The 144,179-nt window shown below is 37.1% G+C and overlaps 3 protein-coding genes across 3 annotated transcripts in view; 2 read left to right on the top strand and 1 right to left on the bottom strand.

The window, feature by feature from the left end:
• Nucleotides 1-27,251: 27,251 nt before the first annotated feature.
• LOC110570579 (small nuclear ribonucleoprotein E-like) lies at nucleotides 27,252-27,530 on the bottom strand. The gene has a single exon (XM_044914769.1). It carries the CDS (start codon nucleotides 27,528-27,530, stop codon nucleotides 27,252-27,254), a length of 279 nt encoding a protein of 92 aa, XP_044770704.1.
• Nucleotides 27,531-47,825: 20,295 nt separating this feature from the next.
• Nucleotides 47,826-113,222, top strand: LEMD3 (LEM domain containing 3). Its single transcript, XM_021678624.2, has 13 exons — nucleotides 47,826-49,349; nucleotides 75,538-75,575; nucleotides 79,228-79,294; nucleotides 81,485-81,552; nucleotides 100,439-100,518; nucleotides 100,604-100,749; nucleotides 101,687-101,788; nucleotides 101,893-101,995; nucleotides 102,668-102,846; nucleotides 108,470-108,551; nucleotides 110,514-110,619; nucleotides 110,726-110,804; nucleotides 111,021-113,222. The coding sequence occupies exons 1-13, from the start codon at nucleotides 47,831-47,833 to the stop codon at nucleotides 111,182-111,184; spliced, it is 2,733 nt and encodes a 910-aa protein (XP_021534299.1). The 5' UTR covers nucleotides 47,826-47,830; the 3' UTR covers nucleotides 111,185-113,222.
• A 27,806-nt stretch (nucleotides 113,223-141,028) lies between these two features.
• MSRB3 (methionine sulfoxide reductase B3) overlaps nucleotides 141,029-144,179 on the top strand; it is a 168,279-nt gene continuing 165,128 nt past the window's right edge. Inside the window, exon 1 of the mRNA XM_021678683.2 lies at nucleotides 141,029-141,151. The gene's annotated coding sequence lies outside the window, so the exon portion shown is untranslated. The remainder of the gene's footprint in view (nucleotides 141,152-144,179) is intronic.

Below are 144,179 nucleotides of genomic sequence, written 5' to 3'. Positions count from 1 at the left end.
GGGTGGAGAGTGAATTTACAGTTGAGAGACCTAACATTACCTCATCTGGGTGACCAAGGTCAGCATCAACCAGGATATGTCATGTTGATAATATGTACCTTTGGTATGTTTTGAGAATGGTACTTTATCTCTGTGGCCTTCTCCTGAAAACCCATAACCTCTGTTTAATCATGAGAAAAACATCAGAAAAACCAAGCTGAGGGACATTTTGCAAAATACCTGAACAATAATCCTCAAAACTGTCAAGGTCATCAAAAACAAGGAAAATCTGAGATACTGTTCCAGTCAAAAGGAGACTAAGGATACATGACTACTAAATGTAATGTGGTATCCCAGATGGGATCCTGGAACAGAAAAAGGACATTAGATAAAATTAAGGAAATCTGAATAAATTATTAATATTAATGTATCAATATTGGTTCCTTAATTGTGACAACCTACTGTACCAGTATTAGGAAAATGTGGGTATGAGGGTAGACAAGAACTCTCTAAACTATCTGCCATTTTTCTGTAAATCTAAAACTGTTCTAAAAAATAAAGTTTATTTTAAAAAGAAAAGGCAGGGTGCCTGGGTGGCTCAGTTGGTTAAGCGGCTGCCTTCGGCTCAGGTCATGATCCTCAAGTACCAGGATCGAGTCCTGCATCGGGCTCCCTGCTCAGCAGGGAGTCTGCTTCTCCCTCTGACCCTCCCCCCTCTCATGTGCTCTCCCTCTCTCTCAAATAAATAAATAAAAATCTTAAAAATAAAAAATAAAAAATAAAAAAAGAAAAAGAAAAGGTAAAGACCTAAGTACATCCCAAAACATTTGGCTGGCTGACATTTGAAAATCAGAAGATTTCTCATATTTCTCAGATTTCTCATATTTCTCAAATCCAAATTCTACAATTTGGATTTGTAGCTTCTCAAGACTTTTCCTGGCTTCTCATGACTTCTTCAAGGAAAATTTAGAGATCTGGCAATATCTCCCCCTTACAAGGGGATGTGTGTGGTGGTGTGAGTAGTGGCTGCCATTAAAACAGGGCTCCACTTCTGACAGTTCTAACACTCTTCTACTGAGCCTGCTTCACTCATTTACTTGACTTGCTGGGCTTCTGTAGGCTTCTGAGTTTGCTACTCTTGGACTAGAGGAGAGGCAATGGGACAAAGAGGGGGAAGGTGCCTGAGGGGGCTGAAACCAGCACTCATCCTAAAAGTGCGGTTGTGTGGGAAAGGGGCAAAACCTGCCAAAGAGAAGGTTCTTGTCGGTACCCAGCCACCCACTTGCCAGGCAAGCTGTCTTTCTGCTGCTCACTCCGCCTCGTGGGCTCAACCAGAGCTCCAGGTGTTGACACTGAGACCGGGGCCTACCAGCTGCATCCTGAGCTGTGTTTGGAGAAGGAGGGTAGCAGGCACACCTGTAGCACCCTGGTATGGAAAGGGAACCACAAGATAGTAAGTGAATAGAGCAAGTTGCCAAGCATTATTTTTATTAGCAGTCCTGTTTTTAAAAAAACAATGTTTATGTGTATATATGTACATGTTTGTATGTGTTTAAAACTATTCACAGAAAATGTCTGAAAGGTTACATACCAAAATACTTCCAGGGGTTGTCGATAGGGAGTGGACCTGGGTCTGGGGCATGATTGTCACTTGATGCACAAATATTCCCTGATTTTTAAAAAGTGAGCAAATGCTCTTGTAACTAAAACCATTTTTTAAGAAGGGAGAAAGGTCTTTTCTTTCCTGCTTCAGTCAGTTTCCCCGAAAGTAGGCAGCTGTCAGCACGCTAGGCCAGCGCTTCTTGCTATGCTGCCTGCATACTTTATCACTTCAGAACTGTACATCACTACACATGACAGCTCATTACTGAAGCACAGCACAGCTTGAGCATTCCTCGTCATCCCATGCAACGCTCTTGCTCTTCTTCCCTCACATAATGGCATTGCTAAGCAACCTAGCACATCTTGTCTTCCACAAACCATATCCATTATTTCCTGTTCATACATGCTGTTTCATCTCTGTGACATTTAACGGCTATTATTTTTTATGATGGGGAAAAGAGGAAAACAATTTTACTCCCCAATATTAGAGGAATGAGAAACAAATTAGAACACTTTCAAAGGATGAAATATTATTGAAGCATTAAAATCAATGTTGTGACATATATGTTCAATCATGAAACTATCATCATAATCTAGATAATGTACATTACTCATCACTGCCAAAGTTTAACAAATCATACACTTTAAATATGTGCAGTTTATTATGTCAACTAAATTTCATTAATCTGCTTAAAAATTTCTAAAGAAATAAAAAAATATTAATGTTTCACTGGGATACGAAAGGCACTAGCAATAAGAGAAAAATTTGGTAAATCGAACAATATTAAAATTAAGAATTTCTTTTATCAAAAGATAGCATGGAGAGTGAAAAGACAAGCCACAGAGTGGGAGAAGATACTTGGATGTACAGGATTCTTATCCAGATATATAAAGAATTTCTATAAATCCATAAGAAAAAGGATAAACAATCCAGTAGAAAATGGGCAAAAGACCTGAACAGGCACTTCACAAACAAGCATGCTTACATGGCCAATTAACACATGAAAAGCTACTCAACATCACTAGCCATCAGAGAAATGTGAATTAAAACCACAGTGGGAAAGCAATTCACACCCCTCAGAATGCTTAAAATGAAAAAAAGATTATATAAAGTTGGTTAGGATGTAAAGCATACACGGCTGGCAAAAGTATAAATTGGTACAATCATTTTGGAAAACCATTTGGAAATAACTACAAAAGTTCAACTTAGGATTTCCACTCCTAAAGATAAACCTAGCCAAAAAAAAAAAAAAAGTGTATAAATATGTCCAAAGACTGTAACAGCACTATTCATCTTGGCCCCCAAATGGAAACAACTCAAATATCTATTGGCAGTGGAATGAGTTAATAAATTATTATTTGTACATGGAATGAAAATATACAAACTAAAATTACACAGAGCATGGATAAATCTCAGACATCATGTTGAGCTAAATGGTCCAAAAGGGTACATACTGGATGATTCCATTTACTAAAAATTCAAAAATAGGAAAAGCTAATGCATGATATTAGAAGTCAAGAGGGTGAAGGGATTACCTTTGGAGGGAGGTGATGATTGGAAGGGGATATAAAGGGGGCTTTGACATGCTGATAATGTTTTTGTTTCTTGATCCGGATGTTAGTTACATGGGAATGTTTATTTGGTGAAAACTCATTAAGTTGCATACTTACGATTGTGAGCTTTCTAATGTACATTATGTTTTAATAAAATATGGATTAAAAATTGTTATACCATATAAAAAAACAAAATCATAAAAGATCAAGTAGAGCACATAGATGAATGTGTTTATAAGCTTAGAATGGAGAAGACCTGTATAAGCAGGAAGACCTTTATAAGCAGATACTTGAAAGCTATAAAAGAAAAGATATATAAATTTGACTTAAGGGGCGCCTGGGTGGCTCAGTCGTTAAGCATCTGACTTTGGCTCAGGTCATGATCCCAGGGTCCTGGATCGAATCCCTCATCTGGCTCACTGCTCAGTGGGGAGCCTGCTTCTCCCTATCCCACTCCCCCTTGCCTGTGTTCCCTCTCTCCCTGTGTCTCTCTCTGTCAAATAAATAAAAATAAATTTAAAAATAAAATAAATAAATTTGACTTAAGAAAGTGTTTTTTAAAATGTATATTAAGTAGCTATGTAGGAATTAAAATAAAAATAGCTACACCATAAACAATACATGGGGAAAAATGTCTGCAAACATACGAGACAAAGGAACAACTTCTTTAATTTCCAAAATGCTATGCTTACCAGTAAGCATGTCATCTAGTAGAAGAATGGACAAGACTACAGAATTCTGTTTTACAGAAACAGAAGCACAAAAGGCTAAGAGGTGTTTATAATGAAAGAAGTGTAAACCCAAACAATAAGTATAAAATATTGATAGATATTAAAATTAAATAAATTAAAAATTAGACACATTTAAAAGTAACTAAATATAAAGTATTGTCAAGGGTGTAGGAAAAGAGGTACTCTCATATTATTGATGAAGGTGTAAGTTGATTCATCCTTTTTGGAGAACAATTTCTAATTTCCCAATATGCATCAAAAATTCAAAAGGCATATACCCTTTGACTCACTAATTCCACTGTTGAGAATTTATTCTATGAATATACATGAAAAAAACACCAAAATACGTTTACAAAGATATCCTTTGTATTGTTGCTTGTTATAGCAAAGACAAAGAAACAAAAAACTTGAGACAATCTAAATATGCATTAATAGGAAATTGGTCAAGCAAATTACAGTGGAGTGGAATATCAGGCAGCTTTTATCCAGAGAAAGGAAGCTCTGTATATGCTGATTATGAAAGTTCTCAAGATTCATTATGAAAGCAAGATACAAAGCAGTGTATATAGTATGTGTTCCTTAATGTACATGAAAATATACACACAAACATTTAAACACAGGTGTACATGTATATACAAAAAAGACACAGTAGCATGCACACATAGGCAAACACACACACCATAAGTTTATCATGTATAGCAAACTTGATGCTGGTTTCCTTTGGAGAAGGGAACTACTGGTTAGTTAGATTTGGGGGAAAGAGGCTTTTTCTATTGTATTTTTTTCTCTATCATTTGATATTTTTTAGACATATAATAGTTGAGTTCTACCTTTTGAAATGTTAATAGAAATGACTAAGGTAATGTGATCATAAGCCTTTTAAAATTTTTTCTCTTTGCTTTTCCATTTTCAAAAATAAGACTCTAAGAAATGTTTATAAATGACATTTTCAAATACTTTTTAATGGCTGAAAATATTGTTTCAAGTGAAAAAAGCCCAAGAGAACAGTGTTTCTGTGTAATATGTGTAATGTAAACACAAAAAACATAATAAAAAATGCCCTGATATGTTAATGAGAAATGTTGTTTCAATAATAACCACATAAGTCATGTGAAAGCATACCGTAAACTGCAAAGCCCCACTAATAGCTGGTATTTCATGAGTTCTAGTCATAGTGATCTAAGTGAATAGCTAAGACTCAAGGCCTGGGTATAGAGCTGCTTGCTCACCTGTAGATCTGAGGCTACCTTCAGGACAGAGGAGAGGGAGGGTTTTCTTGTTGTGATCACTGATCTCTGAAGTCTCTAGAGCATTATGAACCTTCCTCTCTTGAGGAAGGATGAATCTTCCTCCCACATTACTCTTGATGGTGTGATTTTTATGCTAATCTGAATTCAAGTCCTTCACTCATTCCCACACCCAGCAAGTTATCACATAGACATCCTAGAATATAGATAGCTGATGCAATGGAAAGTTCCATGAGTAACAGAAATACTATATAAAGGATTTTATTTCAGAATGAGCCTTAAAAGGTAGCAAGCAAGATGATTTTGACATGCAGCTTTGGTGAGGCCATTTTGTCCAGAGTAGGAGTAATCACACCCTTCTCACCCACCCTTTTGACAGGGTTGTTTGGAATCAGTAGGGATGTGACTGCTACCACCACCAAGTAATCTTCACACCTTCCTTCCCGAATCCTTTTTTTGTCTGGTGAGCCTCAGGGGGTGGGGTTAAGACATCTATTTGTATACCTTGGGGGAAAAGTGTGACAGTTTGTAAACATTCTAGAAAAAAATTTAGGTGATCATTTGACAATCTTTCTAAACAAAAACATCAAAGATATATAGGATATCCATATATTGTATATATGTACTAAAGATATATATATTTCTATCTCTTCAGCCAAATACATTTATATGGCTTCTGTATACATGTAGATACATATCTGTATGTGTATCTATATATCTATATGCTTAGTGATACAAGAAACAACATTAAAACATAAATGATATCCTGAAGGGAAAATGTTAAAATCTTTAATATAAGTCAGTTCTTACCAAAATTTAGGTGAGGGAGATGAATATCCCAGTGGAAAAATGGGCAGATCTCTAGGTAATTGAAATACACATATAAATAAATGAAAAACTATGGTCATTTAATATTTTAAAGGATATCCAACTTCACTAGTTATTACAGAGATGCAAATAATAACAATGAGATACTCTCTTTTACCTTTCACTAGAACAAAGATGTAAATAATTCATAGCAGTCACTGTTGTTGAGAGTAGGAATTGGTACAATCTTTCCAAAGAGTAATATATTATCTTGTATCAACATTTTAGATAGGCAAATTCTTTAAGAATTTTTACTTTTGAGAATTTATGAGATAATTAGAAATGCATAAAATGTATATGAACAAGAATGTGCTTTGCAAGCAACAACCTCTTTGACCTCGGTTGCAGCAACTTCTTGCTAGACACGTCCCCAAAGGCAAAAGAAACAAAAGCAAAAATGAACTATTGGGATTTCATCAAGATATAAAGTTTTGCACAGCAAAGGAAACAGTCGACAAAACAAAAAGGGCAACGTACAGAATGGGAGAAAATATTTGTAAGAGTCTTATTAGATAAGTATCCAAAATCTATAAAGAACTTACCAAACTCAACACCCAATATACAAATAATCCAATTAAGAAATGGGCAGAAGACATGAACAGACATTTCTCCAAAGAAGACATCCAAATGGCCAACAGACACATGAAAAAATGCTCCACATCACTTGGCATCAGGGAAATACAAATGAAAACCACAATGAGATACCACCTCACACTGTTCAGAATGGCTAAAATTAACAAGTCAGGAAACAACAAATGTTGGCGAGGACGTGGATAAAGGGGAACCTTCTTACACTGTTTGTGGGAATGCAAGCTGGGGCAGTCACTCTAGAAAACAATATGGAGATTCCTCAAAAAGTTGAAAATAGAGCTCCCTACGACCCAGCAATTGCACTACTAGATATTTACCCCAAAGATACAAATGTAGGGATCCGAAGGGGCACCTGCACCCCACTGTTTATAGTAGCAATATCCACTATAGCCAAACTATAGAAAGAGCCCAGAGGTCCACAGACAGATGAATGGATAAAGAAGATGTGGTATATATATATATATATAATGGAATATTACTCAACCTTAAAAAAACGAAATCTTGCCATTTGCAATAATGTGGATAGAACTAGAGGATATTATGCTAAGTGAGATAAGTCAATCAGAGAAAGAAAAGCATCATATGATCTCACTCATATGTAGAATTTAAGACACAAAACAGAGGATCATAGGGGAAGGGAGAGAAAAATAAAACAAGGCAAAATCCAAGAGGGAGACAAACCGTAAGAGACTTAATCATAGGAAACAAACTGAGGGTTGCTGGAGGGGAAGGGGAAAGGAGGATGGGGTAACTGGGTGATGGACATTAAGTAGGGCACATGATGTAATGGGCACTTGGTATTATATAAAACTGATGAATCACTGAACTCTACCTCTGAAACTAATAATACAATATATATTAATTAATTGAATTTAAATTTTTTAAAAAAGGAATACTTCTGGTTTTAAAGTGTCTGAAATATAATAGGTACTTTGTGAGTGTCTGTTAAGTATACATTGAAAGATTTAATGCAATATTTGGATCCAAATGGTTATGGTTGGTTCCTTCTTATAAGCTACTAGCTTCTAAGTTACTTCAGACAGCCCACACAAATTTACTCTTAACTCAGGCTGTTCTAATAGCATGAATACCTTGGATATCTATTACTAATTTATATGGAGTCATATAACTTATTCCCAAGGAGCAAATTTTACTCTGCTCTTTGGATATTGCAATAAAAACTACCATTAATGGACAATGAAGACATAAGTCTTATTTCATCATCCCTGCAAGCTTAGCAGCATTGCATATGATCTTAGAGAGCATTGTGACTCTAAAAACCCTTCCCATATAAAAAAATTATATCCATAATTTAAAAACTTATTATTTAAAAACCAAGAATTTCATAAGATATATTGTGGAAGTTGCCTCATTGATAACCAATAACCACAATAAGACTTGAATTCTTCTATCTTGTACTCATTCCTGAGAATTCTCAAGGTTCCTGAGGTATCTTTCCCTGGACCACCTGAAGGTGATACATTTTCTTTCTACTCATGGGAATAATCAATATCAAACAATGTCAGATTGTGTGACTGGCTTCCTTTAGGTAAAATACCAAATAGCATTTGTAGTAATCTTGAAAAATGTTCACTTGTGAATTTTTACTTTTATTTTTTTTAAAGATTTTATTTATTTATTTGGGAGAGAGTGAGCAAGAGAAAGAACACTAGTAGGGGGAGGGGCAAAAGGAGGGGCAGAGGGAGAGGGAGAAGCAGACTCCCCTGCTGAGCAGGGAGCCCAATGCAGAGCTCCATCCCAGGACCCTGGGATCATGACATGAACCAAAGGCAGACGCTTAACCAACTGAGCCACCCAGGCGCCACACTTGTGAATTTTTAAAAAGACACATTTAAAATTTCAAAGGAGATTAGCTAATTGTGAATGTAAGACCTATTGAGGGGATAAAAACTTGGCATAGTTATCACAAAATTGAAAGTTAATTTTATGTAGACAAATCTTAATTTTTTTACTTCTGAGTTAATCAGGATCTCAGAGACTGTTTCAGGCTAAACACACTCAGAACTGGGATCAATCAAAATGATAATTTATTAACCTCTAGTATGTGGAGTGTATTTCTGGAGACTAGAATACAAAAGTTAGCAGTCTAAGACATTCCTCTCCTAACATGAAGCTACCCGCAAAATTCTATTGGTAATCAAAAGGTTGGTGAAGGTTGATCCCAGATGAGAGTATTGAATGGTATGAGAGATACTTCATCTTGGCCAGTGAATCTTAACTGCCACCCAGTAGGAGGCATTTTAGAAATTTGTGGGGATATTTCTGGTTGTTACAATGACTGGTGGGTACTTTGGGCTCCTACTGGGTATAAGCCAGGGATAGTACATTTCCTGTTATGCATGAGACAGGGCCACATATGAATTGTGCCACAGTCTACATATTTTTTGATTACCCCAATGGAGATCCATGTAGATGAAAACCTTAAAGTATGAATATAATATAATGAAAACTTTTATAATTATCTGAAGCTAGGAATCTAGTTCCACTTTACATATAAACACAGTTTTTTTTTGTTTTTTGTTTTTAAGAAGGCTCCACACGGGACTTGACCTCACAACCCTGACATTGAGACCTGAGTTGAGATCAAGAGTCAGATGCTTAACCAACTGAGCCACCCAGGTGCCCCTACATATAAACACACAGTTTTAAATACACAATGAATTTTCCAGAAATGCAACTACTGGGAATAGTAAGGTTCTGTGAAAAGTAAGATTGTGCTTGGTTTTGTTTGGATCTTTATCAAGAATTATTCATATTTTGAAAAAATCACATCACACCTCTGCTTTTTTTCATTCTAATAGCTTCTGATTTTCTTACTTCCCATAAAACCAAACTCTTCCATAAAGTAGATGCAAGCATCCGATTACTTCACTAGGTCTAGAATAGTTGTGCTCAATTATTTCCATTTTAAATACATATTATGTTAGAATTGACTTTTTGCTTTGTCCATATATGTTAGAACATTATATTTATTATTTGGAATTATATGTGTCAGAGTAGCTAATCTTACCTTGTATTCTATTTGAGGATAGTAAAGAAGAAATAACAGAATATCTATTATAAGACGGCAGCTCTGGGTCAGTCTATAAAGGCTATCTACTGGGTGATTCCATTTATGTGACATTCTAGAAAATCACTATAAACAGGGACCACATCAAAGGTTGCCAGGCTCTAGGAGTTCCCAGGAAGGTTTAATGACAAAGGGGCTGCATGAGGGAATTTTTTTGAGGGGCAATGGTAACTGTTCAGAAACTTTTTTTTTTTTTTGAGAGAGAGGGAGAGAGAGCACCACTCACATTCCTAGAGCCCTTGGTACTGGGGAGGTGCAGAGCGAGAAGGAGAGAGAATCTCAAGGAAGACTCATGCCCAACATGAAGCCCAAGGCAGGTCTCAACCTCAGGATGCTGAGATAATGACCTGAGCTGAAATCAAGAGTCAGATGCTTAACTGACTGAGCCACCCCGGCATCCCAACTGTTCTGAATGTTGACTGTGGTAATGATTACATAACTGTTTGCATTTGTCAGAATTTATGGAAATGTACGCCCCCCAAAGTGAGTTTTACTGTATATAAACTGTGAAATGTTTAAAAATGGGGCGGGGTGGGGAGAAAACACAAATAAAACACAGAAAATAAAACAATCAAAATGGTAGCATTGGTTTCCAGTGTTGAGAATCACTGAAGTAAGCCATGGAAATCTCTGATGGCATTCATGCCTCCATAGAACAATTCCTGCCTCTCATGAGTGAACTGTTCATTCTTATTCTCAGATATGTGGAGAGAAAAAAAAAACAAATCCTTTTTATAGAATTCATGACAGTGCACAAATTATATCTCAACAAAAGCCTGCAAGTTATTATCAGTTAGGATTAAAACCTAGCCACTTCATTCTAGTGGTCATTTACTACACCACACTGCCTCACTAGTTTATGCTAAAATGGAAGAATACTGTGAATTCTTAAGTTTTTCCATTCATAGCCAGCATTACACCTCTAAAGTAAAATAAAATAAAATACCAGTATTCACATTATATTACCACCTGACTTTACTAAGAAAGCAAAAATAAAATAAAATTAATCATTCTTAATAACATCACCACTCACATTCCTAGAAGAAAAGTGTACTGTAATGTCACTGCTGTTGATAGAAAATACAAGTCTCTTGTGTTTTTTATAAGGTATTTCCAATAGGTCAGTGTTTTGGCTAGGGTGTTAAATGTTTTTTGCCATTTATAGTATTTATTCTGCAGCCTTCTGAAACTGCTTGGGGAAATTTTAACATGTAGAAATGTTTAGCTCACTTTTTGTAGGCGAGTAAAATGGTTAAAGGAAGAACATTACCTAATAAATGCCTTAATTTGGATCATATCCAAATAATAGGTGTCAAAGTGATACATTATTAGCTCTTCAAAAATTTTCTTGCCTAACATCCATTCAGCCAATTAAACTACATGAATCAGTAACAAGAATATAATAACATTTAATCATTAATACCTTTGCTAAGAATCTGTCATTCAAATTCAATATGATTGCTTTATAAAAGAAGAACTAAATAATTAGTAGTAATTATTTATTATTATTATTTAGTAAATTTGCTTCATGATAACATTAGAATTGACTGTGAATTCAGATGATTCAAAATTTTAAAGATGTACTTTATTGACTGTAAGCTGAACCATGGATTTGAAGGCAAGATGAAGGTATTGATGCCCACACTGTACGTGCTAGCATCTGTGCTACACAGTCAACCTTCAAGCGGTACTACTATTTCAGTCACTCATAATTAGGTTTGCAATCATCCCCTCCACCATCAGTTTAAAGTCGGTAGTTTCTAGAACATATCTAGGAGGAGTGGAAGTAGAGGTAGAAGTATGAGAAAATAAGAGTGGCTATGAGTGGATAGTTATTGAAACAGAAACTTCCTCTGCAAGCTACAATGGTGTAACTCATACTGGACTGATCCTCCCAGTGCTTACAACTAGAAAATTGGACAAGATTAAGAAACATCTGTTTTAAGATACTGAACAGCAGGAAGCGCAAGTATGTAAACCCTAAAAAAAATTCAGTTAAATTTAACTGAAGCTCAGTGATCACTCTGGCTTTTTTTCTGAAGGCACTTTCGTGATTATGGAGCAGGGAGAGGGAATCCAAGTAAAGCAAGGTAGTCTCTGAAAAGGCAGAGATTGGGGGCACTGAAGCAGATGGAATTTGTGAAGCAAAGGACTTAGAAGAGAGATTATATATATAATAGAAGTACCACCTGAAGGTTAACCATGGGCCACAGATGCTAGAATGTGCAGTGTGAGCATCAATATATTCATCTTGCCTTCATATCCATGGTTCAGCTTATAGTCAATAAAATACATTTTAGTTTTTTTATTTTTAAATCATTTGAATTCACTCAGTTCTAATGTTCAGATAAATACATATATATATGTATATATACACACGTATATATATGTATATATACACAAATATATACATATATATACATGTGTGTGTATACACATCTATCTTCATAGAAGTCCCCTTGAGTCTGTTGTGAATACTCAGCTGAAAATTAATAGGGGGAAATTATTTTCTAAGGCTGATTAAAGAACTCCTGGGAAGCTATAAACCGAAAAATTTCCAGAGTAAGAAGACATTTGAGTTCCAACCAAAAAAATGAAGAGACCTCCCTGAACACCTGAGGCACTTGGTAGAGACCACAGAAGGATATTCCTTTAATGATTGGGTTAAACTAGCTCTAAAGAGCACCTTAGATTCACCCTAACAAAGCTAAAAACAGGATTCAAAAGACTCAAGCTAATCTACAAGTAAGTTAACTCCCTTCAAAACAATATCCAACACTCTTTAAAGAAAAATCTAAATATCTGGCATTCAAAACCTAGAATCCATAATGTTCAGCATCTAATAAAAAATTATTAGGCATGTGAAGAAGCAGGAAAAGGTAATACACAAACTATAAGGCAAATGAGTCAATAGAAAAAGATCAAGAAATGACAGAAATGATGGAATTCACAGAAAAAACTTTCAAGCACCTATTTTAAATATGCTCAAGCGTTTAAAGGAAAACATGAATATAATGAAGAGATAGATGGGAGTTATAGAAAGGATACAATTGGAACTTGCACACTAAAGAGTACAATATCTGAAATAAAAAATTAGCTGAACGGGCTTAAGAGAAAATAGTTTATTATAGAAGAAAAGATCAATAAACTTGAAGACAGAATTAGAAATTAACTGAAACACTGAGAAGAAAAAAAAGATCTGAAAAAAACACAGCCTCAGCAATCTGTGGAACAGTATTAAGCATACTTATATATATGTAATTGGAGTTCCAAACAGAGGGAGAAAGAGGAGGAAGAAAAAAATATTTGAAAAAAAAAGTTTGAAATATTTCCAAATTAGATGAAAACTATAAACTCATAGATCCAAGAGCCTCAACAAGCCCCAGGCAAGATAGACATAAAGAAAACTACACCAAAGCCCATCTCAATCATGCTGAAAACAGATGATAAAGAGAAAAATCTTTGTTTATTTTTTAATTAAGATTTTTTTTATTATTATTTGACAGAGACACAGCGAGAGAGGGAACACAAGCAGGGGAATGGGAGAGGGAGAAACAGTCTTCCTGGGGCTGGATCCCAGGACACTGGGATCATGACCTGAGCCGAAGGCAGACGCTTAATGACTGAGCTACCCAGGCATCCCAAAGAGAAAAACGTTTAAAGCAGGCAGAGAGTAAAGGATACATTACTTACAGAGGAATATATTTAAGACTTCTCTTTAGACACAATTCAAGCTAGAAAAAAATGGATTCTACAGTGCTGAAAGAAAAAAACCAGAATATAGAGTTCTATATTCATTGAAAACATCCTTCAGTAACTTAAAATGAAATGAAAACTTTTTAAACAAAATTTTGAAAAATTTGTCACCAGAAGACCTGCATTACAAGAAATATGAGAGGAAGATTATACCAGATGAAAATCAGAAGTGCTAAATATATGGATAAATATAAAATAATCTTTTCTTTTTTAAAAATCTCCTTAAAAATAACTGACTCTTTAAAGCCGAAATAACAATGCATGGTGAAGTTTATAATATGCAAAAGTAAAAGATATAACAACAATAACACAAAAAATGAGAGGGAGGAAACAGAAGTAGTATGTACGTAAGGTTCTTCATTATATGTAAATTGGTAAAATGCTATTTGAAAGTAGACTGTGCTAAGTTGAAGATAAATGTTGTAAATCCTAGAAAAAAACACTAAAACATAAAATAAAGAGGTATACTTAATAAACTAATAATGGAGATAAAATAGAATACTAAAAAATAACCTAAAAGAGGGGGAAAGAATCTGGAACAGATGTAACAAATAGAAAATAAATAGCAAAATGGTAGACTTAAAGCTAACCATACCTTTAATTACATTAATTATAAATGTCTAAATACTCTATTTAAATAGCAGAGATTATCAGATTGAATTTAAAGAAGAAAGACTCAGCAAAGCCACCTCCAAAAATAAAAAGGTTTAAATATGAAGACTCGGGTAGTTTAAAAGTAAAAAGATGGATAAAAATATATACCAAGGAAACACTATTCATAAGAAAGCTGGAGAGGCTCTATTAATGTCAGAGAAAATTGACTTCAGGACAAGGAGTATTAGCAGAGATAATTGTTGAAGCTGGGTGATAGATATATGGCAGTTCATTATACTATTCTCTCTACTTATGTATATACTTGACATTTTTCATAACAAAATGTTAAAAGTTGAAAAAGGAGAAATATGTTAAAACAATTTTTTTCTGTGTAGATTAAATATACTCATCATTTATTTCAGTCACCCATTTTGAAACAAAATAGCTTTTGCTGTGGATTTGCATTATCAGCCTCATGCTATACAGATCTACTTTCTTTTTCTATTATCCTAATTTCTCTTATAATGATTATAATACTACATTTTTGGAATAATGATACCTAGAGGTATTACAAAAGGTTAATGATTCCCCTGATGAATGCGGATATTAGGTTCTGGAAAGCTGTGGGTGGATTTCAGTTTTATAGAGTTCCCAGAGTTACTGCATATTTGAAACAGTATATTGCACTTCAAGTTTATAGCTAGTTTTTCCAAATACTCCAGAATAGAAAAGAATGTTTTTCATTATTAACAGAATATTTTTCTTTTCTTTTCTTTTTTTTGCAAAAAGGGAAGCAATCAGAAAACTGTCAGATTGAAAATGTCATATATTTTACATGATAATAAAACATTTCACAAAGAATTACTATAAATGGCATGATCCCAGTATAGAAAAGATACTGTCATTTAACTTCCATCTTCTCTGTTATTTACCACCCATATAAGACTTTCATACAGTTTATCACAGATAGGTATTATTTCCAATCTCAGACAAGGTTTTATAGATACATCATATTAATTTTAGCCATTATTCTCATCTTCAGAAGTCAGAAAAATATGTCTATGCATATTCTTCTCTAATTCATTAGATAACATTCAATAAATTTCCATAGAAACTGAAGGATAATATTAAACAGAATTTTACCAACTATACCACTTTAAACACACAGCATTTTTTGTTATAATGTTGATATCCTATATTTTTTTGAAACTACACAAAACCTTACCCATGGTAATACACTGATGTTATTTGGCAACTGTTATAAAAGCCAGGTACTTTCATGAACCCTAAGACAGTTTTGTTTGTTTTACTTTATAAGTAAAATTTATGACTCTATAAATTTGTGACTATGCCAAGAGAGATTTTATTTTATTAATTAATTTATTTTTTAAAGATTTTATTTTAAAGTAATCTCTACACCCAACACGGGGCTCAAACTTACGATCCTGAGATCAAGAGTTGCATGCTCTACCAACTGAGCCAGCCAGACGCCCCGAGAGAGATTTTAAAGTGGTTTAAAAGATAAATTGAATATGGCTGGATGGCATATGTTTTTAAGCAGGGATCCTCTTAGAGTGTCAATCAGAATATGTCATTTACTCCTCTGTTCAAAACCCTGCAAGAACTTCCCTTCCCTCTCAGGAAAAAGCTTCCAGTAGCTTTTAAGGTTCCTATTTGTGGTTCTCAAGCCCGGCCTCATATTAGAATCACAGGGAGCTTTTTTAAAACCTCCTCATGCTAAGGGCCTATCTCAGTTACATCAGGGTTGGTTGCTTTGAGCTGGGGTTTTCCAGGTGATTGCAATGCGCAGTCAAGGTTCAGAATCTCCACCTGTACACTCAGGCTTTCCCCAACACATGCATCCCTACTTCTCTGGCCTCTTCTCCCATGTTCCACAGCTCATTCCACGACAGCCACACTGGCTTCTTTCTGATCTTCCCAGCCATCAGTCACACTCCCAGCTCAAGGCCTGTGGGTATACTACTCCCACATCCTGAACTGTTTTTCTTCCTAACAGCCACAAGTCATGCTCTCTCACCTCCTTCAGGTCTTTGCTCCAATTCTTCTGTGTACTGAGGGTTCCCTGTCTGCCTTATTGAGAACCATACCTTCCTCCAGCCTTATTCCGATACTCCTCATCTCCTTATTTCCCTCGACTGCTTTGTTTTGATCGGTAGCATTTATCTCCATTTAATAGATTTTTACTTGTGCCCTTAATGCTCTCTCATCCCCCCATCTCCACAGTCCCCAAAACTAAGTTCTAGGAGCAGGAGTTTTGTCTGTTCTGCTCACTGCTATATCCCCAGGACCTAGGGCAGTACCTGGCACTTAGCCAGTGCTTTATGCATATTTGATGAATCAATTAATAGCAAACAAACAACAACAACAACAAAACCCTACATGTGAGATATTTCACAGTTAATCTTTACCATAACATGAAGAAATAGATACTGGTAATTTTTTTCCCATACCAGCTTCCCTCTTTTGAGGTCACCCCTGTCATATAGAAGAGATACTTCTCTGGACCACCATGCATTTTGCTCCTTGCTGCCACCTGAAATTCCAAATCTAGTGTCCCCATATGATGCTCTTACCTCCACACACGTGTCAGGAAGAAGTGAATGTGAGGTGGGCTACATTTCCCACTGCTGGCTCTTTGTTCCCCACCCACACACTTACATATAAGTACAGACATATCAGACTTCAATGAAGTTTTGGGGAAGGAAAGGAGATTTACATCACAGAAATGCAAACGTACACTTAAATATTGGATACTCCTTTTCCTAAAAGCTCTTTATTTGTTCACCGTGTATTTCATGGGAGTGGTGCCTTATTCAGCCTTGCTTATGCGTGCCGGTCTGCCCAAGACTCAGGTCTTTCTGGCATATCACACTGTAATAGAAGCTAAAATACCTTATGTTGAGAAACTGTAAGTTTAGTGTATATAATTAATATAATTGTATTACTTAATATAACTAATCTAACAAATATTCTATTTTGAGGAACTGCAAGTTTAGGGAGATATGTAATTATAGCCAACAACTCTATGGCATTTACAAGGGACAGGTGCTCTTCTATGTATTTTGTGTGTGTTAGAGCATATAACTCATATCATCTTTGTGATGACCCTAATAATAATAATTATTATTATTATCTCCCCTTTACAGTCAAGGTCACACAGCTAGTAAGTGATGGAGCTGGGATTTCAAACCAAGTAACCTGGCTCCAAAGTATTTACTTTTAATTACTCTGCAATATAAGGAAACCATCCTTACTCTACATTCTGACTTTGCCCACACATTTTAGGATTGACTATACGCCAGGCTGTTCTAAGTGCTTTACATATGTTATCTCATTTAAACCTTACGAAGTCCTGGTGAGATGCATACTCTCATCCACATTTTGCAAATATGGAAACTAAAGCTCATAAAAATTATATTACTTATATAAGGTCATGGAACAAATAAGTGGTCGAGCCAAGACTCGAACCCATGTCTCACTCACTGTACCATATTCTTTTTTCAGAATGTATTGTACATATATAAATATACATATACAAATACATGTACAACACAGGGAATCCAAGTTCTCAGTAAGCTTACATGGTAAGAAAAGAGACAAACACATAAACTTCTGGTTTTATTTTTAATTTTAAAAATATGACAAAGATGATTGGAATCATATTTTCCCTTTGACCTTGGGGGCAAAGATGATATCCTATTTTTGTTTTGATCCCTACACTAAGCACAGTGCTGGTGAGTAAAAACAAAAAATAAAAAAGAAAGAGGATGATAAAATTGTCCTTGAACAAAAGTTATTATCAACCTCAAAGAAAGCCTGGAAAATATCTCTTGAAGGAGAGTAAGGACAAAGTACCTGGTGGGTTTCTACATTAGATGGTGCTGGACAGGAGGGTAGGATAGTGTGGTAGGCACTGTGGCCAGCAGAGTGATGGCGCCCAAAGATGTCATGTCCTACTCTCCAGAACCTATGGATACATTACCTTATATGGCATAAGGGGCTTTGTGGATATGATTAAGGACCTTGAGATGGTGAGATTACCCCAGATTATCCAGGTTGGCCCAGTATGATCACAAGCATCCTTAAAAGTGAAAGAGGGAGGCAGACGAGTCAGAGTTAGAGAGGACATGTGATGACAGAAGCAGAGATTCAAGAAATATACTTTGAAGATAGAGGAAAAGACCATAGGCCAAGGAATGTAAGCAGCCTTTAGAAGCTGAAAGAGGCAAGGTTTCTCCTCTAGAACCTCCAGATAGAACACAGCCATGCCGACACCAGGATTTTAGGTCCTGGAGACCTATTTTGGTCTTCTGACCCCCAGAACTATAAGATAATAAATTTGTATTGTTTTAAGCCACTAATCGTGAGGCAATTTGTTACAGCAGTGATGGGAAACTGATACAGAAGCCAAGTTACCAATCATCCTCACAGTCCAAAGAAATGGCTTTTATTTTTTATTTTTTTAAAGATTTTATTTATTTATTTGACAGAGAGAGACACAGTGAGAGAGGGAACACAAGCAGAGGGAATGGGAGAGGGAGAAGCAGGCTTCCCGCCGAGCAGGGAGCCCGATGCGGGGCTCCATCCCAGGACCCTGGGATCACGATCTGAGCCGAAGGCAGACGCTTAATGACTGAGCCACCCAGGCGCCCCAAGAAATGGCTTTTAAAGAGGACAAAACTGACGAAGCCAAAGAATACACACAAAGGATAAGATTAATACATTTAATGTTGTAAAATTTCCACATATCCAAAATAAAAGATAAAGGACAAACTGAGGGAAATACCTGTGATAAATATGACAGAGAGAGAGAAGTCATTTTAGCATTGAAAAAGAGTTCTTCCAAATTAGAAAAAAAAAATAGCATCCTGATGGAAAAGTGAAAAAAGGACATAAATAGATAATACCCAAGAAGAATGCAAGTGACAATAAGCACACGTTTAAAAAAACCCATCTCATTTTAAATGAGGAAATGCAAATTAAAACAAAGCTGAGATGCCATTTTTAATTTATAAAACTGGGACAGACTTTTTTTTTTTAAACTTATATTTAAAGTGAACAAGAATTCCACCAGATTGGCAGTCTGTTACCACTGCTGGTAACAGTGTCCATCCACGGGTTCTTCATAAAAAACACTTTGCTCGTATGTATGACAGGTATGAAAATGTTTACATTTTTGATCCAGTGGTTCTACATTTAGGGACCGGGGTGGTTATTCTTCTACCTCTCCAAATCCTTACTATACCCCTCTCTGGCCTACGCTACGCCCTCTATGGATTAGATCGCTGGCTCCCTTGCTCTCTAGCTTTCAGTTGGGTTTAGCCAAGGAAGGCACTGAAAGAACAGAGGGCAGAAGAAGGGAGATTTGGAGACAGTTACTCCCCACCCCGTGCTCTCTCCCTTCAGCTAGGGTTTTATGAGTGACTTTGTGCCTCCAAACTGGTGGTTCTCAAATTTAAGTGCATCAGAATCACCTGGGGGCCTTGTGTCTGATTCAGTAGGATGGGGCAAGGCCTGAGAACTTGAATTTCTCGTAGGTTTCCAGTTGTTGCTGATCCTGCTGGTCCAAGGACCACACTTTGAGAGGCACTGCTTTAAGGCCACAACTCCTAGTGGGACAACCCTGATTCCCCAGCAGAGGCTTCCTCTTCTCCAGTAACACTGGGGCCCAGCCCTCCCCCTCAGGTCTAGGCGTGGTAAGGGCTTGTTTGCCAATCCTGAGCACTTTACCATTGCTTGTTGTTTCCTTGACCCTGCGCACACCTCTTGTAATCAGTCTCTTCATGAAAGTCTCTTGAATGAGCATTTTGAATATACCATCAGTTTCCTGCTAAAATTCTGGCTGATGTAAGGATTTATCCCTAGGGAAATTATTAAAGATGTAGACACAGACTCAGGTGCAAGAATGTTCTTTGCAGCATAGCTTACAAGAGCAAAAACATTAGAAACAAGGTGCGTGCTCAACAACGGGGGCAAGATGAATGTTATGCAGTTGTGAATTATAATTATAATTATACTGGCTACTCTGGGAATGTTTAAGTGAAAACAAGATTTAAAACCGTACTTAGAGATGTTCCCAATTTTGTAAGTATACATGGATGTTCTTGTATAAGGCTCAAATTGAGATGAAATTGGGAAAAAGAGAGTAGTTTATGTGACGATGACTCCATACAGAGTTTATTGGAGGAGAATCTGATTTGTCAGTATATTCGTATGAGTGGTAGTTGTAAACCACAGGTGTAATTCCAATCTAAAGTTTTCCTCCTTTATTTCCAGTTGGCTTTGACATTGATATCACATTTAATATTATATACATACAAATATTTATATTATATATAATTAATTTAGATTCTATTATATTTAATTAATAAAATAAAAATATGCTTAAATAGTGAGGAATAGGAAGTATATTCTAGTAATGGAATTCTTCATGTCACAATTTCTTTTTATACAAGCCCTTTAAACACATGGACTCAGACCACAAATATTTACTGAGTGCCTGCCCTCAGGGAAGTTACAGTCTAGGAGAGTACTTAGGACACAAATAAAGATGCAACGTGCAATAGTAGAAAGAACACAACCTGGAATTAAAACACCAGAGTCTGGGATTTGTCACAAGTGCAATTTAGCAGTCCGTGAAATGTTTTGCAGGGTATGTAGTAGAACGTAAATTATAAAGCTCAATTATGGAATCAGGGAATCATGAAAAGCTTTTCTATCAGAGACTGAACACTCTGTGGCATGCATAGCAAGTGTGTGTTTACCAAGTTGGAGTTAACATTAGCCTGTCCTTTTAATTCTTCTCCACTTCAGAAAGGACATACGCATCCATATCCTTCTCACTACAGATACATAATTACGGAAGTTTGGGCATATTGGTTACATTGAGAATGAAATTTCAAAAATTAGAGCTGATGGTTGAAACAGAGGTGGCATTATTCTTAGTGACGCAAGAGAGCATGTTATTCCAAACTCTTAAATAGGGTAGGTTTCCATAAAGAGGACTGGGAGGGCTGCTTAGGAATCCAGCTTATGGAAAGTAAGCAGTACACTTGTAGGAGCCAGAGATAAAATTATTTTTCAAAATAAGCAATAGAAGAAAAGACAACCCAATAATGGACTAATGGACTTCAACTGATAGTGACTGAGGCCTTCCAGTAAAATTTGAATGTAGGATAAAACTGAGACCCTGGATTGAGCGATGAGCAGCTAAGATGCAGTGAAATTCCCAATTCTGACGTTCCCCTCTCTGATCACAGCGTCCCGATACTCTAATGATCCCACTCCTTTGCTCCTGCAGGACCTACTCTTTGTCCAAATAATAAGTTCCATTTTTGACTTTTGCCTCTTTTTTTTTGACTTTTGCCTTTTCTTTCAAAATATCCACCTGCCGCAACTTCATTTACCTTCCTACCTGGTCGGACTCTGCCAGCCTTGCCAGTGGTGCTCTTGTCTGGACACTGGACTGGACTCTTTCGTCAGCGTGTGAACTTGTGCTACAGGCTGCCTGGCCAGACTTGGAGCTCAGAAAATCCCTAAAGTCTATTTTCTTTGCTCACACTCAGAAGCTCACACTTGGTAGAGTCACAGAGGTAATCTCCACGTCTGTCTAAAACAGTGATAAAAGATGTAATGAAAAATCACTTTCAAATTCCTTCCTAATTAACCAGGAAAATATGTTAAACGAGAAAAATCTTCAATGAACGTACCATAAGATGAAAGAGTCAGATTCTCTTAAGAAATAGACTCATCCTGCCTACCTATCTGTGAAGGAGGATTGAAATACAAGAGCCTGGTTCTTGCTCATTACTTGTTGCCACAGTGACCAGGATTCAGTAACTAAAGGCATTGGCGTTCCACTCATCGTAGGCCATTTATTATCAGGTAGGGAAGCCACAGAATGGGATTCTTAGGTATCCTAGGACTCAGAAACCAGATTGTCTTCCCAGATAAGTGGTCCTAAAGGTCTGCTTCAGAACCCAACATATTAATCAACATTAAAAAAATATTTTATTTATTTATTTGACAGAGAGAGAGACAGCGAGAGAGGGAACACAAGCAGGAGGAGTGGGAGAGGGAGAAGCAGGTTTCTCACCGAGCAGGGAGCCCGATGCGGGGCTCGATCCCAGGATCCTGAGATCATGACCTGAGCTGAAGGCAGACACTTAACCAACTGAGCCACCCAGGCGTCCCTTAATCAACATTTAGATTCAATAAAAGAAGAGTGGTGGCTGAAACTGGATTGGGGAAATCAGTAAGGTAAGTTAAATATACAGAACTAAACTGAATTTATACAAATAGTGTATATATTTGAAATAAAGTTCCTTGAAACAGATGATTTATATTATTCAACACAAAGACAATGCTGCAGTCTATGACTACAGTCTAAATGAAAAAGGAAAAAAATACATATACAAGAAAGCAGAAGCTTCACCAAAGGAAACCAAAGCCCTGGGTTTTACATCCTTCAGAAAGGGGAGTAATATTCTTATGTTGCTCTTGATTTTAATAATGAGATGATAAAAATCTAAGAATGGTTTAATTGAAACAGGATGCTTTCCTTCTTAATTATTGCAGAGAATAGGAACAAACTAATAGTCCATATCTAAAGAGAGGAAAAGGATTAAAACCCAGGAAGTATAAAATAAGACATTTTATTTCTGTAACAATTAAAATGGCCATTTGCCTCTCTTTCTGCCAGCACCCCTGCATTTTTCTGAGAAAAGCTTCCTATGTCCCCATCCCTACTCTAACCATAGACTCCACATGGAGATAACATCGTTTTGCATGATCTTACTTACCTGGACTAGGTTACCTAGAAGTGAACATCTGACCTAAGCTCACCCACTCACCATCCAGCCCTGTGAACTGATCCAGCACATAGGTTGACACGTACTGTGAACACCATACTCCTCCTCCAGGGTTTATTCAACAGGACCTACATGGACAGGTTTCTTGTTTCTTAGGCGATAAAGCCTGAAAGATGTGTGGAGTGGTGGGTATGGACAAAAGTAGAGAGAAGCCAAGAGGTGAGGCAGAGCAAGAGAATCTTGGTAATATCAAGCCTCTGGCTCACTGGGTCTCTATTTAGCTACACTCTTATCCTTTCTGGCTGCAGGAGCCAATGAATTTCTATTTTGCCTAAGCTAATTGAAGATGAATTTCTAGATCATGCAACCAAATACACAAATGCAAAAATTATGACTATGAATGTAAATGAGCTCAATTCTCTTAGTAAACAGTAAAATACTAGATTGGAATGGAAAATGAAATACAGTTATTTAAAAGAATACCTTCTGAAATAAAAAGGTAGAACAAAATGATTTGCAAATACCAACCCAGACAGATATTTAAGACAAATACAATTCAAAGCTGAAATCATGAACAGTGTCATTCCTTTGAGTTGATTAATAGCATGATCTATAGAAAAGACAAAGTAGGGTTGATGTAGCAGCTCAAGAATATCTTCGAGGAACTTTTATATTTCTGTTTCATCATTCTTGGCATGTGACTCTCATTTTGGTTACAAAATAGACGCTTCAGCTTCAGACATCAGTTCTGTGTTCCAGGCAGGAAGAGGGAGAGAAGGCATGGCATTTAAATAAGAAAGCAAAACTCCTTAGGAATCACTGGCAGACTTCTGTTTTACGTTGTACTGGTAGGTAAAGTATTGCATGGCTATCACTATTGCAAGGGAGGCTGAGCATTTATAAGCAGGGCCCATTGCCATCCCAAATCGTAATTCTATTACACGAAAAGGGGGATAATGGAAATTGCATAGGCAACTTGCAGTGGCTGGTCCACCTGTCAAAATAATATAAACTGGCCGCTCTGACACCTCTTTGGTAGTAACTACAAATTGGTGAAATCCTATTGGAAAGTAATTTGGCAGTGCGTAGCCTGCAAAGTCTTTACATGCTTTGATCCAGTTGTTAATTGGGAAATTTCTCTTCCACACTCATCTGATCTTCATGAGAAATATTTTCCCTAAATTTCCCCTTTGCAAAGCTCCAGTCTCCAGCTTCCCCAGGGAAGATAGAGTGACTTCCCTGCTTAGTTAGTTTAAGGTAAGAAATAGGTATCCATATTTCAGTTGTCCCTTTTTTCCTCTTGGGGCCAACTCTTATTTTTTAAAAAAGATTTTATTTACTTATTTGACAGAGAGAGAGAGAGACAGTGAGAGAGTGAACACAAGCAGGCGGAGTGGGAGAGGGAGAAGCAGGCTTCCCGCTGAGCAGGGAGCCTGATGCAGGGCTCGATCCCAGGACCCCGGGATCATGACTTGAGTCGAAGCAGACGCTTAACGACTGAGCCGCCCTGGCGCCCAGGGGCCATCTCTTTACAGGAAGCACACATTTTGGCTGGCTCCATTATGCCACTGGTGTTTTACAGCATTAGGTCCATTGTGAGAACACAGCTGGTTATTCAGATGTGTCTCTGACAGGTGGAAAGGATGCCTAGTTCTGTGTCTCAGGCTGCCACACACATAAGCCACCTCCTCCAACCCAGCCTTTATCAATAATTAAGGGGATATTTAAAATTAGCTTGGTTCTATAAAGAAATGTTAGGATTTTGGTTGATTGCACTGGTATCCTATGTTCAACTTTCTGAAGAAGTACCAAAATGTTTTCCAAAGTGACTTAACCATTTTACATTCCCACCAGCAGTGTGTATGTGTATATATGGTACTAGTCCCTTATCAGATACATAATTTGCAAATATTTTCTACCATTATGTGGGTTGTCTTTCCACTTTCTTGATAGTATTCTTTGAAGCACAAAGGTTTTAAGTTTGATTGAGTCCAATCTATATATTTTTCTCTGTTGTCTGTGCTTCTTTACTTAATCCAAGGTGATGACAATTTACACTTTTGATTTTATAAAGAAACTTATAGCTTTAGCACTTACATTTAAGTCTTTGGTTCATTTCAAGTTAAATTTTTCTGTATGTTATGAAATTGAGATCCAACATCATTCTCTTGCATGTGGATATTCAGTTGTACCAGCACCATTTGTTGAAGAGATGGATTATTCTTTCCCCATTAAATGGTTTTGACACTCTTGTTGAAATCAATTGGCCATTGACGTTTAAGGTTTATTTGCGGACACTCAATTCTATTCCATCATTTTTATATGTATCCTTATGGTCTTGATTGCTGGAGCTTTGTAGTAAGTTTTGAAATTGGGAAATGTGAGTCCTCAGCTTTGTTATGCTTTTTAAATATTGTTTTGGCTATTCTAGTCCCTTGATTTTCCATAGGATTTTGATGTCCATTTATCAGTTTTTCAAAAAAAAAAAAACTCTCTGGGATTTTGATAGTGAATCAGTTGAATTGGTAGACCAATTTGTGGATTTTTGCCTGTAATTTCAGTTTTAATTTCTTCTTTAATCAAGAATTATTTTTAAAAATGTTTGCCTATCTTTTACTTTGTTACTCTATTTTTCTTACAACATAATTAGAAAGTGTGACTTTGTGAGTTCTGTTGTTTGGATTTCATTGAAATAGTCTTTGTTCTCTGATCCCAAATCCATTTATTTGATAATATTCCCTTGTCATTTGAAAAGAACACTCACCATGAATTCATTATGTGTGTATGTAGATGTTCTCAAATCATGTTATTTAAACCGTTGGTTATTTTTATTTAGTGATATGTCTATTTATAAGAGGGTTTGCTGGGGTGCCTGGGTGGCTCAGTCAGTTAAGCATCTGCCTTCGGCTTGGGTCATGATCCCAGAGTCCTGGGATCGGGCCCCATATGGGGCTCCCTGCTCAGCGAGGAGTCTGTTTCTCCCTCTTCCTCTGCTCTTCCCCTGGCTTGTTCTCTCTCTCCCTCTCTCAAATAAATAAATAAAATCTTTAAAAATATATAAGAGGGTTTGCTATTAACTTTCATCATGATTGTGGATTTGTAAGTATCTATTCCTAAAGTTTAAAATCCTATAATTTGAAGTTATGTTGTTAGATTATAAAGATTCACAACTGTTTTATTTTCATAGTCACTTGTTCTTTACATTCCATTTTTCCCTCCAGCGACTAAAAAATGTACTATATCCCTTCGAAACTTTTTTTTATTGAAATATAATTAACATACAGTGTTACATGAGTTTCAGGTATACGACATAATGATGCAACAATTTTATATATGACTCGGTGCTCAGCACGATAAGTGTAGCCATCATCTGTCGCCAATGTTTTTACAGTCTTATTGACTATATTCCCTATGTTGTACTTTTATTTATTTTGTAACTGGAAGTTCGTACCTCTTAATCCCCTTTATCTATTTCACCCATTCCCCCCACCACCTCTGCTCTGGCAACCACCCACTCGTTCTCTATATTTAAGTCTGGTTTTTTGTTGATTTTGTTTGTTGTTGTTCGTTCATTTCTTTTGTTTCTTAATTTCACATATGAATGAAATCATATGGTATTTGTCTTTCTCTGACTTATTTCCCATAGGACTATACCCTCTAGGTCCATCCACGTTGAGGCAAATGGCAATATTTCATTCTTCTTTATGGCTGAGTAATATTCCATTGTATATATTAAATTTCTATTTTGCTAATCAACAACTAGAGTTAATCAGCATTCTCTGAAGAAGACATTGAACTTCAGTGCTCTTTTTTTTTTTATCCTTTCCATGGCCCCCTCTTCACTACTTGACATCTTGAAGTCAGCTGGAATTCTATTTCTAGAAAATTAATTTTTTACATTGTGTATTAATACTTAGTCATAACGGTAACTTTCACAGATTCCTTTATTGTGATAACTAAATGAGGTAATGCATGAAAAATGTTTGACATGATGCTTGGCATACGTTAATTATTCAATAGTGTTTGTAATGATGATGAGGATTATCAAGATTATTACCATTCTCTACAAGCTCTCTTTTGATGATCTTTATCCTCAGCTTTCATTATCACCACCACCTGGATGATTTCCTAACCTATGTCACCTACCTGGCCACCACTCCTGGGCTTATTTTATTTTCAGTTTTTATTGCAGATCACTACCTAAATATTCCATCAAGACACCCATCTCGATACATTCAAATTAAACTATCTTTTTTTTTTAATAAAAACAATCCCACAGCATTTATTGTCCTCTGGTAATAACATAAACAATATGAACAAATGTTTTAGAACTACACTTCCAACAAAGGACATCTAAAAAAACAAACTACATGGCCTTCTCAAGAATTTCTCCCTTCATTGATCATTTCTAGTTGGAGACACTTCGGAGCAGGGTAATATTGTCTCCTTTTAGCATGATCCAACCCACTTGTTTTCTTGACTTTGTTTTAGAATGAATCTCTTCGACATCATCTAATACGAGGTTCATGTACTCATCAAAACCAATGATATAGCCCTCTATTCGCATGTTCACTTGCTCATAAAGCCACACCTGAATTTGAGATCTATTTTGCAAGTAACTGAAGATGAGGTTGATGGGCTGAACCATCATCTTCTGCATTTTTTGGCCCTGGCCACGGTACGCCATGGTGGAAGCCGACAAAGATCGCTCGCTACCTCCCAAATTAAACTATCTTTTAATTTCCCAATTTCTGGTAATGGAACAGGCATTCTCCCTGATCTCTGATCTGGAAATCTTGGAGACATCTTTGCTGTTCCTCTTAGATTGCCCACATCCCCCAGCAGATAGTCGAGCTCAGTGCCTGTATCATGTAGTTGCACGGTCAATGTTAGTCTTCTTCCTCCTCCTTTAACTTTAATACATTGCAAAGTCCTATAAACACTTAAAAAAATTCTATTTACCTTCCTCTTTATGACCCCCTCCTCCCAATGTTTTACTTTCCATCCAGCATTTAGACTCCTAGTTTTCTTTCTTATTTTCTGATTTCTCCTCTCTTCTGCTATCCTTACTGTTCAATCCCTTCAAAGATTGTGCCAATCATGTATTTATTATATACTACCTAACAGGCTCCTTGTTATGAACATAAGTCTAAAATCCCCGGTCTCTTACTGAAATGGATCTAACCTACAACAGCAACTACTCCCTTTATGGACACTGTGGGTCAGTGAATCTGGCACACTGGTTCCTCCCTGAAAACCCCAAACATTCTGTGAACTTTTTGGTTTTATCTTTGATATTCCTTCTGCCTAGAAAGCTTTCTTGAGCCATCTTTGTCAAAACTCTACCTATTCAAAACCACCCTTGTCATAAAGCCTTGGTTCACATACTAGATAGGACTTGTCCTATTTATAAGCCACCCTAGCATTCTGTATGCCTCTATTAGTGATGGAAAATTTTTTTTCCTTTAAATTAAAGATTTCCAGAATTTATTATCTTGACAATTTACCAGATTGTAAGATGTTTAAGGGGCTTTGCCCTACTCATCTTTTAATCTTCTGTAGGCCCTTAGTAGTACAGCATATTTCACAAAGTTGATGTTCAATAAATATTTGTTGAATTTAATAAAGATTGTATCACTTAAGACAAAGAAAAAAAATCATTCTGAAAGCATGACCAAGGTTTCTTTTTTTTCCCTTAGATTTATTTATTTATTTATTTGAGAGAGAGGGAGGGCAAGCATGCGTGCGTGAGTTGGGGGGAGGTGAGAGGCAGAGGGTGACTCCTCAAACAGACTCCGAGCTGAGCAGGGAGCCTGACACGGGGTTCCATCCCAAGACCCTGAGATCATGACCTGAGCCAAAATCAAGAGTCAGCAGCTCAACCAACTGAGCCACATGGCTCCCCATGACCAAAGTTTCTTAAGCATATTATGTCAAATAAAGGTTTGTTCAAACACGAAATTGCTATTTTCTATATATGAAGCTTTGCTTGGAGAATGAACTAGCTAAACATGTCTCTGAATGATACAAGAGAAGGCACACAACCTTGTTATGGTGGCAAACCTGAAGGAAACATGTACTTTGTAAGAAAACCAGACCACAGAAACAGCTGTGGCATATGAATAGAGGTCTTTCTGAATATTTGATGAAGTGCCAGAGGTTGCCCTTTGTACACAGCTTATGACAGACACAACTTTAGAAATCGTTGGCTCTCCATGTTGCTTTTGTTCACAGAGATAGTAAAGACAGCTCTCCACCACTACCCTGCGTAGCCTGAGTAGATGCAAGAAAATAATGGGCTCTAAGTCTGGGAATGCAGATTGCAGCCCCATTCTGGAGGAATTTGAAGGCTAGTATTGGGGTGTTATGGAGTAAGCAGCTCATTGACGTTTTTTATTGTTCTTGTTTCCTGTTGTTTGTTTTTGATCTTGGGTGCACCATCATAGAGGTATGCTTCAGGAAAATTAACCACACAGCAGAGAGGAGGTCGGCTTGAATAGACCTACAGACTTAGCTGGTGTACTTACAATAGAATAGAAAGTGGTCAAATGAAGTAAAGTGGCAGAAGTAATAGAGGGGAGGGAAATCATGCTGATGTTGGAAACTATTATAAAGGAATTAACAACTGACCTGTGAATGATTATGATGGTCAGGATAAGGACAAACCAGAAATAGCTCCTAAAGTTTTGACACAGGGAAAGGAGAGAGACCGTCATAGGATGGAGGCAGGGATGGGGGTTGGGGGAAGAGAGCCTAGAGGAATTGGAAAGGTTACTCTTTTTCCTCCTGAGAAAATGAGTTTTTGTCTTACTTCTCCCATTTTTCCTTCCCAGTCTCTTCTTTTATTTACCCCTTTAAAAGCTAGTATTTTGGACAAGTCACTAATATCCAAGCAATGCAGATCAATTAGCTACCACTTTTCATGCAGCAAATGGAACAAAATTTAATAGGATTTATCATAGCCAGGGTTTTTATCAGTGTAGAAAAAAAAAAAGATATGGTTATATGCTCCTAGAGAGGAGTATAAATTGGGAATTGGTTTTATGATCAGAGGTCCATATATTATATAGTTTGGCTTTTTACACTTTATTATTTTATTTTTATTTTTTAAAGATTTATTTATTTTATTTTAGAGAGAGTGAGCACAAGCAGGAGGGACAGAGGGAGAGGGAGAGAGAATCTCAGGCAGACTCCTGGCTATGCGCAAAGCCATACACGGGCCTTGATCCCACGACCCTGAGATCAGGTGCTGAGCCAAAATCGAAGAGTCAATGGCTCAAACGACTGCACCACCCAGGTGCCCAGGCTTTTTAGACTTTACATCAAATTTATTGTTATATAATTGACATATAATAAAATACTCCCTTTTAAGTGAACTATTAGGTGAGTTTTGACATAAGTGTGCCTGTGTAACTACTACCTCAATCAAAATAAAAATAATTTTTCATCATCTCCCCAAATTCACTCATGTCCCTTTACTGTCATTTTCTGTCCATCCCCTACCAAAGATCCACTTTATTCCGCTTTCTGTCACTAGGTATTAATTTTTCCCATTTTAATATTTCAAATAAATGGAACCATACAGTTTGCACTTTTTTTGTGTCTATCTTTTTAACTAAAAAGGCAAGGGGAGCTCCTCTCTACTCACTAAGTGAGAAGCTGCTCCATTCATGAGTTGTTTAATAAAACCAATTAGATCTTCACATTAAGGAAAAAAGGTTTTGAAATGTCTTAGACTGATGTGTACTAGTAGTTCATTTCTGATTATTACTGAGTAGTTCCAATATGGTTCCAATTTTAGTAGTTCCACTAAAACTTGTTTATCTAGTTACCCGTTGATAGATTCGGTTTCCAGTTTTTGCCTGTTAGGAATAAAGCTATTAACATTCATATTTAAGTCTTCATGTGGGTGTATATTTCATTTCCCTTGGGCAAATACCTAGGAGTGGAATTGCTAGATGATATGGTAAGTGTATGCCTAACCTTGTAAGAAACTGCCAAATTGTTATCCAAGGTAGGTGTACCACTCTACTTTCCCACCAGCAGTGTATGAACATGCTCCACATCCTTGCCAACACTTGGTTAGGGGCACCCTTTCCAATTTTACTCATTCTAGTAGGTGCACAGCGGTATTTCATTGTATTTTAATCTGCATCACTCTAATAACTACTGATGTTGACATACCGTTGGGTGTTTACTGGTCAGTTGCGTATCTTCTTTTGAGAAGTATCTGTTCAAATACTTTGCACATTTTAAAATTTGGTGGTTTGTCTTCTTATTGAATTACAAGTGTTTGAGATTCGAGTTCTTTATCAGATATACGTATTGTGAATAATATCTCCTAGTCTGTGGCTTGCCGTTTCATTTTGTTAAAGGTGATTTTCGAAGAGCGTAAGTTTTTAGTTTCAATAACATCTAATATATCACTTTTTAAAAAAACGACCAGAACTTCGGGAGCTCAGCTTAAGAAAATGTAAGCCTTGGGGGCCTGGGTGGCTCAGTCGGTTAAGCTTCTGACCCTTGGTTTCGGCTCAGGTCACGATCTCATGGGTCATGGGATCAAGCTCCACATGGGGTCCTGCGCTCAGCGGGAGTCTGCTTGGGGGTTCTCTCCTTCTGCTCCTTCTGAAACTTACTCTCGCTTTCTCTCTCTCTCTCTCTCAAATAAATAATCTTTAAAAAAAGAAAAAAGAAAATGCAAGCCTCAGCATTGGTTTCCTACCTGTCTGTTCCCTACCTGGAATGCTTGAATGCTGCAGAGTTGGGCTAGAATCTAGACAAATTTTACAAAACCTCATGAATGTGAGAACCACTTTTGTTTATATTAATAGGTATCATTTCATGGGTATATACTGTGCAATAAGCAGGGTGGTAAATATGTCATATAAAATTTTTCATTTCATTCTTACAAAAGCCTCACTGGAGAGGAAACTTGGATATAGAGTAATAAAATAATTAGACTAAAGGCTTAAATATTATCAGTGGCAGAACTAGACTATACTTGACTCGAAAACCCTTTGATTCTTAAAAACTGTGCAGTGTCCTATCTCAGAAATCTCTGTATCTGTCAAATTCATGAAGTGGAGGTCCTCTTACTGCTGCTTTTGGCTGTTTCCTGATGGCAAACACAGTCGTGGAACTGTGGGGTTTTCTGTTCCTCTATCAGGGCAGTTACATCAGCTTCCCGACCTCTCAATTGTAGCTACAGTGTTTTGTCTTTGTTTGTTTGTTTAATTGGTTTGGGTTTTAGCTTTAATAGTTCTCGTGGCAAACTCCAGGTTCCTTACCTTCCTGCTTCTGTCAGAAGAGGTAACTCTCCTGGGAGTTTCATGGTGTTCAGGGAGTCATTTCAGGATCTCAGCTTATAACCCAGTCTTCCAGCCCTTCCACTGATTTTGTAATAATCAAACTCTCTGTATTATATCACTTTCTGCTTAAAATACTTCACGTGGCATCTCTTTCCAGCACTGAACCCTGCCTGATACACATGGTCTGGACAGATATTCAACAAAGGCTTGAGCAACTATTAATCAGAAGTGGGGCAGTTCAGCGACAAAGAATTGAGTCCTTGGGGAGACAGGCATGCCAGACGCCTTCTCCATCCCATGCAAATAATGCACTGGCCTGATTATCAGGGAACCAGGAGACCAACTTCAGGACATGGCATGCGTTCAATTGGTAAACCTCTATCCTGGGACTCTTACGACTTCTCTTGCTCCCTATGCCTACAGAGAAGTTTGATCCCAATGTGCAGGGTGAAATTGTTCCTTCAGCCCAAGGTGAAGCCATCTCAGCAATGACAGCTAGAGAGACGAAGGGACAGGGGAATGAGCAGGGCAGTTTAAAGCTCAAAGGAACAATTTCCAGGTGAATAAAAGGCAGAGCTACCTCATAAAGCATTTAGTAGATATGTGGTGCTCATTGCCTTAAGATAGGAAATAGATGCATCGCTTTAAATGTTTTCTTCATATACTATTAAGATCTATCAGTAGCCAGGCAAGTTGTCCAGTCAGCATTTGGCATCCGATTTAGGAATTCCCTCAGTGTTACTGATTAATGGTTATCCAACTCTTGCTTGAACGGGTAGAGTGACAGAGTTCATTACTTCACAAACCTGGCTCTTCAATTTCTCTAATCATCAGAACATTATTTTTGTTGTTGTTGTTGAACATCAAATCATCTCTCTAATTTTTTCTGTCTGAGAATAAGCATATGGTCTCTTGCTACTTATCTCATTTTTAAAGTATCTCTGGTATCCATTCCCACTCACGAAAGGCCCCAATTTTCTTTCAGGACATTATATTTCTTCCATGGTATATGGTTTTCAGAGAAGACCTGTGTGCCTGCCTCCCACTCTGGAAACAAAGGGAAAATCCTTCCTTTCCTTGTCCTCATAAACCCAGACATAGGTACATGTCCTAGGTTTGGCCAGGTGTACAATTTCTCTTCAGTTTTTTTAATCTTGAGGAAATGTGGCATAAATAAAAGGAGTAGGTAGAGGTCATTCAGCACAGAGGTAGTATGCCAATTGCACATTGAGACCATGAGACAGTGGCTATACTTTCTGCTTGCAAATCAATTTGCTTTAACATTGTTATTGTTCATTTCAGAATCTGGTCCTCTAATCTCAAGTCTAGGTGGCCCAGTAGCCTTCTAATGGTTTGGTTATCTTAAAGTTTCTTTCTGTTGTTTGCAATTCAAATCTCCAACCAAAACCTATATATGAATGGGTGAGTAGCTTCTTCCCCTGAAGTGTCTAGTCTCTGCTTATCTTACTTAGGGACAATTTGGTTGCAACAGACAGAACCCACTTTAGTTGACTCAAAAAAGGAGAGTTTCATTGAAAGAACATAAAGAAGCCTCAAGGTACTAAGGACAGCAATTAGAACTGGATCCGCGGGAAATGGATCTGGGAAACGGGGAAATCAGGAACTGTGGTTGGTTATTCTTTCAATCTCTCAGCGGCCAAGTGTTCTCCTTCATAGTGGTGTCTCTCTTGTGGGTTCACTGCTGTTTTCTGGACATATATTCTGGTCTCTATTCTTGCTGGGTTCCTGTTTAACCATCTCATATTGACCAATCAAGACATTTTAGCTTAACCTACAGTCAAGTGACTACAACTCTATGTCTCTTAATTCCAATTGTCAAAAGAGAAATATTTGTTCCTGACCTACCAGTAGGTTGACTGGTTTGGAAGTAGGTATTCATCCTTAATCAAATCAGTTGGGGAAGAACTGGGGCAGGTTAAATATATATCCCTCTGGAGGCAGTGGGTGCAGCAGGTCAAAGTAGGAAGTGCAGTTGGGAGTATCTGGCAAAATGACTGATTGGTCTGGGATGCTCTTGATGGATAAAGGATCCTCACAAGTCCAGACATTTTGAAAAATTATAACCTGGGAACTGGAAGTTATTTTCTTTTAAGAATCATCCAAGATTTCTGGGGCACCTGGGTGGCTCAGTCAGTTAAGCGGCCAACTCTTGATTTCGGCTCAGGTCCTGGAATTGAGCCTCACATCAAGCTCCATGCTCAGTGGGGAGTCTGCTTGGGGATTCTCTCTCGTCTTCTCCCCCTGCCCCTTCCTCCCACACTTGTGCATGGTTTCTCTCTCTCTCAAATAAATAAATAAATCTTTAAAAAAAAAGAATCATCCAAGATTTCCTACTCACTAAGAATAATCCTTCTCACCAAAGAATACCTGTTTCTTTTAAGTTGTTATCCTAATTGTAGTCACCAGTTGTTGCCCCTGAGAGGCTGATAGAGACGCATCACCTCTCTCTAGTGGCTCTCTGTGACATTCCAGGATTTCTCAAAGTGATGTCCATGGACCATCTGCATTAGAATCTCCTGAATGCTTAAAATGGAGATAGATTCCTGGGATTCACTCTAGATCTACTGAATCAGCATTTCTGCAGGGGCAGGAGTGGAAGAAGCTGTCCATTTGAATTTTCAACAAATTCTCTAGGTGATTCTCCAATACATTAACATTTGAGAACCACTAAGCCAAACTATCAATTACTTGAGGACAGGGAACAGCGTTTGTCTTGTTCAGGATTGTATCTGTGATACATTACCTGGCACATAGAAGATAGTTAGTAAATAAAGAATCAGTAAACTCTTACATCAACAACATAATCCTGATTATATACAAATGTATAACAACAGTGATGAGGTTTAACTTAAATTACTGACAGAATCATAAACTCATGATTATATTACAATACCAAATTATTTCTACCAATTACTAAAGAACACTCTTTAAAAAAAATCCCATTATTGTGATACTTTTAATAGCTAGAGTTCTCCTTTGCTTTTATGTTAGACTTGCTTTCAGCCCACACTTTAATTCTTCTTCCCTAAATGGCATAGGTATGGTTTTCATGTCCTGTGAGTCCAAGCTCAATTACTTTCCCATCAAACCATTGTGAAGTAGAAATATTTGCCCATATTTAGCCATGCTGTTCATTTTCCTGTTAGTTACTTTCTGTTTTGTAGTTATAGAGTACAAAAAAGGATTGTGGATGAATCAGAATGTGAGGTGGTGGTGGTCATACAGATAATGTGCAAGTAGTAATTCTGAGTCCTCAAGAAAGTGGTAGATCATAGTTTTTCTCTGTTCTCCTTTCATATTTTTAAAAATACGTGTTGTTTTACACCATTATAGAACAAATATAATGGCAGTTTCATGCTTTACAATTTATATTGCTGATTTCATGAACTGTTGGAAATTCTATTCTATTTCTGACAGTACAAACTTTTTTCCCCCTCTGTGATACTGAGTCAAAATGCTATGACATTGCAGGGAGAGAGGCATGTTCCAGTTCTGCCTACCCCCCATCTACCTCCTCTCTTTACCAAAGGCAAATTCCCTCCTCCTTCTCCCATTCCCTTCCCAATACCAACCATGGGTCCTGGTCCTAACCCCTGGAGACACAGAGATTTAAGTTAAGTTTGACCAATTAAAAAAATTTTTTTTCATTTACTTGAAATATACCCCGAATTCAAAATATTTCCAAAATCCAATCACTTCTCTTTCCCTCCACTGCTCCTACCCTGGTCCACACAATGTCAACTCGCTGAATTATTGCAATAAATTGATTTGTCTCCATGCTTCTGCCCTTGCTCCACACCCAACATAACTTGTAGAACAGTGCCTCAAAACTATGTGAGATACAGTCACTCCTCTACCTAAAATCCTCCACGTGGCTCATTAGGCACTGGCCAAAGTCTTTGCAGTTACCTAAAAGGCCGTACCTATTCTGACATATAATAAGCACTTGATAAATTTTTGCTAAGTGAATGAGTAAATTTAAAGAAACTTAATTCTCCTTACTTTCAAATTAATACCCTAGTTCCTCAGAAGCTCCTCTGAGGGAATGGCTTCCAGATTTCCATTCTGGTCATCATCCTCCTACATGAACTTTAGGTTTTAGTGTCCTTCTTAAAATGTGGCACCAAGACGTGAACATAGTGATTCAACTTTGGTTAACCAGCGACGTTTACTCCATACCTCCTTCTATCCCTGTGGCTTAGGATTGCATTAACTTTTTTGGCAGCCATGTTATAACTTTGGATCACATTCTGTCTGCAGTGAATGAAAATTCCACGTCTTCACCCAGAAACTGATGTTAATTCAAATCTACTCATCCTTGCACTTGTGCAGTTGGTATTTTGAAACTATGTAAGGACTGCCCAAAATTATCTTCTTTCATAGAATTTGATTCTTTTTTGTTCAAAGAAATTTACATCAATGCCTCTAATTGCTCAGTTTTGCTACTATGGCAACACTGTTAGATGTTACTATTTTTTTCAGCCATTACATTTCCCATCATCAGCTTGTCCCCCCTTGTCTTCCAATTGGTGTACAACACAAAAGTGAGTTTTTTTCCTTTTCTAAGATTATTTTGCTAGATCATTTAAATATTTCTCCTGACATGACTAATTGTAGAAAGAAGAGTTACATAGACTTTGGAAGACCTGGGTACTGTTCTGTCCGCTAACTCTGTGATCTTGGAGGTGTAAATGAAACTTTGTGACTCAATTTCATCACCTATGTAAAATGAGAATGATGATAATAGCATCTGCTATTCAATAGGGTTATTTCAAATGTCAATGAGATCACGGGAGTGCCGAAGGAGTATTGATATAAAACAAGAAAAATGGCTAGAGACCCTAAATCAAGTTAGAATCAGATAAGCTTCTCTTATCTTGCTACTTTTTCCCTTTAAAATATAGCTCCTTAGTATGGAGAGCTGGTTTGAAGTTAGGATACAGCCGTTCTACCCTAATTTCCCCACTAACTAGTTTGGGTACCTCAGACAAATGATATAACCTGATAGACTTTCTTTTCCTAACCTTAAAAAAAAAAAAGGGATTTGCCCACATACTTTCTAAGATCTCTCTCAGCTTTTTGAATTTTTAAAAATCTATTGTGCTGGTCCACACTGAAGAATAACACAAGTCTTATTTGTACATTTGTCTTCATCAAGGTACATGTCTGGTTGTTTCTATAATAATTAAGATGCATATGCTGCATTTCAAATAGGAGCAGAGATGTAGTGCCTGTAAGAGCTAAAGGCTTTTAAAGGAGTCCTAAAACACCAAGCTGAAACCAACAAGGTTTATTTCAAGTAATTAAAGAACCACTTGAGCAAAACTAGAAAGAATTTTCTCCTCACTGAATGTGAGTTTCATAACTCAGACCCCACCCAAAACTGGTGGGTGCTGAGGACTTCAATCACAATAATGCACCTTATTTAAATAAAAACAGTTAATCTTTTCATATGAAGTTTAAAAGATGCAGACATTAGCAATCTGTTATTTAGAAAACATGCACCACTTCTGTGCAAAAATATCAAACTGCTGAGAAGAGAACCTAAGTAAATGGGAGCATACAAGAGAATGACAAGTTGAGACATTACTTCCAATTCTTTTCATGAAGCTTTATTTTATTGAAAACATGATTAAACACTTAAGATAATTAAAATAAAATTAATATTATATTATTCATGATCCTGCTACTGTAATGCAACTTTAAAATTTACTATTTTTTAATTTACAGACATATATTTGAATTCCTTAAATTCTTGGGAATAATCAACCTTAAGCCTTCATGGGAAGAGTACTTATCCACAGGGAGGATATATGAGGAGAATCTTCTGAAATTTGGCTTAGTAGCTTCCAAGACACCACTCCTTCTGTTTTCCTCTTTCTCACCAAGGCTTGTTTTCAGTCATCTTTGCAGGTTCCTTGTTATCTTCTCTTTCCCTAAATGTTTGGGTACTTCAAGGCTCAGTTCTTATAATTTTTCTCTTTTCTATCCTGCTAATTTCCATGGCTTTAAATTTCATCTATTGGCTGCTGACATTCACATATATAACTTTAGCTCAGAACTTTCCCCTTGAACTCCAGAACTGTGTGTACATCTGCTTACAAGACTCCTTTACTTGGAAGTCCCAAACATAACAAAACCAAATGAATCTCTTGGCTGCTTCCCAAAACTTACTGTATTCCCAGATTGCTACCACTCAGTAAATACCAACTTCTTTCTTCTGGATACTCAACCCCCAAACTTGGAGTCATTCTTGACTTTTTTCTCTCATGCCCAACATCCAATTTGTAAGAAAATTCTGTTTAGCTCTACCTTTTAAAGATTTATTTATTTATTTTAGAGAGAGAGAGAGAGAGAGAGCATGTGTGAGCAGGGAGGGGGGCAAAGGGAGAGGGAAAGAGAGAGTGAGAGAGAGAATCCCAAGCAAGCTCCACACTCAGCGAGGAACCCAACACAGGGCTCGATCCCATGACACTGAGATCGTGACCAGAGTTGAAATGAAGAGTCGGACGCTCAACCAACTGAGCCACCCAGGCACCCCATTAGCTCTATCTTTTAAATATATTGAGAATCCAAATGCTTCTCAGTTTTTTCCACTACCACTCAGTTCCAAACCATAATCTTTTTCACCTGGATTTTGCAATAGCCTCCTAATTTGTCTCTTCCCTTCCCCCCTCCCTTCCTAAGACTTTGGAAAGTCTTTTTCAAAGTCTTTGAAAAGACCACTTTTCAGTATAAGTGGTCTTAAAAGTAAATTAGATCAGAGGGCACTTCATGTAATGAGCACTGGGTATTGTATGAAACTGATGAATCACTAAATTCTACCCCTGAAACTAATAATACGGTATATGTTAACTAAATTGAATTTAAATAAAAAATTTTTTGACTCCTGGGTGGCTCAGTCAGTTAAGCGACTGCCTTCGGCTCAGGTCATGATCCTGGAGTCCCGGGATCGAGTCCCGCATCGGGCTCCCTGCTCAGCGGGGAGCCTGCTTCTCCCTCTCCCTCTGCCTGCAGCTTCCCCTGCTTGTGCTCTCTCTCTGTGTGTCAAATAAATAAATAAAATCTTTAAAAATAAAAAATAAAAAAATTTTTAAAAAAGTAAAGTAGAGGGGTGTCTGGGTGGCTCAGTGGTTAAGCGCCTGCCTTCGGCTTGGGTCATGATCCCAGGGTCCTGGGATCGAGCCCCGCATCGGGCTCCCTGCTTGGCGGGAAGCCTGCTTCTCCCTCTCCCACTCCCCCTGTTTGTGTTCCCTCTCTCACTGTGTCTCTCTCTGTCAAATAAATAAAATCTCAAAAAAAAAAAAGTAAAGTAGATCATTTTGTTCCTTTCCTCAAAACCCTACAATGGCTTCTATCCCACTCAGAGTGAAATCCAAAATCCTTACCATGGCCTAAAAGGCCCTACAAGATCTGTACTCCACCTCCACCACTGATCTGATTTCATGTCCCATGGCTCACACCTCAGCCGTTCTGGCCTCCTTTCTTTTCCAAGCATGATCCCACCTTGCACATGCCCACTCCAGGTTTTTGCCCTTGCCATCCTTTCAGATGCCTCCTTGAACGTCACTTTATCAGAAAGGTCTTCCTAACTACCCATATAAAATAGCACCGCCAACCTGTCATCTTTACTCTCTAGTCCATTTTACCTTGCTTTGTTTTTCTCCTTAGCATCTATCACTAACTGACATATCACAGTTATTTGTTTTTTTTTTTTAATTTTATTTACTTATTTGACAGAGAGAGAGAGACAGTGCAACAGGGAACACAAGCAGGGGGAGGGGCAGAGGGAGAAGCAGCCTCCCAGCTGAGCAGGGAGCCTGATGCGGGGGGATCATGACCTGAGCTGAAGGCAGACGCTCAATGACTGAGCCACCCAGGCGCCCCCACATGTTATTTGTTTAACGTCAATCTTCTTAAGCTGAAATGTAAGGTCTATGATGTTACTTTTATTAATTGTAATAATCCCCATCACCTAGAACAATGTTTGGCCCACAATAAGCACTCAATAAATTATCTGTTGAACAAATGAATAAACAAGCCCTGTAGTTTTAATCAGAGACTGGCAAAATATACATGAGCAGGTAAAAAGTAAACGTGCCATTAATTGATTTGATACAGTGAAAATGATTGAACTAGTTACATGTGTCTTAATCTCACAAATAAAATGTTGGGCAAAAATTTAAATTGCAGAAGAATATATATATACATAGACATACATGCATATATAAATGACATATATAAAATACTCACATATACATGTTTTATATAAATTGTATGAGATACACACACATACACACACACACACATATATATGGAGAGAGAGAGAGAGAGAGGAAGGGAGAGACAGAGAGAGACAGAGAGAGACAGAGAGAAAGGAAAGAGATGACGTCCAAGAATGAGAAATACCAAATTTAGAGGGTAAAATGGCAGATACCCAAAGGGGTAGTATGGGCACAGATGTTCATGATATTACTCTAACTTTTTGTATTCTGAAGTAAAAAATTAGTTATGTAGATTTTAGAGAAAAATGCTTAGGGTCCCAAAAGAGAGACTCTTTATATCTTATGGATAATTCAACTGAATAAAACTCCCATTACACAATACCGTTATCCTTCAAAAACCTTCTGTGCTACCAAACATCAGGTCTTCACCTTTTTAAAAAAGAAAAGAACTTTTTATTTTGGAATGTTTCAAACAGGAAAAAATGTAGACAGATTAGTATATTACACCCCCATGTACTGGGATTTCGTCAAAATGGAACAACAGGGATTAGAATTATCCTCTAGCATGAAACAACTGAAAATAGAAACAGTCCCAAGCCATTGGACTTCAGGCAATGAAAGACAGTGATCACTGAGAAAAGGGGAACTACTGAGGTGAGCCTAAGATGGCCCCAGCTTCGTCTGGAGAGAAATTTCAGGCTTTGTAGCAGGGAGGGAACCCAATGACATTGCTGATCGTTGGGGACCTATGCTTCAGAGGCCAGAAGAACAAAGAAAGAACACACGCCACTCAGAAACGTTCCTCTTAGTGTGGATGGACAGAAAACGTTCTCACTTGGAGGCAAGCAGCAGAGCTCAAAAGCGAGTTTTAAGCCATGAGTGATGGAAGAGGAAGCTTTCTATCCCATCAACAAACACCACAGTAGCACTCTCCCCCTGCTCTCCCCACTGGCCATGCTTAAGCTTCTGGAAAGAATAGATAAGAAACACCAAAGGATAAGTGAGCTAAACCTGATGATTCTCTATTCCTGTTTCATACAAAGTTATCTTATAACAAATAAAACAACACTGAAGGAAAGAGTTGTTTTGAAAAGAATGGGTAATCTTAAACTGGATGTGTTCAGATCTCTTGTTTCTCTGGGTTCAGATCCATTGCTCCTATGATGTGGGACAGGAAAAAAATTGGTATTAAAATGTCTTTTGCTGCTTAAGAAAACCAAATCTCTAGAACAGCCTTTGCCATGAGCCTCTTTGTAGGTGTATTCTTTAAACTTCATGCTGTTTTTGTCCTATTTTTTTTTCCAAATAATCCTATTTCTCTCCTGTTTCCAAATATTCCTATCGCTAATGGACTTCTTTGTGTGTCACCTTGAAATCTTCCTAATGCTATCTTGTGACATGTGGCATTACTTGACTATTCATTCAACACATTCAACAATAAGCTAGGAGTTGGGAGGGGTGTACATTTCAATCAGACGCAGACCCTTATCTCCAAGAACATAGAGAGAGAAATAAGACAAGTATATATAATAAAAAGTATAATAATATTTACCATAGGAAAATGCTTTTAGAAAATTTTGGGTTTGGAAGAGATCTTAATGATCAAGGATTCTTATTTCCTCATTTTAGAGATGAAGACACTAGAAGAAAAAAGGTTAAATGACTCATTCTTGGCAGTAGAATCCACTATTGTGAGGCACCATGGTGGGCTAGAAGGAACAGTGAACTTAGGGCCAGACAACTTAGGAGTGATTTTGGATTCCAGTTCTTATTAGCTTTCAGAAAGGACAAATGACCAGACTTTCTTGAGCCTTAGTTTTCTCATCCACAGAACAAAGATAATAATGCTTGCCTATTAGGATTGGTGTAAAGGTCAAGTGGGATAATGAAAAATTTTTGTGGACTATGAGGCAATATAAAAATGTAAAATATTACTACAATTGATGAATTGCAGAACTGGGAATAAAACTCAAATCTCCTAACTGTGAGACACTTCTCCATCATGTGTTAATGTGAAATGCTCTCCATGACTTCTAGGATAAGATCAGAAATTCATCTTCTTGCATAGGGTGGAATATAATTATCAATCACGCATATGTTGTTGACTCAAATCATATGCCCATTCCCCACCTGTTTGAGTTACATACAGAAAAATAAAACAGATGCTCTTGCTACAAAATTTTCTTGGCTAATTCTCACAGTAACATAGGATAAGGACTTTGTCCAACATTTCTCAATACCATGTTGTAGTTTCAGCCTGTTTATTCTGGCGTCTTCCTTAGAAGCAGTGTTAGTGTTGAATAAAAGTTGAGCAATTAAAAAGAAAAATAAACATCAGGAACTTTGTAGATCAAAACTTGTGAACACATCCTTGGGGCACTTTAAGAGAAGTTAAGTGATAACATCACTATAATATTGTGTTACTTCTTTGATCTGCTAAAAAGCTAAGTGATATAATCAGTTTTTTCTTTCTGAGTTTTCTTTCCAGTTTCTGCATGTGGCAACAAAGCTAAGAAATAGGTTAATTATAAAAGCTTTTGTCCTTTTCCTCACCCCATTACAGACTCCTTCCTCTTTAGAGTGGGTAAGAAAAGAGGCAACAAAGTTTATTTTGACATATATTACTGTATAATTTAAGAAAGGTCTTCAAGAGGTGGTTTGCTGTAGCGGAAAGAACATGAAATTTGGATTCCAAAGTTATGGGTTTCAATTTTCCATCTGACTCTTTTGAGACTGGAATCAAGTAACTTTTCTAACCTTAGTTTCTTTATCTGTCAAAGATGAAAACCAGTAAAACCTACTCCTTGGATTGTCAGAGGAATTGTATGGTATTCCCCAAATAATTAAAAGGCAGCTAACAATGCATATCATCTTAGGAAGATAAAATAAAATCATTTAAAAAATGAGGCACATAAATATAAAGTTAGGAAATGTAGATGCAGTCAGCAATGGAATTAATTTATAAAATAGAGGCAATGGAGCCCTAAACAATTGCTATGAGTGGGCCACAGACTTGAATCTGCACTTCCTTGCTGTTTCCCAAGGAGAAAAACATGGCTAGTCACCAAAACAACAGTGTTTATTCATGAGGTGAAACACAAATTAGTAGTTTTGTGGCTCCTCAAAAAATTAAACATTGAATTACCATCTGACCTGAAATTCCTAGGTATGTACCCAAAATAATTGAAAACCAGTATTCAAACAGATACTTGTATACTAATGTTCATAGCAGAGTTGTTCACAATAATCACAAGGTGGAAACAACCAAAATGTCTATCAATGGATGAATAGATAAACAACATGTGGTATATCCATGCAATGAAACATTATTCAGCCATAAAAAGAAATGAGGTATCGATCCATGGTACATCCTGGATGAACCTTGAAAACATTATGCTAAGTGCAAGAGATCAGACACAAAAGGTCGTATGTTATATGATTCCATTTATATGAAATGTCCAGAGTAGTTAAATCTATAGAGACAGAAAGTAGGTTAGTGGTTGGCAGACCTGGAGAGAGGGAGAAATAGGAAATGCCTGCTTGATGGGTATAAGGTTTTCTTTGGGATTGATGAAAAAGTTTTAGACATTTGCACAACATTGTAAATGTACTAAGTGCCACTAATTATGTACTTTTATTTTTTAGTTATTTTTAAAAAATTTTTTTAGATTATTTATTTGAGAGAGAGAGAGAGAGAGAGAGCATGAGCAGGGAGGAGGTGCAGAGGGAGAGGGAGAAGCAGACTCCCTACTGAGCAGGGAGCCTGATGAGGGGCTTGATTTCAGACCTGAGCCAACGGCAGATTCTTAACCAACTGAGCCACCTAGGTGCCCCTATTTATTTTTTTAAAGATTTTATTTTTAAGTAATCTCTACACCCAACATGGGGCTAGAATTTACAACTCTAAGATTAAGAGTTGTATGCTCTACAGACTGAGCCAGTCAGGGACCCCTAATTATATACTTTTAAATGGTTAATTTTATGTGAATTTTACCTCAATAAAAAAACAAAACAAAGCCAAAGCAAAAATAAATGAGTTGCCAGAGTAAAAATAAATGAGAAAAAGTGTAACTTTTTTTTTTTAAGATTTTATTTATTTATTTGACAGAGAGAGAGAGAGATAGCGAGAGCAGGAACACAAGCAGGGGGAGTGGGAGAGGGAGAAGGAGGCTTCCTGCCGAGCAGGGAGCCCGATGTGGGACTCGATCCCAGGACCCTGGGATCATGACCTGAGCCAAAGGCAGACGCTTAACGACTGAGCCACCCAGGCACCCAGTGTAACTCTTTCTAATACTAAGACCGCAAAGGACATTCTTTAAGGAAACAAACCCTCAGCAATATCTTTATTTGAATATAGTGTCAGGTTTCATATTCTTCAGAGGGTCTTTAAGGTAAGCTGATGTCACCACTACGAAAGGCAACATGGTAAAAGGTATTTTACTGGAAACCAGGGGGAGTGTAAGTGTTAGTAATCCAGCTCTCGCTACACTGGTCTCTGATGAATGGCAGAGATAAAATTAAGATGGCATAAGGCAGAGATAAAATTAAAAACATCTAGAAGAAGAAAAAAGGGACCTGCCTATCATTCTGCAGTCCATCATAAATATTTCCCTTAGTCAAATTTTTGGAAGTTATAGAGCAAGAGTTAGTTTGACATTGCATTCCCTGTAAAGTATGTGGGTGCAGTTTGCCAATTTAGAGTTTTGTGCTTTCAGGGTTAGCCAGCCTGGAAGGAGAAGTAAGATACCCTGGTAGATGAGGAGAATGTTGGAAGTGAGTAGTGACAGTGCTGAGGTAGTAAAGGTTGCCCTGACAAAGTATGCATCTGCTCAAACACCGAAACAGAGGGTAATCATTACCCCAAATAGTTTCATGCAAAAAATCATGTCCTCAGTATCTCCAGGGAGGAAAGATTTCTTGTAGACTACATGAAGCTATGTATATGTGACGTTGATAGGAGATGTAGTTTTCACTGCTATGATTATCTGGCCATAATAGCTAATGTGTAAACAACATACTTCACATACAGTATTCATTCATCATTCTCAACCAATACTTACTGAATGTTAATTGTGTGCCAAGGAGGGCAGACAAGACTATCAGCATTTTAGAAAAGAATAAATTGAGGTTCTGAGAGCCTAAGATTTGCCCTAAGTCACCAAACTTAGACTTCAGATGTTTGGTTCCTAGTTCATTCCAAGCCTTGCTGCCTCCAGGGGCTGAAATGACCAGACTATGGTTGCCAAAGCCCTTCATCTTCACTAACTATTAAATGTGATTATTAAATGCCTTGGGCAAAGTTTCACCATTTCTGTTTGTCTGTGCAGTGGCATTTTCTTTAATTAGTTACATGGTGTTCTCAGGAGCCACACTGCCAAACACAGACAATGCTTGGCTTTATATTATTGGCTAACATTTATTGAGTGCACATTGCATGCTTAGGTGTGGTGCTAATAAGCATTATGCAGACATATGCTCACTGAATCCTTAAAACAGCCTTCTGAGGAATGTCTATCATCCCTCTTTTGTTTATACAGATACTAAGGCTCAGAAAAATTAAACAACTTGCCCAAAGTCACAGTCAGAGATACAAATATTCTGACAATCCTTATAGGAAGATATTTAAAGGTTTATGAAAATCAGAGGCCAAACCAACAGACTCCTATGGTTGCTACCTGAAGAGGCAGTAGAGGGTAGAACAAATGTTGAACTAAGTATAAAAGTAAGAGACAGGGCTGGGTCCATATCCAGTTTTGTTTACCTCCAAAGCTCACAGCTTAACTGCTCTGCTATACTGAGACACAGGTCCGGTACATTTGTAATCATTTGACTTCTCACCCAGACAATGATGGTAATAAATTCTGGGTCATTATCATCATAGTGGATAAAATTTATTGTGGCTAACACTCTTATAAGTGCTTAACGATTATTTACATTTGCAAATTTTAAAGTCTCCTTACGAAGGACAAGAAGTGCCCCTCCATATAAAAGTTTTTTTTTGAGGAGATAGCAAGCTTTTGCTAAGAGAGGTCAAAAATTCAGGTCACTCAGTGTTATTCTGCTGTTGGATTCGAAATGCTGAAAAGCTAGTATCTGTGCTTTTGACTAACATATCTTTCTGTTCAGATGTGTATAATGCAATAAGGTAAAATAACTTATTCGATGAAAAATTACTATAGAGTGCTAGATATTGTGCTAGGTGCTACCGGTTAGCTACTAGGGTTTACGTACTCAAGCTCTGCCAGCTTTTGAGGGAAAGGGAAGTGATCATTGTCAAATTGGACAAACTTCACCTCTCTGGGATTCATTACCTACTCGGTAAATTAGGTGGTGTACCCAGATCTTAATGTTTCTGGTTTTTGATTTTGTGTTCAGGTTTCTTCTCCTCATTTGCCACTATTCCCATGTCAAAATATCCATCTCATACTATCCTAGCTTTGCAATGCATTAATTAGTTCAACAAATATTTTTCGAACTTCTACTACGAAGCACCATAGGAATAAAGTTGCTAATAATAGAAGCAAGGTTCCTCTGCTCGCGGAGCTTACAGTTCAAAGGAATAAGACAAGAAATAATTAAATAAATAATATAAAAAACAAATACATAAAAATATTCATTAACAATAACTACAGGTTGGAAAAGTACCAAGAAGGAAATGAGATGGAGTATTGTCTTTTTTTTTCAGTCACAGAATGAAGTAAATGATAAGTGCTTTCAATTACAAAAATGACCATCTAAGGAGGTTACCAGATTTTAAAAGGGAAAAAATGATACCTTACAACCACTAAAGAATGAATAGCCATTACTCTGGAAGAAAATTGTATTGGTACTGGTTTACTCTATCTTTTCTTTGTAATAGAGGAGAGGCTTCTCAAAAAGAGCAGCGAGAGAAACTCACTTTTTTCTTTTTTTTTGTAAGTCAAGCGGGAAGACAAAGTGGAAAGAAACCAGGAGTCAGACAGGGAAATTGCCAATCTAGTCTGGCCGTGAGGATTTCTTTTAATCTTTCTAGGTTCCCCGCGGCAGCAGGAACTGGATGGGAAGAAAACTAATGCCTTGAATTTCAAGGCGTATTTCCTTTCAATTATTACTGTGCGGTGGCAGGAACCTGGGAAGAGGTCAAGGTATGGTTTAGGAAGAGGCAGCTCCCGGGAAAGGCACTTAGAAGGGCAGAACAGAGAACAGCGGGAGAAGGCGACCGAAAGGAGGGAGAAGAGTGCTACTGATTACTACTTGGGTGGGAAAAACTCTCCGCCTGGCGAGCCGCGCGCCGCTCAGGTGGCCTTTTCCCGCTCAGGTGAGCTCCTCCCGCGCCTCCCATTGGTCAAGGCGCCCGTGGCGCTGGGAGGGCGACGCAGCCCGGTCTAGTTCAGGGTCTAGGGCGGCGCGTCACTTCCGGTAGCGCGGAGCTTGTAAAACACCCTGGAGAGAAAATGGCGGCGGCAGCGGCTTCGGCGCCTCAGCAGCTCTCGGATGAGGAGCTTTTCTCTCAGCTCCGCCGTTACGGCCTGTCTCCTGGCCCAGTGACGGAGAGCACCCGCCCGGTCTACCTCAAGAAGCTGAAGAAGCTTCGAGAGGAAGAGCAGCAGCAGCACCGGTCTGGGGGCCGCGGCAACAAGACGCGGAACAGTAATAACAATAACACGGCAGCCGCCGCCGTTGCGGCGGCGGGACCGGCGGCGGCCGCCACGGGGCTGGGGGTCCGGCCGGTCTCGGGCGACCTCTCCTACTTGCGGACTCCTGGGGGCCTGGGCCGAATCTCGGCCTCGGGCCCGGAGAGCCCCTTGGGAGGGCCCGGGGGCGCCTCGGCCGCCCCCACGGCTGGCAGCAAAGTGCTGCTGGGCTTCAGCTCGGACGAGTCGGACGTGGAGGCCAGTCCCCGGGACCAGGCCGGCGGCGGCGGCAGGAAAGACCGGGCTTCGCTCCAGTACCGCGGGCTCAAGCCGCTGTCGGCGCCCCTGGCCGCCAGCGAGGTGACTAACAGCAACTCGGCCGAGCGAAGGAAGCCCCACTCGTGGTGGGGGGCCAGGCGGCCGGCGGCTCCCGAGCTGCAGACCCCGTCGGCGAGAGATGGAGCCGCGGAGGACGAGGAGGAGGAGGGGGACGACGGAGAGGACAGGGACCCAGAGGCCGAGGAGCCGCTGTGGGCGAGCCGGACCGTGAATGGCAGCCGGCTTCTCTCCTACAGCTGCCGGGAGAACTATTCGGACTCAGAGGAAGAGGAGGACGACGACGTGGCCTCCAGCAGACAGGTATTAAAGGACGACTCCCTTTCCCGGCATCGGCCCAGACGGAGCCATAGTAAGCCTCTCTCTTCGCTGACTGGTAAATCTGCCGGCGGCCGGCTGGAGACCTCAGTTCAGGGAGGGGGAGGAATCCCGATGAATGACAGGGCGGCGGCTGCGGGGAGTCTAGACAGGAGCCGAAACCTCGAAGAGTCGGCGGCGGCGGAGCAGGGAGGAGGGTGTGATCCCCTGGACTCCAGCCCCATTCCTAGGTACCGTGTCAACGCTAAGAAACTGGCCCCTCTCCTGCCCCCGCCACTGACTGACATGGACTCAACCTTGGATTCGTCCACAGGTTCCCTTCTTAAAACCAATAATCATATCGGCGGTGGGGCCTTCGGTGTGGACTCCCCCAGGATTTTTTCCAACAGCCTCCCTCCCGGTGCGTCGGTGGCTGCCTCTAGTTCACTCAGGATCAATCACTCCAATCATACGGGCTCCAATCATACCTACCTGAAAAACACATACAACAAACCGAAGCTTGCCGAACCCGAGGAGGAACTTCTCCAGCAATTTAAACGGGAGGAGGTGTCCCCTACAGGGGGTTTCAGTGCCCACTACTTGTCGATGTTTCTCTTAACTGCTGCCTGCTTGTTTTTCCTAATATTGGGACTGACTTACCTAGGAATGAGAGGGACAGGAGTATCCGAGGATGGAGGGCTCAGCAGTAAGTATTAAACCCTCTGGGTAAGGTAACAAAGGGGATGTTGCTAGGGGTCTCTTGTAACCACACTGGGCATTTTACACGAGGTGACCTCTGTCTGCAAGAACGTAGTGACACGGCAGCAGATCGGGTGCATTTGTGTCATCTTTCTTTAAGAAAGAACATTATTGCCATTATCAGAACGATAGCCCCATGCCTGGTTTTAAAATTTCTGTGTGTGATCTATTGGGGAATTCAGAGCATCTTCTAAAAGAACAAAATGTTACAAGCCTGTTAGTAAAATGCATTTATGTGTGTGACTTAAATTTACTTCTTAGCCTTAAATTAACTGTGTGCAGATGCCAGTTAATTAACAATTTTGAAGTATTTTGATTGTTATGGAACATCATAGTTGTTTTTCAAATTCAGTTGTGATTCTAAAAGCAATGTAAGAGCTCTTGAAATTCCAGTTAAATATTTTGGAATATTAAGTTCTGTAGTTCTATATTTTCTATGGTTTCTATATTTCCTTTAACGTGAGCGAATATAGAAGGTAGGAAGACACAGCTCAAAATTAATTGCCCAGGGGGCGCCTGGGTGGCTCAGATGGTTAGGCATCTGCCTTGGCCTCAGGGTCCTGATCTCGGGATCCTGGGATGGAGCCCGTCGTCCGGCTCCTAGCTTAGCAGGGAGTCTGCTTCTCCCTCTCCCCCTGCGTGTGCTCTCTCTCTCTTTCTCAAATGAATAAATAAAATCTTTAAAAAAGAACTGATTGCCCAGGCCAAAGCGTCTTCCCTCACACCAGTGAAAAAGTAGTGGTAGGGCAGGGCAGGAGTTTACCATTTATCTGGTATTGGTTTTTAGGCCCTGCCATTTACTTGCTCTAAAGCGCTGTGGGCAGGTGTGGTGTGTTCGTTCATTCAGTAAGCCCAGCATCATCTTCTATGCTGTAGGATAAATCAGAGTATTTCTGTCCTTCAACCCAAGAGGATAAGTACAGATAATTTTGTGTTCTGTGAAGGAAATAAGGATGGAATAGTTGGTATAGGCTACTTGAGAGATGGTGAGAGTAGCTACTATTTGAGGGGAGACCTGAAGCAGGAGGAGACAGCATTGTAGGGAGACAGGAGAGCCTTCTGGGCAGAGATGATAAGAAGAAAGGCCTTGAGTTGAGCAAGAGCCGTTCCTGTAGGTTAGAGTGGTTAGGATACCTTGAGCAAGGGGGAGTAAGCAAGAGTTTGAGCTTCCCTTTCCTTAACCTCTGAGCCTCATTCTTCTGTATTAAATAGGAGTAATAATTTCTGCTCTCTATGGGGATGTTGTAAGGATCAAATGAGGTAGTTTATTAAATAACTTTACACAAAGTGGCATTATTCAGAAGTTTAGATAAAATTTGTTGTATTCCTGGTAAACTACGGTATGTATGTAAAGAGAAATAGTTAAGTCATTTCTGTAAATAGTAGTGCATTTCTTATTCAGCGTTTAATTTTTATTCCATTAAAAATACACTGTAGACATTGATACAGAAATTTGAATCAAAGTATAATGAATCCTTAACTATATTATATATTTGATTTACTGTATACCCTGGTGGAAAGAAGTGCCTGCTAATTCAGTTAGTCTGCACACCTAACGGTGAATAATTTTCCTCCCTATATTTATGTATTCTGAATCCTTTGTCATAGTATAATGGTTAACCAGAGCTTAACCATAGGGTTTACTGGTCAAATAATGTGCTTAAGGAAATAGTTTTACTTTGAGTAATAATTTCACCGAAGATTGTAGGTTATATATGAGAGTAAACTTTAGTAAGCTTTTATTAGTTGTTATTTAAATTATGTAGATTAGCCTTTTAAATAGTTCTTAATCATTTGGTCTTTGAAAATTTTTTATCAATACCCTAGTTTTATTAATTAAATTACTTTTATTATATTACTATAAGTCTCTGCTTCCTCATCTGTAAAACTAGGGGGTTGGAGTAGATGATCCCAAGATTCTAACTTTGAACTGTCCTACCAAAACAACTTAAGGATCAGCCTGCAGTGAGATTAGGTCATGACAACCCAACAAAAGAAAATGGAGATGCAGAATAGATTGACTATATTAGGCTCATGTAGTCATTATATAAAAATTGTTTTCCAATTATAAAAGACATGATTTTTGTAGAAAATGTGGGTAGAGATCTATGAAGCAAAAAATGAATAGGTATTGTATACCTCTCCTCATCTCCCACTCACCCCTGGTATAAATAAGTTCAGATAATACCTCTCAAAACTTTCTTAATGCTTTTCATTTAAATACATACGTTCATATATATGTGTGTTTTTTTAAATTTATTTTTAATTTATTTATTTTTAAAGATTTTATTTATTTATTTGACACAGAGAGAGAGAGAGCACAAGCAGGGGGAGCAGCAGGCAGAGGGAGATGCAGGCCTCCCGAGGAGCAGGGAGCCCGATGCGGGGCTCGATCCCAGGACCCTGGGATCATGACCTGAGCCAAAGGCAGACGCTTAACGACTGAGCCACCCAGGCGCCACCTATATGTGTGTTTTTGTGTACATTTTCATTCAACAATAGAGTGACTACTCTGTGCCAAGCATCATTTTAAGCTTTCTGGGGGTGGGGGGAGGGGAGATGTACAAGTAAACAAATAAGAATTTGAGAGAATGATAGTTGCTAATACAAGTTAATGATAGTAACTTTGCCGGGGGTAGAGGGATACGGAATATTACAGGTGAGCAGGCCTCTCTAAGGAGGTTATGTTTGAACTGAAACCTGAACGTCTTGAAGGAACTAGCCATTGACAGGGAGAAAAGCATTCCAGGCAGAAATAACAGCGAGTGCAAAACTCTTGGGGCAAGAACCGGCTTGGCAAGTTGAAGCATCAGAATAGAGTGGCCATTGTGGCTGGGGTATAGTGAATGAGGCAGAATGGCATATGAAGAAGTCAGAAGTAGGCAGGGGCCAGGTCATAAAGGACCTATAGGCCTTGAGGGTCACAGAAAGGAGTCAGAATTTTATTTTAAAGTGATGTCATACATATACATATCCTGCAACTTGTTTTTTCACTTAACCTTGTATGACGAGTTATTTTCTATATACTAAGTTTAAGTACAAGGCATAATTTAAAAATCTCACTCTCCACTGGTCCCTAGAAAGGATGAGAACATCCTATAAAAATGTTAAAATCTCTGCCACCCTGAAAATGTTCTTCAACCCTCTGTTCTCCTCCAGCTGTTCCTGTCCTCTCAGCCAAGATTGTTATCTCTTGCTGCAGCTGCCATTCACTCAACCCCTGTCTAGTTTAGCTTTCTTTACCATCCATCCCTCTGTAACTTCTCCTTCAAGTCACAAGTTACTCAATTGCCAAATCCAAGAGAGGCATTAAAGTTCTTATCTTTGCCTCTTTGATCCATTCAATACAGTGGTAACTCCCTTCTTTGTGCAACTCTCTCCTTTCCAGACTTCTGTATCACTACTCTCTCCCAGTTTTCATTTATTCCTGTCTGTCTGTGTTTTAAATATTGGTGGTCTCTGGGACTCTTGTCTTTGGTTCTATCCTTTTGTATAGTTTCTGGCTAATACCTCTTTTTGCCTTAAATGTTCTCTTCTGAGTTCTAGACTTACCTATTTGTTTATTGGACAGTTTCTTTTGGATGTTCCAGAAGTACCCATCCTCGGTACTCATTGGCTTTCCTTTCACCTTGTTTCCCCTGCTCTGTTCCCTGCTTTAGTCAATAGCACTTCCATCTACCCAGGACTCAAGCTAGGAACTTTGAATTTATCTAGATTCCTTCTTCTCCTTCATTCCTCCTACCAAACCTCAAACCTCAATCCAGTTGGTTACTAAGTCCTGTAGTTCTACCTCCAGTTGTCTTTTGAATCTTTTTTTCTCCATCACTGTTGCTCTAAGTTAGTCTTTTGCCTGATCTGCTTAGTCTTCTGTCAGGTGTCCCTGCTTCTAGGCTGTAGCTCTTCAATCCATTTTCAGTGCCAGAGCAATATTTCTAAAACACAAATGCAGTAATTCACTCTCTTGCTTAAAATTACTCAATGGCTTTCTCTTACTCATTGGATAAAATCTAAATTCTTTGGCAAAACTGTTCATGATCTGACTATGCCTGCTTTTCTAGCTTCATTTCCTACCAGTTTCTCTTACCACATTTTACTTTCTGGATAACTGGAGCTTTCTGGATACTGCTTGGTGTTCACTGAATATGTCATGAAATTTTGTGCCTTTATGCCTTTGCACATTATTCCCTTCTTTGGAAAGGTGGTTTCTTCCTCTTTGAACTGCTATTCATTCTTAAAAGTGTCACCTCTGGATATTTTCCCTGACTCCCATCCTCTTTACCCTGGAATTTGGGTATACTCAAATAAGATCTTATACATCCTTCACAGCATTTATTATAGAGTATTATAGTTGTGTACGTCTGTTCTGCCAGTTTGATTACAGTTCCTTGAGGAAATATTTCTGTAGGAGGAAGTGAATATGCTGGTAAAGGGCACAGGCTTTACACTCATCTCTGAGTTTGACTCTCATTTCTCTCTTATACTTGCTCTGTGACTTTACTAGAAGATAACTCAGTTCCCTCATATTAAAAATGCAGATGGTAATACCTGCCTCAGGGTGGCTATAAGCATTACGTGAGGTAATGTTTGTAAAGTTTTTAGTGTTGTTGCCTGGCATAGGGGAATTGCTCAGTAGACCCAAGTCACATCAGTGTCCTTGGCACAAGTTCGTTCCTTAGTAAATATTTATTGAAAATGATCACGTATCAGATACCCACTTTACGTGCACTGAATCAACTCATCATCAACTCAGTAGTTGGTTACCTACTCAGTATCTAACAATACTCAGTATTGTGAAGGATGCAAAAGAAATCTCATTCTTGCGGAAGCCTCCACTCCATTATTAATAGTCACAAAAATGATTAAGAAGTGTATCAGATATTAGATGATAAAATCCTCCCCTTTGTAAAAGGGGAGGATTCACTGTGAGTGTGATCAGCCTCAAATGATCAGAAGCTCTGTTTCCAAATTTGGACTTGATTCTGTAAGTTGAGCAGTAGGAATCCATGGAGGTTTTTAAGCAGAAGACTAGCATGATCAAGTTGATCTTTTTTTTTTTTTTTGTAAAGATTTTATTTATTAGAGAGAGAGCATGAACTGGGGGAGAGGCAGACTTCCTACTGATCAGGGAGCCTGATGCAGGTCCTGATTCCAGGACCCTGGGATCTGACCTGAGCCGAAGGCAGATGCTTAACCGACTAAATCACCCAGGCGTCCCTATAGTTGCTTTTTTAAAAAAAATATTCTTTTCCAAGTAATTAGACTAGCCACTTGTTCCCAAACTTGGTGTGTATAATGAAATAGGCATAAGGATTTTGAAAAATAGTTGTTTCCCTCATTCTTGAAGAATGAAGGCTGAATGTTACATTTAAAGTTTTTCAAAGTTGACTATTTTGTAAGGAAAAAAAAAATTCTAGGCCTCGAAGAATATTCCTGGGAACACCAGAAGTTTGTATATCCCAGTTTGATGATTTAAATAAAATCTACTCTGTGGAAATGTCTTTCATTTGAAAATTATCTCTAGAATAATTTAAAATAAAAATCATCAGAGTGAAAACATGTGAATTCCCCATGAGTATATCCAGGGAGCCTAGTTTGAGAAAATTGGCATAGATACCAGGGCTTGGATTAAGGAGGCAGATCTGGGTTTGAATATTGGCCCTTGCTTTTCTATTAAAGTCAAGTTGCTGAACCACTGTGAACCTCAGTATCCTCATCTGTAAAATAGAATTAAGTGAGAATTAAATGGAATGATGCATGTAAAGTACTTGGCTCAGTACATGACACATGATAATACTAGTAACAGCAGTTAACCCTGTGTAGCATTATGTGCCAGGCATTGAGCTGGACAGTTTTGTTATTTAACCTTCATGAGGTAGGTATTTGTTCCATTTTGTAGATGAAGAAAGTTGAACTTGCCCAGGGTCATGTGGCTAGTAAGCACAGAGGCAGTGTTTGGATTCAGATAGTGTGTCTTAAGCACTCTGCTTGGTTGCCTTTTAACATGTGTAAGTACGTAAGGACTGTGTATATGTTCTCTACCATTATTGTTACCCAGAAAATTATGAAAGATGTGGATGGGCGAAGCAGATTAATGCATGAAATCCTAGAAATGCCGGAATAATCTATGAAATCTAACAACTTTAGGACAAGGAGGTATAAATTTGTACTCAGGCAACAATTAGGAATCATGTGGGACTGTTTATCCTTACTTAAAGTTTTATTTTATTTATTTATTTTTTTAAAGATTTTATTTATTTGACAGAGAAAGCGAGAGAGGGAACACAAGCGGGAGGAGTGGGAGAGGGAGAAGCAGGCTTCCCACTGAGCAGGGAGCCCGATGGCGGGGCTCGATCCGAGGACCCTGGGATCATGACCTGAGCTGAAGGCAGACGCTTAACGACTGAGCCACCCAGGCGCCCCTTACTTAAGATTTTAGATTAACTCATTAATTCATTGATATATGAGTGGATCAGTCTGCTGGAATATAATGCAAACTATAATATGTAAAACTGTAAAGCATGATACTATTTCTAATTTTTAAAAGATTTGCAGTCTCAAAACTGGTGGGTAAAGTGGTCCTCTGATTTTACATTATTATAAAACTTATGTTTTTCCATTGTTCAATTTTCAAGATGTAAAGACCTTTAAGTATAGTATAATTGTGCTCCAGTTTTTTGCTCCTTTAAAAAAAAACTTCATATGTGTTTTTTCTATGCTTTTTATTTCTTTCAGTGGAAATGATCCATTCTGTAATTTCAGGGATACTTTTTAAAAATCAGATATTTTCGGGTGCCTGAGTGGCTCAGATGGTTAAGGATCTGCCTTCGGCTCAGGTCATGATCTCCAGGTCCTGGGATCCAGCCCCATGTCGTGCTCCCAGCTCAGCGGGGAGTCTGTTTCTCCCTCTGCCTCTGCCTTTCCCCCTGCTTGTACTCTCTCTGTCTCTCAAATAAATAAATAAATCTTTAAAAAAAAAAAAAAGGTTAAAAAAAATCAAATGTTTTCATGATTCTCAGTAGAGTTGTAAAGTTTTAAAACTAACTTCTTGCTCATTAATTATTTTATATTAACTTTACCTGTCTGAAAAATATTTTATATAAATAAAAGGAACCTTACTGCAAAGAAATTTATAACATCAGCACAAAGAGATTTAATCTAGTTTATAAGTAGTTTAAAAATGAAGTATACCTTTAAGTATTGGAAATCTCCTAAATATATGGAAAACAAGTAGTAGTAGTAGTAACTTCTTTATGAAAATTATATTATAATGATACATCTTTATTTTAATCTTACATTTATTTTACACTAAAAATAGCTACCATTTAATTTGGGAACATAACCTCATACTAATTGTGGAAATTGTTAATGACAATTATTGTTTGATAACTTAGGATTTTGACTTCCATATTCAGAATTTATTTTTAAAAGATTTTAAAGTGAACCAGTAGCAGTATATTTGAGCAGTAACCTTGCTTTGCTGTTTTAATAATGTGTGCTTTAACCTGAATCTCACAAGTGATAGTTTAAAAAAAAATCTTGATTTACTTAATAATCTTTATTAACACTGTCAAAATAATTTTTAAACGAGTTGACCAGGAAGAAAGTGTTTAGGTTTTAATATTTGTTTTATATAGTTAAATTTTACCTGTTTGACATCGTTCCTTTGAAAATTTATTTCTAAGGAAATTAACTTTTTAAAAGGATTATAAAAATTTATACTAATGGAGGTAATAATGTCTGAAAATAGGATAACCGATCATGTGGAAGCCATAATATATTTACTTTTATGGTGTCTTAATTTTTTCTTTAGTTCTAGAGGTATAGATTTAAAATTATACTACGTTTTTGTCTGGGTAGCAGATTTATTGCTCAATGGCCACAGCTTTTTGCTTACAATGATACCAGACTGCAAGCTAACATTTAGAAACAAGGCTTGGGTGCAAAGCTATGCAAGAGTTTAGTTCAGCTGTCCTGAACTAATTGAGTGATAAATATGCACCAACAATTGCTTCCCGCCTTGAATGTGACATGAATAGGAAAAAGTGGTTTAGGAGCATTAAACATTTTAACACATAGCAGAACATTAATATTGTTTTGCAATTAGAAATAACCTTTTATATGTATATGTGTACAAAAGGAATTTGCTGATTGTGGCAAATTCCTGAAAGTACTTTATACTTAATAAAGGAAGCTCTATAGGAATTCACCTAGATATACTTTAAATCTCCATACACAGAGGGTCATTGAAATTAATTAGGAGAGGGGGAAAAATCTTAGAATAACTTTCTTCTAGTCCCTGGGCTCTGGCTTAGACTCTTGGTCAGCCTGATTAATGACTTTGTAGGTTTATAAGGGTACCTCCCATGGTGTCACAGATGCTTTCTTGTTTGATTTAGTTCACTTGAAGCAAAATTAAGTTTCTCCTATTCATTCATCCAGTTCACCCACTTACAAATTACTTATTGAGCACCTACAATGTGCCACATAATATCAGAAGATGAGTATATACTTTCTAGAACTATAGGAGTGAAGCTCTTCCCCCCAGATACATACACTGCCTCCCTTTCTCCTACATTGTGGTGGCATTCTCTTCTTTCTCCTAAATATTTATGCACTAGCTATCCCCCAGAATTGAGATTTGGTTACCATGCAATACTGTTTAAGATTTGTTTATTGTGACTTAGGAAACATAACTTGAAAAATTAATTTCTGCAAATTTGAATATGCCCTATGATAAAGTTTACCACAGTGTATACTCTATACAAAAAAAGTTTCATTTCTTGCAGATTTTTAGAAATATTTTAAAAAGTAAAAAAGGAGACATGAAGAATGAATTTGCCACAAATGAAAATGTTATCAATATGAAGTGTTTATGATTATAGTTAAGATGTTCTAGAAGTATTCTTATGCTTATGACAAAAAAGTCCTGTTTTTAAAACATGTCATCTCCAAATGTTCCTTCTTTCAAATTCTAAAGCCTTAAATGATAAAAGGATTTATTGAGAATTTTCTATGTATGGGCAATTATCTTAGTTTTTGTGAGGGGAACTACTAATATTATCTGAGAAAACTGAAATGTAGATGGAATATGGTTACAAGTGACTTGTCCAGTATCCCATAGCTACTAAGTTTTGGAACTAGCCATTGGAACCCATGATCTGATTTCAGGGTCCACAATCTAACCACTAGGCAGCAGATTTTTTTTTTTTTTTATGCATCTTTTCTCACCTACTAACTTTATTTGGGCAGTTAAGTCACTTATAACCTATGGTCCTTGGCTTTTGCATCTGTCAAATGAGGGAATAATAAAATCAACTTCTAGCCAGTGACTTTTGTAGGAAACTAATGTGATAATGTCTATGGAAATGCTTTGGAGAAATTTGAAGTGATACATAACTATATTTTTTAATACATTAAGTTAGAATTTCCCAGCTACAGTAGTCTACTTAAAAAACACATGGTCAGCATTGTGTATGACATCTTGTCAGTGATGTTAGTAAGTAATAGAAGAGTCCGTTAAATTTATAATCCTCATCAGTATCTTTCAGCCTTACTCTCAAGCTGTCCGAGCCAATGAAAGGAGTCATCTTTTTATATTACCTCATTAGTGCTTTATTTCTGGGTGCTGAAAAGGAATGTTCTTATTTTTGCAGTTATGTTAATTTAATAGGTAATGAAGCCCAATTTGAAATTAGATTTTACTCTTGTTGACCACTAGAAGGTTGATTTGCTGATAGAGTCAGAGATGGGATATGTTGCCTTAATGCAAAATATAGTAGTGAATTTGAGACAGAAAAACATTTCTTGGGAATGTCAATGGGTCTTCAGAGTAAGCTTCTGTTAACATTATCTGAAGAACAGACAACGTGTGCAGCTGGTAGAGAAGGATGGCTTTTCACATGTTGTTCTTCAGCAAGTTTGTAAGCTACCACGAGCACTGTTACTACAGAAGTGGGAAGATAAGGTGCGTCCCTGTGAATAGGCTTAGACCCGGGTAATCGAGAGATTGGGGAGCATAAAATAATAAAATGAATTTTATAAGCAGGATATTAAAATCATGCTACTTAAATTATAAGGAATTTAAAGTGCATTAGGATCTCAGTCTCCTAGATAATTGATATGAAGCACATAATGAAATTTTCATCCCATTTCCCATTTGAAACTGTATCAAAGATGTGATTTGTTTAGACCAGAGCTGTCTAATAGAAATATAATACAAATAATGGAGTAATTAAATTGTAAGTCACTGCAGTGAATTAGAAATAGCTGAGCAGTGGCAGAACTAAATCTCTTACCTACCTGCCCTGGATAAATGGCCATGCTTGATGGTATAAAGATATAAAGTGGTATAAAGGACTTCTTAGCTTAAAGTGGAAGTGATGTCCCCTAAATTCTCACTCATTTCTTATTGGGAATATTCCTTTAATTTCTTCTCACCGTTTCCTATTGTAAACTGCTTTGTACAGCTCTTCAAACTAGACATGTAGGAGAGAGGGATGGCCTTTTGATTCTGTCACATGACCATCCCAGGCGATAAGGGGAAAGTTAGCTCCTGTTTAGAAAAAGAAAACAGAATGACTAATAAAGCTTTTGTTGGCATAAGAAAAATTTTAAGGGTTTCAGTATTCTGCCTTTTGAGAAAGATTTTGGGATGCTCTTATTCATCATGCTCTTTGAATTGTAAAAATTATCTCAGTTCTTTTACAAGGTGCTATTTCAGGGTAGATTTATACTTAATATGTCCTTAATGAATTTGAATAAATTATTTAAATTACATTCAGATTACTAGAGAATATTTACTCACAAAGTCAAGCTGTTTGCTTCCAAAGGGAAAAATGGGCAGTCCTTAATTTTTGAATGGGTTGTCTTCCAGATCATGTGTAAGATGGTTGTTTGAATTTGGAAATGTTTACACTGTTTTTTAAGCTTAAGCTCCCAGGCTAGCCCATAGAAGCCTATTTAAAATTGTATCCTATTTTAGCACTGATACAGCGTTGGTTTAACTTTTGGGTCCTCAGTGCACTGGCTCGTCTTCTGTGGGAGTTGGATGAGGAAGCAAATTTATTTTTGACTTTTTATGTTTTCTTATACTTTTTCATTTTTTAAGAAAAATTTAAATTCAGTTAACATGTAGTGTATTATTAGTTTCAGAGGTAGAGTTCAGTGATTAATCAGTCTTATACCCATTGCTCATGACATCACGTACCCTCCTTAATGTCTATGACGCAGTAACCCCCCCCTCCCCCCTCCCTTCCTCTCCGGCAACCTTTAGTTTGTTTCCTTTGATTAAGAGTCTCCTATGGTTTGTCTCCCTCTCTGATTTTGTCTTGTTTTATTTTTCCCTCTCTTCCCCTATGATCGTCTGTTTTGTTTCTTAAATTCCACATATGAGTGAAATCATATAATTGTCTTTCTCTGATTGACTTACTTCACTTAGCATAATACCTTCTAGTTCCTTCCATGTTGTTGCAAAGGGCAAGGTTTCATTTTTTTTGAAGGCTGAGTAGTATTCCATTGTGTGTGTGTGTGTGTGTGTGTGTATATATATATGTATATATATATACATATATATATATACACCACATTTTTTTTATCCGTTTATCTGTTGATGGACATCTGGGCTGGGCTCTTTCCATAGTTTGGCTATTGTGGACATTGCTGCTATAAACAGTGGGGTGCATGTGCCCCTTCAGATCACTACATTTGTATCTTTGGGGTAAATACCTAGTAGTGCAATTGCTGGGTCATAGAGTAGCTCTATTTTTACCTTGAGGAACCTCCATACTGTTTTCCATAGTGGCTGCACCAGCTTGCATTCCCACCAACAGTGTAAGAGGGTTCCCCTTTCTCTCCATCCTCTCCAACATCTGTCATACTTTTTCATCTTTTAATTCTTGTTCTTATACTGGCCTAAGCTTCCTGCTGTTTTGCTATAATCTTGACCAAACATCCAAGTGCTCAATACTTCAAATCTTTTTCTTTTTTTTAAATTGAGAGATAATCGGCATGTAACATTATATATTAGTTTTAGTTGTACAACGTAATAATTTGATATATGTATATATCACAAAATGATTACAATAGTAAATTTAGTTAACATCCATTGCCACACGTAGTTATTTTTCTTGTGATGAGAAGTTTTTGGATCTACTGTCTTGGCAACTTTCAAATATGAAAGTGAAGTTAACTGTAGTCACCGTGCTGTACATTACATCCCCAGGACTTACTCTTCTTATAACTGCAAGTTTGTACCTTTTGACCACCTTTACCTTTTTTTTTTTTTTTTTAAGAGAGGGAGTTGGGGCAGGGTTAGATGGAGAGGGGGAGAGAGAATCTTTTTTTTTTTTTATGTTGTTCATTACCATACATTACATCATGGGAGAGAGAATCTTAAGCAGGCTGACTCCACACCCAGCACTCATCTCAAAACCCTGAGCTGAGATCATGACTTGAGCTGAAATCAAGAGTCGGATGGTTAACCAGCTGAATCACCCAGACACCCGCCACCCCTTTCCCTGTCTCTGGCAACCACCAGTATGTTCTTCATACCTATGAGTTTGGTTTTTTTAGATTCCACATATACGTGAGATCATACAGTGTTTGTCTTTTTTGTGACTTATTTCACTAAGCATAATGCCCTATAATAAAAGAGTAGGTCCATTTATTGGTTGCTTAGCAAGTATAAACATTTAGTCTTCTTAAGCATTTTTAACATTTTACAAGCGAGGGCTGTAGTGGAGGATTAGGTTAATCACTTTGTCCAAGGTTATAGGTCAGAGAGGGGAGTTAATTGAGTTAGGTTGTTGTTTGAACCCTAGCAGTATGTTTTGAAAGCTCATCCTCTAACCATTGTAATATACTGCGTTCCTCTTTTACATATCCTCTCCTTTATCAAATTTCAACTCCTTTTTTTTTTTTTTTTTTTTTTTAAAAATTTTTTTTTTTTTTTTGAGACAGAGAGAATGAGATACAGAGAGCATGAGAGGGAGGAGGGTCAGAGGGAGAAGCAGACTCCCTGCCGAGCAGGGAGCCCGATGCGGGACTCGATCCAGGGACTCCAGGATCATGACCTGAGCCGAAGGCAGTCGCTTAACCAACTGAGCCACCCAGGCGCCCAAATTTCAACTCCTTTTATTCCCTTAATTCAGTTACTTTTGGCCAAATGTTAGGGGAAACTATCTGATTAAATTAAAAATATTGTAGAATTCTGATAATAAAAATCATATGATTTTATGATAAAATTTGATAATATTATCTTTAGTGAGGATTGAGTCAGTATGGAATCAGAGCTTGGCTCTGCCTCTCTAAATCATCCTTCATATTTATATGTATAGTAGTTGGGTTGCCTACATTTCTCATTTAGATTTTATGTCAGTAGTTCTTAACTTACACGGGCTGAGAACATTTGGGTGCTGTACCTATTACAAAGTGAGGACCTAACAAATTATTTGCCCCCCCCCATTGTGTAGTCTTTGCAACTGTATATTAATATTGCTGTGGTTAGAATACAAAAAATTATTCATGGTAGCATTTTGTCATGTTTTCTTGGTAAGTGAATACTAAGAATAGTATTGTGGGGATCTGACGGTCTTGATAAAAACGAAGAAGTCCTTTTACTTAAAAAATGGAGAACCATTGCTTTTAAAGCATGTTGTAAGGAAAATATACTGGTTATTTTAGAATTTGTTTTTAAGACATTCATAATAAATGTCGGGATCTGTTGTAATGTTCAAATGACTGACTGGCTAACATTAAGTAAAAAGTCTAATCTTCTTAAGGTGATTGTACTTTTAAATACAAGATCTTTATTAACTTAGATTCTATCTCTGATAAATGAAAATTTTGGCAATTAGTAAAAAGTTCAGGCATTATAAAAATTTTTGGCAGGGAGCTTTGCCTTGGGGTCTTCCATTTTGTCTCCTCCAAACTCACAGATTTTCCAAGAACTCTGTCCTTTCTTCCCACTAGCTCCAGGGCAGAGATAAATGAGGAATGGAGTAGTGACATACTGTGATATTTTGTAAACTGAGTACTGTTTATTTCATGTTAGGATTGAGAAAAGGAGAAAAAACTCAGATTTATTAATCTCCCTCCCACTCCCTCAGTATCTCTATGCATAGTCACAAAACATCCCATTTTACATTAGATTACCAGAATGCCCAAGATCACAAGTCATAAATGTTGGAGCTAACATTCCTTGCTCTGGTGATTTTTTTAAATTTTTATTTTACCCCACTGCCTTTCAGTGTGAAGAGATACTTTTTATTCATCTAAGAAGTTAGATGTTAGGTGAAAAATCTGGTAAGATCCCAGGGTATGTTGTATTTTCTGTCCATTGTGTTCATATGGAAGCATGAGTTTATTCTTAAAGTTCTGTATATTATAACCAACAACAACAAAATGTCATATTTAGCCTAGTTTACCACATGTCATAACTGCTTACATTTTGTTTTATCCGATGGTTTTGTTTTTGACTTAATGATGACATATTTAAATACCTCTATTTCCCAAGGGACTTTTCATGTCTGTTTGGTTTTTTTCCAGAGCTGTAAGTCAAGATGTAATTTTTTTTTTTCAAGATGTAATTTTTAAGCCATTGGTTATAAAGCCAATGGTGGGGATTTCCTTTTAAGCTCCAAATTCAGTTTATATGTTTGTTTTGATCATACTTCAGTCTCTCTGCTTTGTTTATACATATAATGCCCTTTTTCCTTTTAAGAGAAGTATACTTCTTGTCCCTCTTAGGAAAATGGAATGAGAACTATCATTTACATTTTTTTAGTACTATTCACCTTATCATTGCACTGTAGCTTTTCTCCAGTTTTTTTATCTGCATATTGTCTTTGTGTGACACAACATTAATTATCTCTAGTCATTTACAATGTTAAACACAGTACATTGTGATTGAGAGTGTTACTAAGTAGAAGAGAAGACCTCTTGTGTTTAATTGTATGGAAAATGCATTTTGCTTTATTGGATTGCACTGGGGATAGGTTGTACAGTGTATCACAGATCCCTTTTGGATCTCCAGATTCTCATTTAGCAATATTCTTTCAGAACAGACCTTGTTATAATACAGTTCCACTTTATTCTTGGCAGTGTAAACCTGAGGAAGTGTCAGAGACAGTCTCTAGTGTGTAACAGTTAATGTTTAAAATCTCTTAATACAGTGAGCTGTCACCATGTTTAATAAATTACAGTATTGCATTAGCATAAATTCGTTTGGGTGCCAAGTTATCTGTTGCACAGGTGCTTGGTATTATTTATAGGTTTGTATCTAACCTTTGTGGGTTGACTTGCTTTTATTTTTCTATTCACTTGTCACCATGCAGTAGCGTAATTCTTTAATTGGCATATGTGCAAAAAGGGTTTTTTAAGAAGAGATCTGTGAAAGTACTGAAAAAGCAGATCACTCAAACTTTTGGATCTTGCGCAGTGTAATAGGATGAAGCTTCTGTAATTTAAGTAGATATATTGCTTTGTGTTTATTTGAATGTGTTATACTACCTTTCCTCTCAACATTGGCAAACTACAGGAGTGTCTTTTAGCTGACAAAATTTGATGGAGACAGCAGCCTAATTGTTTCCCTCTGGAGTTTTGAGCCATTAAGACTTGGGGGCGTGTATGTGTTGGGGTGGGGAGAGAATCATTATTAACTTTATATTTTGTCTTAGAGGAAGTTTTGGAATTTTCTTGAAGTGCAAAAGTCTTCTCTTGGATTAAACATGTTTTTTGAATGGGAACTTCAGTTTTAATTATTAGATTCAGTAATTGATAATTCTGTCAGATCTCGAGTTATGGATTCTCTATTAAGATATCAGAGTTCATTTTGGGAAGGAACAACTAGCATTAAAGTGTCTTAAATGTGAAGTATTTTGATATTTTCTTGATTTGCTAGTCATCTAGCTTTCAAATTTAGTAATGAATTTATTTTAAAGTCGGTCTTAAAATACCTGGTCTATGAATTACTTGAACTCAGTAGTAAAGCATATTAGAAAATAATTTTGAATATTTATGAAACATTTACTAGACACCAGCTTATGGCTGTTTTTCTGTATGCCAAGTTTCTGACATTATTTTAGTACAAAAGATAATTTAAAATCTTATTTGTAAATATAAATTATATGCATTTTGAAAAATAAGACTAAATCAGCCAGGTCTTTCTGAAACAAAGCAAAACCAAAAAAAACCCCTTTGCATTACAGTAACTTTTTTAGTTTTTTTGCAAAGAAGAGGAAGTTTTCTTTTTCAGGTTTTCGATTTGTTAAGAATTTAGGTTGAATTAGAAGGGAGAAAATGTTTTTTTCTTGTACATTATTTAAAATTAGGGATTTTACCTAAGGTATTCTAGGTATTGAAGTGATCTTTTACCGATTCTCTTTTAGGATTTTTACATCATCATCAAACATTTTTTAATACTTTTCTCCTCCAGCATTTTATAATGAAAAATTTGAAATTGGAAATTGAAAGAGTTGTGCTGTGAGCACTCATATACCCACACCTAAACTCTACAGTTAACATTTTCTGTATTTGCTTTAGTATATATCTTCTATATATTTCTTATCCTATATCCTATTATATATCTTTTCTGTCCATCCCTCATTCTGTCTTTTTAAAAAATGTACTTCAGAGTAAGTTGAAAACATTAAGATACTTAATCTTTACCTATTTCATGCATATTGTTAACTAGAGTGAGGGTCGTCCTTTGTTTGTTTATTTTTTTTGGTAAAATTTATATACAGTCAGATGTACCAATCTTTAATGTACCGTCAGATGAGTTTTGACAAATGCATCCAGCTGTGCAACTTAAATCCCTACAGATACAGACCATAGCCTTCACCTCCAAAAATTTCCTCATGCCATATCAATAGTCTTAATCATTGTTCTGATTTTTTCACCATAGATTAGTTTTGGTTGTTCTAAAACTTCATATAAGTGGATTCATAGAGTACTTTTTTGTGAGGCTTTTTTCACTCAGCATATTTTTGAGGTTCGTCATTGTTGCATTTTCCAGTAGTTCATTCCATTTTGTTACTCTTAATTTGTTTTTAAGGCTCAAAAATATTTTAGGCAGAAATTATCCCTTTCTGAATTCCTGAAGCACTTGATTTACGTTATATATCATAGCTACTCGTTTATCTTCACTAAGTCTTTAAGCACTGTGTTCTCATAACATGGTTTATAGAATATGCTCAATAAATACTTGGTGAACAGTCTATGGTTAGAAGTCTTTCTTACGGCTTTTGTTACAGAGATCCCAAACTTGGGGTACAATTATAATGTGAAATTGGTGCTTGGATAAAGACAAGAAATCCCATTTACAGTCTGTTATCTCCCCCCCCCATGAAATCTTCATTTTTATGGTGAGCAAATAAGAGATTTTCAAGTGATGACAAAGTTGAAAGAGACCATAATTGTTCTTTATAATAGAGAAATGAAAAATAAGAACCAAACAAATAAGTCTGTTGTCAACTTAATTATGTTTTGATCTTTTACTTTCTTGGACACATTATTTTATTCTTAATACTATCATTACCACATTTAAAGCCCCTTTGATTTTATAAAATCATGGTGTATGTCTGTTATTCGTTAAGAATAGCTTTTTTAGAACCAGCACACATTGTTGCCTTCCTTAAAACAGGGCAGGTGAAAAGTTGAGATTCCTATAGGATCTGAGAAGTGGAGAAGCTTTTGAGGTTTTGCCCTCCTTTCTTCACTTGTTATCCCCATCTAGGTCTGTACTCTAAATCCAGATAGATAGGTGGGTTAAAATGGAAAAGTTATTTATGGGTAGAGGAAGGGTGGTACAAGAGTTTACCTTAGGCAAGTTTCGTAGTAGCCAGTTTTTGTCAAAACTTTGTTTTGATTGCTGATTTAATATCAATATTCATAGTAATTTATTAAGTATACTTGACGTAAACTGTTCCTGTCTTTTAGAATGATTGTATATTTAATAGAGCTATGAAACAATTGGAGAACGTTCAGAGAACAAATGGGCAATGGACTATGTTGCAAAAGAATGTGCTGCCTTGTTAACCCTGTCCATTTTTAGATCAGTCCGGCTGATGGTGAAATGCAGAAGTGTTTGCCACATACACAGGTGCAGTGTTCTGCAGCTGTTGGAAATATTTGCCCCCTACGCCCCATTTCTTCACATATAATTATGTTCTGTTTAAGCCACTAAAGCTAGAAGATGGGATTTGAGAACTTGAATGTATGTTTACAAAGAGGTACAACTCAGAGACAATTGGTCATTTAGGTAGCTGAATTTCACTGTGCCTAGATGACTGGACATTTCCAAAGACTAAAACCTAGCCTTAAGGTCACAGAGTTTTAAAATTATGAGAGACTGGGGGCACCTGGGAGGCTCAGTCATTAAGCATCTGCCTTTGGCTCAGGTCGTGATCCCAGGGTCCTGGGATTGAGCCCCACATCGGGCTCACTGCTCCGCGGGAGGCCTGCTTCTCCCTCTCCTACTCCTCCTGCTTGTGTTCCCTCTCTCACTGTGTCTCTGTCAAATAAATAAATAAAATCTTTAAAAAAAAATTATGAGAGACTGACTTTGAAAGTGCATGTCTACAGTTACCGCTCTCCAGATTGAACTTCTTGAGGACACAAGGCTTATATATTTTCATTTTTAATCTCTTACAACTAACTAATCTCTGTCTGGCACATAGTAGGTACTTGATATATGTTTGTGAATATCTTTTGTTGAAAGGTGAAGCCAAATTGTTGTTTAGATGTAGTACTAAATCAGAAAATTATGACTTTTTTTTTTTTTAAACTGATGCCTTTTGAGAAATTTTATAGTAGTCTTATGAACAAAATGCCATGGCAGCAGAGAGAAGGGGAGTGACTAATGCTGCCCCTGGTGGTCATGGGTCACTTTATATTTTGATATATCACGGAAATCTTTGCCTGGACTGCAATTAGAGAACTTGGTTTTGAATTTTCCATATCTAAGAGATAACAGTGTATTCTCCAACAGCTGTGTCTTTTCCTTATCCTCATTTTGGGCCTTTTTTTCATACATTACATCACAAGGAGATTAGAGTTTAATAATTCCATTTCTAGAGAAGAATGCTTTCCTTAAACTAAATAGAACAAATATTTTCTTTTCTGTAGTTGTTCTTTATATAATGAAAAGAATGTAGGCTTTGAAGTCAGGTGTAGGATCGAATCCCAGCTTTTAAAACTGTTTCCTCCAAGGAAGCAGCCTAACCTCAACATGCATCTGTTTTTCTGTCCATAAAAATGGAAGTAATACCTGCTTTAAAATAGTGGTAAAAGTTACCTCTTGAGTACATGGCATCAGTTATTCCTGGAATCTACCAAGAGTTTAATAAATATAATTTCCTTTTTATTCTAAGGAAAAGGCTGTAGAGTAATCAGGATTATGGTAACCCTTTGGCATTGGTGAAGCTGTTATTCTAGGAGACTGCAGTATGCCTTCAAGCTGCTATTTATTCAGTATATATTTAGCATCAAATATCTGCAAGGCATTGAGATAGGTAGAGATTTTGCAGTCTTGTTGGGGGAGGAAACAAACAAATAGTTAAATTATAATGTAAGTTAGCAGAGCTACTGATAGTAAATACATTGTGGTTCTGAGAAGGGGAAGGTCATAATGAGCTGCGGTGGTTAGGGATTCTTCATGACTGTAGCAGAGCTGCACGCAGGACCTTGAAGATAGAATGAAGGAGAAGGACAAACATTCAGGCTTGAAGAAGACCAGAAGGATTGAAGGCTCAGTGTCTTCCTGGCAGAACTTTTTTTTGGCTTTATTGAAATATAATTGACATGTAACAGTGTTTAAGTTTAAGGTATACAGTGTGTTGATTTGATACATTTATGTATTGCAAAAATGATTACTACCATAGCATTAGCTAACACCTCCATCCTATCACATAATTACCACTTTTTGTGTGTGTTGAGAACTTTTAAGATCTACTCTCTTAGCAACTTTCAGTATTATTAGTTATAATCAACATGCTAGGCATTTGATCGCCAGAATTTGTTAATCTTATAACTGGAAATTTATATCCTTAGTAGTTCCCTGTTTCTCCCACTGCCCAGCCCCTGGTAACCACCATTCTACTTTTCTGGGTTTGGCTTTTTTGGATTACACATATAAATGATATCATGCAGTATTTGTCTTTGTCAGACTTGATTTTATAAATTTTTTTTTTTTTTTAAGATTTTTATTTATTTATTTGAGAGAGAGAGAATGAGAGACAGAGAGCATGAGAGGGAGGAGGGTCAGAGGGAGAAGCAGACTCCCTGCCGAGCAGGGAGCCCGATGCGGGACTCGATCCCAGGACTCCAGGATCATGACCTGAGCCGAAGGCAGTCGCTTAACCAACTGAGCCACCCAGGCGCCCCCAGACTTGATTTTACTTAGCATAATGCTGTGAAGATCCATCCATGTCACAGTGGCAGGATTCCTTCTTTCTCCTGGCTGAGTAATATTCCATTGTGTGTGTGTACGTACACACACACATACACACACTCTGCATCTTCTTTATCCATTCATCCGTTGATGGGCAGTTAGGTTGTTGGCATATCTTGGCTGTTGTGAAGAATGCTGTAGTGAACATGGGGGTGCAGATATCTCCTCAAGATCCTGTTTTCATTTCCTTTGGTTATATATACCCAGAAGTGGGATTAGCTGGATTATATGATGGTTCTATTTAATTTTGGGGGGAACCTCTGTACTGTTTTCCAAAGTAGCTGCATCAGTTACATCCCAGCAACAGTGCACAAGAATTCTATTTTCTTTCTACCTCTACCAATACTTGTTACCTCATCTTTTTGAGGGTAGCCATTCTAACAGGTGTGAGGTGATATCTCACTGTGATTTTAATTTGCATTTCCCTGATGATTAGTGATGTTGAGCACCTATTCATGTACCAAAAAATGTCTATTCAGTTCCTCCTGGCAGAATATTTTGTATACTGATTGATAATTGATGATAGTTTCAGGTATTCAGAACAGAAGAATGTCGAGGCTGACTGAAATTGGAGTCCGTTTTCTCGAGAAAGCAGGAGGAAAGCACCCTGAATGTGCTGTTTCCTCAGTTTTCCTGAGTCATGAACAGCAGATCATTTATTTTCTAAATGCTTAGGATTCTTAAACTTAATTGAGAGACTGGCCTGAACCCTTATTATATGGGCTTTTCTTTTTTAAAGCATAAGCTGAATAAAATGAATTCTGTGAGATTTCTTGCTCAGAGTAATATATTAAGAGTCTCCAAGGTCCCTACATTATCTGTACCTACTGACTCCTTTAAATAATCTTACTGGTTTGACTTCATTTCTTGCTGTTTGCCTTCTCCACTCTTACATTTCCAGGAATAATATGGCAAGCATGCTACCACTTCAAAGCCTGTATACCTCTTGTTCTTTCAGTCTGTAAACGTCTTCTTTCTGATATCCACATGGCTCGTTAACCTATGTTCCTTCAGGTTTCTCTTCAAATGCAGTCTTCTTAGTATGGCCTTCTCTGACCATCTTAATATTGCTTTCCTCCCTCACGTCAAGCACCTTTCCTGCTGTTTTACCTCCAAAGCGCTTAGAATCATTTGCCATACCGTATATTTTTACTTTTATTTATTTATTTTTTTAAGATTTTATTTATTTGACAGAGACAGTGAGGGCAGGAACACAAGCAGGGGGAGTGGGAGAGGGAGAAGCAGGCCTCCCGCCGAGCAGGGAGCAGGGAGCCCGATGCGGGGCTCGATCCCAGGACCTGGGATCATGACCTGAGCCGAAGGCAGACGCTTAACCACTGAGCCACCCAGGTGCCCCATACCGTATATTTTTAAAATGTATTTGTACCTGTCTCTTTTGACCTAAGCTCCTTGAGGAAAGGAGTTTTTAAAATTTTATTTATTGTCACATTTCCAGTGCCTAGCACCAAGTACTCAATAATTATTAAATGAAAAGCTTTTTTTTTTTTGAATTGTGAAAGAACTGTGGGCACCACAGGCTTTTCTTCTTTTTACTGCCATTGAGTGAGCAAAATGGAGCCTTTCTGAGGAAAATAGCAATTTATTTGATCAACATTAAACATATATTTGTGAATACATTTGTAGGTTGATATACTTCATTTTTTCCTTTTTATCTGGGCATTCATAATGGCTAATGAATTTGATCTCAGTGTAAGAGAATGAAGAAAAGTTAAAGGATCAGTAAAACTATTAACATTTTTGGAATTGATGTGAAAGAGAGGTTTGGAGAAGGAGCGTCAACTGTGTGTCTAAGTACATAGAGTATCACAAGGTTACAATTACTTCCTTGAAGAAAAATCTGATGGGAAATCATTTGATGATTTTGGGGGCTCTAGTAGTATAATTAAAGAAACATTTTTAGCAATTTGATTTTTACAGTCATTAGGGTAGCTTAAAGGGAAGAGAAGTCAAAATATGAAGGACATTTACAAAGAAAAGTTTGGTATATTTGAGGTTTGACATAATCTGAACAATAAAATTGAAGGAGAAATGGTGAAACCAGGAGGCTTTGAGGAAAAAAAAAATAAGAGAAGCTCTTGGGGGTGTAGGATATAAAGGAGGACAGTACTAGGTCTGAAATGGCCTCAAGGTTGTGCCGATTAGGGGACAGAAGAGGAAGATTTGAAATATCATTGTGGCATTATCGTTGCTTTAGGATGAGGGGTAAGAACTATAACTTACTCTTAGGTCCATGCCTAGAAAAGAGGCTTGTAGATGAGGTGGCACTTTTTTGCTGTGGGATGCTTTTGGAATATGGTTTCTTTTCTATAAATATAGCCCAATTGGCGGCGGGGGTGGGGTAGGGGGGGAAGAATATTTTCACTAGGGGTGGCAGTATGTGTGGTTTCCATTAAATATTGTAGGCAGTTTGGATGAAATAAAAGACACTGGCATGTGGTGTTTAAAATACTGAAGCGATTTGGGGAAGAAAAATTAGATGTATAAAGATGCTGCTTTTAGGGGTGCATGAGTGGCTCATTTGGTTGAGTATAAGACTCTTGATATTGGGGTTGTGGGTTTAAAGCTGCACGTTGGGTGTAGAGATCACTTAAAAATAAAAAAGAATCTTTAGAAAAAAGATGCTGCTTTTAGAAATGAGGGCTTTTGTTTTTTTTAAAATTGCTGTTTTTAGATGGAGTTTCCTTTATAAAACTTAATCTCAGGGCTACTTGTTAACTCAATAGATCTGTTAATTTAATAGGTGACAGTTGTGGTTCTAGGTAGTTTTGTTATAAGCATCTTTGTAGCGAGCATTTTGATGATAAGGTAATTTTACCATAAAAGATAAATAACTGGTTGACAGTTTGGTTTGACAGTTTAGTTTCATTTCTCCATTGACCCAGTAGTCCCATTTTTATGTTATCTAAATCTTAGCCAGCCCTCATCATGGTCTGTACAGTGGTGCAGAGTTTTGAACCCATGTTTCCCATAAACTTTGGAATGTCTATCAGCAGATATGTGACAATATGCCAAGAAGAAACGACGGCATAAAAGGCTTTCACAACACAATACGAAGCTTATTTACAAATATGCATCCTAGTATTTATGAACTGATACCTCTCTTAATGAAGGAAGATGTTTTAGCGTAAAAAAAAAAGTGCAGGGGCGCCTGGGTGGCTCAGTTGGTTAAGCGACTGCCTTCGGTTCAGGTCATGATCCTGGAGTCCCGGGATCGAGTCCCGCATCGGGCTTCCTGCTCGGCAGGGAGTCTGCTTCTCCCTCTAACCCTCCTCCCTCTCACTCTCTCTGTCTCAAATAAATAAATAAAAAAAAAAATCTTTAAAAAAAAAAAAAGTGCAATGCTGAACGAGGAGACAAATCAACAAGGAAAAAAACTGTATAATACTATGAACAAAAGGCTTTGAAGACAAGTGCTTAGGTACAGTCCACACAATGAAATTAGTTATTTGCACAGTATTGCCATGAATCTACACTATACATTTTGATGTATTCAAATATTTTGTAATTCGTAATAAAGTCCTTTTAACTTTTTATTCATCGCACATGTTTCATTATGTCCTTTTTAATGTGTCCTTTTATTTTTTGTGATTTTATAGCCAATTAGTTATGCTGTGAAATGCTAGTGGTTGTCATAGGAAATTGGGGAACAGTTTTTTTTAACATAAGGTGTGTAGGATGGAAAGTATATTACTGGCATTTAAGATACACTATTGGGTATCTCAGCCTATTAGACAAGAGGCAGAAATCTAGAAGGATACAAAGGGCAGAGCATTCTTTCAGCAGAATAATTGTTCTGCTCTATAGCTTTCTTTGTTATCCTGTCCCCTTCCCTTCCCAGTTGCTTTGAATGTACCCTTCTCAGCCTTCTGCAGTGTTAACACACGGGGTAGAATAAAGAAATGTGGATTTAACCTAGATAGCACAACCAGAACTGTTTGAGGCACTAACTGTATGTATAGTACTACGCCTGGCTCCAGGCACACAAATATGAGTGACACATGGTCTCTGTCGTGAGAAATTCACAGTAGGACAATCTAGTGGGAGAACATCCACAATCTATGGTAATACTTTTTTAGAGATACATGTAGAGTTAGTGTTTCATTTAATATTCTTGACAAAAAATGATTTTGTATACTGTCAAAAAAATAAGGCTATCATGGCTTTTCTTCATAGACACTAAAACCTGTTTTTTAGAATTGCAGGTTTTAATATTTTTTAGAGTTATTCTTATAAAGAGCAAATAAAATACTTGTTCTTCTGATATCGTGTGACCAGTTTATTTTAAATAGATTGACAAGTCATTTTCTGTAATATATTGAACTAAATACAGCTTTATTTTAAATTGTTCAAATTTTACATTAATAAAAATGTTATTAAAAAGTATCTTCAGTACAAGCCTGTTGTGATTCATAACATTTTATTTAATCTTTAAGCTATATTTTTTCTTCTTCCTAGTCCCCTACTAAGTACTTTTGATCTTCTATCATTCAAAAATTTTTCTTTTCTAGCATTAAAATCCTGTTACTCTAGAAAAATGTCTAAAAATCCATTAGCAAAATCCCTTTAGATGATCGCAGGATACATTTTTCCTTGCTTTTTTTTGTACCTTGTTAAACTGGTCTCACACATGAAACTTTCTTAGAATCAGGCAGTTCCTGGTTCCTATGGGACTTCCTGTTTTCTCAAATAAAAATAGAAAAGCACCTCAGAAAAGAAACCTGGTCAGTGTGAACTACTTTGTAGGCTCGGTTAGTCTTAGTTGTGACCTGGATTTATAGATATCCAGGTATCTGAAAGCTCTGAATATTTTTGCATGTAATTTTCAAATAGATGATAAGGAGGAGATTCTAAATAACTATGAGAGATACTACGTGTTTAGCCATAAACTTGTTTGTATCTTTTTTAGGGGAGTTGGGTGTAGGGAAGTTGGATGGAAAGTGCTAAATCCTTTTTAAAATACATATTGGCAATACAAAATTATTTAATATTGAGACAATTCTTAGCTACTTTGATCTGTATATTTGTTTCTTGCCACTTTTCCAGATGTTAGCAATGAGTAGGAAGTTTTTTTTAATCATTAGAAGTCAGAATTTTGAAAGAATTTAGTTTTAAAAATCATCTTGTAGATTTCCTTAAGTAGTAACTGCTTTTAATCTATATTTTGAGGAGAAAGCAAGTTTGGTAGAAGCAATGTAGTCAGTAACAGTAATAGGTAACATGTATTAAGTGGTTGACACTAAGCCAAACATTTTGTATGGTTTATCTCATTTAATCGTTACAACAGCTGTATACGGTAGGTATCATTGTTACATCCTTCCTTTATAGGAGAGGAAACTACAACTTAGGGTAGCTAAGTAGATGTTAGTTCACGGTCATGCTGCTAGTAAGTGATGGACCTGGGACTTGAACCCAGACACTCAGACACCAGAGCAGCGCTCTCAAATATTAATAGAGAAAACCACAGATTCAGAATAAGAATGGCAAATATAGTAAGTCTCAAAAATTACTACCCTAACCTTTTTTATCATCAGTTTGTTTACACTTTGTATGTTTACATTCAGTTTTAGCAGAGTACATGCTGGCATTTCAGAGGGCTTGTTTAGGGGGATTCTCATTCTCATCTTCAAATGATGCTAATAGTTCTCTTTTTTTCTTTCCTTGATAGTAAAAAACCCCTTTGATGAAACATTTGGAAAAATACAAGTAAGTAGAAGATCATAATACTGATATTTTGTCTCATGTTTTATATGATAAGATACTAGGATGACTGTCAACTAAAAAATGCTAATTTTACAAGTTCTTTTAAGCTGAAACAATTAATTTTCTTATTTTGAGTATTCTTTAATGATAATATAATTAAATCTGAAACAGATTTTTCTCCTAAGAGCTGAATTGCTTATCACTTTAAGGTAAAAATCAACTGCCAAGTGAAATGGTATTGGCATGTTATCTGGGGATCAGGTCTTAACCTTTAGAGGTATGCCTGTTTAAGTTGCTGGATATTCTGACAATTTCTGTCCTCTTTGCCCTCACCTTGTCTCTCTGGATCTTTTGTTCATAGGCATACCTATTCAACCATCAGGAAGGCAAAGGATTTAGAAAGAAACATGATTCTTAGGCTACCTATTTATGATTTCTTTTTATTTAAAGGATCTATAATACTAATTTTAACCTAAATTTTACTCACCTGAAAATATTTTTCACTTACCATCATTATAGGCACTTCAAAGATTAAGGTATTGGAGCTTATAATGCATAATTAGTTACTAATTTACTAAAGGAATTGACAGTAATATAGACCTGTATAGAAAACATTATTTGTTGTGCTTAAAGGATATGTAATAATATGTAATCAAATCCATAGAATATTACTTTAGATTGTTAGAGTGGGATTTTGTATTGACTGTGTTAATGATATTCTGTTGTGATACTTGTTTTAAAAAAGGTTGATTTTATCAGTTATGATATTAAGTATAATGTTGCTGTTGGCATCATCATTTAAATCCATACAGTATACTCATTGCACATTGGAAATACAAGACCTTATTTTCTTCTATATAATTTTCCCCGTGGGAGAAACTGAAGTTCTAAACCTCTAAATAATAGTAATAATTGTAATGTAGATAATGGCAGTTCACTTTTATTAAGTGCTTATTCTGTGCCAGGCATCATGCTAAGTGTTTAAAATCATTATTATCATTTAATGAGAGACTTAATATAAACAGTTGAACATTTCCTTGAGAAAATTGGCTGAGAATAGAAGAGGGAACTATTTAAAGGTGACAACATACGAGAGAATTTGGGAGAGTTGCCATACAGTTTGATTTTTATCCACCCAAGAACGAGAACTTTGCTTCAGAGAATTGTTGGTATGCCTTACTAAAAGAAAATCTGGACTTTACCAAAATAGACAGTTGAACGGTAGCTATTTCATATTATAGTATAAAATCATTTTTGTTTAATGAAATGTTACTTGAAAGCTTACTTTAAGTATGGATTCATTTGTAGATCTTTAAACTTGTTTTCAGGGTGATTAGGAAAGCCAGAGTGAGACACCTTTCAAGCTGAATGTTAGGAGACTATTGGAAAAGCAGTCAGATTAGAAGACTGTAATGAAACTATTAGTCAATATAAGTTTCTGTAAGAGTGTAACTTTAAAATTTGATTTATATGTTTTTCAGATTTATTTCTAGTTTAGCATATTGGTGCTAAAGGTAATTGAACCAAAGCCTTTCTTTTTCTTCCTCAAAATTGATCACATTAATAATATATTACATAAAAACTATCATAATTTAGTTGATCATGCACTTGAGACCCTTGTAATATATAGATGGTCATTTTGAATATTTTGGAATAATATTTTGCCATTGGAAAAATAATTTTTGAGAAAATTATAGTTTAGCTTTTTGGGTGCTTAAATTCTCTATGTGAGAATGTAACAGTGTGTATGTTTATTGTCTTATGGTATTCAGTTACATCTGATTAGATTTTGTTATTTTTTTCTACTTATCTAGTCCAGTGTTAATATCTGTGAATCAAAAGATGAAGTTTATTCCCAGGCCTCTGATATTCATTAGAGATGTAATCACAGAGCACAGGTGTCAAATTTTTGGATTTAGTTTTGTTTTTGAAAGGGGAGTGGGAATGGGCGTGATCAGGACATATGAAAGAAAAGGAAATCGGTCTCTTTTCCGGATTAAGGGAGGAAATAAACTTTGAAACTCTTAGCTACTTTAATCCCAAAGCTTAATCAGATTTACCTTGCTTTTATGTGTCGAGTCCACAAGCTTTACTATCATTAGAACTCTTTCTCATCCTATTATATTGAACATATTTATTAAAAATGATTTTGTGGTTTCATATATCACAAATGCATAGCTTTCAGAATCTGGCTTTCAGCCCCAGCAGTTACTTTTTGACGTTTGATGCTTACAGTTTGGATTTTTAAGCTTACACGAAGATAAGGTCTGGCTTGATTCAGAATCTGCTTGAGATAGCGTTGAGGGGGGAAACAAAGCTAAGCGTTGGAAGGCAAGTAGTCGGCTGAAAGAATGTCACTTGATCTCTATCAGCCATCTCCCGTAAAACCACGGACTCTGGTGGTTTGGGTAGTGGAACCTTTAACAGCATGAAAATAAAGGGATGAAGTTGCATGTCATTAGACACATAAATGTTAATTTCCCAACTTTTTATATCCCATTTTTATCCAGTATTACAGTTTTGTTTGAGACATCGGGAAGAACGGAAATAATAAAGATACAGCTCCCTTAGTGAATCATGAATTAATTCCAAAGAGTGTGATAAGCTTACCTCCTCTCCTAACTTACACTCGTCCATTGCTTGTGTTGGTCCTTCTTAATTGTGATTGCTCTAAAATTGTGGGGCTCATTGCCTTCAACTATTTGGCAGGGAGCTTAGACATTGAAATGGTCTCCTCTCTGGTTTTCTTTCATATGTTCAGAGTACTATTCCTGATGCACAAGTCTGTTTTATTTTCCTCCTCCTAAATTTTTAAAATGAGGTCAAACTCTTTGTCTTGGTTCCTAGCAGTTGATTCCAAACTATTTTTCCAATAGTGTGCTGAATCAAAGATGACTGTTTATGTAAGAAACATAACCAGTGCCTTTGCTCATGCTGTTTCTTCTGCCTGTAATACTAGTCAATTCTGTTCTTGTGAAGTCCAACTCAAATATTCTCTCTTCCATAAATGGATCTTCCTTTCCCTCTCTTTTCTGTATTTACATTATACTTTGTTTGCAGCTCTAGCACTTAAGTATGTTTTTTGCCCTTGAGAGCAGGAACCATCTTGTTTACTGGGCCTCTTGCTTTGCTGAGAATAGTTCTTAGCACCTATTACTAAATACTCATTAAATGTTTGTTTTGCTTTAATGGTTCATAAATTTATACAGGACCACTTTGGGGACCTAGGAGAGGTTGAGGATCAAAGTGTCAATACTCATTCCCTTATTGTGTGGTTGAATCAGATTAAGACAAAACATGAAGGGCAGCCTTGAAGTCTCATAAGAACAATATATATAAGTATGCATTGTGTAAAGGAGGATTGGGAGCGTTGCTTTGGTGGTTGGGGGAGTTTGTTGTACAGAAGACCTTTTTTTAGCACTAACCTTAGTGCCAATTTCCCAGTCAATCCTCGAGAAAGTAAAATGTTTAGAGTGATGATTTAGATTCTTAGATTAAGGTTTTTTAAAAAATACGGTAGCCATTGTTTAAATGTGAATTTGTCTTCGGATTATGTAGCTTCTATGATTTTAAATTATTTACTGTTTTTTTTTTTAGTAAGATTATTTGGTACATGTTTTTGAATTGGATATTTTATAATTTCTTTTAATTTTAGGAAAGTAAGAAAAATCTTATGATGAACACTTTATACAAGCTTCATGATCGATTGGCACAGCTTGCAGGTAATTGTTTTAACATTGATAGTGTCTAAAAGTGTTTTGAAAATTAATTTGTATATGTAGCATGCTATATCAGTAGAAGGAGTTTTCCCAAGTCTTGTGTTATGTTTGCAGATTTTCTTTTTAGAAGTTTTTGTTACCTATACAAGAGTAGTTTTTATTTTTATAGATGTATTTAATCAAGGCCTTTTTCCTTCCTGCCCATATGTATTAGATGAAATATATATCATTCTAAAGTCAATCAAATTTCTTTATTGCATTAATAGTAATAAGAAATTTTGAAAGCTTACATATCAGTTGGATTTGGGTAAGCAGTAAATTAACTAAAACCCTAGATTAAATATAAAAGTGTAGATTTTCCTTTGCTGGTTGATTAGGTATCATTTCCTGGGATAAAGTAAATATATTCTAGAATTTTTTCCACTGATTCTTTGCATTTTCTTTATATTCTGCTCTTAGTAAGCCTTTTAACATCTCTAAACTGTAGTAGCAGCTTATCTGCTTATTACCTTAGCTTTTTTTATTCTTAATTTCACATATAATCTAAAAGAAGAGATTTTGGATTATCTTCTTGTTAAAGAAGTTACAGAAAAGAAGAATGTAGTTTTCTAAACTTTTGTATGTAGCAGATCCTTTTGTGGAAATCAGAATACTGGTGGAAGGTAAATATGGAAGCTTTTTGGTTGAATGGAGGCATTTAGGATCCTTATAGTTCCCCATCCTCATATCAGTCTTTGGTTTTTTTTTGGGGGGGGGGGCATCCTTAACTCTGGTCAGTTTTTTTATGCTCATAATTCTGTGTATATCACTAAAAGCCTTCTTTACATTGACTGACTGTCGTATTCATATACTGCAAGCTAATGACATTTATTTGATATGCTGTAGTACCCGGAAATCGGTTAAGCATGTACTCTCGCTAGGAATACCTGATGTTGCTATCACAGACTTCTATAGCTGTCTCTACAACATTGTTTTATGCAGTGTGCTAGATCAGCATAATCTGGGGTACTTTTAAAGATACAGATTCCTTCCTCTAGAGCAGGGGTCAGCAAACTTTTTTCTGTGAAAGGACCAGATAGTAAGTTTTTTGGGCTTTGTGTGCTAGACTTGTTTCTGTCAGAGTTACTAAATTCTGCCATTATAGCATGAAAGCAGCCATAGATGATACATAAATGAATGAGTATGGCTGTGTTCCAATAAAACTTCATTTATTAAAAAATCAGTGGTAGGGCCAATTTGGCTATAGTTCATGGTTTGCCGATCTCTGCTGTAGATTTGTGGAAACTGAATGTTGGAGAATGCATTATAAAGTTTGAAGACTTACTTGTTTATTTAATAGGTATTTCTTCCTTTTTTATGACTATGACCATTAAAATCTGACTACTTGCACAAGGCTGATAAATAGGAATATGGCTACTTTTATAACAGAAAAATTTGCCAGGGAGTTTAACTATTATACTTTCATGTTAAAAATCATTTGAAGAGAAACAAGGCAGAAAGAACTTAAAAATGAAGTTCAATTTAAGGAAATGATTTCTAATAACCACAGATAACCTGAAAGAAAAGGCTTTGGATTCTCTTATAAATAGTTACAAGAAAGGGAAAATGTGGTTTTGGATGTACTGCATTTCTTTGTAGAAACCAGATCATAGCTAGAAGTTTCTACCTAATTTACCTGTTGATCTGTGTTATAATAATTTTTAAGGCATGCACACACCTTGCTAAAGATAGGCATAGCCAGTATCTTTATACACAGAATGTACAATTTAATTCAAACTTATTTGAATCCTTGAGTTATTAGCTTTAGTAATAGATTCGTAAGTTACCACAATGAATTCTCCCCCTTGAAAAACAGTGAATCTCTGGAGGGCCTTCTGTGTGCCAAGATCTGTGGCTAGGCATCAGTGTGACATGGTTCCTACTCTGGGCAACGATTTAGTTGGAAATAGAAGACATGTTCCTATCTGGACTTTTTAAAAATGCATTTAAAGATTGTGGTTTATGTAAAGATAATTGTTTGTTTATATTACCTACTGGATTTTTTATAGGAAATTAAATAGTGTTTATCTTCTTTCTTTATTGAATAATATAACCTATAATTGTGTAATTTGAAAATATTTTGATTAATCATGTTTATTTTCTTCTCTTTAACATAGTACTGATTCAAAATTAATAATATGCTAATCTTTCCAGGAGATCATGAATGTGGCAGTTCTAGTCAGAGAACACTTTCTGTCCAAGAGGCAGCTGCATATTTAAAAGTAAGCAGTACAATTAGAATTTTGATAGCTATATTCTTAAAGTTTATATAAATTATTACAGCTTATACAAAAGTACCACGGATTTGATTTCTTTAATTGTACTGTTACAAGCTTGGGCCTGTTGTTTGGTGTAGTGTGAGCAGATACAGAAAGCAGAATTACTCAACATGTTTTGTTTTAGTTCATTTTAGAACATTCTCTCATAGAATTAATTTGGAAAGGGTACAAACAACATTGGTGTGAGAGAAATTGAGATAGGTAAGTAGCATATAAGAGAGCAAGTAAGCATCTAACCATTGTCATTTATTTTAAATCTTCCATTCCAGATTAATGTCATCTCAGGGTACTAAAAGAATTTGCAGATGAATTTTCTAAACCACTGTATGTAATCTTTTAGGAAATACTGTATGAAAGGAAGGGTACAGAAGATTAAGGTGGACCAGTGTTAAGTGTTAAGTGAGCAGGATTTTTTTTCTTTTTTAAGGCTGAATAATAATACACGTGCACGCATGCACACGCACCCACCCACCCACCACATTATCTTTATCCATTGATCTGTAGATAGATGTTTATGTTGTTTCCACTATTGTGCTGCAGTGAACATGGAGTGCAAATATCCTTTAGATCCTGTTTTCAGTTCTTTTGGGTAAATACCTAGAAGTGGAATTCCATATGATAGTTTTAATTTTTTGAGGAACGTCCATGCTGGTTTCCATAGTGGTTATACTGTTTTACATTCCCACTGACAGTTTCCAAGGGTCCCTTTTTCTCCATATCCTCAAAAACACTTGCTTTTTTGTTTTGTTTTTTAATAATGGCCGTCCTCACCCGTGTAAGGTGATATCTCACTGTAGTTTTGATTTGCATTTCCCTGGTGATTAGTGATGTTGAGCATCTTTTCTTAGGCCTATCAGACATTTGTCTGTCTTCTTTGGAGAAATGTTTATTCAAGTACTTAACCCATTTTTAATCAGGTTATTTGATTTTGTTATGAGTTCTAGAAGTCCCTTCTTTCTTTTGGATATGGCTTGCAAATATTTTCTCTCATTCCGTAGGTTGCCATTTCACTCTGTTGATTCTTTCCTTTGTTTGCAGAAGCAGTTTAGTTTGATGTAGTTTCACTTGTCTATTGTTTTTGTTGCCTGTGCTTTGTGCCATAACCCAAAAATCATTGCCAAGACCAATGTTATAAAGCTTTTCCTCTAGGAGTTTTATCTTTTCATGTCTTAGGTTTAAGTCTTTAATCAGTTTTGAGTTGATTTTTGTGTATAGTGTAAGATAAGGGTCAATTTCATTCATTTGCATGAGGAAATCCAGTGTTCTCAACATCATTTTTTGAAGAGACAGTCCTTTTCCCATTGTGTGTTCTTAGCACCCTTGTTGAAGATAAGTCGATTGTATTATGTGTGAATTAATTTCTTTATTTTCTTTCATTGGTCTATATGTCTGTCTATGCCAGTACCATACTGTTCTGATTACTGTAGCTTTGTAATATGCTTTGAAGTCAGGAAATGTGAGGCCTCCACCTTTGTTCTTCTTGCCCAAAATTGTTTTGTCTATTTGGCTAATCCTTTGTGGCTCCATATAAATTTTAGGATTGATTTTTCAATTTCTGAGAAAATGCAGTTGGGATTTTGATAGGAATTGCACTGAATCTACAGAACGCTTTGGTTAGCATGGACATTTTAACAATATTAAGTCTTTTAATCCATAAGCATGGGATGTCTTTCCATTTATTTGTGTCTTGAATTTCTTTTAGCAGTGTTTTTGTAGTTTTCTGTGTACAAGTCTTTTACCTCCTTAGTAAAGTTTTTATAAGTATTCTTTTTGATGCTATTATAAATGGGATTTTCTTAGTTTCCTTTTCTGAGTGTTCATTTTTAGTGTATAAAAATGCCACTCTTTTTTGTATGCTTATTTTTTTATCCTGCAACTTTGCTGAATTTGCTTATTCTAACAGTTTTGTGTGAGTGAGAGATGGGAGAGAGTATGTGTCTGTGTGTGTGTATGTGTAATCTGTAGGCTATAAGATGTCATCTGCAAACAGATAATTTTTCTTTTTTCTTTCCAATTTGGATGCCTTTTATTTCCTTATCTTACCTAATTGCTCTAGCTAGGATTTCCACTACTGTATATTGAATAGAAATGACAACAGTGGACAGCCTTATCCTGGCCTTGTTCCTGTTCTCCAGGGGAAAAGCTTTGTTAGTGTTTCACTGTTGAGTATGATATTAGCTGTGAGCTTTTCATACATGGCCTTTATTATAATATTGAAGTAATTTGCTTCTATTCCTACTTTGTTGCATGTTTTTAATCATGAAGAAGTATTGATTTTGTCAAATGCTTTTTCTGCATCTGTTGAGATGAACATGTGATTTTTATTCTCATTCTGTTAATGTGTATCCTACTGACTGGTTTTTTGTATGTTGGACCATCCTTGAATTCCAGGAGTAAATCCTACTTGGTATGATTTAAGAGGTGTGATCCTCTTAATGTGCTGTTGAATTCTGTTTGCTAACTTTTGTTGAGGATTTTTACCATCTGTATTCATCAAGGACATTGATTTATATTTCATTTCTTATAGTGTTTTTGTTTGGCTTTGGCATCAGAATAATGTTGACCTCATAAAATGAGTGTGAAAAAGTGTTCCCTTCCCTTCAATTTTCTTGGAAGAAGTTGAGAAGGATTAGTGATGTTTGGTAGAATTCTCCAGTGAAGCCACTGAGTCCTGGGTTCTTCTTGTTTGAGAGGTTTTTGATTACTGATGCAATCCTAACCAGTTATAGGTCTGTTCAGAGTTTCTGTTTCTTTGTGATTCAGTCTTGGTAGGTTATATGTTTCTAGGAATTTATTTTTTCTCTGAAGATAAGTCGATTGTATTATGTGTGAGTTAATTTCTTTATTTTTATTAGGTTATCCAATTTGTTGGCAATTAATTGTTCATAGTAGTCTCTTATGATCCTTTGTATTTCTGTGACATCAGACTTAGTATCTTCTCTTTTCTTTCTGATTTTGAGTTTTCTTTCTTTTTCTTTCGAGGCTTTTCAGTTTTGCTCATCTTTTCAAAAAACCAACTTTTCTTTTTTCTATTCTGTTTTATTTATTTTTACTCTAATATTTCCTTTTGTTAACTTTGGACTTAGTTTATTCTTTTTCTAGTTCCTTGAGGTTGTTTATTTAAGATCTGTCTTCTTTTTTAATGTAGCTGCTTATCACTATAAACTTCCCTCTTAGTACTACTTTTGCTATATCCCATAAAAAGCTTTTGGGCTTCTTGAATCTGAATGTCCATTTCTTTCCCCAGGTTTGGGAAGTTTTCTGCCTTTTTCTGCTCTTTTCTCTCTTTTCCTTTTGGGACTTCCATAATGCATATATTGGTCTGAGTGGTGATGTCCCATAAGACCCTTAAGCTTCCCACACTTTTCTTCATATTTTTTTCTTTTTCTTCCTTTGACTGGATAATTTCAATTGATTTCTCTTTGAGTACCTTGATTCTTTCTGCTGCTTAAGTCTGCTATGAACCCATCTAGGGAATTTTTCAATTTAGTTATTATATTCTTAAGCTCCACAATTGTTCGTTTTTAATTTTTTCTTTTATTGATATTCTCATTCATGTGTTGTTTTCCTGGACTTGTTGAGCATCTTTATGACATTCATTTTGAAATTTTTATCAGGTAATTAATATACCTTAGTTCCTTTAGGGTCTGTTTTTGTAGATTTATTTTGCTCCTTTAGTTGGGCCCAGTGTTATTGTTTCCTTCATGTGCCTCGTTACTTTGTCAGGATCTGTGCATTTGAAGACACAGCCATATCTTCCAGCCTTTAGAGACTGCCTTTGTGCAGGGGAAGACCTTCACCAATGAGTTCAGATAGAGATTCTGGGGTTCTCTCAAACCTTTTCTGTGGATGCATCTTCTTTGGATTTGTGGGTACAAGTTCCCACCTGAAAAGGTTTTGCAGGTTTCTTTTTTCAGGAGCTTGTAATCTCTTGCTCCCTCTGGTGTCTGTCTGCTTTACTGTGGGTCCTCTGGAGCTGCAGCAAGCTGTCCTGCTCTTTTCTGTTCTCAGCAAACCCCAGGCGTTTAGACTATGTCAGGTCTCCTCAGTGCTCTGAAACAGGTGATACAGAAACCAGACCCTCTGGTGGCTCCCTGAGAACTTGGGACATTGGACACATACTTCAACACTTTCTTTCCTCAGGGAGAAGCCAGGAGTTTGGGATTTTCTCCCACTCATTCTTCACTGAGCTGTGGAGAAGGGCAATGGCGAGTGAGTAGGTACTAGTTCAAACCATTGCCTTTGTTCTCAGCTGCCTCCAAGCTGGTGCTCTTACCTGTCAGTGCTTAGATTCAGACAAGACAGAAACCAGTCCTTCTGGTAGCCCCTCAGAAAGTCTCAACATTAGACTTATGTTTCAGTCTTTTCTTCCCCTCTTCAAGGATGAACCAGGAGTTGGGAATTTTCTTCTGGTCGCACCACGTTGTGCCACAGAATGGGGCTCTGGTGAGCGAGTGCTACCAATTTTCCTACTGGCTTCCATGCTGCTAGTTTCACACTTGCTTGGGTTGCAGGAGCCTTTTAACTGGTTTCTGGATTTCTTTTTCTTTTTCTTTTTTTTTTTTTTTTTTAAAGATTTTATATATTTATTTGACAGAGAGCGAGACAGCAAGAGCAGGAACACAAGCAGGGGGAGTGGGAGAGGGAGAAGCAGGCTTCCCGCTGAGCAGGGAGCCTGATGTGGGGCTCGATCCCAGGACCCTGGGATCATGACCTGAGCTGAAAGCAGATGCTTAATGACTGAGCCATCCAGGTGCCCCACGGTTTCTGGATTTCTTACAAAGGGAATTGGTCTGTGTATTGTTGAATTTGTGTCTCCATGGGGAAAGGATGGTCTGGGGCTTCCTATTCTGTCGTCTTACTGCTGTCACTGCCTCTCTCTCTCTCTCTCTCTCTCTCTCTTTTTTTAATCTAGAATATAGTATAGTTCTAAGGCTTTCAGCAAAGTTGTGACGAGTTTTCCATGACATGTAGTTCCTTATGAGGTAGAAAGTGTTTGTACTTCGAGCAGTAGGAAAAACTGATCCCAAGCAGTGCTTTCTTCCTGCCTTCTCTCTCTTCTCTCTCTCTCTCTCTTTTTTTTTTATTAGTTAAATATCTTAGAGAGGTAATGGCACAGATACGTGTTATGGTTGGTCATGAATTCCTGGAACAGGATTAATTTACATTTCAGAAGAACCTGATACTCTTTTTTTTTTAAGCTTTTATTTATTTGACAGAGAGAAAGATAGTGAGAGCGGGAACACAAGCAGGGGGAGTGGGAGAGGGAGAAGCAGGCTTCCCGCCGAGCAGGGAGCCCGATGCAGGGCTCGATCCCAGGGCCTCAGGATCATGACCTGAGCTGAAGGCAGATGCTTAACAACTGAGCACCCCACGATCCTGAGACTCTTAAAAGCTCCTGAATACTCCATTTAAAGGACTAAAGGGCAGGGATAGAGCTTAGAGTGGGATAGGGATTGATTAGTAGTTAAGCTAAAGCTGAGGAAGAGGCAGGGGTTCCTGTGGATGGATGATTAACCACCCCCATTTGGTTGCAGCTGTGGGTCAGCAATAAGATAGGTAAGAAGGGACACAAAGCCAGGGTTGGGACAAGTCAGAATCTAAGCCAGGCAGCCGTAGGGTATGAGAGATTATTTCTACTAAAGATAGGCAACATAGGAGTTATTGGACGTATACATGCATGAGATGAATTGGAAACTGTATCGCGTTAAAAAAATTGAGATTAATGAACTCCAGTCTTAAAAGATTTTTGTATCTTTTACCTGGAATTATTTTATGTTTTAGATTGGGTTTTACTTTTTTTTTTTAATTCAATAAAATTTCTAATATAAGTTTTTACAAAGGATTTTGGATTAGTTCCAGTCTTAATTAGTTAAGTGAAGTTACTTTGTATTTTCAAATGCTGTGAAACCTGGTATGGCTTGTTACCACCAATGATGTATTTTGGGCTGCTACTTCAAAAAAGCATTTAACAGGAATTTTCCCCCATAAAAAAAATTTTAAGGACTAGATAAAACTTCTAACTACTATATTTAATAGTGTTTATTTTTTTCAATATAACATTAACTCATGCTCATCATTTAACTAATGGAAAAGAAAGAGAAAAGCATTTCAAATTCACCACCTGAAGTTAACCACTCATTTTTGGTTCATTTTTCTCTAGTCTTCTCTTATGTTTTCATTCCTACAATTAGTATCACTATAAATATAAATATTTCATATTACAAATGTTTATATATTTTTTCCTTAAAATTATCAGGAGCATTTTGTCTTTGAACTTCTTTTTTATCACTGGGTAATATTTCTTTACATGATTGTATTGCATTGTATTGGTTTGTGGTTTGTCAGTATTACGAAAGCACTCTAATATTTGCATATAGTATTTGATTTTCTGATTGTTTCCTTAGGAAATAGTTCTACAAAGGAAACTACTTGTTAAGGAGCATGAGCCTTTGTTAATACTTTTGATATATGTTGCCAAATTACTTTCTAATTTGGAATGACCATTTTAGCACAGTCTAGCCAAAATTGGTGGTTTATTTTATTTTATGCAAGTTCTAGCATAAATATGGAAGAACCTTACTATAAAGCTGATGTCAAAAACCATGATGATAAAACATATATTGTAGGCTCCCTGCTTCTGGAGAGAGATCTGTCGTACATTTTCATGTATTTGTACTATGGTTTCACCAGCAGCACAAGTAAGTTTTTGCATTCAGGAGTAAATGGGCCAAAGGATGCACAGAACTCCTGTGAGTGTAAGCTAATTGTTCCCCAACTTTTAGTGCATTTTAAACACAATATGAGTAAATGTTTGGTGGAGTGAAATGAGTGAATAAGTAAACCTCAGTAAAATTTTTTTTATTTTCTTGAATTTGATACTTCACATTCCATTCTTATTTTATTTCTCCTACTTTCTCTTTAAAGGAAATTTAAATAAACATAACAATTAATTGAAATAATTTAAACACTTTTTCTGAACCCCCCAGTGTTTTTCTTGAACCTTTTTAATTTTTTTTCACTTTCATCATTTTTGAGAATGAAAGCTTGTTTTGATTTGTGAAAAGTTAAGAGGTCCCTCTGGTGGAACATTTAGGAAAAACATAGCATTAAATTTTCATGAAAAGACTTAGACTTGTTTTTAAGTTAAATGGTGGATGCTTTGTATGGTAACTTTCCAACTAAATGATGTAATCAGTGGTGGTTCATTTTCTGGTTTATTTTCAAACCTTTTTAAACTTCAACACAATGAATACGTTTACGATTTGTGAAGAAGATACTAGGAAAGAAGATAGCTGCATGTGCCAAATCATGGAGCCGGATAGGCTTTAATGGCCTAGCTTGGAATGCAAATCACTGTTAGTAAAATTCTGTCTTTGTGGGAAAATAAATGTTCTGAGAAATGGAATGATAGATAAACTTCTTAATTATTATAATTTATCGGGGCCCTTGGGTGGCTCTGTCAGTTGAGCAGCCAATTCTTGGTTTCAGCTCAGGTCATGATCTCAGGGTTGTGAGATCTGCACTTAGCGCAGAGTCTGCTTGTCTCTCTCCTTCCCCCTCTGCTCCTCTCCCCATGCTCTCTCTCAAATTAAATCTTTAAAAAAATAATTATAATTTATCAAGTACCATTTATCTTAGGATTTTCTTAGTACCCCTGACTTCACAGTGACCCAGCAAGGTAGGTGGTGTCAAACTCACCTTTATAGAGCTTTAGTTTCTTTATAAAGCTTTATAAAGAAACTAAAGCTCAGAGGCATTTAATGATTACATCATCCAGCTAGTAAATGTTGGAGCTGGGAATAGAATTAAAGTACTTGCTCTTCTCACGGTACTGTTCTGCCTCTTAGATGGAAGGAAGGACTGGGTTCATAACCACTAGCTCCTTTTGAGTGAGCAAGAGACTGACCCTGAATGAGGGTTAGGATCCGAAGAAGTGAACAAGGTAGATAAATCTGTATGGATGACGTACTTTTTCGTCTCCACTTGAGGTCGTACATATAGCTAGTCAGTAGTGGAGTCATGATCTGATCCAGGCCTGCTTATTTAAGGACCATGTTCTTTCCGTTATTCCTGGAGGTGAAAGATCAAGTTCCCACTGAATCATCAGAATTAAATCATATTTACTATTGTATTGATTTTTGTGTGTCCTATTTTAATTAATTTCAAAGGTAACATGTATAGCATATGTCATGTCACAATTAAACAGAATATTCCCTAACTGGAAAGCCACATAGTTATTATTACCATGTATATTATCCATTTTGTGAGCTATCCAATAGATTTTTAATCCTTACTTGACTTCTCCCTGTATCAGCATTTCTTTCCCTTATTACTAATGCTTTGTAGCTTTATTTAATGAGCTGAATCTTTTACAGGAAACAGTATTATTTTTATGCTGTGAAAGTGTAATTTAAGTTCAAAGCACCTGATGTGAGTTTTAATAAAAATAAATGTTTTTGCCAGTTATTTTGCAAATAAGATAAATTTGGAATTGGGAATCTTGGGTGTGTGTGTGTTCACACATAGTATGCTAAAATAGATTTGTTAAAGATTTGGGAAAATATGCTTTGAATTTAGATTTAAATGAAGCACTCAGCAGTACATTTATTGAGCTATTGCCTATAAGTAAATAGTAATAATCATGATAAACTTGCTTTAAAAATTTGTGTCATCAGTGATTAGAAAATGGGCATTTTATGATGCAAGTATGCCTTTCCTTAAAGGTTGGCAAACTGCAGCCCTTAGGCCTCTTTTTGTATGGCCTTCTAGCTATGGTTTTACAACATTTTTAAAGGTTGCTTAGAATATATGTGGCAGAGACCAGAATTCTACAAAACCTGAAATATTTACTCTTTGATTCTTTACAGAAAAGGTTGGCCTGCCCCTACCTTACAGCTTTTTAGGTGGCTACAAAAAAATCAATAGTAAAATACTTTCCACTCAAAATCAGGAAGCTGCTATGCATGCTATAATGTTAACATGAGCCGTTTAATTAGCATAGCTAGAAAAAAAAATTCAACATCTACTTCTTCAAAAATTCTATTTTATAATACTATAGAATTCTGTATACTATGTAGAACATTTGTGGAAGTAATGGTCTGTTTCAGAACTTAATACTCTGTTAATTCTTTAATGAGGTTTTAAATAAATTATCAATTGTTTTTTGTATTTTGTGTATTCATAAAGGGACATTCCATGGTTCTATTGTATTCCAGATAGTAAGTGGATATTAGGTGGTATTAACATGGAGAAGGAAAACAAAATGAGAAAATAACAGATACTCTTTTCTTACCCTTATTATTTTATAACTAAAAGTTTTAAGCTCAATGTTCATTTACATACTTAACTTATTAGAGTGGGTATCCTTGTTAGTATGAACCATTATGTACATTTTTAAGGATAATTAATGAAGGCAGTAATGCTATTTATAATATCTTCAGCCTTCTAAAATTTTTATATTTAAAATATACAACTAATAAATTTGGAAATTTATTTGTTTTTACATTATTTGAAACTTACATGTATAGTCTAGCCTTCAGAGTTCTTTATAATAACACAAAAATGTCATTATGTCTTGCATATTATTGTAATAGAAGCTGAAGAGCATATATACAAACAAAGGTAAAGACAATATGTATGTTTCATTGATTTTTAAAAATATCCATGTCTTATGATTTCACTTATACATGGGATCTAAAAAATAAATGAATGAACAAACATGCAGAAATAGACCCATGAATATAGAGAACAAACTGTGATGTTTGCCTTATGGGAGGGGGTCGGGGGGTGGGCAGAATGAGTGAAGGGAAGTGGGAAGTTCAGGCTTACCATTATGAAATGACTAAGTCATAGGGATGAGGAGTACAGCCTAGGGAATAAAGTCAGTGGTATTACAGTGGTATTATATGGTGACAGATGGTAGCTACACCTGCAGTGAGCATAGCATAAACTATTGGCACTACATCAAAGTAAAAAGCCTAATGCACAGTGAAGGAAACAATAAAACTAAAAGGCAACCTACAGAATGGAAAAAGATATTTGCAAATGACATATTCAATACAGGGTTAGTATCCAAAATATATAAAGAACTTAAAAGACTCAATACCCCAAAACCAGATAATCCAATAAAAAAATGGGCAGAAGACATGAACAGACATTTCTCCAAAGAAGACATCCAGATGGCCAACAGACACATGAAATAATGTTTAACATCACTCATCATTAGGGAAATACAAATCAAAACTACAATGAGATAAAACCTCACAACTGTCAGAATGGCTAAAATCAAAAACACAAGAAACAAGAAGTGTTGGCAAGGATATGGAGAAAAAGGAACCCTTGTGCACTGTAGGTGGAACACAAACTGGTGCAGCCATTGTGGAAAATAGTGTGGAGTTTCCTTAAAATAGTTAAAAATAGAACTATCCTATAATCCAGCTATCACACTACTATTTACCCAAATAATAGACACATTAATTCAAAGGGGTACATGCACCCCTATGTTTATAGCAGCAGCATTTACAATAGCCAGGATATGGAAGCAGCCCAAGTGTCCATTGGTTGATAAATGGATAAAGAAGATATGGAATATATATATAATAACATAACATAGATGTATATAATGGAATATTACTCAGCCATAAAAAGAATGAAATCTTGCCATTTGCAACAACATGATTGATCTATAGAGTATAATGCCAAATGAGATAAGTCAAAGACAAATACCATATGTTTTCACTCATATGTGGAATTAAGAAACAAAACAAGTGAACAGGGGAAAAAAAGAGAAAGAGAGGCAAACCAAGAAACGGACTCTTAACTACAGAGAACAAACTGATGGTTACCAGAAGGGAGGTTGGGGGAAGGGTGAAATAGGTGATGGGGATTAAGGAGTGCACTTGTTGTGATGAGCACTGGATGATGTACGGAATAGTTGAATCATATTGTATACCTGAAACTAATATTACACTGTATGTTAACTAACTGGAATTAAAGTAAAAACTTAAAAAAAAAAAACCCTATACATTATGAAGAGGAATGAGTGCAGTGTTTCCAGCTCCATGGATAACCCATATTAATCTTGCTTTGTGGATTTTCAAAGCCCCCTCTCTATACCTTGTGCTTTATCTAATCCTGATCCATGCAATATAACCAGAAGTAAGTTCTCTTGATTTTGGAAGCAAAGGAATTTTAGAGCAAATGAGTTCTGTTTGATTTTTGTTATACACAAAATGATTTCTGATATCGTTTTTATAACAAAACCATAATTGCCTGAAATTATTCTTGTATACTTTTATTGCATAACATTTTAAAGCAATGTTAAAGCTTAAACAAAATCACTTAAAAAGGTTTTTTTTTGTCACGGAGCGCCTGGGTGGCTCAGTCGGTTAAGTGTCTGTCTTGAACTCAGGTTATTATCTCGTGGTCCTGGAATCGAGCCCCGCATTGGGTTCTCTGCTCAGCGGGGAGAACAGGGGCTGTGGACTCATGTCAAGCTAGGTTCTAGGACTTTGAGCCCCTCTCCCTCTATGCTGTCCCTCTCTCTCTCTCAAGTAAGTAAAATCTTAAAAGAAAATTTTTAGTCATTCGTAAGTGCAAATTTTTATGGTTATATATAAATTACATATTGTTTTACTTTTCTAAGCATACAGCTATTTAGCTCTCATGATAATTTCCTTTTCTTTTTTTTGTTAAAGATTTTATTTATTTGTCAGAGAGAGAGAGCGCACAAGCAGGGGGAGCAGCAGAGGGAGAAGCAGGCTCCCTGCTGAGCACAGAGCCTGATGGGGGACTGGATCCCAGGCCCCTGGGATCGTGACCTGAGCCAACGGCAGATGCTTAACCGACTGAGCCACCCAGGCATCCCTCTCATGATCATTTCTAAATGCATAGTATTTCCTTGAAATGATCTCATGTATAAACCATTTGTCAGTTATTAAATACTTATATTGGCTACAAGTTTTTTGATACTAAAAATAATGCTGGAAGACCACACTTTTTTTTTTTTTTTGTAAGATAACAGGTAGTTTATAGTTCTCTTTACCATCTAAACATCCTAGTGGTAGTTACACAGAAATAATGATGCCTAGCAAGATTAATTTTGCTTCATAAAACTTCTTACACTTTCAAATTTTTTTTTCCCTATTTATTTATGTATTTTTTTGATGTGGTGTTCCATGATGCATTGTTTGCATATAACACCCAGTGCTCCATTCAGTACGTGCGCTCTTTAATACCCATCATCAGGCTAACACATCCCCCCACCCCTCCTCCCTTCTAGAACCCTCTCTCATAGTTTGTCTCCCCCTCCGATTCCCCCCTTCATTTTTCCCTTCCTACTATTTTTTTTTTTAACATATAATGTATTATTTGTTTCAGAGGTACAGGTCTGTGATTCTTCAGTCTTACACAATTCACAGTGCTGATCATAGCACATACCCTCCCCAATGTCTGTCACCTAGCCACCCCATCCCTCCCAACCCTCACCACTCCAGCAACCCTCAGTTTGTTTCCTGAGATTAAGCATTCCTCGTATCAGTGAGATCATATGATACATGTCTTTCCCTGATTGAGATACTTGTCTTTCTCTGATTGAGTTATTTCGCTTAGCTTAATACCCTCTAGTTCCATCCACGTTGTTGCAAATGGCAAGATTTTGTTTTTCTTGATGGCTGCATAATATTCCATTGTATATATATACCACATCTTCTTTATCCATTCTCACTACTCTGAGATCGTGACCTGAGCTGAAATCAAGATTCAGACACAATCCACTGAGCCACCCAGGCCCCTTAAAGGAGTTTTTAAAAATGACGTCTTGGCTCTTTCCATAGTTTGGCTATTGTGGACATTGCTGCTATAAACATTGGGGTGCATGTACCCTTTCGGATCACTACATTTGTATCTTCGGGGTAAATACCCTGTAGTGCAATTGCTGGGTCGTAGGGTAGCTCTATTTTCAACTTTTTGAGGAACCTCCAGACTGTTTTCCAGAGTGGCTGCACCATCTTGCATTCCCACCAACAGTGTAGGAGGGTTCCCCTTTCTCTGCATCCTTGCCAACATCTGTCGTTTCCTGACATACACTCATTTTAGCCATTCTGACTGGGGTGAGGTGGTACCTCATTGAGGTTTTGATTTGGATTTCCCTGATGCCGAGCAATGTTGAACACTTTTTCATGTGTCTGTTGGTCATTTGGATGTCTTCTTTGGAAAAATGTCTGTTCTTGTCTTCTGCCCATTTCTTGATTAGATTATTTGTTCTTTGGGTGTTGAGTCTGATAAGTTCTTTATAGATTTTGGATACTAGCCCTTTATCTGATAATGTCATTTGCAAATATCTTCTCCCATTCTGTCGGTTGTCTTTTAGTTTTGTTGACTGTTTCCTTTGCTGTGCAAAAGCTTTTTATCTTGATGAAGTCCCAATAGTTCATTTTTGCCCTTGCCTCCCTTGCCTTTGGCAATGTTTCTAGGAAGAAGTTGCTGCGGCTGAGGTTGAAGAGATTGCTGCCTGTGTTCTCCTCTAGGATTTTGATGGATTCCTGTCTCACATTTAGGTCTTTCATCCATTTTGAGTCTATTTTTGTGTGTGGTGTAAGGAAATGGTCCAGTTTCATTCTTCTGCATGTGGCTGTCCAGTTTTCCCAGCACCATTTGTTGAAGAGACTGTCTTTGTTCCATTGGACATTCTTTCCTGCTTTGTCGAAGATTAGTTGACCGTAGAGTTGAGGGTCCATTTCTGGGCTCTCTATTCTGTTCCATTGATCTATGTGTCTGTTTTTGTGCCAGTACCATACTGTCTTGATGATTATGGCTTTGTAATAGAGCTTGAAGTCTGGAATTGTGATGCCGCCGGCTTTGCTTTTCTTTTTCAACGTTCCTCTGGCTATTTGGGGTCTTTTCTGGTTCCATACAAATCTTAGGATTATTTGTTCCATTTCTTTGAAAAAAGTTGATGGTATTTTGATAGGGATTGCATTACATGTGTAGATTGCTCTAGGTAGCATTGACATCTTCACAGTATTTGTTCTTCTAGTCCATGAGCATGGAGTGTTTTTCCATTTTTTTGTGTCTTCCTCAATTTCTTTCATGAGTATTTTATAGTTTTCTGAGTACAGATTCTTTACCTCTTTGGTTAGATTTATTCCTAGGTATCTTATGGTTTTGGGTGCAATTGTAAATGGGATCGACTCCTTAATTTCTCTTTCTTCTGTCTTCTTATTGGTGTATAGGAATGCCACTGATTTCTGTGCATTGATTTTATATCCTGGCACTTTACTGAATCCCTGTATGAGTTCTAGCAGTTTTGGGGTAGAGTCTTTTGGGTTTTCCACATAAAGTATCATATCATCTGCAAAGAGTGAGAGTTTGACTTCTTTGCCGATTTGGATGCCTTTGATTTCTTTTTGTTGTCTGATTGCTGTGGCTAGGACTTCTAGTACTATGTTGAATAGCAGTGGCTATGGTGGACATCCCTGCCGTGTTCCTGACCTTAGGGGAAAGCTCTCAGTTTTTCCCCATTGAGAATGATATTCGCTGTAGGTTTTTCATAGATGGCTTTTATGATATTGAGGTATGTACCCTCTATCCCTACACTCTGAAGAGTTTTGATCAAGAAAGGATGCTGTACTTTGTCAAATGCTTTTTCTGCATCTATTGAGAGGATCATATGGTTCTTTTTCTTATTCTTTTTTTTATTAATGTATCACATTGATTGATTTGTGGAGTTGAACCAACCTTGCAGCCCAGGAATAAATCCCACTTGGTCGTGGTGAATAATCCTTTTAATGTACTGTTGGATCCTATTGGCTAGTATTTTGGTGAGAATTTTTGCATCCATGTTCATCAGGGATATTGGTGTGTAATTCTCCTTTTTGATGGGGTCTTTGTCTGATTTTGGGATCAAGGTAATGCTGGCCTTATAAAATGAGTTTGGAAGTTTTCCTTACATTTCTATTTTTGGAACGGTTTCAGAAAAATAGGTATTAATTTTTCTTTAAATGTTTGGTAGAATTCCCCTGGGAAGCCATCTGGCCCTGGGCTTTTGTTTGTTGGGAGATTTTTGATTACTACTTCAATTTCTTTAGTGGTTATAGGTCTGTTTAGGTTTTCTCTTTCTTCCTGGTTCAGTTTTGGTAGTTTGTACATCACTTGGAATGCATCCATTTCTTCCAGATTATCTAATTTGCTGACATATAGTTCATAATATGTTCTTATAATCGTTTGTATTTCTTTGGTGTTGGTTGTGATCTCTCCTCTTTCATTCATGATTTTATTTATTTGGGTCATTTTTCTTTTTGATAAGTCTGGCCAAGGATTTATCAATCTTATTAATTCTTTCAAAGAACCAGCTCCTAGTTTCATTGATCTGTTCTACTGTTCTTTGGTTCCTATTTCATTGATTTCTGCTCTGATCTCCTGCTGGGTTTAGGCTTTATTTGCTGTTCTTTCTCCAGCTCCTTTAGGTGTAGGGTTAGGTTGTATTTGAGACCTTTCTTGTTTCTTGAGAAAGGCTTGTATTGTTATATACTTTCCTCTTAGGACCGCCTTTGCTGCATCCCAAAGATTTTGAACAGTTGTGTTTTCATTTTCATTTGTTTCCGTGAATTTTTTTAATTCTTCTTTAATTTCCTGGTTGGACCCATTCATTCTTTAGTAGGATGCTCTTTAGCCTCCATGTATTTGAGTTCTTTCCGACTTCCTCTTGTGATTGAGTTCTAGTTTCAAAGCATTGTGGTCTGAAAATATGCAGGGAATGATCCCAGTCTTTTGGTACTGGTTGAGACGTGATTTGTGACCTAGGATGTGATCTGTTCTGGAGAATGTTCCATGGGCACTGGAGAAGAATGACACTTTCAAATTTGATATAGTAAAAAAAAAAAAAAACTTGCCGGTTCCATATTAGGAAGTAAATTGTACTGATCAAATGAAAAACTTTAATTTCCACTGCTATTGAAGAAAATGTTGATAAAACACAATAGCTATTATTTACAAATTTTTTTTTTTTTTTAAAGGAGTGGGTTTTTTGTTTTTGTTTTTTTTTTTAAGAGAGAGAAGGTGAGGGTCAGAGGGAGAGAGAATCTTAAGCAGGCTCCACTCCCAGTGCAGAGCCCAACATGGGGCTTGATCTCACTACTCTGAGATCATGACCTGAGCTGAAATCAAGATTCAGACACAATCCACTGAGCCACCCAGGCCCCTTAAAGGAGTTTTTAAAAATGATGTCTTACTCAGATGAATGGATAAAGAAGATGTGGTATATATATACAATGGAATATTATGCAGCCATCAAAAGGAATGAGATCTTGCCATTTGCAACGACGTGGATGGAACTGGAGGGTATTATGTTGAGTGAAATAGGTCAAACAGACAAAGACATGTATCATATGATCTCACTGATATGACGAATTCTTATTTGCAGGAAACAAACTGAGGGTTGCTGGAGTGGGGGGTGGGGTGGGAGGGATGGGGTGACTGGGTGATAGACACTGGGGAGGGTATGTGCTCTGGTAAGCGCTGTGAATTGTGCAAGACTGTTGAATCTCAGATCTGTACCTCTGAAACAAATAATGCAATATATGTTAAGAAAAAAAAAAGAAGAAGAAGGTAGCGGGAGGGGTAGAATGAAGCGGGGGAAATCGGAGGGGTAGACGAACCATGAGAGACGATGGACTCTGAAAAACAAACTGAGGGTTCTAGAGGGGAGGGGGGTGGGAGGATGGGTTAGCCTGGTGGTGGGTATTGAGGAGGGCACGTTCTGCATGGAGCACTGGGTTTTATGCATGAACAATGAATCATGGAACACTACATCAAAAATTAATGATGTAATATATGGGGATTAACATAAGAATAAAAAAATAAATAAATAAAAAGTGAAAAAAAATGACATCTTACTGCTACTTTTAGAAATTCATTCTTTGCACTTAAAAAAGTACATAAAGATATAATATTGAATAGAAGATAAGCTCCATGAACACAGGGAATTTTGATGGTTTTGCTTAGTGCTACATCTCTAGGTCCTAGAGCAGTACCTGGCACATATTAGACCCTTAATAAATTTTTTTTTTTTAAGATTTTATCTATTTATTTGACAGACACAGTGAGAGAGGGAACACAAGCAGGGGAGTGGGAGAAGGAGAAGCAGGCTTCCCGCTGAGCAGGGAGCCCAGTGTGGGGCTGGAGCCCGATGTGGGGCTCCATCCCAGGACCCTAAGATGATGACCTGAGCTGAAGGCAGACACTTAACGACTGAGCCACCCAGGTGCCCCAATAAATATTTTTTGAATGGAAAAAATTTTAAGGGTATTTATTACAGTATTATTTGATATATTGAAATAATTGGTAATACTCTAAACATTCATGAATAAAAGGTTGACTAAAGTATAAAATAACCAGCCATACACTAGAAACACGGTTTTCCTGGAAAATAGGTTGTTCCATGTTTATTGACATTGACACAGTACTTCCTATTGTGATAAAAGCAAGTGGAATAAACAGTATATACAAAATGGGATACCACTTTTATTTTTAATATTTTGATTAAAAAATACATAATTTACCTATGCACAGCAGTTCTTAAACTTTATGGTTTCAGGACCCTTTTGCAGTCCTGAGGACCCTAAATGGCCTTTGTTTGTGGGAGATAGATAAACTTAGATATATATTTACCTTACTAGAAATTTAATCAAATTTTATATTTATTTGTTTAAAGAATAATGAACTTATTACATGTTAACATAAAGTATTTTTATGAAAAATAACTATTTTCCAAAATAAAAACATTTCATGAGAGATGGCATTGTTTTACATTTGTACAAATCTTTTAATCTTTAATATGTAGGTTAATAAAAAAGAACTGGATTTTCCTATGTACTTCTGTATTCAATTTGCTTCAATGTTTTGGTTGAAGTACATCAAGAAAATCTAGCCTCCTACAGATATGTAGTCAAAACAGGAAAAAGTATTTTAATACTCTTTTCAGATAATTGTAGGTATTCTTCACTGATACTGTACCAAAAGTCTGAGAGGTAGTTTCTTCAAGATTGTTTGCAATGTGCAATTTGAAACCGTATCAGTGATTTTTGTACATTCTTTCTCTAAAGTCCTTTGTTTTACACGTAGAATAGATCTTTTACCTATGCAAGATTTTATAACTAATGCATGGTTCATTTGGACAATACTGGTTTGCTATTTATGCAAATCTTCCCAATGTTGACACATTTCAAGATTGATATCTTTAATTCTTCAATATCACACCAGTCTCATTGCAAAGGTTTTCAAGTATTGTAAAGTTGTCAAGCTCATGGTAATAGATGCAACTTTTTCCAAATTTTACTTTTACTATTTTACTTGAAAGCTTGAATGTTATCATTGGTAACAAAGTCAGCTGTTTTTCTTGAGGTGACATGCTTGCTTCATTCACTTGTTGAGAAAATGTCAGTGAAACAACCAAGTATGAATAGTTTGCCATTTGTTCATTTAAAAATAGGGTTCCATAAAAAAAAAAAAATTAGCTAATTCACTTTTATCACAGTGATACTTAAAAGACAAATTATATTTTTAAAAAATCCTCCAAATCTGTAGCTGTAAAAGAACCAAAAAGAAAACATAACAAAATAGTAACCGTGCTTATCTTAGGAAGATGGGGAAATTGTGACTTTTTTTTCTCCTTTTGTTTTTCTATAATGAATAATACATTTTTGTTATGTAATACAGTTTCAAGTGTTATATAAAGATAAAAGTATGGTATTTATCGTATAGCTTACAGGTAGAGTCAAATGAATGTGAATTAAGAGTAGTTAGTTATTTTCTCCATTTTTCTTGTTAGGATTTAGGCCCTGAATATGAAGATATATTTAATATTTCATTGAAGTGGATTTTAGAAAATGGAAAAGATGTTGGAATAAGGTAAAGGATTTAATTTCCACTTTGACCATTTTGTAGTATAAGAAGTGGTTTTGACTCTAAGGTCTCCTTAATTATTTTTAACTAGGTGTGTTGGTTATGGCCCTGAGGAACAATTGAGAAATATAACCGATGTGCAGTTTTTACAGTCCACAAGACCACAGATGTCTTTCTGGTGTCGTTTTCGACGTGCTTTTATTACTGTCACCCACAGGTTATTGTTGTTATGCTTAGGTAAGTTTTGGGGATGAGAAAGAAGATACATGATAGTCTAGAATTTTTGTATCTGTATTTTGTCAAATGCCAGGGTTGAGAATTTACTTCTGTGATAGCTGCCATTATAAATCATATCCAGAAGTCTTCACTAAGGTAGAATAATATTGAAGTTCGTTTTTTTTTTTTTAATAATGTCAGTATTAATCTAAAGGCATAGAAAACAGTATATAAAGGGAGATGGAATAAAACTTTGTCCTAAGAATGTCATAGAAAAAGACATAAAGCATGCCTTTGAAAATAGAACAGGAAAATAGAAAAATTAAGCTTATTTTTAATGATAAAATACAAATTAAGTTCATTAAAATTATTTTTAATTTAAAAAATATAATTTACCTGCATTGAAATTTTCATTTGGATTCCTGGATTTTGTGTGACTATTTTGATTGATTATAGGAATTTAGGAGATAATAATTTTTTCTTTGTTCAAGTCCTTTAAAAATAATTTTCCTAAAGTGTAGTACATTTACAGTCTACAGTTTTCCTAAATTTACAGTTTAGGAAACTCACTTTTCTAATAGTTTAATGTGGCAAAGGAAAACGTTTGTGAAACATAGTTCTATTGTTTTTAAAAAAATAATAGAATTTAAATGTTCAGTTGTCAACATCATGAAAGAAATGGTTTTTCTAGAGAGATTAAGTGAAACTCTGGAAAATGTTTAATACTAAATTGTTCTATGTAGTTGTAATTATGTAGGTAATTCAGCCCACTGCTTGAAGGCTTATTCCATTATCTCGTTATGACAGTTAAAATAATCACTGTGGAAACTGTCATAAGATTTCTCTTTTTTTGCTAATATCAGATTTAACAACTATACCAATAACTTCAGATTGCAGTGAATGTTATTGAATGTCACTGAGCACAATTTTTAAAACACAAAATATATAAATATTGCAGGTGTAGTGATGGTTTGTGTCGTTCTGCGTTATATGAAATATCGCTGGACAAAAGAAGAAGAGGAAACAAGGCAGATGTATGATATGGTGGTGAAGATTATAGGTATAAGTATTTGTAAAAATCTAAACTATTTCTAGAATAGTTATGTGATAAATTACAGCATGATGTCCAGTGATTGATTCATTTTGAATTTGTTGTATTTTCAGATGTTTTACGAAGTCATAACGAAGCTTGCCAGGAAAATAAAGATTTACAACCTTACATGCCTATTCCACATGTACAAGATTCCTTAATACAACCTCATGACAAGTACGTTCAAAGTATTGTGAGTTGAAGTAGATCAGAACGTTGGTATCTTCTGAAGTTATGAAGATTATATTCAGAGTTGTTCCGTTCTCAAGTAGACCAGTTTTATTGTACAGGCTTTACTTTTGTACTTTAAACTCTCCTTTCTTTCTAAATTCCCTTCTATTCTCCTGATTTTGAGTGTCATAATAGACAACTAGATTTCTAAATCATCACTTTTATACATTTTTTATTCTTATCAATCTTCACCTTATTTCCTTTAATTTCATCTTAATAAAGAAAGAGAGACAGACAATAGCCAGTGATGTTTTACTAATAATGCCTTAAATATTTTTTTGTTAATGAAGCTTTTTAAATAAAAGTACTAAATAATAACTTCTTAAAAATGAAAGATGATTCCATATCCTAACACAGCATTCTTCACCATAGCAACACCTCAGAATCAGTGGTGGAGTTTGGGGGGAAAAATTTACTGATGATTATGCTCCACCTCTGGAGAAGGAAATTCAGTAAATCTGAGGTGAACTTCAGGCATCTAAATCTTTTTTGAAAAAACTTCATAGGCAGGGATAAGAAAAACCAGAATTAATAATAACCATTGCCTTCACTTACTAATACTTGAGAAAGATGACAAGCCAAGATGATAGTAAATTTGTCATTTTGTTCACATGATAGGAAAAAAATGAAGAAAGTCTGGGATAGAGCTGTTGACTTTCTTGCTGCTAATGAGTCTAGAGTTCGCACAGAGACACGAAGAATAGGTGGTGCGGATTTTCTAGTTTGGCGGTGGATCCAGCCTTCTGCCTCCTGTGACAAAATATTAGTAATACCTTCTAAAGTATGGCAAGGTCAAGGTATGTATTTTTAAGCAACAACAAAAATAAACATGGTATTTAAAAAATTTTTTTCAATTGTGAAAGTCTTACATGTTTAAAGTAAAATAGTACTGTTGAAAGATATGAAGGCAAAACTCCCTTTTCAGTTCCATCCCATAGAAGGAATTAATGTTAGCTTCTTATATATCCTTCCACTTTTCTCCTTTCAAATATGAACATAATGGTTTGTCTTTACCATAATAGAACACTACATACATTACTTTGATATTTTCCTTTTTCACTTAAAGCTACTTAGTATTTAACTGCATTCTTTTCCCCTAGTTTTTATGTAAATAAGACATAATTTCTGTTTTACATATATATAAAACATATAAAAGTGGAACATAACTTTTTAACTGCTCTTTTTTCCCATTTTTGCTTGCTTGCCTCTTTTTCATTAACACCCATCCACCTGCATATCCCCTGTGCCAAGTAGTTTTTGTGGCTATCTTTCCATATTTTTCTCAATGCTTGCATGGTTGCAGAAACAGGTATATGTAAGTATATAGGAGGGGTTGGTGATTGGTTGCTTTAGGTCCTGAAACCTCTACTAGTGGTAACTGTTAACCTCACTTGAATCTCTTGTATGGTTAATTGCAAAATTAAATCTTGCAGTTAGTTTAATGTGCATTTCAGACCTAGTAGTGAGTTGAGTTTCTTTAAATCTTGTTGAATAAAAGCATATTTGTCAATGTTTGCTAAACACAGTATTTATGAGAAAGTTAAGTAAATTGTTTTGAAATTGCAAAAACGTAAAATCCAATCACTGCCTTTCTTCTCTAATTTTCACTTTCAAAAGAGCTTGAATAATAAGTCTTCAGTAATCATGGCATAAAGATGATGCTTTGATGATGCCAAAGATGACACTAAACATTAAACTTTTTGTTTTAAAAGGTGTCTGCAGAAGGGTCCTATGAAAGGAAAACAGAATGCAAAGCCAATCAGATCTGATTACCTTAGTGCCTGATTGGAATAGTTGTGGATTCTCAGCCTAATTTCTTTATATAGCTAGCAATTGGTGCTCATGTATAAATATGAAGTTCTAGAAAAGGCCATTATTTTAGTCATAGGATTTTTTTTATCATTGTAGTTGTCTTATTTTTAAAATGTGAGGTTTTCAAGATGAATCCAAAGACAATTGACCTAGGTAATCCAAGTTGTTCTTATAAATTAGTAGGGGGGATGACAGACTCTAAGTGTGTGAAATTGGATGCTCTATATCTAGAATTTAAAACCTCAGACTATTATTTTCATTTTATCATTTTCTTTAGATAGGAAAAGACTGTGTAAGTATGATATAAGACAATTTTAGGTCAGTTATAATAGTTGTAAAACTCAACATGAATTGATAGTTCTGAAATATCCTGCAACTTTGTTTCACTAAGGTTCCAGTATAGTAAATGTTTACAAACTATATGCCAAGTACTGAGCTATCTTAATTTGAATACTTCTAAATGCACGATCTGAAGAATTATAAAATCAATCTCCCTTACTTGAGTCTGATAAAAAAAAAAGTTACGGTGAATTAGTTACTGAACCTAGAAAGGAATTGAGAGTAAAAGAAGACACCTATTTCTTAGTAAATTGGAAAAAATATAGTGGCTGAGATTATGTTATCCTGAAGGCAGAAAATCCTGAGGTAGAACCCAGTAGCCATTTGCTTGAAGTATACCAATTCAAGTTTTTGGTAGGTTGTAATGGTAAAAGTCTGTAGACTCCTAGCAAGAGAGATTTGAGTTCTTTTAAGAATTTGATCATAAAAGAATTTGTTACAGGAGCTGAATAATGAGAAGTTGGTGGAATATTTCTTGATGATAATTATCTAAATTGCCTCATTTAGAACATATAGCCCTAATATAGAGAGAATTTAGTTCTAATACTACTTACATTTTATGCCATTAAATGTATAGTCTATCTAAATATAATTGATTGATTTTGCTTGTAAAAAATATTAATACATAAACTGAGTTTTACTTTCATTTAAATGTATCCGAACACAAATGTTGTGCTGTAAATATGGCTGTATAGTGGGGGGTTGGGGTGGTTTATGTAAAAAGATAGTTTAACTTATTAACAGGCTTAATGTTTATCCTCTTATAAATAACAGTGGTTTAATTAAAAGGTACATGGCTGGAGGGTTGGTAATTATAGTAGTCTTGAATTCACTCCCACTACAAGCTGTTGTCACTTAATAGTATTTTTTCCAAGTAATTGTTAAATAATCAATATTGAATTTTTAGTTCATTTTCTGAAGGATAGTTAAGTATAAATTGCATTCTTACATAGCATTAGTATCTCTAATGGTATTTTAAAGCACCAGTTAAAAATCAAACCATACCTGCTGGGGAGAATTATTTATGTTTCTGACAGTTGTAGTCTTCAGAATAAACAGCATTCATTTGAAGGATCCAAACATAGTTCCGGAGGTATTTGAAATGTATCATCATTCAGTAACCACTGTCTCTTTGCTTGTACCAGGAGGTGATTACAGTTTAGTTGGGGAGACGGAGTATGTATCTTAAAAATCGGTTTGATCTTCACAACTACTTTGTGATTAGAATTAGCCAGGAATAACTTCTCCCAGATCCATTATTTTGTGGAAACTTGGGTCTAGGCTAGGATAAGATGGTATTAATGCTTCCATTTTCTCTGGTTCGTTTCTTCTGGCCAATATTGGAATTTCAAGGAACTCAGATTGCCTGCAACTAAAAGGTCATCTAAGAACACAGTCTGTACACTGCCAGAGAAGTCTGGGTAGTACTAGAGGTTCACAGACTTTCTTGATCTGGGGTTTGTCAAAGATTTTTCATATCTAGTGGCCATTCCCCACCCTGTATCAGGCACAGTTAGGACATTCACAACCCAGACAATTTTTTTCACTAGATACTTCTGAAATCTTTAATTGATACATTCAGGTCTTTATATTTTTTCCCTTCCAAGTCTTTATTTAAATTCCAGTTAACATACAGTGTAATGTTAGTTTTAGGCATAGTATTTAGTGATTCATCACTTACATACAACACCCGGTGCTCATCACAAGTGCACTCCTTAATCCCTGTCACTCGTTAAACCCATTGGTATACTCTGAGCCGTTAACTCATCCTTTAAACTTTCCTGCTTTATATATTTGCTTTTTTTTTAGGAATCCCCAGACTCTCCAGTTCTTCCATGTACCTACTTTTTCTAGTTTTTCAGTCTTCCTCCTATCTTTATTTCTTTTCCTGTCCATCTTAGTTTCCATAACCCATCTCTCCAGTCCTTTTCTTGCTGGTACCTGTAAGTCATTTTCTATCCTTCATCTTAGCCTGGCAAATTCCAATCAAGGATGAAACTATTTTGTCTATGTGTGGGGAGCTGAGCATAGCAGGAGAAAGTCATACAGTTCTGCAGACTGGTACGACATAAGTAATCAACCTCAATTAGGCCCTCAGTGCTACCTGACTTTCATGTTCTTATATTTTACCAGTCACTTCACTTTCCTACTCAGTAACAATTTTAGATTTCTTTCTGTCTTTTCAAACCTTTGCCCTTCTCTCTCATAATTCTCAGTTGATGACTTGAATAGAAGCAGCCAGATTGTATCTGCCTCAAATTTCCACCACCATATCCATAAAATTGCCAGAATCCACACTCACCCTCACTTCCTATTGCATTTGAGGAGTTTTCTCACTTAACCAAAGACCTGAGCCCTTCCCTCCATAGGGAATGGGATGTAAGTCCTCTGGATCCCATTCCCTCATCTTCTCAAATATCTTCTCCTACTGTGTTCTAAATCCCCTGCTTCTACTGGATCTTTTCATCAGCACTTAAACATGCTGTATAGTTTTTCGTATCTTTAAAACATGTTTGTAGGAGGGGTGCCTGGGTGGCTCAGTTGGTTAAGTGTTTGCCTTCAGCTCAGGTCATGATACTGGGGTCCTGAGATGAAGCTGTGCATTGGGCTCCCTGCTCAGTGGGGAGCCTGCTTCTCCCTCTCCCCTTCCCCTGCTTGTGCTCTCTCTCTCTCAAATAAATAAATAAAATCTTTAAAAAAAAAATAAAACACACTGTTGGAGTGTATATTGTTCTTTAGCTATCACTCTATCTCTCTCTTCCTATTTATAGCCAAATAGCATTAAACAGTTTACTGTACTCATTGTTTTTACTTTTTCACCTCTCATTTTATTCTTCAGCTGACTCCAATCTATTTTCCATCCCCCTCATTCCAAGGAAACAGCTCTCAGACATCCATATTGCTAAACCAAGTGGACATTTTTCTTTTCTGTCCTTATTTTACTTAGCAGTGTTAACAATTGAGCCTGCTTTAAAACTTTCTTCTTTTGGCTTTGGGGATGCCACTTTTTTTCTAGTTTTCTTGCTACATTGACCATTTCTTCAATCTTCTTTTCTGGATTTTCTTCTTTTCCTGGACCTTTAAGGGTTGGGAGTTTCTCAAGGCCATCTTCTTTTCTCATTCTACCTGTCTTCCTTCTACCTATAGATGATCTCATGCTGTGACTTCGTTTACCATAGATATATTGATAACTCCCAAATTCATTTCTTGAATTAAGTCCTCTGGTTTTCAGATTTTTATGCCCACCTGTATACTTGTCTACTAGGATATGGACACCACAAATTCAGCATGTGCCTGAATTTAGTATCTTCTCTTGCCAAATGGACCTCCCCTCCCCCCAGTGTTCCTGTTTAATTAATGATACCCCTTCTCATTTGGTTCCACCATAAGCCCAGGAGTTATCCTTAATCTCTTCCTTACCTTCATGTATAGTCTTTTAAATAAGTCATGTCAAATCTACTCCATTTGTCCTGGATTCTATCCACTTCCATCAGCATTGCTAGCCTATATCATCCACATTAGTATCATCTCTTAGACAACTATAATAACCCTCTAACTGGTTTCCTTGCATTCACTTGTTTCTGTTTAATCGATTCTTAACAGTCTGTTTTAAAAAATGATAATTTTTAAAAGACAGATCTCATAAAATTATTATTCTCTTTAAAAAAAAACCTTGGAGTGGCTTTCTGTTGCTCTTATGGTAATGTTAAACACTTTAATGTGATCTGCATGGTCCTCAATAATCTGACTTCTGTCTCTTAAGGTTTATCTTTCTGTTGTTCCCACTGTAGCCACAGTGGCTATCTTTTAGTTGACTACACTTTAGTTTACTTGATTACACTGAGCTCCTTCTTGTCTTAGGGGCTGTATATAAGCTGGCACATTTGCTTTTTACTCTGCCTACTTTTATTTATTCTTTATTCTTTAGATCCCAGCATAAATTTCACTTCCTCAGTGAAGTGTTATCTGATACTTCCAGACTTCCTTAAGTTACTTTCACAGCTTCCTGTATTCTTCTTTCTTAAGATTTACCGTAATTACGGGTTTTTTGTTTGTCTTTCTGTTTTTTTGACACTGTTTCTCAACTCTCTCACCCACTAAACTGCAGACTCTGTGAGAGCAATGATTGTATTTCTCTGATGTACCTTAACTTCCAGGGGTCTGGGTCCCAGTAAAAGCATGCGATGAATATTTTTTGAAAAAAGTGACTGAATACCTTTCAACAAAATGGAACAGTGACAAATAGTAAAACTGATTTGTTTTTTGTAGCATTTCATTTAGATAGAAGAAATTCACCGCCAAATAGCTTGACACCATGTCTAAAGATTCGAAATATGTTTGACCCAGTTATGTAAGTATTATGATCAGAGGTATATGTAATTTTTATTTGGAATATTTGGAATATTCTTAAAATGCTGTCTGTAATTGAACAGTCTCTTACTTTTGAATCTCTAAAGAAATGTTATGTTTTCCTTTTCTTCCTCTTTTGTTAAATTTAAAGCAAAAGTTTGGCCAAAAGACCCAGATGTATAATAATTTGTTAAACTTCTACAAATCTTTGTAGGTACTGTGAATCCCCATAGCAGATAAATGCTGGAGTCAAGTTAATGATACACATGGTGATAAACAGTACCCTTTATTAAGTGTATAAGTCTCTTCTGCCAACATTCTTGCCTCAGTAGGCAATATAGGTAAAAATACCTGCTATTTTTAAACTTCCAGTCTCTAATTGTAAAAAATTCTCTGCAAAGATGTACACACTTTCTGTAAGTCCTGTTTGTCCATGCAATATTTGAGAAACTTTTCATTTAATATTTGAGAAAATTTCTTTATGATTATAGCAGCACATGCATCCAGAGATTAGCACTGGCAAAAGTTATTGCCTTAGAATCTCTAATATTTCATATATAAGCTGTAATAATTTTTAGAATTTGCTTCCTAGAGGTAACTGCTTATTTGTTCAGTGATATGACAGGTCAGATTCTGTTTTGTAAAAAAAAAAAATCCTGACAGGGGAAACTGTATTATGTATAAAATACCCGTAAGTCTCATTTAATAACTCATTTATTTCAAAAAATAGTTGATACGAGATTGCAAATAAGTGACAACAAAATTGGAAATGTGGGGAAGCCCTGTTAGTATACGTACACAACCCTCTCCATTTTGCATAGATAGAAGCACTTAGCAGTGCGGTGATCCCTCTGTTGGGAAGCTTACCCCATACCTTAGGGATTAGGAAATCAGTGCCAGTCCAGTATTTTGTTACCTAAGATGAAAATTTATGATTTAAAGTATAGCCGCTTTCCTTTTGGCCCACCATCTATATCTCACAAGTAAGACAAATACGCACTGCTGCAGCAGGAAATCTTAAAAGCTCTCATAATAGTAAGGTGACTCTGTGCAAAATGTTTGTCCTGTATCATTCTTCCATTATTTTGAAAAAGAGAAGCTCAGAATACACTGTTTAGGAATTTTCCTAAAGTTTAGGAATTTGAAAATATCATTTAAAAAAAAAAGTAATACTTGGTGTGCCTGGGTGGCTCAGTTGGTTAAGCATTTGCTTTGGTCTCAGGTCATGATCCCAGGATCCTGGGATCGAGCCCCACATCGGGCTCCCTGCTCAGTGTGGAGTCTGCTTCTCCCTCTCCCTCTGCTTCTGCTCTCTCCCTCTCACTCTTTCTCTCAAATAAATAAATAAAAATCTTAAAAAAATATTCAACTTACTTTTTTTAAAAAAGATTTTATTTGAGACAGTGAGTGGGGGGGGGTGTGCCTCTCGCACACATGTACACATGCAGGGGGAGAGGCAGAGGGAGAGGGAGAAGCAGGTTCCCCACTGAGCAGGGAGCCCGACGTGGGGTTGGATCCCAGGACCCTGAGATCATGACCTGAGCCGAAGGCAGGCACTTAATTGACTGAGCCACACAGGTGCCCCAATAATACTCAACTTCTATGAGTTCACTACAACTCATTAAAATGTTAACACTTGCTAGGAAGAAAAAAAAAAAAGAAATGACAATAGGTACATAAGATTTCAGACATAAAAATGACAGCACATTTGTTCTGCTGTGGTAGGCTAATCCTTCACTGCACAGCTCTGTGCCTTCTTACACTGGAAAGTGAGAGAAGGTCTGGGACTGTGAATGCTAATATTTTTTAAATCTGCTAGTAACAAGCATTTACTTAACTACTAGTTTTAACAATATGTGGTTTTGAAACTATCCCCTTCTGGTAGGATATATATGTTATAAGAGACAATGAAGACTTTTGAGTAGGAGTATGGTTGTTGATTTTTGTTTTCCTTAATTTTTAGGGAAATAGGAGATCAGTGGCATTTGGCAATTCAAGAAGCAATTTTAGAAAAATGCAGTGATAATGATGGCATTGTTCACATTGCAGTAGACAAAAATTCACGTGAGGTAAAGTAACTTTTACTACTGAATTTTACATTTTGGATTTGTTGCTATTAAACTAAAACTGTTTCCTTTTTTCTTTCTTTTTTTTTTTTTTTTTTAATTATCACAGGGTTGTGTATATGTTAAATGTCTGTCTCCAGAATATGCTGGAAAAGCTTTTAAGGCATTGCATGGCTCTTGGTTTGATGGTAAGAAGTTTGAGTATTACAAACATTTTAAAATGATAAATTATGGCTTACTGTTAAACTATACCAGATTTTAAATTAAAGAATTTTAGGTCTGCATTTTTAGAGTAATTATTTAAGATTGTTTTATTTGTTCATATGTCTTTTACCACAGTTTGTTTTCTATAAATATTAAGCACATTTTTACAGATCTAAAATATTATTTTTATCTTACAACAGGGAAATTGGTTACAGTAAAATATTTACGACTAGATAGATATCACCATCGCTTTCCCCAAGCTCTTACTTGCAATACTCCCTTGAAGCCATCAAATAAACATATGAACTCTATGTCTCATCTTCGTCTTCGGACTGGCCTAGCCAATTCTCAAGGAGGTTCCTGAAAAGACTTTCTTCCACTCCTAGGACTGGTATTTACAATAGGAAAATTCCTGTTTGGCTTCCTGTCTTCCTTTTAAATGCTTTTTGTATGTAATATTTTTATTGAATACAGCTCTGTTTGAATGTTCCAGAAATCTTAAGGTTCCAAAGGGACTTAGCAGTGAGGCAGCAATGCTGAGTAGGCAGAACAATTGTTTCATTCAGTTTTTGGAGCTCAGTTAAGCTGATGCATTTAAAGTTTTGCATGAGGAACATTGACTTATTAAGCATTTTCAGATGTGGTGATTGTGTTTTTGCACCACAGAGTGTTTGGATAACCACACAAAAGCATGGTGAAGAGGCTTCTTGTATTTCCATAATTTCCTGTGAACTAATGTTGTGAATTTTTGTATACAGTCACCTGCATAGTTCCTTACCAGGCTAATGTGGTAAAACTGTTATTTCCCAATTTAACCTTAGGTTTCTATTGCTTGTAAGAGATTCATTTGTTACAGCTGGAATACAGGAAAACTAATTTGGGTTTAGTGGTTACATATAAGTGTAGGTGGATGTACATGTACTTAAACTGGCTTTTGTATATATGTATAAATGCTGGTGGTGGCGAAAGTAGTCGTGTTTTGTGAGGATGTCTGCATTAAAGCAGTAAAATAAGCTTCCTATTTTATTCATAATCTGATGTGTACATATGTATGTGTATATATGTGTGTATGTGTATATATATGTATGTGTATATGTGTATATATACACACACATATATACATATGGCTGTACTATCACATAGATCAAACAGCCAAACACCTGGAAGTATTAGATACAAGTTTAAAATATCTTTTATAAGTTTTATATAAAAATGTCTGAGTATGATTTCGTGTGAAAGTTCTGATATCAGTTGTAATGGATTCAAATTTATGTGAGCAATAAAGATGCAATTGGCAGATATTGGGAAAGTATTTTGTGAAAAGCTGTATTTATTATAAATACTAGGACTATGACATAGTACTATTGGGATTAAGTCATTTTCCCAATCTATTTATAATATAATGAAATGTCAGCTCCCCTGTTGTATGTCAGGTTTAAAGCAGGGCATATTGTTGCAGCAAAATGTGTATTTGAAAAATTATATTTGAAATTTTGGGTCATGAAAGCTTGCAATATAGTAAATGCACGAGTGACCGTCGCTTTGTGCCTCGGTATTTACTTTGTTTCAGTAAAGTTGCTTTATTACTGTTTATGATTTCAGATTAAAATAGTTGCTGAGCAGAGTTTACTTGTAATGTAACAATTGGCTTTTTTTTTTTTATAACCTGTTGATATATCTTTGTCAGTCCAAATGAATATGTGAAACAGCTGGAATTGTACCAATTTTGATTTTGTTTAAAGCTCAGTTTCCTTTTTGTTTTTTAATTGTATATGTGTTGGGTTTGCAGCATGAACTTGCACAGATAATGCACGTTTTCTGGTTAAGTAAACATGATGCACACTGTTCTGTAACAGAAAACCCTATTGTGCCTTACCTATGTGCTTTTGTGGGCACCATGTTTATGAAGAATAAAAAATGATTTGTTATCTGAAGAGAATAAATTTTAAATTCTCAGTTTATGTCTCAGATACTAAAGTGTGAAAATATAAATATATATATAATATATAAAATAACCAATCTTTCTGTATTTTATGTGCATCATAGTGACTTATCTGAGCTTAGTGACCCCCATCTTGTGACCTGTTGCAAGAGTGAATGTAAAAAATAGTCGTGGCATCTTAAAAGGTCGCCTTTTGATGCAGATGCATCTTTTTTTTTTGCTTCTAAAACATATTTCATGTAAACATTGTACATTTATTATTGTAATATATACTATTATGCAGCTTATTTTACCTGAAACTGTTAAGCCGACCAAGATCCCTCCCTGCAAGACAGATGGGAATGTGTATAATAACTAGATATTTGAGAAGTTCTGAAGTTTGATGTAATCTGTTACTTGTCCTGTTAAAAAAAAAGGAAAAATTCTAATTAAAAATTTATTAGGTTTTTTTTAATGTGTCTTGGCTTTTAAAACTTTTTAAGTGCCCTGTGTCTTTATTTTTTTAACCAGTGAAAGTAGGTGCCTTTATTTTAAATCTTCTTGGGGATCTGTAAATATATATATGCTCATAAAGGTGGATGAAGACCCTAAAGTTAATTTTAACCATTCATTCCTCAGCATCTTACTTTTCTTTATGAAAATGTCTTTTTCTAACTCTCAAGTGTTTGGATCAAAGTGGGGCAAGACTATAAATCAGCTGTATCACTAAAGCAGCACTGTTTAGTTTAGAAATTTTTCCATAGCAAGACTTTCTCAAAAAAGGAAGCCATTCTTTTACATATTCTGCTCAGAACTCCTTATCTCATTATAAACCAACAGTTTATGGGCTAGCCTCTTTGAGTAGCATTGGTTTAGAATTTTTGATGGTTTAATCAAGTAAAAAGACTTGATTAGTCAGTTGGTAGACTCTCACTGATTGCTAACAAAGGTCAGGCATTGTTACATGTTAGGGATGCAAAGATAGAAAAGACATGGCCAAAACCTCAAGATGGTCCCAGTCTTAGAGGAAGAACATAGAACAGATAAGTTAAAAGACAGTGTGGGGGCGCCTGGGTGGCTCAGTTGGTTAAACGACTGCCTTCGGCCCGGGTCATGATCCTGGAGTGCCAGGATCGAGTCCCATGTCGGGCTCCCTGCTCAGCAGGGAGTCTGCTTCTCCCTCTGACCCTCCTCCCTCTCATGCTCTCTGTCTCTCATTAAAAAAAAAAAAAAAAAAAAGTGTGGAAAATATAGTGAGAGAAAAAATTCTAGGAGTACAGAGAGGCACCTTATGCATCTTTTTTTTTTTTTTTAAGATTTTATTTATTTGATAGAGGCAGGCAGAGGGAGAAGCAGGCTCCCCGGTGAGCAAGGAGCCTGATGTGGGACTCGATCCCAGGACCCTGGGATCATGACTTGAGCCAAAGGCAGACGCTTAACCGACTGAGCCAACCAGGCATCCCACCTTATGCATCTTAATACAGGGAGAAGACATAAGGCAGATGAAATAACAATTGAGCCATATTTTAGTTCAGTTTAACATTTATTAAACACGTCTTAATTAGTATAGATTCAATGGTGAGTCTCCTCTCTCTTGAGCTCTTAGGGGAGCTTTTATTCTTGTGATGAGCTCATAAAAATTGATGTGTGGAACCTGAATTTTTATAAAATCCATTTTCACATTCATTGGTCTGTAGATTCCTGAATACCTTGTAAATATTGAAGCTGGATATTCGACTTCATTACATTTTCCTTCTATGGTATTAACTGTTGGGATGACAAGCTGTGAATTCTGAGTGAGCAGTGCTTTGTTTTATCAAATACCCAGAATATTTCCTTTAGTAAGATTGACCTGACAGTTCTCACTGCTCCTAGTAATGTCACATTACTATAGGTTATCTACATGGCTTCTTCGCCGTTTTTTCCTAGACTTATCTCGGCAAGTCACTTCTTCCAGATGACTCAACAGAGGATGCTAAATCAAGCAGAATTTGGGCAGCCATTCTTTTGGAAAGGATGCTGAGGAACAGGTACTTACGAACTGAAAATAATTAGAAACCAAAAGTTGTGGCTTAAAGAAACAATGTCCAGGATGCTCATTTTCTTGGTCCAGTAAGCATGAGTAGCTACTGCCTCTAAGCCTCATTGGAGAAACTTTATGACCAGGAATATATCCTGATGGTAGATTTTGTCACCTGAGAACCTCTGCTAGGGGCAGCAGGATAGAGTCATTTTGTTGATTCTTAGATTTTAAAACCAATAGAACCTGTGTACTTAGATTTACTTTTTCTTCCATGGGTGGACATTGGAGGCCGGCACGTGCTCCTGAAATTGAAGGTTATCTAGGCATAGAGAGCACATGAAAAAAGATGGATGAGATAAAACCTACTGCATGTTAGAGTACCAGCAGTGTCTTACAGTTGAATTACTTAGTAAAAAAGTCGGCAGTGATCATCAGATGATGGAATGCTTTGTAGGTCACATTATGAAGTTTGGATGTTGGTTGGTAAAGGGAGTTCAGGTGAGCATTGGTTGTGGTGAAAAATGGAGAAAGGATTTGACAAATAAGATAAAATGGGAAGGACTTAATTGGATATTGGGAGATAAATTGATGTCCAGTTTTCTAGTATGGGAATTCTCATAATTGCAACATTTAGATGGAAAAGATGATAGTTGAAATTTTGGACGTTTTGAGGTTGGAATGCTTATGGAATATTCAGGTGGATGTTCCTAGCAAGTAATTGAATTTCTAATTCTGTGGTATTTTTGAGAAAGATCTGAGCCTAGAGATAAAATTTGGGCATTAAAACCATGAAAGTAAACTAGATGACCCAGAAAACGAACGAGAGAATCCATATAGAGACAGAAATTTAGTTCACTGCCAATTCTGCCATACTTGTATGGTTGGGGATGGCATGAAGTATTAAGGAAAATTTGAAACAAAATAAGAGGATGGAATTTGAAAAGGTTCTTGGCATGAAGTTAAATCTAGACCAACCTAGAAATTTTATGACTATCACATTTCTGGCTTGGGCAGCTGGTTAGATGGTGGTGACATTCCCTAAATTATGGGTTACTGGAGCGGGGATCAAGAGGCCAATCAGGGTGGTAGATAAGATTTCTCAGAATTGTAGCAGTTAACCAAAATAATCCTCTGACTTTTCTAATGTAGAACATTGTTGGAGGAAGGGCAAGACGGAGCTGTTTGAGAATCTCTCCTTTCCAAAAAACAGAACTGTTAACTTACATAATGTTCTGGCATTATCTGTGATTCTCTGATAGTGATTAGAAATTTTCCTGCTTTGTAAAAATATGAGATATTGAGTAGATCTAGAAACCTATGATTGTCAAAAGAAAGCATAAGTACAAAAGTTGACTTTTAAACGGAACTGTTCATAAGTGGTTTGCCATATACCCAAGACTAGAAACTTGCTTGAAGCCATGTATTACACAGCCTTTGTAAACTAGTCAGGTCTTCCAGGCCTGGAACCATTTCTTAGCGACTTCATTTCTGCTTTGATCTGTTGGAAATTTTAACTTTTAATGGGCAGTATTACTTTTGTATTTCCAAATGCTGCAATATTTCCTTTTACCAAAAACAAAAACCAAAACAACCCCCTACTAATGTGGAGATTTTAGTGGCTGTTTATTTCCTACTGAATAGTAGCCAAGTTTAAGTTGGTACTCAGCGCCTGCTTTTATCTAGACCAGTGCTTGTCCAATAGAAATAAAATGTCATGTGTAATTTAAAATTTTATGATGGCCACATTAAAAAAAGTAAAAGAACAGGTAAAGTGAATTATTTAACTTGATATATTCAGGATATTATCTCAGCGTGTAATTAAAAATTTTATTAATGAGTTATTTTATATGCTTTAAAATCTAGAATATATATTACACTTACAGCTGGGGTAACCCTGTGTTGTATGACTTACAGTGCTAAAACTTACACAGTTGGTCACCTTATTAACAGCCCATCTCAATTCAGATGCTACATTTTCACTGAAAATACTTGATCTATATTTTGATTTTATAACCTCTGCCATTGGAAAAAGTAGATTCACATATCCAAGTTCTTCCAAACATACTTAGAAGTTTTCCTACAGCTGAATCAGGTGTCAGTTTTTAAGTTTACATTAATTCACATTAAAACTTTAATTCTTCAGTCATAGTAGCCATATTTTAAATGCTCAGTATCCATGTGTAGCCAGTGTGAACCACGGTGACAGTGCAGGTCTAGACCAACCTGCACCTTTCCAGCCGAGTCCCGCTTACCTGCCCTGGGCCCCAGCTAAACTGCCCTGCGTGACTTTGGTGGGCATACCTAACTCTTGCTTGATTCTGCCTTTACTGGCACTAGTCATATTGTTCCTTGTTCCTTGAAACATCCTTCATTTCCTGTTTCTGTATGCCCAAATCTTGCCCACCCTCTAAAATGTTACTCATATGTCGCCTCCAGGAAGTGTTGTTGATTATTTCTGGCTGAAAGTAATTTCTTCCATGTGCATTTCTGAAATACTTGATTTGCACTTCTCTTACTGTTTTAGTAGTTTATGTCTTGTATTACAGTGTTTTCAGTCTGCTCTAGTTTGGCTTCTGTACTCAGCATTCCTCTGAAATTGCTCCTCTGGAGCACCAAAAAACTTCCTTTTGCCAAATTCAAGAGTCACTTCTAAAGCTTCATCTTTCTTGAACTCGTAGCCCCATCAGACATTGGTGATCGTTGCCTCTTTTTTTACTTAAACATTTTTTTTTTGTTAAGAAATAACTCACACTTGGGGTGCCTGGGTGGCTCAGTCGTTAAGTGTCTGCCTTCGGCTCAGGTCATGGTCCCAGGGTCCTGGGATCGAGCCCTGCATCGGGCTCCCTGCTCCGCGGGAGGCCTGCTTCTCCCTCTCCCACTCCCCCTCTTGCTGTGTCTCTCTCTGTCAAATAAATAAATAAAATTAAAAAGAAAAAGAAAAGAAATAACTCACACTTATAAGAATATATTGAAATATTTTACTTACATTTTGAAGTATACTACCATCTTAAGATACAGAATATTGATTTTGAAGCACTTCTTTGCCTTTGCCTGATGCTTCTCTTTCCTTCCCTACTCCCAGATAACCATTATTCTTAATTGTGTGTTAATAGTTCTTTATTTTGCATTACAGTTTGACGACGTATGTATGTGTCTCTAAATATATTGTTTGTTACTGCTTTTGATCTCTCTATGAATAGAATCAAATGTATACTTGAGTGACTTTTTTTGTTCAACATGGTTATTGAGATTTATTTGTAGAGACGCAGGTAGCTTTCATTCATTGTTATGACTGTATAGTATTTATAAAATATACCACAATTTATCTATTCAAATCTATGAACATTGAGATTGTTCTCAGTTTTTTACTATTATAAATAAGGTAGCTATGAATATTCATTCTTGAACATGTTTCCTGCTGTACACATTCAAGTTTCTCTAGGTCAGTGATAACTCAAAACGTGTGGTTCTCTAGTCAGCAGCATCAGTATCAAATGGTAACTTATTACTCCAAGCAAATTATTGGGCCCCACCTAGACTTAACTGAATCAAGAACTTTGGATTTGGGGGCCTATAATCTGTTTTCACAAATCCTCCAGGTGATCCTGATGCACATTCAAATTTGAGAACCATTGGTATAAAGGTACCCTTTGCAAGATTAATTTGCATCTCCTGATTCTGATTTTTGGCTTCCATATTCTTGAAATACTTTTCTTTCTTCTTTTTTTCTGTGACATTTGAGAAATTCTGATGAGGAAATGCTTTGCGCTTGGCCTAAGGTAGTAGACTGAAAAATATACAAAGAAAGGCTGTTACATATATTCCATGGCTAAACTCTCAAGGCTTTGGCAAATCCATAACCTGAAACTATTTTCTTTGATGATCAGTTATCCTGCTTAAGGACATTCTTTTCAGCCTTTTTGCTAGCTGCCATCTAATCAATTTACCAAAAAGGTATATAAACAAGACTTAACTGTTGCTAGATTGTACTTTGCTTCCTCTATTTTTTCACCTCTTTCCTATGGTGGTGGTGGTTTTTTTCCCTTTTTTTTTTTAAGATTTTACTTATTTGACAGAGAGCACAAGCAGGGGGAGCAGCAGACTGGAGAGGGAGAAGCAGGTTCCCCACTGAGCAGGGAGCCCGATGTGGGGCTGGATCCCAGGACCCTGAGATCATGACCTGAGCCGAAGGCAGACATTTAACCGACTGACTGAGCCACCCAGGCGCCCCTGTTTTTTTTTTTTTCTTTTTTGGTCTTTTTTCTTTGATAGGTTTTTCACTGTCTACCTCATGTGACTAAATTTCCATGCAAGTAACTAAATATCTGAGTTATTCTTTTACACACCACAATCCCGTTTTTCCTCCTGCATGATTTTTTACTCCTTTTCAGTTTCTTCTGCCAGGTCTTCCTCTTTTGCTCACTTACAATATTGGAGTGCCCTGGGCCTTAGTCTGAGCCCCTCTCCTATCCTCTGTCTAGATGTTTTCTCTGGGTGTTTTTATCCAGGCCTAATGAATGACTCCCAGTTTTCTGTCTCTAGCTTGGCTCCTCCCCCTAGGTCCAGACGTGTATATCCAGCTTGCTATTTGATATCTCCATTTGGATGACTAAAGGTTTTTCAAATTTTGTATACCAAAACAAAGTTCCGATTTTCATGCTTCTTTGCCTCCAAACCCATTCTTCCTCTAGTCTTTTCTCAGTAAGTTACACCACATATGTCAGTTGCTAAAGCCAAAAATCTAGAAGTTATTCTTTCTCTCTTTTCATTCCTATGTTCAGTTAGATTAACTTAATAAGTCCTTTCAGCTCTTCCATATCTCTATCTATCCATCCATCTATCCATCCAACCATCCATCCATCCATCCATCCATCCATCCATCCATCCATCCAATATCCGATCTATCCGTTCTCTTGACACCATCATTATGTCTTGCCTGGATTGTTGGAAAAGCCTAAGCTGGTCTCCTTGTTCCCTGCCCAGCTGTAATTCATTTTCCCTGTAGGAATCAAAGTTGTCTTCAAAAACATGTATCAGAACATGTCTGTCCCTAAAATATAATCCTCCAGTGGTTCCCACTGCATTTAAAGTCCAAATGTCTTGTTACAGCTTTCAAGGCCCTATATGAACTGGCCTATGCTCATTTCTCCAAATATTTCCCTATCATGCTTCTTCCACTCTGGTTTACTTTCTATTCCCTGATAGACTTTCCACCTTAGGGCCTTCATACTGTTCTTACTGGAATGCTGTTACCCTGGGCCTACGTTTTCCCATGTGATGACATCCAACTTACCTATTTTTTGTTGCTCATGTTTTTGGTGTCTAAGAAAGGATTGCCTAATCCCAGGTGATGTACTCGTGTGTTATATTCTAAGAATTATTTTTGCTGTTATATTTTAGATTGTGGTCATTTTGAGTTAAATTCTATTTATTATGTGAGATAGGGGTCCAGCTTTATTGTGTTACATGTGGATATCCATTTGTGCTGTCCCAACACCATGTATTGGAAAGACTATTCTTTTACTCATTGAATTATCTTGTCACCCTTGCTGAAAATCAGTTGACAGTAAAAGTGAGGGCTTATTTCTGAACTCTAAGCTCTATTCCATTTATTTATTTGTCTTTCCTTATGCCAGTACCACACTGTCTTGATTACTATAGCTTTGTAGCAAGTTTTGAAATAAAAACCTTTTTTTTTTTTTTCCCTTTTCAAGGCTGGTAGCTATTCTGGATCCCTTGAATTTCCCATGAATTATTTAGGATTAGCTTCAGTTATTGCAAAGAAGCTAGTTGGAATTTTGATGGGGATTATGTTGAATCTGTACATTAATGTACAGCCCTGGGAGTACTGCCATCTTAACAATATTATGTGTTCCAATACATGAAAATGGGGTGTCTTTCCATTTATTTGTCTAATTTTTTTCCATAATGTTTTATAGTTTTCAGAACATAAGTTTTGCACTTCTTTTAAATTTACTGCTAGGTATTTTTTCTTGTTAGTGCTGTTATATATGGAACTTTAAAAAATTTTCACTTTTAGATTGTTCATTGCAAGTGCATAAAATACAATTGATTTTTGTATATTGATCTCGGGTCCTGCCACCCTGTTGAACTTGTTAGTTCTAATAGATTTTAGTGAATTCCCTAGAATTTCCTATTTATAAGATCATGTCATCTGCATATATAGTTTTATTTATTCCTAGTCCCCCTTTTTTTATCTTAGATGCCCCCCCTTTTTCTCTAGTTGCCCTGACTAGAATCCCTAATAAAATGTTGAACAGAAGTGGCAAGAGCAGATATCCTTGGCTTGCTCCTGATCTTAAAGGAAGAGCATTTAGTCTTTCACCATTAAGTATGATGTTAGCTGTATGTTTTGTCTTCATTTACATTAATCTCAAAATATTTTCCTGGGGCGCCTGGGTGGCTCTGTCAGTTAAGCGTCTGCCTTCAGCTCAGGTCACGATCCCAAGGGCCCTGGGATCGAGCCCCGTATCGGGCTCCCTGCTTAGTGGGGAGCTTGCTTCTCCCTCTCCTTTTGCTTCTCCCCCTGCTTGTGCTCTCTCACACTCCCTCTGTGTCAAAATCTTTAAAAAAAATTTTTTTTTTCTCTTTCATATTGGGGAAGTTTCCTTCTATTTCTTGTTTGTTGTTTGTTTTTATCATGAAGGGCTGTTGGATTTTGTCAAGTGCTTTTTCTGTGTCTACTGAGATGATCATGTTGATTTTTGTCCTTTATTCTCTTGATAATGGGGATTGACTTTCAAATGCTAAACCAACCTTGCACTCAAGTCTTAGGCATGATCATGGTATGTAATCCTTTTTCTACGTTGCTGGATTTGGTTTGCTAGTACTTTTTTGAGAATTTTTGTGTCTGTATTCATAAGAGATATTTGGTCTCTAGTTTTCTTTTTTTGTGAAGTCTTTGTCTGGTTTTGGCATCACAGTTTACTGATTTTAGAATGAGTTGGGAAATAGTCCCTCCTATTTGTTGGAAGCATTAGTGAAAAATCAATAATTAATTATACCTTATTTTTTTATTTTTTTGTTTTTATTTAAATTCCAGTTAGTTAACATACAGTGTAATATTAGTTTCAGGTGTACAATATAGTGATTCAACAAGTCCATGCATCTCCCGGTACTCATCACAACAAGTGCACTCCTTAATCCCCATCACCTATTTAACCCATCCCCCCACCCACCTCCCCTCTGGTAAACATCAGTTTGTTCTCTAAAGAGTCTGTTTCTTAGCAGCCCCCTCCTTTTTTCCCCCCTTCATTTGTTTTGTTTCTTAATTCCACAATGGAGTGAAATCATATGGAATTTGCCTTTCTCTGACTCACTTATTTCACTTAGCGTTATACTCTCTGGCTCTATCCATGTCATTGCAAATGGAAAGATTTCATTATATTTTAAATGTTTAGTAGAATTCACCATTGATGTCATCAGGCCTGGGCTTCATAGGTTGTTTTTTGATTGCTAAATCAATGTTTTCACTTGTTATAGGTCTGTTCAAATTTTCCCTTTCTTCTGAGGTCATTGTTAGTAGTTTGTGTCCTTCTAGGAATTTTTACATTTCATTTATTACTTAATTTCGTGGTGTATATATAGTTGTTCATAGCATTCCCTTATAATCATCTTTATTTCTGTAATGTTAACAGCAACGCCCGTTCTTTACTGATTTTAATCATTGGAGTCTTCTTTCCTTTTTTCTTGGTCAGTCTAGTTACAAGTTTGCCAGTTTTGTTGATATTTTCGAAGAATCAACTTTTGGTTTTGTTGAGGTTGTCTATTACTTTTCTATTCTTCATGTCATTAATTTCTAGCCTAGTCTATTATTTCCTTCCTTCTACTTGTTTTGGGTTTATTTTGCTCTTCTCTTTCTGGTGTAGTTTAGGTGGAAGTTTAGGTTATTGATTTGAGATTTTTCTTTTTTTTAGTATGGGCATTTACAGCTATAAATTTTCTCCTAAACACTGCTTTAGTTGTATCCCATAAGTTTTGGTAGATTGGGTCTTCATTTTCATTCATCTCAAAGTATTCTTATTTCCTTTTGGTTTCTTTTCTGATCCTTGGTTATTTAGAAGTTTGTTGTTTTACTTCCACGTATTAGTGAATTTCCCTTATTTCTTCGGTTACTGATTTCTAATTTCATTCCATGTGGTTGGATAACATTTCGTTTGATTTCAGCCCTTTTGAATTTTTTTTAAAGATATTTTAGAGAGAGTGTGCGAGTGCGAGCAGGGGGAGGAGCAGAGGGAGAGACTTCTCAGTTTCCCCACTGTGTGTGGAGCCCAATGTGGGGCTCAATGCCAGGACCCTGAGATCATGACCTGAGCCAAAATCAAGAGTTGGGTGCTTAACCGACTGAGCCACCCAGATGCCACCCCCCGCCCTAAACTTCTTGAAGCTTATTTTATGGCCTAGTATTTGGTCTATCCTGAAGAATGTTCCACATAAACTTGAGGAATATATATTCTGCTGCTAAAAACTAGGTCACCAGGCATCAACAGATACTCTTTGTGCCATGACTGCCTCCCCTACTTGATCACATATTTGGTTTTCTGCTTTTGTTTTCTTTTTGGCCTCTAAGGATTTCCCTTACATTAATTTACTTAAAAAAATGTTTTTCATGCTTAATCCAGTATAAAAGATGTTTTATAATGGGAGGTTTATTCAGGATGTCTTGTTCCGTTCTGTTGCTAGAAATAAATTCCCACCTTATTCCTTCCTTATTGCCCCTGTCTTTGAAAATCACTTGTTTTCTTTAAGGAAAAGTAATCTGGCTCTTTTGATTGGTACCTTGGTTCAATAGAAATAGTCTTTTTTAAATGGTGATTTGATAGATAGGTACACTGATATTACCTGTGAATAAATTCAGCAAGAAATATATAAGACCTATGTGAGGAAACTTTCCTAAAAAGAGATTAAGGAAAACAAATAAATGGAGGTATATATAATTTTTCTTGATAGAAAGACTGAATATAGCAAACAGACTACCTAATTCTTCCTAAATTGGTAAAGAGGTTTAATGAATTCCAATAAAGATTTCAATAGATTTAAATTAATTTCTAGGGATTTTAAATGAATTTCTTTGATATCAGTTGGATGGATGAACAAGAAAGAGTAAGTTTTTTTTTTTTAAAGATTTTATTTATTTATTAGAGAGAGAATGAGAGAGAGAAAGCACATGAGAGGGGGGAGGGTCAGAGGGAGAAGCAGACTCCCCGCCAAGCAGGGAGCCCGATGCGGGACTCGATCCCGGGACTCCAGGATCATGACCTGAGCCGAAGGCAGTGACTTAACCAACTGAGCCACCCAGGCGCCCGAAAGAGTAAGTTTTTAAAATTAAAATATTAGAAAGGAGAGACTGGCCCTATCATATATTAAAGCAAATTAAATCTGTGTTAACACTGCTACACAATTATATAAGCAATCAATACCTTTAAACAGATAATTATTGAGTATAACCAATACCAGAAGGTCATTTAAATTAAATCCACTTAAATCAGGGACCAGATTTTCATCATAAATAGTTTTACTAAAACTTTGACTTGAAATTTTTTGCTAAAATTATAAAAATATATTTCCTATGTAATGAAGTTAACTTAAATATTTTAACTCTTAGAAATAATTTTTTGGCATTTTTTCTTGACAAAATTATTTGAAACATGAAATGATAGTTTTCATTTCATGTTTGATTTCTACTCCTTAATTGAATCATTTTCAAAAATATCCTAGACTTCATTTTTGTAAGGGTTTCTCTCTAATCAGATCATTCTTTAATAAGCTTCTTGTGTCATTGCCCTTTTGGCCTTAGCTTCTGCCCTTTAATTGCTAACGGGACTGACACATTCTGTAGCTATGTTCACGATTTGAATAGTTCTCCATCATGTTTATCAACGTCATGAAATCCTACGTATTTTGTGAGATTTGCCAGTTCACTTTGTAATGGATTTTCATTGCACTTGCATTGTATTTTAGAATGACAGTCTGCAAGACACTGGCAAATACAGGCGTGAACATAGATGATACTGTGAAGTAGAGAAAGATATTAGAGGAGGCCCAGGCTTTTTCTAAGAGTATTTTATGTTATGATTCAACACCAATAACAGATTACATGGTCAATAAATACTTGAATTATGAGGGCACTTTGGTATATAAGAATTCAGTTAATGGGGGTGCCTGGGTGGCTCAGTTGTTAAGCGTCTGCCTTCGGCTCAGGTCATGATCCCAGGGTCCTGGGATCAAGTCCCACATCGGGCTCCCTGCTAGGCGGGGAGCCTGCTTCTCCCTCTCCCACTCCCCCTGCTTGTGTTCCCTCTCTCGCTGTGTCTCTCTGTCAAATAAATAATAAAAATAAAATCTTTAAATATGAGCAGGGAAAGTGGATCATTCTCTAAAAGTTAAAAAAAAAAAAAAAAAGAAAAAGTTAGAGCCATAATGTAACTAATGCTGGGGCCTTTGGCTCCTGCAACTATGTCTCCTTTGAAGAGGCAGAGACCCTTGGCTTGTAGTAACTTAGAAGATTTTAATGACCAGATACTTCCACACTGTGGGAGTCACTCAGTCTCCTTAGCCTAACTTGACTGAGAGAAGGTATCTTTCACAAAGATTTCATATGTCCCAATAACACAACCAGTGTTGAGTTGTCTTCTTGAAGTTCAGTATCCGCTCCTTATCTTGCCAAGGTCCAGGACAAAAGGGCAGGAAGATGGTTTCCTGATGCTTATTTTGTTCAGTCATAGTTAGGCTTCTCTACATCATCACCGGGCATCTGTTTTCTAAAACCTTCGCAACGTATCAGTGGAGAAGGGAATTTTATCAGAGGAACATGAGTAGCAGAGCTGTTCTGAAACAGGGGTAGGCCACAGATGGGTTCCAGATGTGCTAATGTGCCCTTCGAGTGGTGGGGCTCAGGGCCTCCTTAACTCTGGCAGTTGTTACGTAGCCTCCGCTGTTAAACCGTGCCCTGTGCAATGATTTTCCTTTTCTTTCTATGCCACGAATACACGTTTGGGGAGTACTGTTCTAAGCAATTAGCTGCAAACAATGGGAACATGAATAATATCATTATGCAAAGAATCATTTGGTTTAGGGAAAAAAAATAGATTGTAGCAGAGAATGGATGAGGGGGCGGGTTAGACTTTTTCCTGAACCTCTGAATTCACTCCAGGTCTATTTTCACATTAGACCGTATCATCAGTTTACATTTGTATCAGCCTTTTGCAGTTTTTACCTGTTCCTGGTCCTTTACACATACCCAGATACATTCCAGGAGGAATAAAGAGTTGAGTATAAATAGTCATACAATAATTGAAAGAAAACATTTGGTATAGGGTTTAACACAGAAACAGATCAGAAAAAAATGCTACATGTGGTTGTATTAAAACAAAAAAATCAAGTACATCTAAAAATGTTAAGAATTTAAAAACAAGCAAATGGAAAGATACTAGCAGTAACAGCATATATGATTTGCAGTAATATTCTACAAATAAAAATCATTCTAACCTAAAAGACTAAAATCTCAATAGAAAACAGCCAAATGACATCAGGAGATGATCCACAAATGAAGAGCTGCAAATGACCAATAAATACATGAAACATTCAGCCACAGATATAAATGCAGCTTGATTAACAACTGAGAGAGCTACATAAGAAATTGGACAGATTTTATTTTAGTTTAGGGGAAATCGGCCCCTTACATAAATTCCGGTAGTTGTGTAAAGTGATGAGCATTTTTATAGGTCAATTTGGCAATACATTTAAAAAAATGTTTTAATCTTTATACCCTTTGACCTTATGTTTTAATTTAGGAGTTTATTCTGAAGAAATGATCAGAAATGACATGAAGAGATATGAAAATGATATTCATTACAGCTTTATACTCTGTTGAAAATGAGAAACAATTGAATTCTACAAAAATGAGAATGGATTATGGATTATCATATGATGGAATCATGGGCAATCATTAAAATGTCTTTGGAGAATAAGGTATGGAAAATATTGTCTGTGTGCTGCATAAATTGCATGTACATTATTTCAAATACACTATATTTCATCTCATATACTCTTAATTGGATGAGGCATCGTTTTCTCTGGCACTAAGAAAGAAAACAACAACAAAAATAACACCCAAGATATGAATTCTGATAGAAGACCCTGGCATAAAGCTAGGCACAGTCAGGATGAATGAGAACTAGACTTGTCTCTGGAAAGGGACAGCAAAGAAACCAGTTGGTCCTCATTCAGAGTGTGATTCTAATTCCTCCCACCAACCACCATGATCCAGAAAGCTTCAAGCAAGGAGAAAATAGAGTGTTCCCAGCTGGTAGTTCCCCCAGGTAGAAGCAAACCTAAGTCCCCTGGCAGAAATTGGACTTCATGCAGATAGATAGTAATTTTTTTCCTTTTGTAACTTTTTCAGTGACTTTTTAAAGACCCCGTTGATTCTAAAATGAATTTCTATAATAGAATTGTTAGAAATGAAAAATTGTGTCTAGAGTGGAAGGAGCATACTATATATATGCAGTTGGAGGGAAGTACTCTGAAATTTAGCAGTGAAGTCCAATCTGTTGGATTACATACGTATTTTACAAAACTTCTCCATGAACATTCATTACATATATTTAAATGTTTACCTTAATTAGGATTCCCATAATTATTTTTAGTCCATTTTCTTAATTTGGTCTCCTCTGTTAGTATACTTTGAATCATTACCAACCTTTGGCAGTGAAGCTCAGGCATTTTAGACTTTTTATAATTTCAGCACTTTGGAAAAGAGCTATGTTTATTTTGGCTGCAGACCTGTGGGTTGTTACTGTTAGCAGGTATATGAAAAGTCTTCCAAAACACTGGATCCCTGCATTGAAAGAGAAAAAAAGAAAAAAGGAGGAGTGTTTAACAGCACAGTCTCTGGAGTGAGACCCAGGCTCAAATTTCAGCTTTGATACATACTAGTTGTATGACTTTAGGCAAGTTATTTAAGTAGTCTAAGACTCAGTTTCCTCATTTTTAAAAATGGTAATTGTATAGTCAAGAGAATGAAATGAAATAATGTAAAATGCCCATCATATAATATTATTTCTAAATCAAAGGTTTGTGGGACCAACTGCTTGAAAATGTGATTTATTTTTAACACCCCTTTGCTCTTCTTCATTGTAGTCACTCTTAACAATGATCATGCATAAGACCTTTGAAAATTCATAATCTCTTCAGCGCTTCCCTTTTTAAATGACAAATGCCCTATCTGCAAATAGAAAAAGGGGGTGCTCTCCTGATTAGCATAACCTTGATGCAGAAAAGGAAAATTTATAGGCCAGTCTCACTGAACAAAGATGCAAAAATCCTCAAACTAAAGTGGCCAGCAAACCAAATCCTGCAACACACAAGTAAGAATTATACATCATGACCATGTTGGATTTATTCCAGGAATGTAGGACTGGTTTGGCATTAGAAAATCAATATAATTTGTCACATTAATAGAATAAATGAAATAAATATGATCATCTCATTTAGATGCAGTAAACCATCTAATAAAATTCAAATTCCATATGCCTTTTTGTAAAAGAAGTAATTCTTAGCCAACTAGAAGGGAACTTCTTAAATCTCCTAAAAAATATTTACCAAAAACCTAAAATAAACATATTAATGGTAAATTCTCTGTTCTGTCCTTATTGGGTACAGTTTTGAAACCTAAGTTTTGACTTCTTCCTTTATTTCTAAAATAGGTTATTGTTGTTCTTCACTATTAACTATTTTTGTTCTTTTGAAACTAATGTATTCTCCCATTTTATCTTACTTTGAAATGATAAACCTTGTTAGTCTTTCAACTCTGCTACATTATGCATTTTATTGTTAGTTTTTCCCAACTATTGTGTCCCTGAATTCTTCCTTTTTATGCTCAGTGCTTCTGCTTTCAAAAGGCAGAAAACCTAAATGTAAATTTATTTTTCTCAATGTGAATAACATTGAGATTTAGATCTCAGCTATGACAGTGTTCTAGAATTATCATCATTGGAACTGTGGTAGTGTCGGTCATTAGGGTTGTGTCAGCTTCTGACTGGAATGGATCAGTTGTATTTCACCAGTGTTGTCTACAGTCAGTCCTGTGTTATTAAAATGTTCCTTACTATGACGCTAAACATAAAGGCTGGTATAATCTTTTGCCTATAGGAGTCTTAGAGGTTAATTTTATGTGGTATACGTCTGGTAAGCGTGAAGCTCTGTTTTATGGTGCACATCCTTGGAAGATACCAGGAGCAGCAGAGATGAGTGGAGAGCAGACAGTGAATGAGCCGGAGCGACTGCTTCTGTGAGCAGTCCTGTGGGTTGAATCCTCTCCTCACATTGGAGGAGCTAGCCATGAGCCTTGTATGTATACTCATTCTGTTATTCATCATTGTAAATTATACATAGTTTCACATTTAAATAAACCACATTTTCAAAAATTACAGAATTACCATTTTCATTTTCCATTACGCTTTAATAACATGGAAAAAATCAAAATTGCCTTTCTTGGTTTTCCTCAAGGGTAGTTGAATATACTTAAAATACTATTTCGTTATAAGACAGAGCCTTATCATATTTGGAGATTGGTGGAGTAAATATCGCCCCATGTAATTGATATGTTTAAAGAAGTAGGCTATTTTCATTATGTTCAGAAAAAAATATGTACTTGTAATACAGTATATCATATTCTAGTATTAGATTGGTACAGAAAATGCCTGTTTACCTGGAGTAATTTTTAAAGATATGTCTTAAATAAATTTAGTTATTTCAGTTACCCAAGAGTTATAATCTGATTTTAAAATAACCAGTTTTCAAAGAATATAATAAAATATTCACAGTGCTAAAACTCTGGGGAGCTTAATTTAATCATTGATGACTCAGGAAGCAAGTCAGAATCTTGCAGTGCCTCATTTCATAATGAACCTCACTTAATGTAGGGTAAAGTGAAAATTCTAGTTATTTGAATTTCCTGACTATTTGGATTATGAGTAAACATATATATTTTGTAAGTCATGAAAGCTGTGTTATATACGCCTTCATGCATTTTTCTATAATCCTGTCTACCCCTGTTATGGGCTTTTTAGAAAAGAGAGGTTGAAACTTACTCTCCTTGATTGGAAAGTAGACATGAAAAATTACTCTGGTTACTTAACCTGAATTTCTCAAAGAAGGACATGTGGACCACCTCTCTTAGAATCATCTGGGGTGGGGCGCCTGGGTGGCTCAGTCACTGAGCGTCTGCCTTAGGCTCAGGTCATGATCCCAGGGTCCTGGGATCAAGTCCCACATCGGGCTCCCTGCTCCGCGGGAAGCCTGCTTCTCCCCCTTCCACTTCCCCTGCTTGTGTTCCTGCTCTTGCTATCTCTGTCTCTGTCAAATAAATAAATAAAATCTTTTCATATGGGGTTCTTGTTAGAAATGCAGATTCCTGAATCCTTCACCAAACCTGCTGAAACACTGTATCTGGAAAAGATCCCAGGATAGTAACAGGCTCTCCAGGTAATTCTGACAAAAGTTTGAGACTCGTTGCCAGATGGCTTCTGGATCTCAGATCTCAACCTAGGGTAGGCAGCACCTAAATCATTCCTCCCGTGGATGTTGATACAGGAAAAAAGTGACAAAGATTGAAATGGGTGTGCTACTTCCCATAGAGTATGAGAACAGGAAATAATATGTTCTGCCGTCAGACCAAAGGAATTTTAGAGGCAAAGCTGGAAATAGTTCAGAGCTGTTTCAGTCATATTTATAACATCATTGCTTACTTAAGGTATAGATTTCTCGATGTGTTTTTCTTTATTGATGTGAAGTAACACAAAGTTAGCTGAGCATCATTTGATTCATTTGGAAAATGTTTTTATTGTTTTAATGCTTTGCTTTTACTCCCAAGCACTATAGTAAATGTCTCTTTGGGGTTTCTTTGCACTGAATATTTTGAGTTTTCAGAGCTTTGGTTGTGATATAATTACATATTTTCATTAATGCAAGCCAGTTTTACTTGTAGTTCTAGTTGTAACTGGGCTTACTACTGGGAGCAGAATATAATGGTTTTTAGAAGAAACTTTTTCTTTTTTTCATTTTATGCCATTGTGGAAAGATAAGCGGATGATAGTTTTATTTGGCCCATTTGTTTTTCCTATGAGAGTTGAAACGTGTATAAATTCACCACCTCCCTCCTTCCCCCTTCAACAATACCCTTTCCATCCTCCCACCCCCATTTGAAGGGTCAGTCAACAGCGCTTATTTATTAAGCACTCATTACACTATGGGAAGGTGCAAACGAAGACTCTACTGCCCTTTTCAATATTCTGTTACTGTTGAGAATTCAGTCAGTATCCAAGTCTTGCCCCATAGCTCTACTACCCCAAAGTTTGCAAAACTCACTTTTGCTCAAGGGCAGCTTTCACTAAGCCACAGGTCAATCATGAGGGCTGGCCTTACTTTTCCCTCTACCTGCCTTCTCCAAAATTCTCCCCAGCCTTGTGTGCTGTGGGCCTTCTGGTTTTACTGTGGGCTGTTCTTGAAATATTGTTGATCATCAGTTCTGAATCCTAGTCTGTCCCTATGTTTATTAGAGGAATGGGTTGAAACCAGACTGCTTTCTCCTTGCTATCTGGACCTTTTAGCCTCCACAAATGAGACACCAGCACCTGGGGAAGATAATTTCAGACAGAATCACAAAGTAGGAGAGATATGGGTTAAAGCTCTGTAGCACTACTTTGGGTTTTCACTTGCATCACCCAGGGGATAAGACCTTAAGGGTTGGAAGCTTTTAGAGAAAGTCACCTTCCTGAATGCTCCTGCCTGCCCTGCTTTCAGGTTTGTATTACCACCTCAAAAAGATTTCCTTCTTTGAATCTTCCAACTGCCCCTATTCCTCCACTGAAAGGGACGTCCTTGTCTGAACCTTTCTTCCTTCCCACCGCTACCATACACTGTGCAGTCAAGGAAGGCCACAGATTTGGGCTGTGTAGAGAAAAAACTACCTGCCTAGTCTCACACGTGTCTGTGCATGTGTATGCACATACATAGGTGGGGCGGTGATAGACAAACTGACTATGGGTCCTCCAATTCATGTTTGTGTTTTTTTTTTTTTTTTTAAGTTTTTGTTGGAGGGGGGGGGGGGGGGAGAGGAGGGCGGGGGGGGGGGGGGGGGGGGAGGGGCAGAGGCAGGGGGAAGCAGGCTCCCCACTGAGCAGGACCTGAGCCAAAGGCAGGAGCTTAACCCACTGAGCCACTCAGGAACCCATCCAATTCATGTTTCTTACTCAGTATTCTCTCCGAGGCAACTGTGAGCTGGTGGTTTCTTTGCTGATTAACCCATATGTTAAGCGGGCGCGTACACGCACATTCATGTAGATTGTACTGGACAGTGTAAAACCCATATATTGAGAATAGAATATAGCCACATTATTAGTAAGGCTCATGCCCTGGCTGGAAAATAAATAGGTCTGTAAATAACTATTTGACATCTTTATGGGTCTCTTCAGGAGCCACCAAAGAACTGGACTAGATCTTAATGACTTTCTCTCCATTTCCCAGTGGTCACGTTGCACACATTTGTATCAGAATCAGATAGCCTCAGAGAAATAAGAGGATGAAGGTAGGAGTAAGTTCACCAGTTTCTCTCTAGGGTTGCCAGATTTAGCAAATAAAAGTATAGAATGTCCAGTTAAACTGAGTTTCAGATAAACTATGAATAATGCTCAATGGAATATTTAGGACATGCTAAAAATTATTTGGTGTTTATGTAGAATTTAGATTTATCTGCATATCCTGCGTTTTATCTGGCAACTCCTATCAAACATCTTGTTCATCTCTAGTCTTACTGCTACTATCTTAGACTAGGGACTCTACCTTCAAGTCTGGGTATCTGCACCTGCCTGGGTGGCATTCTCAATGGTACTCTTCTAATTTACCCCCATTGCCTGCCACACACTAAATTTTTTAAAACAATTTTCATTAAGTTTCTCTTCCACACAAGAAATTATGCTCCAAAGTGATTTTCAGTGTGCAATTGTATATTAAATTTTGTGTGTATGTTATGCATTTTCCTTAGGGGACCTTTTTCTTTTATCAGAATCTCAAAGAGGCATCTTCAAGCTATGTAAAGAACTGTGCCTTATACAAAGAAACAAAAGTGGGTGAATTTAGAAAAATGCATTTCACCTCAATCATGACTTTTCCTTTAGACATCAGTAGTTTGAAAGCCCCTTAATATCATTCGACTCGCACCAACATCTTGCAGAATAGGCAGGGCAGACAAAATTACTTTCAAAGATAAGGTCACTAAATCCCAGAGATGTGAATTCGAAAGTCATACACAGCTATTACGTGGCATAGCCAGAGTTTGAATAGAAATCTGCCACTGCAAGTTTATTTCTCTCTCTACTTTTACGGACCACCAACTTTAAAAAACATAAAATCAACTTTGGTACAATACTTTAAGCTATAGTTTTAAAACTACTTTGTATATATTTGAACCTCAGAAAGGTTTCTGTCCATCTCTGAAGAGATGTTCTTATTCCCTTCTGTCTAGTGGACCTTGTCACTTAGCTGTCAATTACACACCACAACTACTGGATGTCTGGCCATCTGACCTATAGGGACAGCTTTTCAATGTGGTCACGTGGTGGAATATACCTGTATTCCATTGCTACTATTCCTCAAGTATTTAGAGATGTTTCAGAGTCAGTTTATAAGACCTTATAATAATAAAAATCATTAATATTTTATGTTTACTCATTTGAAAGCATAAAAAGGGAATAACAGTGTGGCTATTCATCTCTTCTGTTTGGTCCTAAATTTTGTCTTTTTCCACAAATCAAATGTGTTCTGAAAAAAATAAAAAATAAGAGCTTCATTTGCCTCTCAGGTTTCCATACTTTTCCTCCTACCTCTTTAGCCTCACCACCTTTTTTTTTTCTCTTTTTAAATCATTTTATTTTTTTCATCATGATAAGTGCACTCTTTAATCCCCATCCCCTATTTCCCCCATCTCACCCTCCCTCTGTTAACCATCAGTTCTCTGCAGTTTAGTCTGTTTCTTGGTTTGTCTTTTTTTCCTTTGCTCATTTGTTTCTTGAATTCCACACATGAGTGAAATCATATCGTATTTGTCTTTCTCTGACATATTTCACTTAGCATAATACACTCTAGTTCCATCCATGTCATTGCAAATGGCAAGATAGCATTCTTTCTTATGGCTGAATAATATTCTACACACACACACACACACACACACACACACACACACCCCATCATCTTTATGCATTGATGGACACTTGGGCTACTTCTATAGTTTGGCTATATTTAAATAATGCTGCAATAAACGAGTGCATGTATCCCTTCAAATTAATGTTTTTGTATTTGGGGGGTAAATACCCAGTAGAGCGGTTCCTGGGTTGTAGGGTAGTTCTATTTTTAATTTTTGAGGCACCTCCATACTGTTTCACACAGTGGCTGCACCAGTTTGCATACTCTGACGGTGCCCTTGCTGGCCTTTTTTTTTTTTTTTTAATCTATGGACTTCTCATGATTTATATGTCATTTCCATGCTATCTGTAACCCAGCCAACCCTCTATACGTGCGACTTTCATATTTAATTGTCTAGATGAACATTCTCCTATGTGTCTAAAAGCCAGTTCAAACGTAACATGGAAAACTGAGCTGCTAATATACTACCGCACCGCCTACTTCCAAGTCAGCCCTATCTCACGAAATGGCAATTCTGTAAGGCCCAGGGCGGGGGAAAAGGAAAAGGAAAAAAGTATAGAGACGTTCTTAACTTTTCTTTCTTTCAAACCCTACATTTGGTATGTCAGCAAATCTCGTGGGCCCTTCCTTCCAAATATATCTTGAGTTTGATCACTTTTCGCCACCTCCACTGCTTCCCTACCCCAAATCACAATTATCTTTCACCTGGAGTACTTCAAGAACCTCCTAACTGGTCTCCCCTTCTGTCTCTGCACTCCTTAACAGAACAGCCAAAGGGAGTTCTCTGTGAAAATGTAAATCAGATTGTGTCGCTCCTCTGTGTAAAGCCTATTATAGTTTCCCATCTCACTACAAAAGAAGCCAAAGTCGTCATAAATGACCCATAAGACCCTATGTGATTGCCTCTTGGGCCACAACCTTGGATGCCCCCTCCACAGCCCCTTTCCCCCTCTTCTCCCCATGCCAGCCTCCTGGATGGTCCTCCTACAGGGCCTCTCTGCCTCTGCTTTGGGTGTTTCCTCTTTGCTTGCTGTTCCTCTTTTCTCACACACTAGCATGGCTTCCTTCTTTCTTGTATGTCTTTAATGTTACTTTCCCAACACTTTTAGCAACCTTCCCTGTCTTATTTCTCTTGTTAGCAGTTATCACTTTAACCTACTAAGTATCTTACCAGTTTACCTTATTATCTATCCAGTTCAAAGTAAGCATTAGTAAATATTTGTAGAATGAATGAATGCAAAGATGATTTTCCTGTGTTGAAGATATTTTAAAAATCTCATCATATATTTTGATGGCAAATCTAAAAGTGGTTTTCACAAAGTAGTTTGAGTAATGATAAGTGTGTGTAGCCTTCTACTATGACTACTTTGAGGAAGTGAAGACTTAAAAACATTTGAAAACACTATTAGTAAACCTGGATATAAGTATAAAAAGTGTTTGAAGAAAACATGTGTTGAAGGAATCAACTAAATCTGAACAGACTTCCTTAAGAGGTGATTATGAATACAAATGTAGGACTCTGAGCTGTGAAGAGAAACTATGAGTCATTTCAGACAGGAAATCATATCAGATAAAGCTTAAAGGCAAAGAGTGACTCTGGTGATTGAAAGTTGGTAAGTGATGATAAAAGTTAATAATATTAGTATTATATTGATATTTATTAAGGACTTACCATTAGCTAGCATGGGACTAAGTGCTAAGCATCATGAGTGGTAGGTATCTTTACTTTTTCATTCTACAGAGAAGAATATCAAAGCTTGGAGTAGTTAAGTAACTTGCCTGTTGTCCCATGAGCTTTAATGGTGGAGGCCATGCTTGAATTTAGATCTGTCTGATGCCAAAGCCCAGGTCCCTGACCAGTGAGTAGAACTATCTGATTTTGAGATTAGGTTCTAACGGCAGCTTGCAGGGTGAAATTTAGGCAGAGGTAAAACTACTGCAGAAAATCCTGTAGGGAGGCACCATTTAGGAGAGCAACATAGCATCTCCCAGAAAGCCCAACACAGCCAGGGTTTCCTTTACCACTGGATCAGATTGTGGCTGCTTTGGCTGAACAACACATGAAGGAGGTAGTTCGTGGTTAGGGACAAGTTATGTGAAAAATACACACCTTTAAACACCACATGCACACGCTGTGGGGTTAGATGTTCTCCATATAAGAAGCACTGAGAGATGGAGTAAAAGAGTAGAATCAAGTTCACCATCAGAATTTTCCTGTACAACTTAAAATATTCATTCTTTTAATTTTTTTTAAGATTTATTTATTTTAGAGAGAGAGCACAGTGCACGCACATGGGGGCAGGAGCAGAGGGAGAGAATCTTCAAGCAGACTCCCTACTGAGCGTGAAGCCCCACGAGGGGCTCTACCTCACGACCCATGAGATCATGACCTGAGCCGAAACCAAGAGTCAGACGCTTAGCCAACTGAGCCACCCAGGTGCCCCCAAAATGTTCAATCTTGCTCCTTCCCCTTCTCTTTAATTTTGTGTATGTAGTTGATGTTGCATATACTGCTTTACGTGACAATCTTGCTAATAGTCATGCAGCTTTGCTGGTCTAGAGAGGATTATTTAATTCTCTAAAACATTGAAAATCTTGTTAAATATTTATTGCTTGTTGTAGCATAACCACATATCCAAAGCTAGTAGAATCAGGCAGCACATCAATCATGGGAATACATCAAATCTCTCCAGAATTAATCAACAAAAGGGATGGCTTCAACTGTGTAAAATAAAAGAATGCCATTTGAGATGCAGCAAAATTATTTTACCATGAAAAGATGGAAAGTGCTAATTTTAATTCAGTCTTTATCTTTATTTAGGGGCCCCACTTCATGACCTGATATAGAGTCCTTGTCCTTTTAGTACATCTGGTGACTGGGGACTGGAAGTGTGTCATGAAAGTGGAAATTCTTTTTCAGAATCTGAGAGAAAATTTCAGGTGTCTCCCTTAAGTCAGCATTGACTCTGTGTCCCTCATGTTGTTGAGAGTAGTTCTCCTCAGCCTCACTCCCACCCCACCCCAGCACACTGAGGCCAGGGGCATGCTTTCACCAGTATAAAAGTGTTCTCAGCACGAGTGAGTCACACCATTCTATTTCCCAGGAGAGGAAAGCAGATTTGGGGAGTTTGGATTGAGTGTGGTTTGAAAAACTTTCTCCTCGAGAGTCTTTTACATCCTCCTGTGAGGTAATTCCCTTACTCTGCCATCAGTCATTATTGGTTTAAAACAATGGCGCCTGATAAATGTTCATTGAATTTAAGTACTAACTTAGGGTTTCTATTTCTGACCCTGGCTGGGGGCTTTTGAGTACTGTCTAGTCCTAACCTGTCCATTCTCCTGTTTGCAGTTGTTGGCAGCTCCTTGGGGTATGCCGAGTAAAGGCTGCCCCAAAGCTTTGTGTAGTGGCTGAGAGGATCTTATTGAAGAGCTGAGCACAGTATGTTGGCGAGATTACAGCTTGAAAGTCTGTCCTGCCTACAGACTCCTTTTAAAAGAGGTTGCCCCAACCACAAGCCCTAAGAAGGTAGCAGCGCAGTCTGTTTCTTCAGCATTGGTGCTATGTTGTGTAGAATGTTAGCCTTCCATCCTAGTCACAGCTGGAGTAGGAGAGGACACCTGGCTTAGAGGTAGCCAGTCTGTGGGCTGCCCAGTGTTTTCTGAGATTGCCTCAAGTAAGAACTTTCCCCAAAAAGGACAATGGTGATAGAATCAGATTCTCCCCTCCGGGGCATTTGATCATGAACTATAGACAGAGAACTGGCAGCAAGTGGGAAGGGCTATGGTTGTGCAGTTTGAATTACAGCTGTGTTCTGAAGACATTTCATGAGGAGCTGGGGCAATGCTGTGCTGGCTGTCACAGGCCCGAGTGCTGGTTGTGTGCATCTCTTCCCCACTCTGCCTCAGGTTGGGGGAGTATTGACACCACATCAACTGGTTTTTGTTACAATTGAGGTCTCCCTCCTCCAGGGCTGGTTGTTAACAATTTACTAGCACACCACTGGGTAGGGGAAGGGATGGTATATAGGGAGCAGGGGAAGCAGTTACCTCTTCTGGGTCCTTTGTCTTAAAAACAAACAATGTTTAAGGTAATATGTTAACATGATTGGTATTAAGATTATAAAAAAAGACGTTAGAGAAGACATTGTGAAATATATGATCTAAATATCAGTGGCTAAATTACAAAGCTCATAGGAATGTGGTCAGAGGGTAGTACCTTTCCTGTTGCTGGTACTTATCAAAAGGCACAACCTCCACCTCCCAGGCCCACAAAGGATGACCCGACAAGCCGGTTAAGTCTCTGGTTTTATTTCCACATGTATTCTTTACCCCTATTACTTGAGGTAACTTGAGTGCACACCAGTTACTTAAAACCACAAGAGCCCAGTGAATACAGTTTTTGAGTTCCTTTTTTTCTTTCTCTTTTTTTTTTAATGTAGGGAAAATGGGACAGATTCGTACAGTAAAAAGAGCATATATGATTTTGGAATGAGGTTTGAATTCCAATACTCCTTCCTGGTAGCATAATTTATCTATGCCTCAGTCTCCTTAGCTGTAAAATAAGGATAAAGGATAATAAGCTCAGAGATATTTGTAGGAATTAAATGAAGTACCATGTGTAAAACATCTAGCACAGTGTCTGGCACTTGTTACGCACTCAAGTAACTTTAGCTCTTTTCTCCTCTCTTTAATTTATTGAAGCCTTGCAAACATCTGGTGGGTAGGGTGCCTGGGTGGCTGGGTCGGTTGAAGGGGCCTACTCTTGGTTTTGGCTGCAGTCGTGATCTCGGGGTCCTGGGATCGGGCATGCCCTTGGGCTCCGCGCTCAGTGCAAAGTCTGCTTGTTCCTCTCCCTCTGCTCCCCCCCGCCCATTCTCTCTCTCTCTCTCAAATAAATAGATAGATAGAATCTTTAAAACAAAACAAAACAAAAACAAAAAAAAAACCCAGCTGCTGGTTTTGCGGTCAAGTCAGCAGAAGCAGATACAATTACTAAACTCTCCACTTATATTACTATGAACTAGGTTGTGGGATAATGCAGTGTTTATAATTTTATGTTTTTGTATATAAGGTCAACTAAAATATTTTAAATATAACTATGATTATTACATTCCTTTGAAACAAGCTTTTCCCTACACTTAGCTCAGAACTGCTATATGTCAGTCCACAAATTACTGTGCTCATTTCCTTTTATTTTTAAACAACCTGTTAGATTATGGCCAAAGAACTATGTTAGATGTTATAAGGGCATTAAGAAAAACAGATGCTTGGGTAGCCTGGGTGGCTTAGTCAGTTGAACGTCCAGCTCTTGTTTTTGGCTCAGGTCATGATCTCAGGGTCCTGGGATAGAACCCTGTGTTGGGCTCCATGCTCAGTGGCGAGTCTGCTTGAGATTCTCTCTCTCTCTCTCTTTCCCTCTGCCCCTCCCCCTAGCTTGAGTGCTCTCTCTCTCAAATAAAAATAAATAAATCTTAAAAAAACCCCAACAAAACAGATGCTTATGTTATACCCAGTTAAATATACAAAAAAGAGAAAAGGGAGTGAATATTCAATAGTTCCTGAATATTCCCCTCCCACTGCCCAGCTTCTAGGTACCTAAATTGAATAATACCATGTGTCTTTTAAATCCGTTATTTACTGTATTACAGCTTATTTACCCTTAGTTTACTTAGATCATCTGCCCTTAGCTTCATTGTCACTGCTAGTATATTAAGGGTGAAATCTGCCCATTTGCCAGGAGTAATTCATAGGATGTGGTGTTTCTCAGTACCAAATGATTTAAGGGGAGCTTTTTGCAAATGGAGTGGTTTTTGGCATATGGGCCTTAATAATTTGCTAGAATTAAATTTGTTTTGAAGTTTTTGATTTTCAAATCAGCATTTTCAAACAAGTAGCGTGATGTACAGATTACCACACTTTAGTTCATACTAGAATAATCCACACTCTAAATCTGTTTGGCATTTACCCCTTAAGAATTTTGCATCCATAAATCATTTTTGTAGCATCTTAAACTGTTCCTAAGGAATTATATAACATCTTGCATCTGCAGGGCCTGTCGTGTCAATGTGAATAAAAAAATAATAAATTATAGTAATTAAGACAATTACGTTGTCTTGAAAAGCTAAGGGTCATTTGGACTCGATTACTGGAGGAGTTACCAGTGCCAAAGAAAAGGCAGGGAGCTAGTAGCTTGGGCCTATAATTAAACATCTGGGACTGACATTTTGGCCGTCAGAGGTAGCACCTTTTGAATACATTTCAACATTGCCTTTTAGACAAGCTACAACAAATACAAAAACTAGTGTAAGGGGAGGAAGAGAGGTTGGTGGTGGAAAGGACAACTGGTCTCAGCATCAGCATTTAACTACTGTGAAAACTTGTCACGCAGCCTGCCTCAGCTGCAAATGAACGCTCGCCTGGAAGGCAGGGGGGTGGTTTTGTGCCTTACAATGCCTGTTTGTTGTGGACTGGATGGCTCACCTGAATGTGCGGAACTGGCAGTGCCGCTCCAGCCTCACCCTCCCACACTGTTTAACAGAAGTATTTGCCAGATCTTTTTATCCTCTCCTGACCAAAGCTCTCAGGTGATTAGGGGCAGCGCGGGAGTCTCCTCAACCCCCTTAGGCGTCTTCCGTCGGGTCCTCGGCTCGCTGTCCGGTTTCCTGGTGGTGGTTTCTCTCTTTTCTACCCCGTCAGGGGTCTCAGGTGGCACCTGGGTGGGGCGCTCGGCTCTGCTCTTGGGCCTCAACCCTGGAGAGGGATGCTCCCTGGCAGAGAGCTTCCACCTTCTGCTCGCGCTCGCGGCCGGCAGCCTCGCGGCGGCTGTGGACGAGGAGGATTCGGAGGAGGGAGTTGGCGGCCGCTGAGGCCGGGCAGCGGGCCCTGTCCGCGGCGGGCCCGCTCCGCGGTCCTCCCTCGCTCGTCTCCCATGCTCATATTTGGACTCGGCTGCCCGCGCCCAGGAATTTCCCGTCATGCCTCCCGCCGCCCCGTCCGTCGCCCGGAGCCTGGGAGGGAGGGAGGGAGGGAGGGAGGGAGGCTCGGACGGCGGCGGCGGCGGCTCCCTGGCCCTTCCATGAGCCCGCGGCGGACCCTCCCGTGCCCCCTCTCGCTCTGCCTCTGCCTTTGGCTGGCCACGGCCGTGGCGCGGAGAGCCGCGCAGTCAGGTAAGTTTGGGCTCCCTCCCCGCCTCGCCTCCCCTCTCCCAGCCCAACCCTGCCGAGTTGAGGTGTGACCCAGACCCCGGATCCCCTCTGAGCGCCGGCTGCGCCCCCTTCAGCCTCCTGCGGGGACGCCCCCTGTCCTGAGCCGGGGAGGGGCGCTGAAGGGGAGCGCCCCGCGCGGGCGGTGGAGGGGGCGCGGATGGAAGGAGGTCAGGCTGGCTTCGCCCCCGCCTACGGGAGGCGTCTGGCCGCGTCGCTGACACCTTATCCCGTCTCCGGAGCGAACCTGAGCCCGAGGGACGCTCTCGCCCGACGCGGGCCCCCGGGAAGGGGCTTGGCTGGGCCGCCCGCCGGAGGCAGAGGAGGGGCGCCGCGCCGACTGCGGGAGGGCGCGGGACCAGCAGCGGGGGCCCCCGCCGAAGTGCCCGCTCGGATAACGGGCCGGGGTGCGTGGGAATGCGCCGGCCAGGCCCGCGCCTCCCGCCGCGCGTCCGGAGGGGCGTGGGGCGCCGGGCGGCGCTGGGGGCAGCGCCGGGAGCGGCGGGCGGCGAGCAGGGGCGCACCGAGGGGCGCACGGTCACCCGCCCGCCGCATCGCCCGCGCCCGGGGCTCGGGCTCAGGCTCCCGCGGGCCCCGCTGGTATTTAATAGGCCAAAACCGAACAAAACCCCGAGTTTGCCAGCTACCAGTTTTGTTTTGTTTTTGAGCGGAAAAAAGCATCTGAGTCTGTTTTTTAAGTTTTACACCGGACTATTTAAAGTCAAACTATGTGAACGAAAGGGGCCATTCCTGCCTTCCTTGGTTTAGGACTATAATTATGGTAATTCTGAAGTCTTAAGAGACGATTTTTAAGATCATTTTCTTTAAATCATGTGGAAAATATCACGAACATTTTTTATAAGGTTATTATAAAAGGTAATTATTTGAAATGACAAATGTACAGTTTAAGGTAAATGTGAAATTGCTTGAAATTTTGGTATTTGTGATGAGTATCCAACTTACTAATCATCAGAGTTTCTCAGTTCTTAATTTTTTCTGGAATGGAAGAACAAAAATTATAATTCCTCAGTTGAGATTAGGAAATTTTAGTTTGTTTTTGTTTTTGCCACTAGAAGACTAAAGCGTCAACATAAGATATGGCTCGCAATTAGGACTTATGAATTAGTTTAAAGCTGACTCTAATAAGCATAGATTATATTCAGAACTCTCTGGTCTGTCTCTTCGTATTTCCGTTTGCAGCATTGGTGGCAAAACAGAATTTAAAAGATAGTTGGTCTATAAAAAAATCTTCAGGGTTCATGTAACTTATAAAATTGCCAATTTAGATTAATGGGAGATTTTAAAAATGTTTAACTTTATTAAATGTGCAGTTTATAAATATTAATTTAAGTAATGATATCAATTTCATGTTTGCTTCTGACTAGAACTGTTTTTCAGAAAGACCTACTTTTTATGGATTCATATTTTAGGAGTATCTTTAATAGTACTTCTTGGGAAATACAAGAGGTTCTAACTGCACATTTTATTAGTGGTCTTCTAGAAAATACTGTGCTGCACAATAAAGAGTGGATTGTACTGCCAGGGAATATATGTGTTTTTTTTTTCTTTCCCCTCAGTGATGTGTTGACTTACCTAATACTTGTGGTAAAGCAGCCCTTGAAGACCAAAATCCACTGTACTGTGGCCCCTTGCCAGCAATTTTGGACACCAAGTTTATGTTTGGATCACTTAAACATTCATTCTTTTAATTTTGGTCCCAGCTGACATATAAGTCTAATTTCTGATGACTTTTATTAGGGCCCTATGTGAACGTCTGGAATTTTTTTATATTAAAATAAGTAGTCCTCTACCATATAGAATTTTGTCACAGTGCCTAAACTGCCTATCTGCCAAGGTTGCAAACATATAGCATCATTTACGTTTTGAATCAACTCACAGTTTTTTAGTTTTTAAAGGTGCTTGTTCTAGTATTTTAACTAAAATGTTAACCCATTAGGTCAGAAATCTTTACTATTTTGCTAAACTCAAGTAACAAGAATATCCAAAAAAGATCCCAACAGTAGTTGCATAGATTTTTTCCTACATTTTCTAATACATTTATCCTTTTTAAATTAAAAATAAAATTTCAACCATTAAAGAGAACTTTAGGAAATAATGTTTTTTTTGGTTCTATTATCTGGTCACAGTTCTTTGATTTTATCGCGCCTGTGTTACTTATTATAGTTGGGGATTTGGTTCAGATGTTTAGCTTCCTTCTCTGTAAAGTGTTGAAGTTGGACATAATCTCCATGTCCCTTCGAACTCCAGGTTACTGTAATATTGTTTTTGTTTATATAATCCTGCAGAGCCGCCCACACTACATTGATTCAACTTCTGATTGTCAACTCTGACTTGCTATACATGTTAAACTGGTCTACTTGTGGTCAGATCTGATTGGTGTGGATCCAGCTTGTGGAACATCTTGATATCTGGCACATGCACACAGATGCACACACGTTGACAGAGTTCCATGATATTAAGCTTGTGTTACTTTCTCTTCCCCTCATCTAATAGCAGGAAGTGCTGGTTATGTCATAGGGTAAATGTCTAACTGTTCTTTAGGGCAGTTAAGCCCAGGCCCTAAGATGGTTTGGTATTCAGTTTTGGAATTTGTGTCTGGGTTAAGGATACCACAGCACAGCATCCAAACCTTTCTGTGGTTGGGAGGTTGTGGGTAGTTATTTGGGGGCATTCCAGATGAAATGCCCTACATTCCTACAAAATGCCCTATTGATCATACTTGGACCTACCCATCTGGTTTATTCAGAATTAAATTGAGATTGGATAGGAGGGTCATCAGATCACTATTTAATTTGCCAGTTGTTAGCATCCGTGATTTCTATATAGATATCTCAAGGCTTTACTTTGAATATTCTTATATTTTCTCCTTTCTGGGCCAGTTTTTCTTTTAAAATGTTCAGCGTGGTCCTGGATCCTTGTTCACGTATTTTCTGTATAGCATACCAAAGTCATCTTTATGCCTTTATGGAAA

This window comes from Neomonachus schauinslandi, chromosome 5, assembly GCF_002201575.2.
Source record: "Neomonachus schauinslandi chromosome 5, ASM220157v2, whole genome shotgun sequence".
Classification (NCBI taxonomy): domain Eukaryota; kingdom Metazoa; phylum Chordata; class Mammalia; order Carnivora; family Phocidae; genus Neomonachus; species Neomonachus schauinslandi.
This window is presented reverse-complemented; position numbering and strand designations above follow the sequence as displayed.

Coding starts and splice junctions, on each gene's coding strand:
- LEMD3 (XM_021678624.2), top strand. CDS start 47,831: ATGGCGGCGGCAGCGGCTTCGGCGCCTCAGCAGCTCTCGGATGAGGAG. Junction 75,576..79,227: donor AAACATTTGGAAAAATACAA/GTAAGTAGAAGA, acceptor TTTTAATTTTAG/GAAAGTAAGAAAAATCTTAT. Junction 100,519..100,603: donor GGAAAAGATGTTGGAATAAG/GTAAAGGATTTA, acceptor ATTTTTAACTAG/GTGTGTTGGTTATGGCCCTG.
- LOC110570579 (XM_044914769.1), bottom strand. CDS start 27,530: ATGGCGTACCGTGGCCAGGGCCAAAAAATGCAGAAGATGATGGTTCAG.